Source organism: Saimiri boliviensis, chromosome 2 (assembly GCF_048565385.1).
Source record: "Saimiri boliviensis isolate mSaiBol1 chromosome 2, mSaiBol1.pri, whole genome shotgun sequence".
Taxonomy (NCBI): domain Eukaryota; kingdom Metazoa; phylum Chordata; class Mammalia; order Primates; family Cebidae; genus Saimiri; species Saimiri boliviensis.
Genome location: NC_133450.1, coordinates 8506434 through 8649115, shown reverse-complemented (window position 1 = coordinate 8649115; position 142682 = coordinate 8506434). Strand labels below are relative to the sequence as shown.

Sequence of the window (142682 nt, the reverse complement as noted above, 5' to 3'; positions counted from 1 at the left end):
GAAAGGCAGTTTGACTCTGGGGCCATGTGGGTGTGGGACTCAATGAACAATGCTCGGTCCGGGCTGCCAGATGGGGCAGGTGGGGCCAGGTTGAGCCTGGAGGTGAAGGAGGGAGAAAGACAACTTGGCTGGAGTTTGACTCCAGGGCAGGGAGACACTTGCTCCTGCCGCAGTTGCCAGGAATTCAGTGTCATTGAGTCTAGTGTGGCTGAAAGTCATTGACCTTGGCCAGTCTGTTGCCTTACCTGGACTGTTCTACATCCGTTATAATGGAGTAGACTGAATGACTGATGAAGCTTTTTCCTTCTCTAATATTCTACTTTTATGGGCATCTCCAAGGGTGTCAGAGCCAGTCAAAGCAGCATTTTCCAGTCCTCTCTAACACCACCTCGCAGTGGTGCAGCATTGTGGCTGAAAAGTGTGGGTTCCACACCAGCCTGCTGGGGTGACATCGGCCCTGGCTTTACTGCCTGTGGGTCCCACAACCTCGGATAAGCTCTTTAACTGTTTTTGCCTTGTTGTCCCCCTCTGTAATATTGCAGTGACAGTAACAGCACCTGTATGACAGAGCTGATGTGAGTGAATATGTGCAAAGCTGCTAGGACAGTGCCTGAGGACCAGCAGGTATTTCACAGTGGTAACTACAATTATCTTCACCCTCCTGCCTGCGAACCACAGCACGCTTTGCCACCAGGTATGACTCATCTGGGCCTTAGAACACATACCTTGGACAGCTCCTGGGTCGTCCTTCAGTCTGACATGCACAGGGGCCATGCTCCTGGAGCACACGCTAGGCTCTCTCAAAGGAGCTGGTGAGTGAGCCATTGGCAGCCTCTGTTTCGTAAGCTATATCTCAGTTTCTGTCGTAGGATGGGTAGACCTAACTCCCTCTGGTCTGGTCCTAGATGTAAACAAAAACCAAATGTCTATTCACACTCAGCATTCTCGAGCACACTCATACTCTCCCTTATATTGGATATTTTGCCAAGAAAATGCACATTCTCTGATTCCCAAGGGGCCCACTGGCACCTCCAAATTATAAAACAACCAGCACTTTCACGGAAGCAGAGTATCTTGGGGCAGATGTGAGCAGGGTGATGCTTCGGAAAGAGCCCCAGGGCAGGGGCAGGGAATGGGTCTCTGCTCTGCCTGACTTTCCTTGCTGGGCCTCCTCAGCCCCATCTGTGAAAGCAGGGCATGACATTCCATTTCTCTTTCCCTCCATGTGTTCAGGGGGACACTGGTCCCCAAAAAATGCTGTCAAAGGAAAAAATATATCTGGCCAAAAAATATTTGGGAAATGTGGCTGCTATATCCCCTTATTGATAATGAGCAAAATGTATCAGGGTATCAAAATCTCTGAGAGGCCCTGCAGTTTAAACGTGAAATTATCGAGTTTTATTTTAGCCTGGGGTTTCTAGCAGTGTCTACCAATAGGGTCCTCTCTTCATGTGACCTCTCATTGGCCTCCTATGGAATTGGATGGCAATTTCTTATCACTTCCAGTTCCAACAGTCTCTGTCTCCTCTCCCAGGAAACAATAAACAAATCTGCATCCTTACTTCTTGGCTGTGGGAGAAAGAAGAGAAGAGAAAACCAGAACCATGTGGCCAGCTTTACACACTGTCAGAAAAGGGGCCCATGACCCCCTGACCCAGGGCAGCAGGGACAGAGGTGAGAGGTTGCCCCCAAGAAGATTCAGGAAACCCAGCATGAGCCGTCTGACATCAATCAATAAACCAGGAGGCCACCCTGCAAAGCAGGTTGTATTGCATTATTTGAGCAAGGCTGCTAGACATCTGGACATTTCTGTTAGCCTCCATCCCTCCTGTTGTCATAAATTTAAGCTAATCCTATGGGGCCCAGGATCATAAGAATAATCCCCACATCTGTGTGGGCTTTTCAGCTTTCAAAAGCTCATTCACAGAATTATCTCATTAGTTCCACTCAATGCCTGTGGGAGGGACTCTGGGATGATCATCGCCATTTGGCAGATAAATGCAGAAACCCAGAGAAGGAAAGTGACTTTCTCAAGGTCACACAGTAAGGCAGTGGACAATTAAGATAAATGCACCGGGTCTCCTGATCCTCAGACTGGGACTCTCTCATGAGAATACTACTGCCTTACAAAGATGGCCCTGAGACCCAGACATCTATCCCACAGCTGCCCAGGGCTATAGTCCTAAAGAAATCACTTGTTCATCCGCTTGCCACTGTATGGGAATGGAACACCGTCAGGAAGCTACAGTGGAAAGACCATAGGCTTCACAGTCGAATTGTCCAGGTTCAAATCCCAACTTCCTGGTCATCAAACCCCAGACCATGTGGTGAAGGCCTGAGGCCCCTGCATTTACTCCTTACCCCCAAAGGTGGGAAGGAGAATTCTGTGGTGAGTGTCACTTGCTCTGTCTGCTCTCCATCTCACCTTCTGACAATGACTCCCCATCTTTTGGGAACTGTTTGTCCTCCAACTCCAACTAGTTGGCTCTGAATGAAGCTTCCCACCATGGCATCCCTATCTGCCTGGCTACAGGAGCAGTCACGTGGCCCCAGCCAGGCCAATCAGGTGCCTACCCTGAGATTTTTCTCAAAATGAAATAGAGAGCCCCTTTCTTTCTAGAGGTGAAGCTGAGGAGCTGTAACTCCAGTCTTATGGAGAAAGGTGGCCTGAGAGATCAAAGCTGGTGTGCAGAGAAAAGCAGATGAGAGATGGGGAGAGAGTCCTGGAAGCATCCGAGGCCTAGGATGCAATCAGCCTTGGGGCCCTGATGCCCCTTGCTCTGCCCATGGGTGGGTAACATGAGCCTATGAATCATCTGGACAGCCCCTTCTGAGTGCCTTCCTGAGTACCCTGGCTGTCCTGACTGTATAGCAAATGGGAATCATCACCCCTGCCACTCACTTTATGGAGCCCCACCAGCACAAATACCAGGAAGGCAAGTAGTAGTCCAGAAGGCCTCTCAAACAGGCTCCATATAACAAACAAAAACACAGGTCTCCCAACTTTCCGAGACTGGAAATTCAGAGCTTATAGGAGTTTAAAGACTGGAGTCCAGATGTCTCATTTGAGCACAAGGGTGACAGAGTTCATTTCATGTACCCGAATGTTGAACTATAAGGGCACTCACCTAGTTAAAGAGTCTCAGACAGCAGGGTCCCTGGTCCAGGCTCTTGGTCTGGGTGCTGTTTGGGCTGCCTTCCCCTATTTTAGAAGACAAAAAGGAAGAAAATGCTAGTGGGTGCCCTGGACAATGGTAATGAACCTGGATTCTCCGCTTTTCTCTAAAAGGGTTATGAAGATCAAGCCCAGTTATATACTATGTGGGCATAAAAGGACCTATCAAAGTCTAAATATTTTCTAAAACCAAGAGATTATTGTTATAAAATTATGAGCTCTAGACTCTCTTGACACAAAGCTTGTCTTTCTCCAGAGAAATAATGGAAACCCAGGTTTTGTGCAGGAATTGGAGGACAGGTAGTTAGAAAACTGAGCCAAAATCATTTCCCAGTGAATCTTGGCCACGCAGCCAGAAACTGAGTCCCCTGCCTCCCCATACCCTCTCCCTACTGCCCTCTAATTGCATGAACTTGGGGAATCAAGTGACCAGCCGACAGCCCTGGTTTGTCTGGTGAGTGTGGAACCGCCCCCTCTCCATGCTCCTCCACACTCCCTGTCATCACATAGTATGTGGGAGAAATAATTGAGAATCAGGCTCTGGCAACAAGGGTGGAGCATTTCACATGTCTTCCTCATAGGGTGGCCAGCCATCCTGTTTGTCTGGGAGTAAGGGCCTCCTGAGTTAATAGGTGCCTGGTGAGACTCACTAGCACCCATATCAGGACCATCTTCCTTTACACATCTGCCTCATCCCGTATCCTGAGCTACTGTTCTCACTCTCACCCCAGGGCCTGGCATATCCATAGCTTGACTCAAATCCTGCCCCATTCTGTGCCTCTGTCCATGGTTCTGAACTGCTCTGTATGCACTGGGGCAAGGCTAATTCTCCTGATGTGGCATACTTTTTGGTTCATCCAGGTATTCATTCAGTAAATATCTTTATAAGTTAACTTTGACTCTATGACAGACCACCCCAAAACTTAGTGGCTTAAAATTTTTGAAATTACCAATTCTTATAATCCTATGGGTGACCTGGACCATTTTGGTCTGCACCAATCCTGCTGATCTGGTGGTTTGGCTGGGACTGGGTGGTCTAGGATGGCCTCACACATACATCTGGTAATTGATAATCTGTTGGTCGGGGCACCTCAGTTATCCTTCATGCAATCTTTCCATCACATTAGCTCAAGCTAATTTGAATGGTGGACACAGAGTTCCAAGCCTGCAAACAGAAGGCAAGCTCCAATACTCAAGTTCTTTTGACAAGTGAAAGTCACATTTTCTAATGTTCTGTTGTCCAAAGCAAATTGCTTGGATAAGCCTACAGCCAGTGTTGGAGGCACTGGGCACAGGTAGCGGAATGATTGCAGCCATTTTTTATAACAATTTACCACTTCTCCAATTTTCGTCCATCCCCGAAGCACCATAATGCTGCAGATAATGGGATGACCCTCTGGTGAACCTGCGGAGAAATGACTTTACCCCTAGAGCTGTTTTAAAGTGAGAGTCTGCTTGGCCTCTGCCAAAATCACTTTCATAATTGTATCAGGAGCAGTTAAAAGTCTCTTTGAACCCTCTTCTGCAACATTCAGGGGCACACTAGCAGATCTTGCTGAACCACAAAACTAACTTTTTTGCTTCTAAGTAAACAAAACCCCTCCTGAATTGTAAGCCTTCTTGAAAATCTTCAATGATTTTTTGAGTTGTGCATGGTTGGGCAATAAACCTCCAGTTACCTTCCTGCATGAAGGCAGAAGAGCACCAGAGGATAGTAGAATTTCCTGGTCCCCAACCCCTCAGATGGGAGAAGATTTTAAACATCTTCTCCTAGGGGCCAGATCGTTACATAAATTCTCTTTTAATACTCACAACCTCCCTCCTTGAGAGTGTCATTGTCTCCGTTTTATGGAGAAAGAAGCTGAGGTTGTGGAAATTAAGTATCTTGGTCAAAGTCACAGAGGTGGGAAGTTGCTTGGCAAGAATTCCAACTCCACGGTCAGGACTCTTTCCACCACACCTCATGTGAGAGCTGCAGAGCATTCAGACTCGGGTGTAGGGCACAGGACTTTGATCCTAGCTCTGCCCCCACTTATGTGGCACCTCGAGACACTCATGCGTTCTCTCTAAGCTTATGTTGTCTCATCTGCAATAGGAACATTACCTGCATCTAATCCAGGCTCAATCAAGGCGAATGCAAACGCACTGCTCCTTGAACTGCAGAGAGGAAGGACAATTGCTATTTTTGGATGGTGATTTTGACAGCATCTTTGAAAATTTTAAATGTGTGTGTTCTTTCATCTGGCAGTTCTGCTTCCAGGAATTCCTGTTAAAGAAATATATCCAGCTATGAGTAAGGATACATGTAAAAAGATGTTTATTTCAGCACTGTTTACAATAGCAAAAAATGGAAATAATATAAAGGCCCAAACAAATTATGCACATCCATGATACAAAATGCTATTTGTCATTGAAAAGGAGGGGGAGGATCTGCTGATGCAGAAATGTCTAAGATAGATTTCTTTAAAATAATAAATGAAATTTACATATGATGGCACAGAAAGATCACTGGAACATACTTTAAGTGAAAAAATAAATGTTAAGATGATCAATAAACCTACATATGTTTATTTATGTTTACACATAGAGAAAAAAATAATTTTGAAGGAAACACACCAAACTATTCACAGTGGCTTCCTCTAGCAGCAATAAGAAGATGACGTTACTTTTTGTTTGTTTATATATATTTACTTTCTATATTTCTGTATTGTTGAAAATGCTCACGAGCATGTATTCCATTTGTAATGTAAAGGAAGTGCAGAGTTCTAGTGCTGGGAGAAACTTTGAAGATTGCCATGGCCCAGAGAGAGAAGCTGATTTCTCACTGTCACGCAGCCAACTCTTGGCTATCAGTTTGAAACCCTCTTGATGCCCAGTGCTGGCCAGCTCCAGTATCAGGGCATGCTCTTCAGAAATCACAGGAGACTGAGGAATCGATGATGTAACACAAGGGATATGGTCCCCATTACAGTGCAGAGACCAGCATGTGGGACTGGCTTGGCCACTCACCTACCTGCTGGCCTGGGTTTGAAGCAGGGAAGAGGCCTTTCCCAGCCCTTGCAGTACCCAAGGGAATGCCACCCTGAGGTCTCAGGTCAGGCCTCTGCTCAGCACATGACCATCATGTTCCTTAGCAAGTCCCCCTCATTCCACTTGGGCCCTACCTTTACTCTCCTACCTGAGTGCCTGAGACATGGAAGATGCAGAATACAGGCAGCCTTGAATTCTACCAGGGAGGCCAGGAATGGCTGGGTGGCCTGTCCTCATGACCTGCCAGCAGCTGGGTTGGAAGAGAGGACTTCTGGGCTTCTTCAACTGACGCCACAAGAGCATGACTTTGCATTCACCTGGAGCCAGTTTTTCCCTCCAGAAAACGGGCATAAGGGTGACCCATTCAAGCCACCATAAATAACGTACCACTTTTTAATTTTTTTTTTTTTTTGAAACGGAGTCTCACTCTGTCACCAGGCTGGAGGGCAGTGGCACTATCTCAGCTCACTGCAACCTCCGCCTCCCAGGTTCAAGTGATTGTCCTGTCTCAGCCTCCCCAGTAGCTGGGACTACAGGCATGCAGCACCACACATGGCTAATTTTGTATATTTTAGTAGAGACGGGGTTTCACCCTGTTGGCCAGGTTGGTCTCAATCTCCTGACCTCCTGATCCACCCACCTCAGCCTCTCAAACTGCTGGGATTACAGGTGTGAGTCACCATGCCCAGCCAATAAAGTACCACTTATAAAGCCAATCTCTCTAACTGTCCTTGTCTCAGGTGACATTTTTTCCGAGAGCCCACTAAGTCCTCAGTGTGTGTGGGTCCCTAAAGGGCAGTCTCAGTCCCCTCCCCCTCCAGTCACCCCCACACTGTCTCTTCCTAGAGCTGTGACCTGGGGAAACACGACATCAACCCTTGAAGCCATGGTGAGTCAGCAGATGGCATGTCGTTCTGTCTGAGAGTGGCAGAGGTCAGAGAAGGGAAAGCCCCGAAGACTCCAGTGTGCCAGAGCCCTGGCCTCTACCACCCAGCAAGAGCCAGACGCAGCCTACGAGCATGGTCAGCATGACTTGAGGTGAAGTTTCCAACTGCAATGGCTTTCTAGGTTCAGGTCTTTGCATAAGGGAAGAGGTGGGGAGGTATGAGAAGCAGCAAACAGAGATGCCAAAAGTTCTAAGTGCGTAACATAATTATAAGGTAAATGTATTTCTCCAAACAGGAGAAAAGGCAAACTAGCTCTCTGAGTTTTCCTCCCATATGAAGGTTTTGCTTGAATCTTTAGGTGTGGTTTGATGTGCTCAGGAGGACTTGCTGCTGTGTTTCTGTTGACATTCTTGCCCTATCCCCATGACGGGGAGCTGGGCAGTCTATGTGCCCCTGTCACTCCAAGTGGGGTCTGTGGACAAGCAGCATCAGCCTCTCCTGGGACCTTGTCAGAAACAGAGAATCTCAGGCCCCACCCAGACCTACTGAATTTGAATTTGCATCTTTGCAAGGTCTCCAGGTGTTTCCGGTGCACAGGCATGCTTCAGAAGCCGCCTGGCTTCAGGACGCAGGTTTCCCCCGGGGTGTGCACTCATGCCACAGCAGGCATGTACACAGACTTTAGATGGTACAGGAGTGAACATTAACCATTTTCATGGGTTTTAACTTTAACGTTCATTTATAGCAGATGATGCATCACGTACAGAAATGGTAAGTTGACATAAATGGTATGTTTTAAAGCTACTCAACTTAAATATTCACTGACTAATAGCCTGGGGTGATGAGAAATCTCACCTTCGAAGGAGGGACAAAAGGCCCGGCGCGGTGGCTCACGCCTGTAATCCCAGCGCTTTGGGAGGCTGAGGTGGGTGGATCACGAGGTCGAGACATTGAGATGATCCCAGCCAACATGGTGAAACCCCATCTCTACTAGAGATACAAAAATCAGCTGAGCGTGGTGGTGAATGCCTATAGTCCCAACTACTCGGGAGGCTGAGGCAGGAGAATCGCTTGAAGCTGGGAGGTGGAGGTTGCGGTGAGCAAGATCGTGCCATTGCACTCCAGCCTGGAAACAAAGTAAGACTCCATCTAAAAAAAAAAAAAAAAAAAGGAAGGACAAGAATGACCATTTCCAGAAATGATGATCTAGTTTAGGCCCCTCAAGGATGTAGCAATGAAGAGGCTGTTGCGGAGAGGTGGGGACTTGTCCAGGCCCAACAGTGAGAGTGTGGTGACAGCGGCAGACTGGAACTCAGCCCCATGCAGGGTAGCAATGCCCCCTCTTTCCTCTGCCCTGGCTGCACAGCTTGACCAGAAGCTGGATCTACAGCCCCAGTGACGTCAGGGACCGGGACATCTGCAGGTGACACCACGCAGGTCCGCAGTGTGCATTTCTGTTACTACAAACAAAGGGGGCGTGTGGCCAGTGGAGGCGAAGGCCAGCCATTTGGAGATTAGCTGTCTCCCCTTGAGCCAGGAACCACGGGGCGCCTGGCTCTTCATTCATGAATAAACACCGTTCCTGCAATAGGAACGTTACCTGCACCTAGTCCAGGCTCAATCAAGTGAATGCATGTTTATACTGCTCCCTGAACTGTAGAGAGGAAGGACACTTGGTATTTTTGGAGGGTGATTTTGAGAGCATCTTTCAAAATTTTAAATGTGTGTGTTCTTCCATCTGGCAGTTCTTCTTCTAGGAATTCATGTTAAAGAAATATATCCACCTGTGAGTAAGGATACATGTAAAGAGATTTATTACATATATCCTTACTCATATAGGGTGCTCTGTGCAGGCTAAGAAGCCGAATGCTTTTCAGGTGTGTTGGTGAGGTTTTGCAAATAGGAAACCTGAAGTTAGATGGAATTGGTCATTTATCTTTGTGGCCATCTCATGGACTTTGCTCAGATCTCTCAGATGGAGTCATTCACACACACACACACACACACACACACACACACACAAACACACACACACACACACACACAACCAACTTCACAATATGTACCAGCTTGACAATATGTTTAGTTTTTCCCTAAAGTTTTTTCAGCTGCGTTTGCACTACCTGTGGTTTGGGGCTGTCGGTATCTGTTTTTTCAATTCTTCTAGCTGTTTTTCACTTTTTCAGCACAGAATCGAGTAGTAAATTCTGTAGTCTCCTGCCCCCTTCCCATTCTCTTGTGCCTAGCTCCTTATCCTGGCATTCAAGGCTGCCATCACTATGGCCTCAGTCTAACTTTCCAGCCTATTTTCCTGCACACCATGTTCCAACCAAAATATGCCATGAACCACATGTATGAAGTTTGAGACCAGTCTGAGCAACAGGGCAAGTCCCAGTCTCTATTAAAAAATAAAAATAAATGAAGAGTAAACCACTTGGGATCAAACCATTCCCACCCTCTGCAACCTTCACACCTAGCTTTCCACAAAAGCTGTGCTTTGGCCTAGAATTCTCTTTCCACCGTTGAAATGCTTCTTCCTAAGGGCCAGCTTAAATGCCCTCTCCTGCACAAAGCCTCTGTGTTGTTCCTAAGCCCCTGAAACTCCCATAGCCCTCTATTGCTACCTCGTTGTGATGTTTGGAACAGGCCTTGAGTTTCAGCCTCCGAGGCTGTGGGGGAGTGTTCCCTTATCTCTGTGTTCCCGGCTGCCCAGCCCAGAACCTGACTCATAGAAATCCCACCAGGAAAACTTTGGCAAGTCCTGGGTTTTATTCCCAGCTCTGTTGGGACTACTAGTCGGTGTTGATGCTGGGTAAATTATCTAACCTATTTATTCAACTATAAAATATAAATATGAATCACGCCTTCATAGGGAAGGCATGAAAGTAAAATGAGGCAGTGCGCACAATGCGCTTAACATTCTTCTTGGCACCCGTTAAGTGTTTAATATATCATAGCTCTTGTTAGTGTTATGGATAATAACAAAAGCAAACATTAAATGGATTGAAAGATAAAGTCATAGCATTTAGAACTGGATGGCCTCTGCAGGTGTTTGAGCCACTGGCCCATCCTGCCCACCAGCCCACGGGACCCTGCGCCTCCCTCACATTCTGGCCCCATAGCAGTTGCTCCTGGCTGCTCCCTGTACCCAGGCCTACCAGAAACCCTCTCTCTTTTCTTCTCTCCAGTAAAGATCACAGGCACTTTAGGGGCCTGTAGTCTTCTTTGGGTTAAGAAGCAATGTTCTGGGGCTAGCTCTCATTTTACGGGGAAGGAACCTGGCCTGGAAGGAAGGAGGTGCTTGTGAGAGAAGGAGGTGTTTGTAAGGGAGAAGGTGCTCGCCAGGGAGGGGACGCTCCCCTGGGAAGAGGCTCTACCCAGAGGGGAGGTGCTCGCCAGGGAAGTAGTGCTCCTCAGGGAGGAGATGCTCCCCAGGAAGAGGGTGATCCCTGGGAAGGGGGTGCTCTCCAAGGAGGAGGTGCTTGCCAGAGAGGAGTCCTGGCTACCCCAGAGCCATGGCACTCCGACCAGCAGGGCTGTGTTTTCCAAAGTGGCACTTCCTTCCCTGGGTCTGGCACAGATGTGGCTGCCGAGAGACTGCCTCACTTATTCCTCTGTCTTCAAAGAACAACTCTTTCCTCATCCATATCTTTCTTAACAAACGTACTTGTCTGAGAGAAGCATAACTTCCAAGTCTTCCTTCCCTGAATTTGAAGGAGACTTCAGGGACAGCAACTTTCCAAGGACCAGCCCTGGGGTCAAATCTGAAATAGAATTCCCAGCAGGCAGCCAGTCTCTTTCTTTCCATGGAGACTGGAGGGGTCAAAGCCAGCTCAGGGCTATGCTCACAGGGGCCCCTCTGGGAATGAGCGGAGCACAGGAATTCCTCTCCCAGGTGTTCGGGTGGCCCCACTGATGGGAGGGAGAGGGCTGGGGGCAGCTAAGATGCTGGGCAGGTGTGTGGGGCTGGAGTCAGCCCTGAGGAGCAGAGGCAGGGTGGGACAGCCTAAGCCAGACACCAGGGACAAAAGAGGAATTGACATGAGCCAGCCTCCTTTGAAAGAGAGGAAGAGGGGACAGGTCAGTTGACAGCTGTGGGAATACAACAGAAGGTTGGACTTTTCAAGAGCTCACAACAGGCACCAGCTCCTCCACACCTTGGAGCACCCCCTCTCGGGGGGACTCTCGCATCATCCCCACTCCACTGTTGTACAAGGCAAGATACTGGTTCCATTTCAAATACCACTCAGCTCCACTTGGAAAAGACAAACACTAAGTCTGAAAAAAAGCGAAGCTGCCCAAGTGTTCGGTTGAGAGTGGGACAGGAGATGGGGTTTGGGGATCAGAAATGGCTGCATAAGCCCAGCCTGAAATGCTCACCCCTAGAGTCACCCCTTTGGGTTAAAGTGACCCAAGGATAGTAAATAGGAGAGGGAAAGCAGGCTCTTCTCATTGCTCACCAGGAAAGTGACGAGCAGGTAAGCTGCCTGCCCTTCCCCAGCAGAGCTCTGGGACCCCTAGTTTCGGTCCAGGAACAAAAGGCAGGGTCCAGCTCAACAGAGTACAGACTTCTAGAAAAACCTGGAGAGGCTTCCCAATAGGGAGGACTCAGGTGGGTTTTGTTGTAACCCAGTCAACCATCTAGTTTTTTTTGTTTTGTTTTGTTTTTTTAACATCCCAAGGAATGCCCTTTATGAGCTTAGGATCAGCAGATAGGGTGAAGGTTAGAGCTGTCAGCCTACACGGGCCCCACTGGCTTTTACCACGTATTGTACTGTTTCAGCGGTGCCACAAAACAGCCACAAGTTAATAAAGGAACGAGATTTTAAGGGCAACCATTTCCTCTGCCGTGGCAGGCTGCATTTGAAGAAGTCTTGATCTTAGTATAGTAGATTGACTGAGTTAATGGCCTTGAAGGTTGGCACACATCCACCCCCTATCCACAGCCCGTGCCCCAGGACCGGGCAGTTCCTCTCACAGAAAAGGGGGAGATGACTTCCCCACCCTGAAGTCTGGATTAAGCCAATCCAATGTTGCAGAAATGACATGACAGGGAGTCATTTTCCAGCCTGAGCCTCAAGGACTTCTGCCTCTGTCACCAGCATAAGAAGCTGCCCAAGGTAGACTGCTGAGGACAAGGAGCAGAACCCACTCGCCCCGCTGCACGGGGGAGGCCACGCTAGGTCAGCCGACGGCCGGCCAGCCCCAGGCATGTTCAAGAACCAGCCTACAGGAGCAAAGCTGCCGGCCTACCTGCAGCTGAGCCCGTGTAGTTACTATGTGCCTTTGAGGTTGTGTGGTTATTTGGAATGCAGCATCGTTGTGGAAGTAGGTAACATAAGGTTGGCCCACTTGTTTTCATCTGATAGTTGACCACGAGTAGATGTGTCCCTGATGCTCTTCCATCTCAAGTATGAGCTTCTAAGAAAATGTAGCCAAAAAGTACTTGGAGAGAAAAAGCTATCTGTTGGCTTCTGAATTTTAAATAAAGGCTAAGATACTTTTTCCCCATTCCGAGAAAATATGTGACCTGAAGAATGAGTTATTACACTCATTAAACGTTCTTAAAATACATCCATCGGACGTCCAGCTCATCTCTGCTTCCTCTCAAAACCTTAAATTACAGTCAGGAAGTTTAAAGAAAGATAAATTCTGAAAAGAAACTGGGAGAATAAAAGAGAAGATGGCAAATGAGGTTTTAAGAAAATTTTGGAAAACAAGAAACAGAGGGACAACTGATGAATGACTTCCATTTCAGCCTTGCCTCCCTACGAGTGCCAGGACGGGGGGAAACTAGAAGAAGCAAGCCAATGTACACATCAACATCCTAGAAAGTCTCTGGAGTTGGAAGCACCAGGCACGCCTGAAGGCAGTGGTGCTGGGAGAGGCCAAAAACTGTAGATTCGGTGGGAAGTTGTGTTCAACCACAGTAAGAGAGTAAACTGAGACAGAGGGAAGATGGTGTCCACGAAATGGGAACTCCAACACGGGAGAGGGGCCCTCTAAATAAACACATAAAAACCAGCAGGATGATGCTGGAGGGAGCCCGACTGTGGTGGCTGTGTGTACAGCGGACTCAAAGAGCACCAGCCCAGATCGGTGCAGAAGATCAAGAGTTCTAGAAGGGATGTCTCCAGAGAAAAAACAAGGCTGACCCACTATCTAATGTGTTCAGTCATATTTAGAAGAGCTTGACAATTCTTCCGGGGGACATAGAGAGAAATTCCTGACAAAAAGAGGCAATAATTCGCTGCAGGAGTAATTGAAGTTGCGTCAGAAAGGAAATGTGATTATAGTACATTGCATGACTCAGCTGCAAACAATATTCAGATTGTCGTAATGGCATAAACACCAAATATTGATAGAACTATAGTGGGAGGGTAGGGAAGAAGTGCGTGTGTGTGTGTGTGTGTGTGTGTGTGTGTGTGTGTGTAAGCCAAATTCTGTTATGTGAAGTCAATGGATGATATATAAAATGGAAAAAAATCAGAAAACAGAAGTAAAATTATATAAATCAAAATGTGGACCTGCATAGTCTGCACATGTATACCAGAACTTAAAGTAAAATTTAAAAAAATATGGAGCTGAAAATTGCAGAAAAAATATAGTGAAAATGATTGCCTAGAGGAAGCAGGACCAGAGGCTAGAGAAGGGTATTGCTGGAAACTAGAAGTATTGTATTATCAGTTAGCTTTGTAAACAATATGTGTATAGATTGATAAACATACAGTATATTTTATTATATATATATATGTATTACTGTGATAAAATTTCGAATTAAATTGTAAAAATCAATTGAGGTCCACATGTGCTAAAATTACAGAATATAGTATATATTCATCAGGCAAATATTTATTAGCCACCTGCAGAAAACAGTAGAGCAGGACACCTTCCCCACTTTCACAGCTCACCTCCCGGCTGGGAAAACAGGCCTACTAGGTGACCATGTCCCTGTAGCACACACAAGTGCTCTGACAGGGCAGGGATGGTGTGTAGCAATGGCACTGAGCAGAGAAAACTTCACAGAGGCAATGATGCTACTCCTGGGGTTTTTCCTTCTACTTACCTGCCTCTTAACAACAGAGAACTGAAGATCTTCTTTCCAGCTGCATTGCCTTCTTAACACATCTTGTACAGAAGTAAGGGATGATTCTCTTATTGTCACAGTGTCTCCACGTCAACAGGCTAAACAGCTCTCTAACACTAAGAAACATTCAAAAGTGGAGAGCTAGTGAGCTCCCAGGCACAGGGGCATTCAGGCTGATCCTCTGAGGTTGGCGGATATTTATCAGGAAGCCTAGTTTCCTAGGAGGGTGGGGGGTACTTCCTGGATGAGAGGCTGAACTCACGGACCCCAGGGGCCTCCCATGGACAGCAGGAAGCCCAGGCAGCACAGGCATCAGCCTGCGCTCTGCCATCCCTGACAGCTCCAGCAGGATCACAGGGTGAGACAGCAGCCTCTGACCAGCAGCCCTGACCCGGAACAACGGCAGATCTGCTTCAACATCCCAAAGCCATCCTCTGGTTCATTTTGAAATCAGACATCCTCCAATCGATCCCTCCTGGAGAGCTGTCAGGCTGGCTGCTTCCTGGTGTCAGCTGACAGGAGGGAAGCAATTCATTTGTTGGGTCTGACTGTGGCTAAATGAAATCAAAGACAGAGAGGGCACCTTCTGCCAAGGAGGGAAGCCTTTTACTCAGGGCAGCCACAAAGAACCACAGACAAAAGGTGGCATGGAGGTGGGAGGGCAGTGAAGGAAGATCAGGACTTGGGAATTCTCAGAGCTATCCCTCCTCATCTCACAGATGGGGAAACCAAGGCACAGAGAGAGGAATCCATTTGCTCAGGTTCATGGAGTAGTTTAGGGAAAGACTGCAACATACAATGATAAGACCTAGCATTTATAGAGTGCTGATAGTCCACTAAGCATTTAATGTTCATTACTTCACCTAACCCTTCCAAAACGATGAGGTAAGGATCCTCATCTGTTACATGAGATACGCATTTTAAAGATGAAGAAACTGAGTTAGTAGTCCAGTATCACAAACCTCTATTGAATGCGATGCTGGGACTTGAACTCCATCGAGTTTCTAAGCTGTGGATCTTAACCACTGAGAAACACTACCGCGTGGAGATAGAACTAGGGTCCCTGTTCCAGACTAGAACTTGGTCCACTGCCCTTTCCACGAGCAATTCTGCCCAAGCCCTGCCAGTGCCATCCTGCTGGGGGATGTACCTGTTTTCCCTTTATCTGCCTCTCTTGGTCTATAGATCTCCTTCTCTGAGGGTGCCTATACATTCCATCTCTGTCTCTCCCTACGTCTCTTTATCGCTGTTTCTCTGTTTATATGGAAGTGCTTATCTTTGCCCTGGTGTGCATGTCTCCAAGTGTGTATATATCTGTCTATTGCCCTCTGAATAGCTGAGGAATGAAATTCCACAGTGGGTGGAGGGATGGATGGGTGGATGATGGATGAATGGGGGACGGCCTCCATCCACAAACAACAGACATGGTAATGAGCAAGCATCTCCTAGCCCAGGTACCTCTGGCAGCCAAGTCTCCCAGAGCCATTGATCTGTCTCCCTCTCTAATGCCCTCTCTCCCCAAGGCCTGCATATTCCATTTCCATCTTAACCCAAAGCTGCTTCCCCAGGGCTTGGTGGCTTGTATCCAGTTTTATTGTTGATACAGATCTTTAACTGCCCCGGGCTTATAACTGACATTTAAATTACTCTGCAAACAATGAATCAATATTTATGGATTCTGGACCAACGCATTTGCCAAACCCGGTGTCCTGAGTTTCTTCCAGGCCAAGAGGGCAGATGAGTCAAGGTCAAGGCTTCTTCTAATTAAAAAATGGGGAACCCAGGTCTGCCTCTAAGCAAAGTTCTCAGATTAAAACAGAGCCGTGTACCCCATACACTGCATAACTGGACCAAGGTGATTTCCCACTGAAAATTCAAATCACTTCACAAACACTGAGTAGCATTTTCTATGTGTGCAAAGCACCATGTTAAGCAACAAAGAGGAATAAGGTCGGGTCCCCATCTCTGAGGGGCTCCCACACTAGGAGGAGACAGAGGCACACACAGGTAACCGTGAGGGATCCAAACCCAGTCTGTGAAGATAAACAGACGGGAAACATAATTGTAATAAATGGAACTTCTCAGAGGACTCCCTGGAGGGCAAAACACATCCCAGGAGGGGAAAACAGCCAGGACCAACGGGGACGTGGAGACACGGAACAAGTTTTTAGGGGTGGGGAAAAGGGTCCATGGGAAAATGTCATAAAAAAATCAACTGAGCCCTGATCCTGGAAAGACCTGGAAAATAAAGCTGAGGCATGTGGCTTTCCTTCTGCAGGCAAAGGAGTGCCACCAAAGGTCTTTGAGATACGGAGGCACCCCAACAGGGCTGTGGTCTCAGGAGCTCTTTGGAAGCAGTGGCGCATGGGGCCTTACACCGGTCATGGCTGGAAGTTGGCCACGGGGGCACCCTAACACGGAATTCCAGCATCCCCAGCCTCAGCCCCCAAGGCACAGCAGGACTGGGCCGGGCTTTTCTCCATCTTTTAAGTGTGGCCCTCGTCTGCCTCAAGACAAAACAACAAAAACGAGACTGATGCTTCTGGGGCCTCTTTGGTGCTCTGAGTTATGGAGGTAGCCTTAATCGTGGCGGCCAAACCATTTATCACACGATGAATTTAAGCTCTGGTTCCAGGAAAAAAGACAAGCAATCTCTTGTGCCTGCATCAGCACCGACATACATTCCCAGGCAGCCAATTTATTTGTCCAGCTGCCCTCAGAGGCTCAACTTTAGAGCTGGGTGAGCTAAAGCCTCCCCAGAGTCTCTTGGTGCCAGGCTCAGTCTGGGAGTTTGGGGAGGGAGGGTGAGCTTCTGGAATTTGGGGAGGTCATTGCAGGATCTGGAGGAGAGACAAGATACTTCTGGAGGGGCAACTGGGGACGCTCCCCAGAAGGGCAGATTTATTCTTTAGGCACAGTCATTTAGACATCGCCTGTGCAGGAGGCCTTCCCTGACTGCCTCCCTACAGTGGCTCCTTCCACTGTCTCTTTCAGCACTGAAACTGACCAGTTACTTCATGGCACTTAACATAAGTTTCTTGTCTCCTCTCTCAACCTATGGAAGTCCCTTGAGAGCAGTGCCCAGGGCCACAATGTATTCAGCGGTCCGTGGAATTTTTAATTGCTTTTAAAATCAGAAGGTAATGAGTATAATGAATATAATCCAGCTTGAGCTAGGTTCATCTTTATACCAGTGCATATATATATGGAGAAAGGGGCCCAGGAAAGCGGAAGGCCCGTAGTCCATGACCCAGGCACTCAGTATCAAGGTCCCTCAGTAAGACTAGAAAAAGCCAGGCAGAGTCGGGGCCAAATCCCACTTCCATTACTTATTGGCTCTAATTTCCTGTCTGCACCTCAGTTTCCTCCTCTGTGAAATGAACTGGTGCTCTGAAGCTTACAGACAGGTAGAGAAAGCTGGGGGTGCATACAGTGCCTGGCACAAAGGCACTAGTACCCAAAATTATCATCCATTTGCCCAATTCCTTCAATGTTCCGTCTTCCCTGGGAAGTTTTCCTCATCATGCCAAGCCTCCCATTGCCTCCTCCTGAATTGTCAGAGGTAAGGAGACCCCAGAAGCCTCAACTTGTCTCTGCAGTTCCCTGCCAGGCTAGGTCCAGACCATACCTACTAGGTTCTGGGAGTGGAGAGGCCATTCATGCCAAAGCGGGCTGTCGCCAGTGTGAGGCCAGGGGCCATGCACTCATCATTTGGTTTCCCTTAGCATTTGGCTCAGAGCTACACCCAAGAGCGACTCGGTGACCCATTCGTTGATTAAAAATCTCTGAATTTGGAGTTGAGATTCCGTCGTTTTCTGTCTTTGCCTCTAACAATCGATGTGCTGTAAACTCTAACAACTGATGTTCATTGATGTTCATTGGTTCATTCAAATGCCCCACAGCTGCATGCTTGGATCCTGCTAAACTTGCCACGCTCACCTTGCCCCACTGTCCCTCCTCCTCCTTGCAAAGGCCACACACGAACCCCAGGGCCCTGGCATGTGCTGTCCTGTTTCCAGGAATGTCCTTCTACCCCATGTCTGCATGGCAGGTTCCTCATCCTTCAGGAGCCATTTAGACATCGCCTGTGCAGGAGGCCTTCCCTGACTGCCTCCCTACAGTGGCTCCTTTCCCTGTCTCTTTCAGCACTGAAACTGACCAGTTACTTCATGGCACTTAACATAAGTTTGTTGTCTCATCTCTCAACCCGTGGAAGTCCCTTGAGAACTTTGGCCAATTTAAATCATTACCGTGTTATATAACACCTAGCACAGGGCCAGACTCCCCCAAAATACTTGTTAAATGAGTACATGAGTGGATGAATAAATTAATTACCTTATTTAAAACATATCATGTGCTCACTCTAGATTGCATAGGCGCCGAGGGGCCTTTGGAGGTCTCCGTCCCTGAATCTGAACCTTGCGCTAGCCAGGTGCCTCCTCCAGCCTGGGACGGAGGCTGTGCAGGAGGAGATGGGACAGCCAGTGCAGGAGACTGCGGCCACTCGACGCTCCTTATTCAAGGAGCTGCTCCTGCAGGAGGGGACGTCAGTTATGTTGAGAGTCACTTGGACAGCCTTCTGACCTCTTCTGAGTTGCTACTGCACCCTGCTCCCACAGAGGTGGCAGGGGCACAGGAGGCCAGGTTAGGGGGCTGGGGGGAGCTGGAGATGGGTAGAAAGCACCTGGCACAACACCGGGGCCTTAGAAACCTAGGCAGCCCTCGGGCCCCTGCGCCTTCTGCCTACATGGGCTGTCAGCTAGTGTGTGTGTGCATGTGTGCGTGCATGTGTGTGAATATGCATGCAAATACAAACACGTGAGTGGGAATGTTCGTTTGTGGGTGGCTGCGTGTGAATAAATGTGTGTGCGTGGGTCGATGAGTGTGTGAATGGATACGTGTGGCTGTGTGTGTGAAGACGAGCTGCGTGAATGTGCGTGAGTGTGCGAGTGTATGACACAGTGAGTGTCAGCGTGCGCTCCGCTGGCCCCAGCTGGGCCCCCTCCCTCCCTCTCTCCCTCCTCTCTGGAAGGAAGCTGCCGGGAAGGGGCCAGATGGTCTCCTCTGACCTGCTATTTATCATCCCGGCAAAAGCTTATTCAGTTTAATGCTCTTCGGCAATTCATTTAAGGGCTCTGTTTGTTTCTGCTGATGAGGACTGTTAATTTGCACAGCGGTCTCATTAGGCCTAAACCACCAATTAATTTCTTTTGTTCTCATTAAATGGCTGATTCCTAAACATTTTGTGGACAACAATGGGCTGCCCAGCCGAGCCACCACCCCGGGCAGCAGCGGGTGGGGGTGTGGGGGGGAGGCACAGGTGGGGGAGCATGGCGTGGGGCTGGCATCCATGGGGGCTCTCTTGCCCCCCAGGCCCATGGCGTGGCCACCCAGCCAAGTGCTGTAAACCACTCTGTAAACCCTCAGGACCCGCCAGTCACAGCCCAGCCCAACATCCAGACCCCAAACACCATAGCCTGGGAGAGTCCAGGCAGCCCAGCAGAAGAGGTGCCCAGGGTGGAGCTCTGAGCACCTGGCTCCCCAGGGGCCTGCTCTCCCTGCCAGGTGTGCTGGGCAGGCCCTTGGGGAACCCTTAATGCTTCTCAGCAGCGCTAGCAAAGCGCCTTTGTCTGATGGAGATGCGAGGCCAGCCCACTGCCTCCTTAGACACAGGGGCCATGGAGTCCTGAGGAGCAGAGGATGTGGGAGAGGGAGGTGGTCCTCAGGCTTCACCGAGCTGAGAGCTGGAGCCCTGGCTGCCCTAGCAAGCATATCACCCCTCCTCGGCTCCTCCTGGAGCTCAGTTTCCTCTTCTGGAAAAGGAGGGAGTTGGGCCACCAGCAAGATGCTTATTTTGAAAGATGCTGAGCTGGTTTATTCAAGTGCAGCCTCTCACAGATGCCCAGTACAGACCATGCATAAAAGCAGAGGTGCTCCGGCTGGAGTCCTGCACTTTTTCAGTCTCTGTTTGCAAAGCTTCCTCAATGAGGGGCACAGCAGCTCCCATAGGGGAACCTGGGTGCAGGGTGTGGCCACCTCTGGATTAGCTGTCCTCTGAGAGTAGGGGATCTGCTTTTAAGGAAGCTGCCTGGGCCTCCACCCACTCTCTCCTGTGTTCAGCACAGATCCGTGACTGCCAGCCCTGCCCATCATCACCAGCATCATAGGAAGATGAAGAGAATGAGATAAGGCCCTGGAAGCCCCACGAAAAATTCCAATGAGGTACAGCCTGGTCTGCACCAAGGTTTGCATCTGACCCCACCATGGCCTGGCTGTTTCTTAACTTTCAGATTTCCTCATCGGTGACATGGGAATAACGCAAGCACCTCCCTCCTAGTAATGGCGTGAGAATTAAATGAGTCAATACCAAAGTGCTTGACAGAGCTCCTGGCACATGGTAATTGCTCCAATAACTGTTGGATAATAGATACTGCTAATCAGTATCAATGGGACAATGCCTTGCCCTGCCTCCTTTTCCAGCCTCACCCCCACACCCCTCCCTCACACGCCTCCTCACGCCCTCCAGCCTTCCAACTTGCATTCAGCTCCCCCTCCCCTGGACTTTTCTAGTAAATTTTTCATGCCTGGAAGGCCCTCACCCCCACATAAAGTTACCAGATTTAGCAAATAAAAATACAAGATGCTAGGTGAATTTGAACTTCAGATAAACCACAAACAATTCTTTAGTGTAAGTATGCTCTAAATACTACATGAGCTATACTTATGTTAAAATTATACATTGTTCATCTAAAATTTAAATTTAGGTGCTATGGCTCACACCTGTAATCCCAGCACTTTGGAAGGCCAAGGCAGGTGGATCACCTGAGGTCAGGAGTTCAAGACCAGCCTGGTCAACATGGTGAAACCCCATCTCTACCAAAAATACAAATATTAGCCAGGAATGGTAGTATATGCCTGTAGTCCCAGCTATTCAGGAGGCTGAGGCAAGAGCATCGCTTGAACTGGGGAGGCGGAGGTCGCAGTGAGCTGAGATCGCACCACTGCACTCCAGCCTGGGCAACAGAGGGAGGCTCCATCTCAAAACAACAACAACAACAACAACAACAACGTAATTTAACTGCGCATCCTGTATTTTATCTGGCAGCCCTTCCGCAAACCCATGAGTCTGGTGAACGTGTACTCATCCTTCCTGACTCGTCAAGTGTCATCTCCTCCAGGAAGCCCTCCCTAATCCCCAGTTAATGAAGCCACTCCTTGTCAGTGCTCCTTCGGCTCCCTAGGCTGGCTGACCTCAACTCAGCGCTGATCACTACTTTTTCCCATGCTTTGTGATTCATGGTTTCCATGCCCACCCCTCTAGCTAGGCTGTGCGTCCCCTGGAGTGGAGTGGGGGTGTTTTATTAGGCTGAGAGTGGGTGAGGCAACTAGTGCACCCTTCCCTAAACTTGTTTACCATGGGGCCTCCCCTCGCCTTCTTCCTCAGCTGTCACTGTGCTCAGACGAGGACCTCTTTCCTGTCTCTACCACCAGAGTAGGAACAACAGGCGGGAGTGCGGACTGGGACAGAGATTGCTAATTGCCACCCATCAAGTGCATTCTCCCTTCTTCATTACTTAACAAAGCCCCGCCTGGGACAGCATTATATCACGTCTAAAGACTCCATTTCCTGGCTGGGTGTGGCGGCTGGAATCTGTAATCCTAGCACTTTGGGAGGCTGAAACAGGTGGATTACTTGAGGTCAAGTGTTTGAGACCAGCCTGGGCATGATGGTGAAACCCTGTCTCTACTAAAAATGCAAAAAAAAAAAAATTAGATTAGTGTGGTGGCACATGCCTGTAATCTCAGCTACTCCAGAGGCTGAGGCAGGAGAATCGCTTGAACCTGGGAGATGGAGGTTGCAGTAAGCCAAGATAACTCCACTGCACTCCAGTCTGGGCGATAGAATGAGACTTCAAAAAAAAAAAAAAAAAACAAAACAAAAAACCAACCAGACTACATTTCCAAGCCTTCCTTGCCGCTAGGCAAGGCCATATGATAAAGTGATGGCCTGTGAGGTGCATGTGGAGTATTGTGTAGAAATCCAGCAGGGGTGGGAGGTGCTGCCTTTTCCGCTCCCTGGAGTGCAGATGTGTTGACTGGAGCTTCAGCAGTCATCTTGGACCATGAATTAATCTTTAGAATGATAAAGCAAGAGAAGCCTGGCCTGGATTACTTTGTGGAGTCATCATTTCAGCCCTTCACTGTATAGTGTCAAGAACTGTGAAAGGTCCGAAATTTTACCCTACTTGCAAGTTACAAGTTAACCGGCCAGAGTGTCATGCGTACTAGCAGAAGACATGAGACTCCTGATCAGAGACAACGGACTTCATCACTCATGATACAGCAAGTGGCATGAAGTGTCATGTTCGTGTCAGTTTGCATTAGTTCCTCTTGTCTGCAGGTCCCTTGGGGCAATGCAAAGCAGTCCAGGTAAATGCTGCAAATGCAGGAGGTTTAGGTCACAGCTGAGGAACCCAAGCTTGGAAAGTCCCAATCCTTTATTACAGGGCTGCTAATAAACCTGCCCCACCTTTTCCCTGAGCAATATGTTATATCTTTGTCATACTGGACAGCAAGCAAATCCACCCTTTGACACAGAGAATGACGCTGTCTGTATGTTCCGGGCCTATAAAACCTCTTGGCAAAGATGATCTGGAACAAAAGCCACCCACGAAAACACGGGAGACTGATGGAGCATTGTCCCCAGCGTACTTTGCTTCTAAACTTCTTTTAAGTAACACACGACCCCAGTGCGTCTAAGTCGTTATTAGTCAATGTTATACGCAGCCGAGCCTGTTGCTAAGTGATGCAATAACACAGCTTGTTCTTTGTCCCCCGCGTCAGGTGAGCATGTGCTGGTCTCTGTGTACAGAGGCCCTTAGCGGAAAAAAGTCTGCCCCAAGTTTGTCCTCAGAAACAGAATGTTTGTTTTTACCAACTCTAAAATAAAAATCAATCTCATTCATTCTGCAAACATTAATTCTTTCCTCCAAGGTGAATCATTAAAGACATAAAACTACCGAGATGGACTCGGGGGCGGCAGGAGGGGGCCAGGATATGACAGGTCCAGCGCAGTGAGCTACGTTTTGGTTGGTGTGGACAACCGACTCAAGGATGGATATAGAGTTCATACGGGGCTTTGAGGAAGAGTAGGAATAACTCCAGAAATCCCCATTGCGACTTCCGGGGCCCCACAGGGTCCCTGCAGTGTTGTCTGTCCACTACTTTTTGCTTTTGTGGCGACAGCAGTCTCACTTCTTTTGGGAGCTGTCCCTTCCCTTCACCCACTCACCAGTGAGGTTACAGAGGAGACAGTGAACCAGTGCACCCGTCCCTGGCCACAGCACAGAGTTGTGACTCAAGCTGGGCCCGCAGAGCCCTTCCCAGGGACTTTTCAGTTGGGAACTAAGGAAAGAGGGCCTTTTCCCCGCTCTTGGCAAAACCGGAAACCTGTGGCTGGGAATGATGGGCAGTCCGGTGCTTGGTCTGAGAGAGTGCCACTGACATGGGTGAAAGACCCTGAGGGCCATGCTGGTGGCGGTGGCTGATGGAGCCCATTGCCCCTGCTCTTTCTGCAGGTGAATCCCACAGCTCAGTGAATCCCCTCTTTTGCCTGATTGGTTTGAAGTGGATGCCAGAATTGTAACGTAGACTCCAAATGACTACCTCCCACTTGAGTCTGGTGACCTTAGATAGAGAGACTGGCCTCCCACGTGCCCATTCTGCGTCAGCATTTGGGGGAAGGTAAAAAAACAAACAAACAAACAGCAAAACAAAACAATCAGCCTGGCCTATCCGAACATGTGCAACACCGCAGAGACGGGGCCAGTGGAGGCATGCCTCAGACCACACATTAGCAGACGACCCGAGTTCTCAGCCCATCTCCATCCCACAGCACAGAGCTGCACCCACAGAGTGAACCAGCCAGGGCGGCCCCTGCTGACCTCTGCTACCTGCTGGTGTGTACACAATCGCAACCCAAGCCCCATCAAAGCCCGTGCAAAAAAAGCAGGTGCTGCCTGCCTTCTCCATATTATTAGAATTCATTTCCATATGCTCCTTTCATCTTCTCTCCAGGATAATTGTTCTTCTGGGGCTCAGGGCGTGGGAGGGCAGGAGGTGCACACTCCTGTTTATCAACTCACTAAATGCCTGCTTTAAATTAAAACCCACACCACATGCTGGCTCACACAGGAATACTATTAAGACCAACTGTTTGCCTGCCCCTGCTATCAATGCCAAACTGATTTAAACCCGCGGTTCCTTTCCCTCTAGGGACATCCATTCTGGAACCATCTAGCAATAACCTAGTTCCTACAGCTCCCAATTCTTTTTTCTTTTCTTTTCTCTTCTTTTTTTTTTTCTCTCTCTCTTTTGAAAGACGCTCCTGCATTTAAGAGGACACACAGCCTGAAAGATCCTTTTATAACCTTTACTGCCAGCCAAACCCTCATCCAGTGTGTCTGTTTAATCAGTCAACAAGCCATTATTGTACCTGCCCAGTGCCAACCCCAGTGCTAAGTCCTTCATATACATAGTCTCATCTAATCTGATCTAATCCTCCCAACGAACCTGAGAGACGTATTATCAGCCCTTCCCAGAGGAGAAGCAGAGGTCTGGAGAGGAAGAGTGACCTGCTCAAGGTTAGGTGGCTGCGGGCGGGGTGGAGATGGCAGTCCGGCCCACGCTCTCTCACTTCGGAGCCCCGCCCTCCACCCAGCGGCTGGCCATCAATCTGCTCTCCACTATCCCAGCGGCTCCTCTCCCCCTACCTGTGACCAGTAGGGCGGGACCGTTGCCTGTTCTGTATTCACACTGGATCCAGGCTGCACTGGCCGGCATTCACCCAGAGTGATTGGATCAACAGGAAGCGTTCCGTTGCTGCTGCAAAATCTACTTCAGTGGCCTTTCTTTGACTACGATGAGCCCATGATCCTTTGGGTTAAAATGTACGGTCCTATGGTGAGTAGGTCTATGCAAACCTAGCCCCAAAGCCCAAGGAAGCTGAGAGGCCAAAGCTTTGGCCAAGAAACTCAGGTTCTCGCCGGGCATGGTGGCTCACGCCTATAATCCCAGCACTTCGGGAGGCCAAGGCGGGCGGATCACCTGAGGTTGGGAGTTTGAGACCAGCCTGACCAACATGGAGAAACCCCATCTCTACTAAAAATACAAAATTAGCTGGGTGTGGTGGCGCATGCCTGTAATCCCAGCTACTCAGGAGGCTGAAGCAGGCGAATTGCTTGAACCCAGGAGGCGGAGGTTGCGGTAACATCCCAGCCTGGGCAACAACAGCGAAACTCCATCTCAAAAAAAAAAAAAAAAGAAAGAAAGAAAGAAAAAAGAAACCCAGGTTCTCAAAAAGAAACATGTAGTAGGGATTCAGGAACAAGCCATCTCTTGGGTGGCTGAGAGGCATGACGGTGGACCCCTGCACTGCTACCCCCAGACCTGGGGCTCATATACTATATGGAATGTGCCTCAGGGCAGAATTTATGTGTTTATGATAACATCAAGGTTGTTTTGATCTAAGGGCAGGATTTACAGTAAGCACTGAAAGTAGAGATCTTAGAGTCTTCCCTGGAGTTGGGGTTAATCAGAAGTCAGCATGACATGTTAGCCTCCAAGATGGAGTCACTTCAGCCTCCACAGTTCTTCAGAGATATCCCTTAAAATGTACCTGTGCTCAGTGTAATCAGTGCAAAACAAATAGCCCCAACATTTAGAAGCTTCCAACAACCACCATTCTATTTCCTCATTCTTTTGTGAGTCAGCAGTTTGGGCTGGGCTCTCCTGGGCGGGTCTTCTGCTGGTCTTGTCTGGAGTCACTCATGCAGCTGCAGTCATCCGGCAGCTCGCCCATGACCGCTGCTCTTTGCTGCCAGAGGCTTCAAGAGAGCACGGTGGGAGCTGCGGGACCTCTTGAGGCCTGGGCTCAGAGGCTTCATGACATCCCTTCCTCTGCATTCAGTTGGTCAGTGCAAGTCGCAAGTCTCGAGAGACAGAGAGATCGACGCCACCTCTTGCTGGGGTAAAGGGTGTGCACAGAGGGGTTGGGAAGAGTTTGTGCCCGTTCTGTTTGCAACCTGCCACACTTGGGAAGGTTGGTGAATTAAGGTGTCTCTAAACCCGGTTTTCTCAGTCCAGACACTGCTGACATATTGGGACAGATGATTCAGGTGATTCCTGGTTTGGGGGGCACTGTCCTGTGTCACACAGGTTTAGCCGCACCCCTGGCCTCTACTAACGGTCAGTGGTGCTGCCCCAGATGAGACACCCAAAAATGTCTCATGCCATCTCCTAATGCCTCCGTGGGGTGAGAGAATTATCTCTGTCTGCAGACTGCTGGTCTAAAGCAAGGACAGCAGAGAAGTTGTTTCCTGAGCCTCTTGCAGCGAGTGGCTCCCCTGGGGACCCCACAACGGGCTCTCCTCAGTGCGGACCAGCCCGGGGAGAGGCGGCTTTGAGAGTGGCGGCGCCTGTGTTTTGCCAGCCCCGTTAGGCACAGCACTCACGGCCGGGCCAAGGCCAGGGGAGCATGTCTCGGTCCTGCAAGCCCACGGGGGAAGGGGCCCTGCTGAGGCGGGTCCAACTCTGGACTCTGTTCTTATCACCCCCAACTTCCCACCCCTCCCCACCCCCACTGGGTGCTCCCCTGGCTGCAGCCTTTCCATGGAGCTGCCTCACCAGCTCATGTGGCAAGGCCAGGAGTGAGTCCAGCTCTGACAGCCTGGGCCTGGTGCTTGCCGGCTCCTGCCAGCTCTCTCTGCAGGCAGTCGGGGGCTGCTGAGCGGACTGACCGCTGGAAACCCAGGCCTGCAGCCCACTCAGTCATGGGCGACATCACTGCCGGAGACCCTTCAGCCCGTCTGCCGAAAAACAGCCAGAACCACTTTCCACCCCGACCCAGAATCTGACCTCCTTCCGCTACTCCCAACCTGGCACCAGCCACCAGCACCTCTCACCTACATGCTCCCAGCAGCCTCCCAGCTAGCCTCCCCATTCTACCCTTGACCCTACAGCCTAGGCTCCACCCAGTGGCTACCAGATTCTGCTAAAGTGTGATGGTGCCACATCTCTGCAACTCTGAAAATGGTTGCCATTTTCTTAGAGGTAAAGCCCAGATCTCCACCGTGTACAACCGATGAGATCCTGCCTGACCAGAGCTGTCGCTGCTCACTCACCTCCTGCGGCTCCCACCTCGCTCACGCTGACCCAGCCACACTGCTCCTCACTCCTCCTCCAACACAGCACACACCCACCCCCCTCAGGGCCTTGGCCTGTGCCCCTTTGTCTAGAATGTTCTTCTTCCACACGTTCGCGTGCTGCCCTCTTCACTTTCTCCAGGTCTCTCCTCAAGGCCATCATTTCAAAGAGGCTCTGTCTTAGCTCAGGCTGCTGTAATGACGCACCACACACTGGGTGGCTTCAACCACAGACGTCTTTTTCCTGGTTCTGGAAGTGAGAAGGCGAAGGTCCAGGTACCTGGCTTGCAGATGGCCACCTTCTTTCTGTGTCCCCACATGGTGAAGAGAGAGAAAGCTCTGGTCTCTCTTCTGTTCCTTACAGGGACACCAACCCCATCATGGGGAGGAAGGCACACCCATGGCCTCATCTAAGCCTAATTACCTTCGTCCTAAAGTCCCCACCTCCAAATATGATCACACTGGGGGTTAGGGCTTCAACATGTGAATTTTAGGTGGTACACACATTGTGTGCATTTCATCTGCCCCGGCCACTGTTTTGAAAATGTCGACCTCAACACTCATATTTCTCTTCTGTGCTTTATTCTCTCCTAGCATTAAATCCATACTACTTTCTCTTATTTACAGTCTATCTCCTGCTCTAGAATGGATCTCCACGTGGACAGGGATTTTCTTACTGTCATCCACTACTGTGCACTAGTACCTAGAACAGTGCTAGTTATAATAGAAGGAGATCAATAAAAATGTATTGAATAAATAAATGGTTGAATGGATAAATCAGTGCTCCGCAGGACAGGGACACCTAGAGGAGGTGGAACTAGCTAGAGTTCTTCGAGCCCCACTGTGTGTGGTGTTCAGGTGGCTTGGAGGATCCCCTTCCAGCCTGAAGGATTTTGCCCCAGCCCCAGCCATGCCTCCCAGAATCCAGCTTCCTCCTCTCATTTCCCTCCCCTTCCTTCTTCCCTTCTCCCCCCTGCTGAGAGCCCTGCTGCCTGTTCAGCCCTGCCTGCCCTGAGACAGCAGGCCTCAGTGGGGCTCCATCTGGGTCCTCTGAGCCACCTGGTACTGGGAAGAGAGAAGGAAGAGGAGCCAGGCTAGAGGGTGGGGTGCAGTGCCACAGATCAAAGGCTAGGAACAGAGGACACATCACCAAGAGACCAAGGCAACGACTGGCCCCACACTGGAAAATGTCCCCAGACACATTTTCATAGATGCAAGCCTGCCCGTCATGCACCCCACCCAGCATCGGCTCTTCTCTCCCTCTCCAGGGGCTCCCTCTCCTTTAGTAGCATGAGAAGTGCTCAGGGTGCCAGTTGCCCAGGCCCAGGCAAGACGATGGGAACCCCACAGTCTCAGCTCTTTGTGGGTGTGAGTCTCCCCCATTTGATGGACAGGGCAACTGACACTCAGAGGGATTCTGGGCTTCTGGACCACGTGTCCATCTGCCCTATCTGAATATTGCCACACAAGCATTGATTTACTTTTGAAATCAGAAAGAAGACTAGTTAAATATTGTATATCAGATCAATGATTGTTGGATAAAATAATAACCCAGTTTTTTGGCCAGGCATAGTGGCTCACACCTGTAATCCCAGCACTTTGAGAGGCTGAGGTGGGCAGATTGTTTGAGATCAGGAGTTCGGGACCAGCCTGGGCAACATAGCAAAACCAAAAAAAACAAAAAATTAGCCAGGCGTGGTGCAGGGTATCTGTAGTCCAAGCTACTCAGGAGGCTGAGGTGTGAGGATGGCTTAAGCCCAGGAGGCAGAGAGTGCAGCGAACCAACATCACACCACTGCACTCCGGCCTGGGTGACAGAGTGAGACCCTGTCTCAACAAAGAAAAAAAATAACCATTTTATAATCAGAAGAAAGGGAGACAGACAGACAGGAAGAGAGAAAGAGAGAGAGGAAAGAAGGGAGGGAAGAAAGAGAGGGAGGGAGGAAGAAGGAGGAAGGAAGGGAAGAAGAGAGTGAGGAAAAGAGGGAGGGAGGGAGAAAGAGACGGAAGATGGCTTTCCTTCCTCGATAACAGAAAGGATACTTCCTACCCTTAACACGGATCATATGAACGCTGATAACGATTACGTCTGCTGGTACTGCTGTATTCATACGAATGAATCCAACAGACCAAAAATATGTGAAGATGATCATATTCACCAACCTCCCCCTCCCCACAGTCCCTCAGGCAAGATCTCCTCATTCTCCCTTCAGTGACACCCTCTTCCCCCTCCTGACATTGTTGGGGAGGGAGAGGACTAACTCTGTACATAATACAAGGCTGAGAGAGAGGGAAGAGGAAGAGGAGGAAAGAAGGCTCCCTGGCCTAGGGGGAGACAGAGGTTTAAGGGATTTGAGGGCACAGAGCTGAGCCTGCCGGAGCATAAAGGCAGTGGATGGGAAGAAAGGGAGTTGATACATGCAGCGGTGGACTGGGTATTTGAATTCCTTTTAACATCCTTTAAAAAATGTAAGCAAAGAATCCATTTTTCGAGGCAGGCGGATCACAAAGTCAGGAGATTGAGGCCATCCTGGCTAACATGGTGAAACCCCGTCTCTACTAAAAATACAAAAAATTAGCGGGGCGTGGTGGCGGGTGCCTGTGGTCCCAGCTACTCAGGAGGCTGAGGCAGGAGAATTGCTTGAACTTGAGAGGCGGAGGTTGCAGTGAGCCGAGATCGCACCATTGCACTCCAGCCTCAAAAAAACAATACAAAACAAAAACGTTTTTTCAGAAAATTACTTGGGATTGTATAACTCTGCTTCCCACATGTCACACTCACCAAGGCTCGTAACAGCTATCCAGTATTTGAACAGTGCCTTCCTATTGACCAAAGGCTTTGATTATTTCACAGCCACAGCAAGTAGTAAAGCAGAGGGTGTGACTACTCCCATTTTTCAGGTCAGGAAACTGAGCCTCATAGTGGGACAACTAGAATCAGACGGATGGTTAAGCAAGAATCAGAGGTAAACCTGGGTTATGATACAAAGTCCCACTGCCTCCCACGACCTACACCGCCTCCCTCTAACTTGTGGGCTCAGAGAAGTGGGCCTTGGTGGTAGACACATCAGAGCCACCTGGGGAGTCTGCAGAAATGCATATTCCCTGCTTCCTTCCCCCGGAGATCTCAATTTAGTGTGTCTGAGGGAGGGCCTGGGAAACTGAATTTTTATCAATTAAAAGTCTAACGTTTGTTGGCCCACAGATCAAACTTCAAGAACCTCTAGGATAAGATGTGAGGATAGTATGTCCTCTCTGAAGGGCCTGCTCACTCCTCTGGTGGTGAGAGGTGAATTCACATGGAAAGGGTCAGTGTGGTGCCCCTCTGGGGACAGGCAGGGCTGGTGGTCTGCACGGAGAGTGCGGGTCATTCACTGTGCCCAGACCACGGGAGCTCACGGCAAAGGGCAGGCCCCAGGACACCATTTGAACAGGGAATAGGGGATTGTGGTGTGAGGAGAGTTGGAGACCATCCAGATGTCACACAAGTGTGTCAGGAGCACAGGGATAGGGGCCTGGGGACTGGGAAAGGGAGGGAGCAGAGCCAGGTTCAGTGGAAGTGCTGGTCATGCCTGTGGGCCTAAGGCTGTTGTTTTTAGAGGGTCCCACGTGGCTCCACCATCCACTTTGAGTCTCAGTCCCCTCTTGGTTCTTGCCAAGAGTTTAGTAAAGTTCCTTCTGACAATTCCCTTTATCAATTTCCCTGGGAGGCACCATCACAAGGGCATTTAACTGAATTAAATAATTAGTTGCTGTGTGGGCAAGTGCCAATTTCTTATCCACTGCCTACTCCCACCTCTTCCTCCGAGTGGCTCCTCCTGGAGAGCTACAGCCTGCACACACTGACTCCCTTGCAGCTAGGACTCCACACTGATTCAGGTTCTGCCAATGGATGGACTCACATTAAACGGAAACCTCAGAACTGAGCCAGGAGGGAAAAGAGGCAGCATGAAGATTCCACCTTGATGCACAGAAATTAGATTCTAGAAGATGCAGCTGTGGAAGTAACAGCATTGAGAGATGGGGCATAAAAAGGGGTGAGTAGGTCTGAATTCAAGTTTCATATGAATGGTTTGATGTTGTTATGGTGTGAGGGAGCTAGCCATCCCAAGAGTGGGCTTCCTCCAAAAGCAAGTTGAGCTCCTTCTTGCTCCACCTTGTGCTCTCTTGTCCTTCTGCCTTTGGCCATGGGATGATGCAGCAAGACACGTTGGGAGGCTAAGGCAGGCAGATCACTTGAGATCAGGAATTCACCCTGGCCAACATGGGCAAACCACGTCTCTACTAAAAATATGAAAATTTGCTGTGTGGGCTAGCAGGTGCCTGTAGTCCCAACTACTCAGGAGGCTGAAGCAGGAGAATCACTTGAACCCAGGAAGTGGAGGTTACAGTGAGCCAAGATCACGCCACTGCACTCCAGCCTGGGCGACTCTGTCTCAAACAAACAAACAAAACAAACAAGCAAAGACTAAGACAGGTATATTCTCAGAGGCTTGGCTTTTAAGAGTCACTCCCAAAGCTCATCCTAATGTTCTTTCCTCCAGACTTCCCTGTGATCCTGAAGGCCATCGATTACTCTGTGATGAACCCCTTTCTGCATGAATAACCAGAGTGGCTTCAGTTCTTGGCAGCTGCGTCTCACCTGCCTCAGTCATTGAATGCCAGTGTCTCCATGAGGGCAGAGGCCACAGCTCTCTTGTCCACCATGGAAGCCCCAGTCACAATCTGGAGCCTGGCACGTAGTAGAGGCCCAGGAAACGTTTGAGACATATTGCCTAGATGAATGAATTCCTAGACTACTTTATTGCTGCAGAGAGAAATCTGGAGAAAAAGGCTGCTTCTGCTCTGGGTCAGGAGATAACCCTTGGACTAGAGGGGGCAGCTTGGCAGCCAGCCCTTTCCACCTGCTATTTTATGTTTTGGGTTTGTTTTTTTTCCCCCTCTTACACACCCAGTAGTAGCCCGGCTTGGGTGAGATGGGTGGTGCAGAAAATGAGAGCAACCAGCTGCCCCTCTGTGCCCGGCCCCTGCTCCTCTGGCCATCCACGAGTGATGGTTTGAGGTACATTTGATTTCGCCTCACCTGAATTTCCCTCCACACAGTGAGTCCTTTGGGGCTCCCACCACCTCACGACAAAACAAACCCAACCAGGGTGCAAATTAGTTCTATTGATTTGCAATTAGCACAATCAATTAAGAAAAATATTACACCAGTTTCTAATCCCTGCCATAAGAATCACTCCACTTGAAAGCTCCTGAGTGGTCAGATCCCTCCCTGGGCTTTGGAACTGCCCTGTCTCCCTTGATAGTCGTTGTACTCAGAGACCATAGAGGCTGGGGGGAAGGAGCTGGGACCTGAGAGGGTGCAAGCTCCCTTCTGGACCAGCCTCCGGGCCCACCTCCTCTAGTCCCATGAAGAATGATGACATAGTATCAGCATAATTCACCGTTCTCACTCCCACCTGCTAAGGCATGACCCCCGCCCTCAAGGAGGCCCCCAAGTGTTTCTGAGCATCTCCAGAAGGAATCTCACAGATGCTCATGAACAAGCCCTGCTGGGACCCGCAGCAAACCCCCTGGTCTGGGTTTCGGTGAGGACTCTTCTTTCTCCGTGTCCTGGCCCTGAGCCCTGGCGCAGCTCTGCTGGGCTCCTTGTGCAGAGGGAAGTGAGGGCTGCATGCACTGCCGGAGGGCTCCGAAGCAGAACTGCTGGGCACCGGGATTGATCTGCATTTTCTTATGGTGGGCCTTGCCGTTCACTCCCTGGGACCAGCCGGGAGTCCCTGGAAACTGGGGTAATAAAGAAACCAAGTGACAGGTTCTAGAATGTCCACAAGGCCCGTTTCCTTCCAGAAGCTAAGACTTGGGCATTTACTGGGTGAGGAGCCTAGGATACGGTTCTCCCCAGGAGGCACTTCTGCCCACCCTGCACATGCGTGTCACATCTGCTTCAACTGCTTGTCATTGCCACCTCCCGAGCCTCATGGTTGACACAATTTAGGGCCCTTAAAGGAATAACACCAGCACTTACATTTGTTCAGAACTTTACCATTTAAAGAAGACTCCTGCCTGCGTGGGTTCTGCAGAGATACTGTTGGCTGCATAGAACAGAAAACCTGACTCAGATTGGCTGAATAGTAATGCAAATGTATTCTCCTCCTTCAGAAGAGGTTGGGGAGGAGGTGAGCAGCTCCTGCTGTGGCTAATTCAGCAACTCCACAATGCCATCCCCTGCAGGTTGGCATCCGTCCTCAGAGAGACGCTTCCGAAGCTCAGAAGCCGAAAGCAAGATGTCCTTTTTTTTTTTTTTTTTTTTTTTTTTGTGAGACGGAGTCTTGCTCTGTCACCCTGCAACCTCCACCTCCCAGACTCAAGCGATTCCCTGCCTCAGCCTCCTGAGTAGCTGAGATTACAGGTGCCTGCCACCATGCCTGGCTAATTTATTGTATTTTTAGCAGAGACAGGGTTTCACCATGCTAGAAAGACTGGTCTCGAACACTTGACTTCAGATGATCCACCTGCCTCAGCCTCCCAAAGTGCTGGGATTATAGGCGTGAGCCACTGCTGTGCCTGGCCCAAGATGTTCCTTCTTGATGTAAATTTTTAGGAGCAAGAGACACTTTTCTAGAAGCCCCAGTAGGCTCTCTGCCTTCTGGCCAGAAGAGCATCGTGTCGCCTCTCCTAACCCACCACTACATGGCTAGGACTGAGCACCTTTTACTCTCTAGGTTGGAGAGGGGCCCGCACTGCCCTGCAGAACCTGACGCCCCAGCCCGGGTCCTGCTAACAAGGAAGGAGCAGAGGGATGGGTATCGGATAGGCAATGTCTGCCTCTGGCCTCAAAGTGCCTCGGGGAGGCAGGGCATGGGCTTGTACTCATATCTGTGGGAAGCTGCCAAGAGGGTGGGTGTCTGGCCCAAGGTCACACAGCTACAGCAGGGCAGGGTCAGCTCTTGACCTCTAGCTGGTTCTCCTGCTCTGTCCTAGTATGTCCCTTTGGTAATATGTTCTAGGGCACACAGCCAGGGCAGGAAGCAAGGCCCCGGCCCTGCCACCCAGGGACAGGGCTCCCAAAGCAGGGTAGTGAATGACCATGCTCCTCCCAGACACCCCTGACGGGGAGAAACCCTTTCTAAGAAACACAGACATTGCTTTGCTGATAAAATTCTGCCAATCAGCCTTAGGTCCATGCCCGGCCCTCCTTGCATGTATGCCCCGCCCTCCTTGCATGTATGCCCCGCCCTCCTTGCATGTATGCTCTGCCCTCCTTGCATGTATGCCCCGCCCTCCTTGCATGTATGCTCCGCCCTCCCTGCATCCATGCCCCACCTGTACTCCCCTGGCCTTTTCAGCTCTGGCTGCAGCAAGCAGGACGGTGTAAATTGTCCCCCATTGCATTAACATCCGACCAAGCAGTCATTAAGAGAGTCACAATCAATTTTTCCAGGATGATTGCTATTGCACAGGGAACTTAATGGAATCACACGGTCATTTGAAAAGAAAGTTGCGGGGAGGGGTGGTGGCAGCCAAAAGAAGGAAGGTTGCCCCTCCCATGGCAATTGCCAAGGGCCGGATGGGATCTCATGGTATTCTGGCTGGTTAATCACCCAGCAGAATGGAGACTGAGGCTTATTAGGCAAATGAAAAATGATGGATGTTTTATTTCAACAGTGGAATCGGAAGGGGAGGCAGGCAAGACTTGCGGCGTACGCTGGGTAAGCCTGGTCAGGAGGAGCCAGTTCGGGCATGGGGGCAAGTGGGTGGGGGACACTGTGGGACCCCAGCATGTAGGAAAAACAGGTTTAGGGAGCGGTTTGAAGGAGGAATTGCAGGTTCAACTGACAACAGGAACAGCTTTCTTTTATTAAACTGGAGACCTGTCCAAAGCTACCTTGTGCCCACTGAGACCACGTCCCCAGAGGCTAGACTTAAAGCCTATTGGGGCCAGCACACACTTTCTGTGTCCCCAGGGAAGCCCCTGTGAGGCTCTTTACCCACAGAAGGGAGCACCTGCTGGGGCCGCGTAGCAGAAGGAAGGGCACTGTGGGCTGCTGTGAGCTGGGTAGACAAGGGGCTCGGGTGCTGTGGCTGTGGTCTCACTACTCTCGCTCTCCCTGGAGCCTGGGGAGAAGCTGTGACTCTAAGGCTTTGCAGAGAGAAGGCTCAGCAGTAGCTTGCAAGATCCTGTTCTGGGCACTGGGGATTTCCTCATAGGTGGCTGGAGGAGCCCATTTTCCCAGGGCTCGGGAGAAGGTGGCAGGAAGTCCCTGGGGAAAAGAAGCTGGTCAGTTAACTCCAGCTGTCCTTGCCACAGGCCCCGGTCCAGTGCCACAGGTCCCGGGTCCCCTCACCAAATCTGTCCCCAAGCCCCTGCCAAGGACAGTGGCTGTATGAGGTAGAATTGTTATATTGTTATTACCCTCACTCACAAGGAGGATGAAACGCAGGCTCAGGCAGGTCAGGGACTGGCTCAGGGTCCCACTGTAAGTGACCTTGGGCAGAGCCAGAAACGGACTCAACTCAGCTTGACTCCAGCTTAGGCACAGATGGCAGGGCATCTTAGGAGGCTCCTAAGGGAATGGCTCTCATCGAGTCCCCCCTTTTCCTCCAAGTCTCCTTGGGGAGCTGCCTGCCCGTCCAAGAGGATTCCATGTCTTTTGCTGATGCATGCCGCTGTTCACTGGGCGGACCTTCACTGGGCAGGGGAGTGTGTTGGGTTTGCTGAGGGACAGCACTGAACCAGACACAGGCTCTCGGGAGGTCTCCAGCGGGGAGCCCCATCGAGTCTGCAGTCAGAGGTCAGGACTTGAGTCTCGGCCCTGCTGTGTACCTGCCATGGCATCCAGGACACGTTCTTTAACCCCTGTTCCTCTCTCTGTACCATGGGAATAAAGGGCATTTCCTTTTCAGGATTATTGGAAGAATTGAAAGAGAGCGCTCAGGGCAATAATACCTTATTCAAATTCCTTGAGGCCAGAAGTGTTTCAAGATTTAGAATACTTTTTGGATTTCAGAAATGGAATATGGTGGATATGTCACAATTTTGTCACCCCAGCATGATCTGGGACAGTGCCTTGTCATCAAACTTGCTAACACTTCTGCAGGGAAACTAATGAATATTCACAGTCCATGGGATAAATAAAGACTTAAAATAGTTGCCAGATGAATTTTTAGAAAGCTTTCTGTGTTCCGAGTGTTTGGGATTTCAGGATTGTGGATAAAAGCTCTGGATAGTAATGGTAATAATAGTGACTATTGGCTGAGCATGGACTGATTTACATGCATTTACTCATTGAATCCTCACAGCAATCCATGAGAGCAGGGGCTGTCATTATCCCTGTTTTGTAGCAGAGACTGGGGGCCTAGAGAGGTTAATTCACTTGCCTATAATCACACAGTTGCTCATAGCAGAGCTGAGATTGGACCCAGACAGTCAGGCTTCAGCATCTGTGTCTTTGTTCAGGTTAGAAATTCAGAAAGATTGGCCAGGCAAGGTGGCTCACGCCTACAGGTGGCTCACGCCCAGCACTTTGAGAGGCCAAGGCAGCCGGATCACCTGAGGTTGGGGGTTCGAGACCAGCCTGATCAACATGGAAAAATCCCATCTCTACTAAAAACAAAACACAAAATTAGCCAGGCGTGGTGGCACATGCCTGTAATCCCAGCTATTTGGGAGGCTGAGGCAGAAGAATCGCTTGAATCTGGGAGGTGGAGGTTGCATTGAGCAGAGATGGCGCCACTGCACTCCAGCTTGGGCAACAAGAGTGAAACTCCATCTCAAAAAAAAAAAAAAAAAAAAGAAAGAAACAAAGAAAAAGAAAGAAGAAATTCAAGACAGTGGGGCTGCTGGCAAGAGCGCAGACAGCACCTAGCTAGCCTTCCTCATGCAACAGAGTGGGACGAGGAAATGTGACTCTCGAGCTTCCCTGCCTTCTTTGTACCGGGGCCTGGGAATAAAGCCATGTTCCTAGGCTCCTAATTTAGTGTGCTATTACTATTACACACACACACACACACACACACACACACACCCTCTCAGCCTTCATCTCCCCAGCACCACCGGAAGCCAGAAAAACATGCTTGGCCAGACTGAGGTTCTGGGAGGGTGAGCCTGACCTTGGCAGCACTCAGCCTCCTTCTGCCTCTTCTTTCTCCTGAGTGACAGCCCCTCCTCTCCTGAGGCCCTCAGCACCCTCCTACCCTCCACCTACTCTCCCCCTAGTGATCAAAGAGCCTCTGTGCGAGGGAGCAGTAGCTTTGCGGAGATGTCCCAGAGCAGTAGAGCCCCCTTGGGTGGCAGTTGATTATAAATACACAGATTGAGGATAGGGAAGACCCCAGAACACTAGACTTGGGGTCAGATAGGTCTGGATTTCAATTTCTGCTTCTTTTCTCATGGGGCAAATGGTCTTCAACAAGTGATGCCAGCTCCCTGAAACCTAGCAAAGTAACAGGTACTTGGTAGTCAACACAAGACCTGATGGGTGCTCAGGGACTCAGGGAGAGCGTCCCTCCAGACTCCTGGGAGAGCGAGACTGGCTGGCCTCAATCAGGGCCGAAGCTCCTATGGCTCCCCCAGTTCACGGCAGCCCACTGCCCTCCTTCCTCCTGAACAGATGAGCACCCCAGCATGGCAGGGCTCCCTCCTACGGAGGAAATGGTTCCATGAGAAAGGGCTCCCTGGGAAAACACAAAGTGCAGGGTATCCCCAGAATGCTTTAAGACTCGCCATGGGAGACGTGGGTGTGATGGGCAGTCATTTTCCTCATCCGCAAGCTTTGATCACAGGACCTATCAGAAAACTGACCAACTGGCGCTCCCCAGAAAGCTGAACCGCTGGGCCTTGGGGCCACCTCACTCACATTTCTCTGATGCAATAGGGACACTCGGGACATGAAGTCCTGGGAAGTAGGGTTCTAGTCTTCCATCTGTCGAGAGAAAGATCACTCCCAGGCAGGATGATATGGCTCATGGCACAGATTCATGAGTCAGGAACCTGCATCTGGACTTCAGTTCCCGCCATTTCTAGCTCTGTGACCCTGTTTCTCTCTCCGTGCCTTCATTTCTTCATCTGTAGAATGGGGATGATAACACCTGTTACTTTAAAGAGCTGTTGTGAGGATTAAACAAGGTAGTTAATTCAAACAAGGATTAGCTGAGCCCTCAGCTAAGTGCTTTCGGGGGAGCCCTGAGCAGACAGACGTGGCCCTGGCCTCAGAGGGCTTATAGTCTGGTAGGTGAGTTGGAGATCAAAATGGAAAATAAAACAAAATATAAAGATCTCGGCTTAAAAAAATAGTTCTTATTATCCTCCTTTGAGTGTGGCTATGCTTAGGTAATGTTTTGAAGCATTACTATGTATCAGTATTTATTATTTATTTGTGGGTTATGAGACCTATGTAAATAGATTTTATGTAAATAAACATAATGTAATCACGCCTATGTTTAGATGCATAGCTGCCATGGACCCTCATGAAGATTCTGTGTAGCAGGTAGGATCCTCATTCCTCAGGTAAGGAGAACAAGGCTTAGGGAGGTGAAGGGGTTCTCCCACGGCTGCACAGCAAGGAAGAAGTGGAAGAGACTTGACCCTGAGTCGGTGTGCCCCAGGGACCGACGTTCTTATCCTCAGGATCACCGCCCCCTGTTAGCTCAGAGGCCACGGGGTAGGTGAAATGGCTCCCTGCAGATTACAAAGGCCAGGCGAGGATAGGGGATTATTATGGCTCCATTCCGTGGGTCACATTTGGTCCCCTGAACATGGGCAAAAGAGCCCAGGATGGGAGCCAGAGAGACAAGGACATGGGGATTCCAGAAGAGGAATTGGCTCCCCTTGCCAAGTGGGGGACACTTGGTGAGTAGAGGTGCCATCCCCAGGTTGATGCTTTTTTGGGGTTTCTTAGAGCTGCTCAGCCCAAAGGGAACCATCTCTAGAGAGCTTGTATGGTCCTTGGGAGGGCCGTTAGCTGGTCACTGTCTCCACTGTACACGGCCAGCTCCCTTCCAAAGAATCCCCTGGGAGGCCATCCAAACTCTCAGAGGCTCCACTTCCTTATCTGCAAGGTGGGGAAAAAGTCCTGTCTGCAGGGCTGTCTGTGGAATTGAAGATGATGTCTTCAAAGCACCTGGGATGGGGCTGGCTCAGAGTTGACCCTCCACTGATGGCAAGTGATGAACAAGAGGGGCCCAGGTGGGCACCAGCAGCGAGAAGGCAGGCCTTTTAATGCCTATCCGTGGTGCAGACTTGAAATAAACAGGAATGACATTGAATTTAGCCAATTAAAAGAATTTCCCATAAAAAGTTAATTCTTCAATAAAATAACAGTGCAAAATGAAATATGTGAAGCCTTTTTAAACTGTAAATTAATGATCTATAGTTATAGCCGTAATAATAATAATAGCTACCAATTACAGAATATGGAAGGCCAAATCTGGGCCAGGAACTAAACGCTTTGCAGACTCCCCGCTTTCTGAAATAAAGATGCTTTGCTGCATTTTTCAGGCCAGGAGACTGGGGTTCGGGGGGCCAGTGCTGTGCCCAGCACCCCACAGACACTGGGTGGCCAAGCTACAGCCTCTCACTCCTGTGTCATCCTGTCCAGGCCTTTTCAAATACACTTAGAGAAACATAAAGAAAAAACGGAACCAGAGCCACCTCTGTTTCCGTGTAACTGTCTCCAATCCTAGATCACGTGGAATTTCATCTTCCCCCTTCAGACTTCTGTTTCCTGGTGCCAGCTCTGCTTCCTGGCCAGGAACACCTTATGAGCCAGGTACCCCCTCAGCCTCCTGTCTGCAGCTCCCTGAGAAGGGCAGTTAAAGCCTTGCAGGTTTTTTTTTCCTGCATCTTCGTGTGATAGGAAATTGATAACTCAGACTTTGCATCTGTTCCCCTCAAGACCTTCCTGTTCTTAGAGCCTTCCCTCTCAGGGAACCCTTTGGAGTCTTATTTTTTTTTTTTTTATGGAATCTCACTCTGTTGCCCAGGCTGGAGGGCACTGGCATGATCTTGGCTCACTGCAACCTCCGCCTCCTGAGGTTCAAGCAATTCCCTTGCCTCAGCTTCCCAAGTAGCTGGGATTACAGATGCCTGTCACCACGCCCAGGTAATTTTTGTGTTTTTAGTTAGAGACGGGATTTCTACTAAACCCTGTCTTGGCCTGGCTGGTCTTGAACTCCTGAACTCGTGATCCACCCCCCTCGGCCTCCCAAAATGCTGGGATTACAGGCACAAGCGACCACACCTGACCCTTTGGAACCTTCTCTAAAGTCACCCCCACTGCTACTGACTCCTCTTCAGGGTTGGAAACAGACAGGGTGCTGTGGTCTGGGGTGTGGTTGAATTTGTGAGCACTGGAGTTAGGCTACCAGGTTCAAACCCTGACTTGGCAGTTACTGTGTGGCCGTGGGAGAGGGACTCAACCTCTCAATTATGACACGAGGTTGATAATGCGGTCACCTGCCTTCCAGGATTTTTGTGGGATTAAACAAATGAATACATGCCACACACTTAGAGCACTCTTCATCACTTAGTAAGTACTCAAGAGCTATTAGCTACTACTATTATTTTCTACGCCCTAAATGTTCGTTTCCCATCCACGGCCATAACGATTTCTGCAGGATAGCGCCCATTTAGAAAGTTGTACACAGCACTAAACTCTTTCAGTGCACCAGCTCCTAAAAGTGCAAATTGCAGTGAATGGTGCATAGTAGGTGCTCAGTAAATGTCAGGATCCCTAACCACCCAAATCACCCAAATTACTTTCTTACTCATTTCACTTTTAACTCCTCATATATATATAACTTACACACACACGCACACACACACACACACACACACACACAAACATATATATATATGTGGGGTTAAAAGTGAACTGAGTCACTTTGGGTCTCACTGTGTTGCCCAGGCTGACCTCAAATTCCTAGGTTCAAGTAACCCTCGCACCTCAGCCTCCCAAAATGCTGGGATTACTGGCTTGAATCACCTTTCCCAGACTAATTGTAATTTGAATTGCCCTCAACAGTGTGTTTCTCAAAGAAAACAAAATTTTTTCTGTCTTTTAAACTGGACAGAAGCACTGTGCAGGTCGCCCAACGATGGGCTCCCATCTTCCAGCGTTGCCCTTCTTTGTGGTGCCTCCCGACACTATTCCAAACCTCAGTGCTCACATGCCCTATATCCAGCTAGCCCCCAAATCCTGCTGATTTTCCTTACCTGGCCTCTTCCTCCGGCCTTGCTCGTGGTTCCTGTTCAGCATTTTCCTTACTCCTGACCTGTGACAGTTCCCTCTAGAGCCTCCCTTCCCAGTCAATCCCATGTCATAAATCTCCCCTTTCTAGGGACCCATCGTGGGAGGCCCCTCTGCTGCCCACCCTGCTCCTGGCCCTGTCAGGCTGTCTTTCCAACACAGTGTCATTCTGGGAAGTCTTTCTTGCTTGCCCAGCTCAGCTGAAAACTCTTGAAGGAGACGTCACATTTTAGGTGCGGCATGGACTTTCCAGGACACTCACATCTAACACAGGGTGAGCACAAAAAGAGACCTGCAACACCCACTTCCCGGTGATCAATGGAGCTGTGAGAGCCACGATTTCCAATCCAGCTGAGCTGGCCCTGTTTTGAGTTTGAGAAATGTTCTGGGGCCTGATTTGCCAGTCTGAGTAACTAGGTGTGGTACCAAGAGTCGGCAGCTAATTACTTTTAACCATTATTAATAGGTCTGCACTAATTATCTCTCGCACATAGGCAAGATTTTACAGATGAGAGAGGGAGGGACAGGAGGAGGCAAGGGATGTGCCCAAGGCTACAAGGTGAGTGGATCCTTGGCACGGGGGCTGGAACCCAGGGAGCTGGGGTCCTAGGTCAGTGGATGCCCCTGCCTCCATGTAGGGGTGGGGTGGGGGGGAGTTGGGGGGCTGCAGGGCCAGGACCAGGGAGAACAGCTCTGCACAGGTTGGGGAAGCTATCTACGGTCTTGCCTTCCCCCTCCCCCCACTCCCGGAATGCAATCTACCAAAACCTCTTATTAAAAGTATTCTGGGGGTGATAAAAGTGTCACTAAAGATTTGCTCATTTTCTAAACTGTCATTAAAAAGAAATTTATGGTCAGGGGAAATATAGGCAGTGGAGGATGGAGGGTGGGCAGGGAGAGAGGGAGGATGATTTAAAATCAGTCCCTTAATAAATTAAAGATGCTCACTTGTAAGAGGGGCTTGGAAAAGGAAATTGCTAGAAAGTCATGGCTTTCTCCCTTCCAGCTGGCTATACCCTTCTCCTGCACTCTTCATCTCCGCCACACTCCCATTCCAGGCCACCCCTCCCCTCCTGACAAACCCGCAGGGCAAATGCTCCCTCCCTGCAGGCCCACCCCATCCCCTGTCCTCCTCCAGGAAGGCCTCCAGCTCCCCTCCCCAAGGCTCCCGCAGTCCCATCATCTGAACAGTCAATAGGCTATCTCTCCCCTGCCCCTCGATACTGTAAGATCTTTGAAGGCAGGAGTCCTGCCTCGAACTATTGTATGAATCATAATCAAGGGAGGTGGGGGTGATCTCATTCCCTTCAATTAAGAAATGTTAACGGAGAAAAGGGAATGAAGAACCCAAGGAGGTCCGTCCTCATCTCACACGCGAGGAGCCTGAAGCCCAGAGGGGAAATGGAACTCACCCCAGGTCACAGGGGAGCTGCCAGAACCTGCCTCTCTTGGGGTCCAGCAGTGTGCCCGAGAGCTTACACTCAGAGTCCAACCATGCCCTCCCCACTCACTAGCTTGAGAGACCTTGAAAAAGTCACCAAGTCTCCTGTGCCTCGGGCACCAGAGTTGTTGCAGGTATCCACCGTGACACTGTGGGTGCTTTGCTCAGTGATATTTGTATTTTTCATCACCTTGTCATTATCATGACGGCCGGCAGGAAGGCAGTGCAGCTCGAAGCTGTCAGGGCTTCGGCCTTTGGCATGGGCCCGCCTCACCTGCTCGGCGATTGTCCAAGCATCCACTATGTGCCGAGTCCTGGGCCAGGCTTGGGAGGTACAGAGATCAGCAAGCATGCCCCAGCCCTAGAGACACTCCAGCCTGGTGGGAAAACTACTGCCGTGAATGTGGGGGTCCCTGATGGCCCAGCTCTCGCTCCTTCTGGACGGGAGGCCGGCTCACATTCCTCCACCCACCGGACTTTAAGTGGCTCTGCCTCTGGTTTTGGCCAAGCAGCACCAGCCCAGAAGGAGGCCTGTGGGGAAAGGAAGCGGGTGTGCCTGGCAGGGGTGGGAGCAAGGGTGTGGGGAGCTCACAGCTGCTGACCACTGAGAAAGGGAAGTGAGAGTGCAGGTTGGGGCCAGGTTGCAGGTCGGGCCCATGGGGATGAGGCTCTCAGGTCGGAACCAGGCCAGCAAGGTGGCATAACCCCGCTTCCCCTAACGCAGGTGCTCAGCTCTTGTCCTGAGTGAGGTTCAGGAAGAGAGGCTGGAGGCGGGGGGTGGCCCATGGCAAAAGTCTGAGGGCTGAGTATGCCTCAGACCCGATCTGCCAGCTCCATGAACTAGTGGGCACGACGCTGCCCTCTGCTTCCTACACTCCAAACTGAAGATCAGCTGAAGGGAGTCAAGGAATGAGTACTCTCTGAATGAAAATAGCACCTTTCAGAACCTCCTGGAAGCCTTTCAGTGCACATGCCAAGAGGCCTGGGTAGGGAGGGGAGAGAAGAGGAAAGGGAAGAGGATTTGACATCTAGAGGAGAAGAGGGAACCAAGAACTTCTGTGCATGGCATTTAGAACACGAACAGGCCGGGGCGTGGTGGCTCATGCCTGTAATCCCAACACTTTGGGAGGCCGAGGCGGGTGGATCACCTGACATCAGGAGTTCGAGACCAGCCTGATCAACATGGTGAAACCCTGTCTCTACTAAAAATATAAAAATTAGCCAGGTCTGGTGGCACTCAACTGTAATCCCAGCTACTCAGGAGGCTGAGGCAGGAGAATTGTTTGAACCCAGGATGTGGAGGTTGCAGTGAGCCGAGATCGTGCCATTGTACTCCAGCCTGGGAGACAGAACAGGACTCCATCTCAAAAAACAAACAAAAAAAACCCCCACAAACACTGCATCACTGAACCATGAGGCTGCAATGCAGGCAAAAGCAGCCTAGAGAAATCTCTGGGGACCACAGTCCCAGCGGGCTGCTTGGAAGAGGGGAAGGACAGTTTGGGCTTTTCAGGTTTGTACACACAGGTAGAGGGGAGAAAGGGGGCACAGGCCACAGCGGGAGGGCTTGGGACCATGGGGGCCCTGCAGGCCTGGCCAGGCCATGAGCAGAGTGGGGGTTATGGAGCTTCTAGCTTCTAAGGGACCTGAAGATCCAGGTCCCCACAGCCCTCCTGACCCCAGGGGGCCCCTCCAGCCTGTTTGGTGGGTTGTTTGCCAGCCTCTGCCCGGGGAGCCTCTGCCTTCCATCTAGACCACGTCAGCCTCCACATGGAGGCAAAGGACAGCAGATCAAGGATGGGCTGAGTTCTGTCTGCACAGCACACTGATGCCTCTGGGGCCAGCCATGTCCTGCTGCACTCAGGCTTCCTCCCAGGTTGGCTCGGCCTCTGTTTCACTCTGATACTCTACTTTTATGCCTCAATACTTCACTTTGCATCTGTGGCTTTCTGTTTTGCTTTCTCTCTCTCTCTCTCTCTCTCTCTCGCTCTCGCTCTCGCTCTCTTTCTGTCTTTATTCTCTGCCTCGCTCTGAACACCTCTGTTCAGCTCGCTGTGTTTTGCTTTTCCTGTGTGTCTCTTTCCAGTTCTGTCCCTCTCTGTCTCTCTGTCTGTCTCTCTGTCTCTGTCTCTGTCTCTGTCTCTGTCTCTGTCTCTCTCTCTCTCTCTCTCTCTCTCTCTCTCTCAGGACTCCCTGACCTGCTCTGTGTGACTCTGTCCGTCTGTGACCCACCCTCTGTACCACAGCACTAGCTGGCAGATGCTGAGATTCCATGCTGGAGAAGTTTTTCAGGTTCTAGGCAGGCCTCCTAGAGACTTCAGCCTGCAGGGAGTGCGGCTCCTTTTGCTTTAATCTGTGTGTTGGGGGTGGGGAGTGGGGGTCTGATGTTGGCTTCTTTGACCTCCTCTGCCTTTGATCTTTATCTTTGCAACCCTGTGTTGTTAGAATGTGATTGACTTCAGATGTTCTCATCCTGCCCAGGAAGCTGAGGGAACACAGGGCAGGGGTCTGGTTGGGTGAACCCCCAGCATCACATGGGCAAAGATCCTTCAAGGGCTCCAGGCTCCAGGCTGGACACCTCCAGCAGCTAAGTGAGAGGCTGTTCATGAAGCCTGCAAGCTCTCACACAGGGAAGGGCCACATGGTACATGGGAACATCTGAGCGTCAGGAGACAGACCTTCCTGGGTCCTAGCCCTGGCCCTCCCATTGCTGCCTGAGTGACTCGGGACAGGTCGTAACTCTGAGTTTCTGTTTTCTCTTCTGGGGTTTCCATTTTCTCATCTCACGGGCGTAAAACCAAGCATGAGAACTTGATGCCCTGATACGTGAAAGTGCCCCACGGATTACTTAGTATGTAACCAGTGCTCAAAAATATTCTATTTCCTCTACCTTTCTCTTCCCCTTCTCCAAGACATCATTCAAGTCCAGGCTTCACGGGAGCAATAGGACACCCCTGGAATAATGGCAGGGCCTTGCTCTTCATCCCTGCTTAGCAGGGCACACAGACATTGACAGACACACCACTCTCACCCCACACCTTGGGCATGACCTGCCTGTGGCTATTTCTACAGCATCTCTAGCGCTTCTCAGCGCTCCAGCTCTCTACCTGCATTCATGCACTGAGGCATTAGGTCATAGCAGGACCCACAGAGTGTAAATGACAAGCACAAAACCAACAATAACAATAAAGTAACCAACTTATACAGCACTTCCACGTCTGCAAAGTCTTTCTCCAGACAGACTTTGTTGCTTTTCATGAGACTCCCCAGGAGGTTACAGATAAGAGGCCAGAGGCCTACCGACAGTGACCTAGCAAGTCAGGGCTGGAGCTGCAACTCAACCCCTGGCTGCTGACTCTCAGAATAGCCCAGTGTGTGCCACGAGGAGGCCCCAAGTACAGCTCTTAGACACTGGGACTCAGATGGTGTGTGCTGGGGCCTGTGAATCTGCATTTTAGTAAGCTCTCAAGAATTCTCATGCAGGTGGTCTCCCGCAGTCTGACAAGCATCCCTCCTCAACATGTGGATGAAAGAAACTGATTCTTGCTCAGCTCTCTCCCAAAGTAGCAGGAGAGGTTTGGCTGGTGGTGATGCAACTTTGCCCCTTGCTGGGGGCAATTAGGGTCAAGGGTGGATTAGACAAGCTGGAGGGAGACCGGCTGGGCCTGGAAATGTAAGGTCTGTATCAGGCGCTGGGATGCCTTTCTGTAATTCACTCTATGGGGCTCCTTTCTGGGTGAGGAAATAAATTGGGGGGGTCACTCGTTCTCAATCTTGGCTTCATATTGAAGTCACCTAGGGGATTTAAAAAATACTGATATCTGGAACCAGTAGAGATTGTGATGGGTCTGGGGTGCGGTCTGAGCATATGGGAATTTTTTTTTTTTTTTTTTTTTTTTTTTGAGACGGAGTTTCACTCTTGTTGCCCAGGCTGGAGTGCAATGGCGCGATCTCGGCTCACCGCAACCTCCGCCTCCTGGGTTCAGGCAGTTCTCCTGCCTCAGCCTCCTGAGTAGCTGGGATTACAGGCATGTGCCACCATGCCCAGCTAATTTTTTGTATTTTTAGTAGAGACGGGGTTTCACCGTGTTGACCAGGATGGTCTCGATCTCTTGACCTTGTGATCCACCCGCCTCGGCCTCCCAAAGTGCTGGGATTACAGGCTTGAGCCACCGCGCCCAGCCGAGCATATGGGATTTTTAAAAGCTCCCGGAGGATTCTAATGTGGAGTCATGTTTGAGGATCATTGAACTGGGACACCGAGGTCACTTCTACAGAATTTAAGCCGGTGACTGAGAGCAGATGTGGCACAAGAAATGTCTTCAGGGCCGGGCGCGGTGGCTCACCTGCAATCCTAACACTTTGGGAAGCCGAGGCAGGTGGATCACGAGACCGGGAGATCGAGACCATCCTGGATAACACGGTGAAACACTGTCTCTACTAAAAATACAAGAAATAAATAAATACAAATAGCCAGGCGTGGTGGCACATGCCTGTAGTCCCAGCTACTCGGGAGGCTGAGGCAGGAGAACCCGGCAGGCAGAGATTGCAGTGAACCAAGATCGCGCCACTGTACTCCAGCCTGGGTGACAGAGAGAGACTCCACCTAAAAAAAAAAAAAAAAAAAAAAAAAAATGTTGCCTTTGTATGTCTGATGTCTGTGTGTCTGTGGGTTTGCACAGAAGTGTGTCCCTGCCTGTGTCTGTGAATATGCCTGTTTGTGCCTGTGTGCATCTGTTTGTGTGTGAGTCTGCATGTATTGTCTGTGTGTGTTTCTGTGACTGCACCTGTGTGTGTGAGTCTGTCTGTGCATGTGACAGAGAGACCCGGAGGGCAGGCAGAGGGGACAGGAGGGACTGTAGAGGTGAGGAAGGGCCCTCTGGGGACACAAGTACTGTCTTTTTACAGATCTAGGCCAGAGAGGGGAAATGACCACGGCTGGACCCTAGCCTCCACAGCACCATATCCACAACACAAGGTCTAAGATAGGAGGCAGAAAACGGAAGCCAGAGCTGGTGTATGGCTCCAGATCTTGCATGGCTGACATCAATGTTTTGTTTGTTTTTTTGTTTGTCTGTTTGTTTGTTTGTTTTTGAGATGGAGTCTCACTCTGTCACCCAGGCCGGAGTGCCGTGGTGTGATCTCGGCTCACTGCAAACTCTGCCTCCCAGGTTCAAGCAATTCTCCTGCCTCAGCCTCCCAAGTAGCTGGGATTACAGGTGAGTGCCACCATGCCTGGCTAATTTTTGTATTTTTAGTAGAGACGGGGTTTCACCATGTTGGCCATCTCAGAAACCCCGTCTCCGGTGATCCGCCCGCCTCGGCCTCCCAAAGCGTTGGGATTGCAGGCGTGAGCTGCCGCGTCTGGCTGACATGAACTTTTGCTTTGCTCCTTTACAAGCTGCAAAACGCTGGGCTCGGGCCAGTGCAGCCAGATGTGCTGGCATGAAAGGGCGGGACCAATCTCTCTGAGAACCACCAGCTCCCTGAACCTGCTCCCCAACCAGTGAACCCTGCTTTATTCCCTAAAGGTATTTCACGCATACAGGCTATGCCAGCATGAGAAGGAGCCAAGTCCAGCAAACATTCCAAGTGATACTCCACCATCTTGGGGCTGAAGGTTTTGGATGGAGTGCTTGCTCTATTACTACCTAGAGAAAGCCCCTGGGTGATTGGGTGATTGAAAGTACCCAGGACTGGGGCTGAAGCATCTTCCTCTTAGCAGCTGTGTGATCTTAAGCACCGGGAAGCCCTGGTTTCTGCGTGTGGCACATGGGCATGCAACACCTCCCCAGCCTCCTGAACAGGGGAGCTGAAGGCTCAAGCAGGGGGCTGGAGGCTCAAGCACTCAGCAAATTAGGAGGATCCACTCCTACAAGCGGTGATTACCAGGTGTGACCTGATGACTGCCCCAGCCACTCTCCGGCCCAGATACATCTTCCTCACCTGCCTGCTGATCCCTGCCATCCTTATCCTCAGATCTAGCCTCTGGGTTAAGGATATTCAGAAGATTCTGCTGATTGACAGGAAAGGTTTCTGACGGGAGTAGAGGCAGGGGTGTTGACACACTCCCACCATTCCTGACATGAGTGTGACTTATAAGGGGCTCACTGTCAGGTTGTGGCACAAGCTGGGAGGGAGGAGGCTCCTGTAGAGACAGACCCAGAGGGCCTTCCCAGGAAAGGCCGAGGGAGAGAGCAGCTGGTTACTCTGAGGCTTCCTGGACAGAGAGGGTGGGGTGCTGGCCTAAGTTCCCTGGGAACCTGGGAGTGACTGGTGGGGAAAAGAGATTTGGGAAACCAGAGGGGACCCAGGAAGGCCATAACCAGCGTGACTTCCTGCAGCCTGGCCCCGCATCAGGGACTTGGGACCTGGAACCTGACAGATCAAGGATTCAGCACAACTACGTGGCATGTTCCTGAACCTCTCTGAACATCATTTTGTCATTTACAAAATGGAGATAAGAATAATTCCTTTGAGGAGTCATATATATATATATGTGTGTGTGTGCGTATATATATATATATATATATAAACAGACTAGCTGTTATTATTATTTATAATTTCACGGAGTCCTTAGCACAGGCAGCCTGTGTGTGTGTGTATGTGTGTGTGTGTGTGTGTGTGTGTGTGTGTGTGTGTGTGTTCTGCCCCCCATCTGAGCGTTCATGCCATCCTTGCTGTATTATCTCTCCAGGCTGAAATGGAGTGCAGGAGAAGGAAGGGTCAGGAGTCAGAAGACCTGGATTCTGATTCTGCCTTGTACTGGATGAGGGACTGTAGACAAGTCTTCATTGTCACTCAGAACCTCACATATAAGGGCAACAGATGGGACAATCATCGCTAAACCATGAGGTTGCTGTGAGAACGACATAAAATAATGTATCAACAACAATAGCCCACGTTTGTCCAGCACTTACCAGCGTGTCGGGCATCACTAAGGGCTTTGCAGGCATTATTTCAACCACTACAACCTTTTCATTATCCCTATTCATGTAGATGTTCCTACTTCTATAGATGAGAAAACTAAGGTTCAGAGAGGTCAAGCAACGTAGCCAAGGTCACACAGCTTGTAAGTGGCAGAGCATAAATCTGAATCCAAGTGGTGACTACTTGACTACTGTTCTGGGCACAGGATCCCAGCTCATCTGGGATGTGCTTGCAAAGAGGAAAAGGATTACCATCATGGGTTTAGACCCATCATATTTCATCACTTGAGCCTGGGCATGCTGGTGTCATGTTGATACAAAAATCTGAATGAATAATGAATAGGCAACCAGCAGTGTGAGCCACTCCATGTGCCACCTGGGCTGTAGCTGGCACTGGGATGGGCACAGCAGGAATGCAGCCATACTGGATGCAAAGCTCCACATTGGGCTGGGTCTCAGGGGGAGGAGAAGAAACTATTGCCCACATCTCATCAGAACCTAGATCACAAAGCATCGATACCCAGATGCTTTCAGAGACATGCAGAGGTCTCAGAAACACTGCCCTCTCTCCAGCATCAAATGCCCGCAGCCCCACCAAGAATATGTAACACAAGGCTTTGCAGCAAAGAGCCTGCAGGAGGAGGCTGGACTTTCAGCTTAGCCTCAGACCTGCTGAGGCCGAGGCGGGTAGATCACTTGAGGTCAGATCTAGACCACCCTAGCCAACGTGACAAAACTGTAACTCTACTACAATTACAAAAATTAGTCAGGCATGGTGGCAGGCACCTGTAATCTCAGCTACTTAGGAGGCTGAGGCAGGAGAATCACTTGAATCCAGGAGGTGGAAGTGGGGGTGAGCCGGAATTGCACTGCTGTACTCCACCCTGGGTGACAGAGCAAGACTCTGTCCAGTAATAATAATAAATAATAATAATAATAATAATAATAATAATAGTAATAAAGGGCTCTATGAAGTCGACACTCTGGTATCTGTTTTACCTAAAAGAAAGCTAAGGTTTGGAGAGGACATTGTGACTCAGGGCAGGCAGGGCAGGCTGGCCCTGGGCACACCACCAATGGGGTAACCCTGCTCTGTGAGGAACAGTATCTCTGCTGCTGCTATGCACTGATTGAAAAATGCTGTCTAACACACCAGCTCGCCTTTGAATTCTTTCCTGGGCCAAGCCAAGAACCCTCCTGGGCTAAGCCCCCATTTGGGGGCTCATCCACTCTGCATCAACTGAACATTCCCACTTTATACACCTCTCCCTAGCAAGTAGAGAAAACGGGGATTTAGACCTGTTTCCATCTGATTCTCAGGTCTGTGCACCAAATTGCCACGCAGAGAGGGCTGGCTCCCACATCAGATAAAAGGCTGATTTCTCCTCTTCTCCAAGATCTCACTCTAAATTACCCAATTTTCAAAAATCCAGTGAACATCCATGTTGGAAAACGTCCTGTCAGACAGATGATGTGATTTGGAGTTGAAAAAAAAAAAAAAAAAAAAGCCTTGTGCTATCTTTAGGGACCCAGGATGGTACCTGGGAAGAAGCAGTGAAAAACACCAGGAAGAATACATCTTCTACTTTCTCCTGTCTGGATCCTTCAAGGTTAGTTCAAGTGACCTTTCTTCCAGGAAGTCTGCCCTGACTGTGCCAAACAGAACTGGGCTCCCAGGTCATATGTTTGCACACTTGTTATAATAGGCAGATTGTTAAAGTTACTTATGTGCATATGTACCCCTTCTCATAACTGAGTGTGAGCTCCTAGAAGGCCAGGCTGTCTCAGGGCCAGCACAGTTCTGAGTATCAAGTAGGAGTAATGCAGGGAAGGCCAGCCCCAGATTGGGGCTTAGCCCATGAGGGTTGTAGTCTTCACCCAGGAAAGAATTCAAGGGCAAGTGGGTGGTAAGCTAGAAGAAAACAGCTTTCTTGAAGCAGCAGTGTTACAGCTTGCATAGGCAGGGAGTAGCAGCTCACGGTGGTTCTGCAGTCGTATTCATACCTACTTTTAATTGCATGTGGATTAAGGGGTGGTTGATGCAGAAATTTCTAGGAAAAGGGTACTTCTGGGTCATCGGGTCATTGCCATGGTAAGGGGTGGTAACTCCTGGGTGTTGCCACGGCAATGGTAAATTAACATGGCCCACTGGTGGGCATGCCTTATGAAAGTTGCTTCTGCCCGGTTTCTGTCTTAGCTAGTCCTCAGTTTGGTCCAGTGTCTAAGCCCTGCTTCTGGAGTCAAGTCCCACCTCCTACCTCAGGAATGCAGGAAATGCTTTCTTGATTTAATGTGACTTCATTTAGTGCAGGAAATGCTTTCTTGATTTAATGTGACTTCATTTCTTGATTTAATGTGACTTCATTTAGTGCTCACCATGCACTCTGTCCGGACAGCTCCCCCAGGTTGGGTTCATCCCCTATTGTGACACACATACCCCCAGGGCTCAATACAAATCCTTGTCCACCGAAGGGAGCTTCTTCCACCAAAATGTGGGGTGTTTGTTATGGGGCATGCCGAAAAGCACTGTGGTCATGTAAACTTCGGGAACCAATATATCAAACAGTCATCGCAAAAGACAGCCGAGAAGCTTGGTCTTGGTTGAGGTCTGGGCAATAGCAAGAGGCAGAAGGAGTGGGGGTCTGGTGGGTGGCGATTCCCTGAGAGGATCCCAGCAGTGACAAAATGTGGGGACTTACAGGACAGCTGGGGTTGGCTTCAGAGGGCAGCGGGCACCATAGAAATGGCAGCCTCACAGCCTCCTTCCCTGCTCTAGCCAGGCACTGCCACCTTAACCCAGGCCTGCGAAATGTTATAGAAGCTGGCAATGCCCTTTGCCCAGGGTCTTACCCTTCCCTGGAACACAATGGCTTGTACTTGAACCGCGTCGGGTTTGTGATTCCTGAAGTAAGCCAAAGAATCAACAGCTTCCGGGGGCTGCCCCTCAGCGGCTCCTCTCCACGGTTATTTTTAGTCGCGTTTAATTTGGCAGCGAGGAGCACTTTTGATTTCACAATGATTAGTTAGAGCTTGTGTGTGCGCTGTTTTTCTTCTTACCACCCGCCTGTCTCCCCCAAGGGGACTGGGTGTTGTTTTGACTTTTATGTGCTACAATAAAAACTTTCATTGTAGCAAAATGTTTGCTCGTCAAAATTAGCTTGGTTAATTCCAAAGAATTGTTTCATCTTGGCTCCTCAGACACCGGGGATCCTTTTTACAAGAGGAATTGGCCACCAGCCAGCTATCTCCGGGACAATTCCTCTGTCGTGTTCATCCCCCTGGAATTTACCTTTAAAGTGGAAAGACCTGTCTGCGCCTTCCGAGGGAAAGCCGAATGCGTCCCCGGGTTCATGTGCTCCGCAGCAGGGCAGGGAAAGCTGGCTGGGAGTGTGAATTTGGTTGTGTTGATTTTAGAATCACAGACTTGAAAGAAGGCTCCACAAAAAGAAAGACACATGTGGGGCTGTACACAGACAGAGCTCACACAAGCACACACCCACAGGTGTCACGCTCATGGCGTGAATAGACACATGCTCACCAACACACAGGCCCACCAGGGCAGGGCAGCGGACTCTGCACACCCGGGAAGAAACAGATGCAGACACGTGAGCTCCACGCCACTCCAGGTGGGAACGCTTGAGCCACCTCACCTGCATTTGCAGGGCTCAGCAGACAAGCTCAGCCTCACCCCGCTGAGACGCACCCACGTCGGCAAGAGTGGAGGGCACCACCTCCCAACAGCCTCGGTTCTCCCGGGGCCTGGGCTCAGCGCTCTTTGCATGACCACTGCTCGAGGAAACTGGCCCTCCTGAGCCCGAACCCAGGCCAAGCTGAGCCCTCCGGCAGCTCTATCCCCCGCCACCACCACTCCCCCGCCACAAGCTGAGATCGTTGTTAAACAAGAAGGACCCGCTCATCTTGGGGATGCAAGGCGAATGAGACCACGTCTCTGCCTTCAAGAAGGCAAGCTGGACCCGGCCTCAGGACCCAGCTGGGTAGAGGGCCGAGAGCAAGCTGTGGATGGAGTCCTGTGTATGGCTTCCTTTGCCCAGCTGTGTGGCCTTGAGTAACTCACTTGCCCTCTCTGAGCCTCAGATTCCGTCACTGTCAAATAGAGATGCTCCACTACAGAGCCACGAGGGTCAAATGAGCAAATGTCCTTCTCTGAAAACCGAGTGTCTGGGCCCTGGTGGCTGGAGAGAGGGGGTGTCTGTATCATGGGGGAGGGAAGGGTGAGAGAGGAAGGCTGATGTTCCCAGCCCTGAAGGAAGGAAGCTCATAGGCGCCCATGACATCAGTAGACCAACATTAAGTGGAGTCTTTGCACAAACCGCTGGGGAGGCTGGGGGAAGAGGCTGGGAGAGAGCTTCTCACCGCAGCCGGGAACCACGTGGAGCTGGGAAGCTGTCCCCTCCTCTGCACGGCTGGGACACAACGGGATTGGGGCAGACAGCATTGCAAGGCAGACCGGCTGCTAACAGTGCTCCTTGTCTCCCCTCTGCCTCTCACACCCGGTCACCACTCTCCCTACTTGGAGAAAAGGGACAGTCAACCTCTAAAGAAGAAATCGGCCTCCGGGCCATGTGCGCATTCCCTAAGTTTTCATCTGCCCACCTTGCGCCAGGCACTGGAGATACAGCAGAGTACAAAAGAGAGCTCCTGCCCTCTGGGCAGTGGTAGGGGAGAGAGGCAGCCAAGGGCTGCACGGTGAAGTGCAGCACTGACCAAGGTGATGAAGAGGAAACGCAGGGCCCACCACACGGGGTGAAGGCAAGTGGTGAAGGGACAGGGCCATCACGCAGGAGGGCAGGAGGCACGGAAGAGACTGGGGACAGGAAGGCTGTGAGTGGGAGCCGAGGGGCTGTCTGGGAAGGGCAATTCCAAGCCAGGCGATCAGAGCTGACGAAGCTGCGAGGCAGGGCAGGCTGGGCAGGCTTTAGGAAGTCGGTGTGCAGCGCTGAGAGCGGAGACTAGGATGGAGTGGGGGACGGTGGGTCTGGAGAAGTGGCCGGAGGCCAGGCCTGGTAAGGCTTCGTGGACTCGGTGAGGGCTTTCCAGGTCAGCCTTCATCTCTAAGCCATCAGAAGCAGCCTGGCAGCAGCCTGCAGAGACTCTGGCCCATTCTTCGGTCGCTGGTGCTCTTCAATCTAGACGTTTCAGTGCTCAGAACTTACAGTTCCCTAACTTAGAGGATAAGCCCTTCTTCTTAGTCCCTGTTAGAGAAGGGACTTGCAGAAGCTGCTGAGAAACTTCCTTCCCTGCTGTGTGCCAACCAGGGTTGAAGACTGCCACAAGGACCCGGCCGCAGGACCCAGCTGGGCAGCAGGCCGAGAGCAAGCTGTGGATGGAGTCCTATGTATGGCTTCCTTTGCCCAGCTGTGTGGCCTTGAGTAACTCACTTGCCCTCTCTGAGCTGCAGATTCTTTCATTGTCAAATAGAGATGCGCCATGACAGAGCCACGAGGGTCAAATGAGCAGCGGACGTCATTGTGAGATGTGAGAATCCTGCACATCTGGAAGTTTTGACTTTAAAAGATTTTCCTCAGCAGGCTCAGGGTGGGATGCTGGCTGCCGTGGAGGGAAAGCAGAAGGCTTCTCTGGTGAGGGACCCATGCCTGCCTCCCCTGCCCCACCCCCATCCTCCCTGCTCTACAGCCAAGTGGCTTCAACTACAGGCTGAGGCCCGCTTCGAGGCTATGCAGTGCCCTCTGGTATCCCATTTCTCACCGTGATTTCTGCCCAGGTGCGGGTTTCTTGTTCCCTTCAGGCCCAGAGCCGTAGCCCGAAGAGCAAACCAGCTGTGCCTGCTGAGGGGCAGCTGGAAGAGCCCTGAGGGTCCCAGCCCAAGGTCAGGATTCCGAATGGGAGGATGCAGCCACCAGGCTTCTTCCCATGTCCCCCGGTCACCCAGAGCCTGACTGCAGCTTTGGGTCGGGCTTCCTCTTTGCATTCCTTAGTTACTTTTTTTAAAAGTCAAGATTCTTAAAATCGATGATGCTACATCACCTTATTTTTAGATCCTAAGGATGTGTATCAATGGGTAAAATACAAGAAAACATGAGGAGAGGCTGGGGGAATAACTAATAAAGAGAATCAAGGAATTCTGCCGACCTAAAAACGTATTACCCTTCCAACAGACGTTTCTGGAGAGTGCACGAGAGTGTAGGGACAGTAACACCCGGGGGTAGCTGGGCACATGAGCAGGGAAATCTGCTGCTAGAGAGTACTGGGGAGTGGGGCAGGGCCCCTCCAGGCTCTGGGCGCCTAACCTGTTACCTTTCAGTCTCCTGCCTCCACTCTGGCCCCACCTGAGCTCCAGCTGGTGCTTCTCCACTCATCACAACTCCACCAGCCTTTCCTGGAAGCACTGGCCACTCGGAGGGACAGCAAGGTTCAGGGAAGGCAAGGCAACACAAATCAGTGTATCGGCCCGCGCCCCCGGCCCGGAGGTAGGCATGAGCCCCCGCTGAGTGAAGTCAGTACACTGAGAAGCCAAATCCCCGCCAGAGAGCAGCAGCCCTCACCTTCCTGTCCCTGCTCAGCCAGTGGCCCCAGATCCTGCACTGGACACTGAAGGTACAAGATGAAGGGGACCCCATCTCTGCCTTCAAGAAGCTCAGTGTCCCTCTCTGAAAGCCGGATGTCTGGGCCCCAGTGGCTGAAGAAAGAGAACTGCATCGTGACAGAGGTGGGCTGGCGTTCTCAGTCCCTGAAGGATTCGAGGTTCTTATCTCAGAACCAGGAGGTCCTTCAGGGCTCTGTGGATGAGCCTCAGACAAAGCACCTGCCTCCGTGTTTTCTCCTCTTATTTACTGAGCAGTTATGTGCCAGACAGTGTGCCAAATGCTTTTTTTTTGAGACGGAGTTTCGCTCTTGTTGCCCAGGCTGGAGTGCAATGGCGCGATCTCGGCTCACCGCAACCTCCGCCTCCTGGGTTCAGGCAATTCTCCTGCCTCAGCCTCCTGAGTAGCTGGGATTACAGGCGCGCGCCACCATGCCCAGCTAATTTTTGTATTTTTAGTGGAGACGGGGTTTCACCATGTTGGTCAGGCTGGTCTCAAACTCCCAACCTCAGGTGATCCGCCTGCCTTGGCCTCCCAAAGTGCTGGGATTACAGGCGTGAGCCACTGCACCTGGCCGCCAAGTGCTTTATACCTACTAATTCATTTAATTCTCCCAATAATTCCATGAGATAGGCGTTACTGTGTATCTGTCTCTGTTGGACAGGGGAGGGAGATGGAGCACAGAGAGGTGAAGTAACCAGTTCAAGGTCACACAGCTATTAGATACTAGAACCACATTAGACACAGCGGTCAGGGTGACAGGCTGCACTCTCACCCCAGTGGTAGTGGCTTCTCTAGCAGGGATGACATGGACAGCACAGGTCACCACAAAGTGTCAGCGTCGGGAACCCTCCTAACATGCCTAGTGTTTGCTCTATTAAGCTGCTGGCATAATGATCATTAATATTCATCAATTAATTTGTAGGTGCCAAGAACTGTTCAAAACACTTTATGTACTTTAACTAACTTGGTCCTCACAATTCCATGGAGCGGACACTAGCATTACCTCTGTTTTACAAAGGAAGAAACTGAGGCACAGAGAGGCTAAGCATCTTTATTAGAGTTTTCCAGAGAAACACACAACCAGTAGGATAGACTGATTGATAAGCTGATTGACTGATTGACTCTAGGAACTGGCGCACGCAATTACAGAAGCTGAGAAGTCCCAAGATCTGCCACCTGCAAGCTAGAGAATCAGGAGACTGGCGGTATAATTTGGTCTGAGTCAAGTCCAAAGGCCTAAGAGTGGGTGGGTGAGGTGGGGATGGGGGCTAAGTACTTTTCCAAGGCCCAAGGCCTGAGAACCAGGAGTGCCAATGTCCATGGGCAGCAGAAGATGAATGTCCCAACTCAAGAAGAAATTCTCCCTTTGCTCTGCCTTTTCATTCTATCTAGGCCCTCAGTGGACTGGACGACACCCACCTGCGCTGATGCCCACCTCACTTGATTGATTCAAATGCCCATCTCTACCAGAAACACCCTCCCAGATACACGTGGACGTAGTTTTACCAGCGATCTGGGCATTCCATCGCCCAGTCAAGCTGACACTTAAAATCAACCATCCCAGGACCTGGACGATTCCCCAGGTGATCACTGGCAAAGCCGCAGTTTGAACCCAGGCAGTCTGGCTGGAGAAGCTGTGTTCGCCGCCACTGCACTGCACTGCCATTAAACGTGGAAAGTTAGGGAATGGAAGAGCCGCAGCTCCAAGCCACATCTGTAGACCACCTGCGTCTGAGCTTAGCCATTGCGCCCTGATAGCTGCTCGGCCGTATCTGTGACACTTTTCCAGGTTAGGGATTCCAAGCAGAACCCCAAGCCTCTAGTTCAGGTGGGGAGTCCATTCTTCCGGGCCCTCTCTTCCTCCAAACAGGCTAGACGCCTTTCAGGATTTCTCCTGCCTGCCTTGCTTACCTGGGTCTGCCCTGTCTTGGAGCTCACCTGCCCTCCCAGCCTTCCGATCAGATGTGAGCTCCGGCTAGACCCCTCTGGGCTGTAAATCTCTGACCATGCAGCCATCCACACTTCATTCTGGGGAGTTCTGGACCCTTTCACAGGTTTGTGCCCGTAGACAGAATCCAAGCTCTCTTTTCTTGGTCTGGTTTTGCACTCAGCTTTCCTAAAATCAGGAGCCCTTGTCTACTGACAAAAGTCTGGCTCTCCTTCTCTTCGGAAGCTTCTAGGCCACTTTTTCCTCTGCACCACCCGTGCCTCACTTCACCCACCAGTTTCTCTTACAGTCACATAATCGTGCTGAACCATGGTGCCCTGGTCACTCCCCACCCTCCTGAGTGAAGCTGTGGGTGGCCCCAAGTCCACCAGGAGAGAGGCCGTGTTAAATGGAAGCAGCTGCTGCAGCTGGCGCCTGCCCGTCATCCTGCACAGCTGGACCCAGGTCGGCCTGACCCAGAGTGGCACTGTGGCTTAGCTAAGCACTTGATGGCCAAGGGTATCCTGGCGGAGTCAGACAAGAAGAGACTCCCCAAGCATCCTCTAGAGGCAGCACAAGAGGGGTCAGACGCATGGCACCCTCCAGGCTTCCTTCAGGTCCATGACCTTGGGCAGGTGACCTAATAATCCACATCCCGGCCTCGCCCTCTGAAAAATGGGGGACATGGTAAACACCCCCAGCGCAGCTGTGAAGAGTGAGCCCCGACCGCAAAGGACTCTAGGAGGACTCTCTCAGCCCCACCAGCTAAGGATGCTGTGAAAACCAGGGAGGGAGTCTGTACTCAGGCTGCATACTGTAGGCATCATGTTTCCTGAAAAAAAACAAAAAATGAGCAGTCACTTTGTCACGTGCGGCACTCTTAAAGAGGAAGCTCTAGCTTCATCCAAAAATACCTTCTGTGCAGGAGTGGGGTGCCACTTCAGGGCCTGCCCTGGAGGAAGCACTGTCCTGTCCAGGCATCTCATTTGAAAAGAAATGTGTCCTGTCTTAGGAAGGATGCAAACACAGCATGGTGGCACCTACATGGGAGGGAGGCCTGGGACTGAAAGTCAGGATGAGGCACAGAGGGAAGCTGAGCTCAGCCTGAAAGACAAACCTCACCAACTCCCACGGTGGCTGAGGGCCAGCTCGGGGTGGCCACACGCCTTGGCAGAGTAACAGTTCCTCATCCTTCATACGGGCAGTACTTGACTGTTCACAAAGCCCCTTTTGACCTATGTACTCCTCAGACCTCACCACCCTGGGAGATAGCTTTATTTCAGCCCACTTCACAGATGAATCCACTCAGGACCAGACAAACTGACTCCCCTGATGTCAACAGTGTGTTAGGGGCAGATCCAGGCTTTGAATCCAGCTCAGACTCCGAGCCCAGTGCTCTGCTCCCTGCACTGCTCACTACCTGGACCCACCAAGAAGCGGTGTCCAGCTGCCCAATCCCAGTGCCACCGCATCCCCTGTGGGGCAAACTTGAGGGAGTTCAAAGGCTATAGGCTGGTAACCACGTGTCTGCGTCACGAGTAGTGAGGATTCTCCAGGTCCAGGTAAAAGCCTACATCTCTGGGAAAATTCTGGGTGCCATCAAGAGAAATAAGGAATGCAGCGAGTGGTCCAGCTTCAGCTACCTCCTTCTCCTTCTGTCTTTCCCTTAGGGAGACCTCAGATAGTTTCCAAGAAAAAAGGAATGAATGAACACCTTCTAAGACAGTAGATTATCCCAGCCTGTCAGGAACACACTGGCAGAGACCGTAATGAAGTCAGCCAAGTCACTAGAGAGGAGGCAGAGACACAGAAGACTGCCAGCCTCACTCCAATCAGGGGTCCTCCTAGGCTCATGGGAATGGCCACCTCCAGCCTCCTCCCTCCTTTCTGTATCTCTGGCCTATGCTGAACCTCCTACAGCAGAACCTGCACCCCACACCCCATCTAGTCCTGACACCCTACAGCAGAAGCCCCAGAGGCTGGGGGCTGGCACGCTGTGTCTAGGGTATGGGGACTGAAGGACAGGTAAGACCGCCACAGAGTGAGCTGCTCCCCAGTCCTGGAGAAAGCAGCAGCAGCTCCAGAGGGCAGGCCTGATGTTGGGACAGAAGGAGGTGACTGGCCAAGAACTATGACCTGACATCTTCCGAGCAACAGTGCCTCCTATGAGTTCCCTGCGTTGCGGGTCTGTCTGTGGCATCCATCTGTAAGAGGAGGGCATTAGTCTCTAGGAGCTGCACAGCTTCGGGATCCATGTGACCTTTCTAAGGCAAGAGAGGAGAATCCCTCTCCTTCAGGTCAAAGGCCTTGCCTTGCCAGTGAAACCCAGATGGACGAGTCCAGTACCAGGCAGTGCACAGTGGAGAGGGCAGCCGCTGTGCTACAGGGGTTAGTGATGTTGTGTGTATGCCCACACGTGTGGGGTGTGTCTGCAAGGGTGACGCATGGGGATAGGTCAGGTGTCCAGGAAGCCCTGAAGTGTGTCAAGGAATGGGGCTGTGTGTGTCTTGTTCCTCCCCCAGTGCCTACCACAGTGCATGGGAAGGATTAGGCTGCATCATAGCCTAGCTATGTGACCCTGGGCGAGTTACTTACCCTCTCTGTGCTTCAGATTCCTCTTCTGTAGAATGGAGCTGGCGCTGGGGTTGTGGGGAGGATTTGATAAGCCAGTGAGATGGCCCAGTATGCTTTCCTTACCAATGTCCCTTGTGCCCAGAGAGCATCGGGAAACACAGCCTGGCACCTGGGGTCCCCAGGGAGAGAAGTGACTTTTGATCCTAGAAACCAGAACCATCATCAAAAGAGAAGGCTAAAGGCATGGGAAACCTGAAACCTGGAGAATGCTGTTTACTGAGAACACTTCACCAGAGTCATCATTGTTTTCTCTGAGAAGCAGTTCTCTAAAGGGCCCTTGAAATTCCTTACCAAGAAATACTCCAAGAAGAACAATCACTGCGACTTCCTTGGAGAGGTGCCTCAGACGAGGAGACGCACAAGCCACTTTCCATCTAATGTGGAGAGGTGAAGGTGGGTCTGAGGCAGAGGACTGAGCTGAGTCCTGCTGGAGAGGTTGGCTTTGAAAACGCGGGATTGAAGGCACTGAAACATCTGTGTATAAACGGCTTTTACCTTGTGGGTGTAGAAAAGTACTGTTCTCTGTCACAAAAGAAAATAAACTTAGCACAGAAGTATTTTACCTAACACATACTAAGTGTTCAATAAATGTCATGTATAATCATAATTATTTGTGCATTTAAAATATGACTATTATTTATAGATGTATGCATATTTATCTATAATATAAATAATATGTGTATTTATAACAACAATACTATTGTCACTCAATAAAAAAATAAATGCTGCTATCTGGAAGAGTGGGAGAAACACTCAGGCGACCTTGAAATGCATTATTTTAGACCAGAGAGTTAGTGCCCAGAGGAGAAATTAGGCAAGATGAGACTGACTCAGGTGGTACAGACAGTCAGGCTGGAGCTGGGAGAAGGCCTGTCTGCTGTCCACCATACTTTAGCCCTGCCCCAGGACCACAGCCTGCAAAGGGATCAGCACCCTCAACACCCGCGCGGTGGTGATTCCGGGCCAGAGCGACTGCTGTTGGCCTCACCAGCCTTTACTCAGGGAGACTCTCTGCGGGTTAATCTGTGTCAGCTCAGCCCTGCAGCCACACCAGCTGCTGCTCCTCCCTCCTGGGACCCCACCGCCACCAGAGCTGGCAGACCAGCCCAGAAGACTCCCCTTACCCTTCGCTTACAGATGGGGCGGGGTCTTGCCTAGGGCCTCCCAACTTATAAGGGGCAGCAGCCCAAAGGGCCATGGGATCCAGGTACAGTCCTATCTGAAGATGCCACAGGTGGCTACTCTCCTGAAATAGGCAAACCTAGTCCCAACATTCCCTCTCCCTGGATGGACACTATCAGGTTGTAATGAAAAAGAACATTACGGTTTGAGAGACCATTTTGCTCTTCTGGGCACCAGGGGACTGGGGAAAGCACAGCCAGGAGTGTTCAAAATCTATTTTATTTGCATTCTTAGCAGGGGGTGAACAGACCCAGCCCCCACTGGGTTTGAAGCAGGGAAGCCCGCTCACTGGCTGCTTGTGTTTGGGAGGTCCGCTGAGCTCTCTGGGCCTCAGTCACCTCCTCCGTAAAGTGGGAGTAATTGGGAGCCACTTCCTGCATCAGCCTGTGGAGGTCAAGTGAGGCTAGGCTTGTAACAAGGCACTCGGCACAGGCCACAGGGATGGCTGCAGGGGACAGCCACTGTACCTCCATTGACGCGGGGAAGCGCCAGAAAGAATATTCATCAAAATATAAAGGAGGGGCAGGGAGGCTATCGCCGAGGGACAGGATTTCAGTGACTCTCACTCCTCATTCCTTTCCTTTTCTTTTGGCTTATCTGAATTCCCCAAATATTCCACAATGTTCCTGAATTTATTGTGTCATTTGAAAAGGATAATAAGGGCAAAACAAGCACTAAGCCCTGCTGTGTTGTGTGGCCACCTCCGGGCTGGGGGAAGGGAGCCCAGGGCAGTGGCAAAGCCCAGGACCAGCGCCCCAGGCGCGGGGGAAGGCGATGCCCCCTCCCCGGGCCAGGAGGACCCCCTACCCCAGCGGGCAGGCGGGCCCAGCGCCGCTCACTTGATCCGGCTGCGCCTAGCTCAGACAATGCGAACACACAATCATTCATTATAACTCAATTACAGTGATTAAAGCTGGTGGCATGCAGAGGCAGGAGGGAGTGTTGCCAACAAAATTTACACTCCGTGTCACCAGTGAGAGATAACAGCAGCTGACGCGGCCGATCGCCTCCCCTGCCATCTGCTCAGTGCGGGGGCCGCCCGAGGGGCGAGGGCCGCTGCGCGCTGATGGTGGACGGCGGAGCAGAGAGCTGCAGAGATGGGCTGCCTCGGGCTGGGGCTGGGACGGCAGCAGCGCTGGCTAGGGAAGCCAGCCGCGACCTCTCCCTGCAGACTTGGCCGCCCCACGAGACTCTACATCTGGAATGGAGGTGTGGGGAGGCCAAGGTGCTACTGTTCTGGGTTGGGTCCACCACGGCAGAGGTTGGGATTCTGACGTTCGGTTTTCATCTCCCTGTTTCAGATGAGGAAACTGAGGCACAGATGCACAAAGGATCGCACCCAGTAAGCCTGGGGCACAGCCAAAACACAGGCCTGCTCTGGCTCTCCTGGGAATGGTGCAGAGAAGGAGGCAGGGAGCTGAGGCCATCCTGGACTACAGGGAGAGGGCAGGGGCCAGAGTGAGGCCTGAGACCCTGGGGGCCTAGAAGGCATCAAGGCTGGTGACAAGAGGGCACACAGGGCAATGCAAGGAGCCCTAGGCACAGAGCAGGGCTGCTGGGGGAACGTCGTGGGTGGGGGAGGGATGGCTGGCAGCAGACCTGACGCAGGTGGGCTCTGGCCACAGTGACCAAGAGAGACCCAGGGGGTGGGTCGAGGCAGAGGCCCACAGCTGACCTCTGCTACCACAAGGTAGAGGGCTGGGGAGGGCGAGCTGCCTTTCAAGGGACAGCAGTAACGCAGGCCATCCCAGAACACCACGCTTCCAGCTTTGTCAGCCACAGGAAACGGCACCTGTGCAATGGACCCAGATGTACTTGCTCCCCCACCCGGGAGCGTTTCCCTTCTAAGCCCTGCTGAGCAGCAGTGGGGGTGGGGAGGGTGGGATACGAGAGGGAAGGATGGGTTCAGGCCCCTCTTCCCCTGGTTACGCACTGGGTACATTTTTCTGGCTGTGCCATCCTCTAAGGCCACCGTCACCATGCTAGTATCCATGCTGCAGGCTGCCTGACACCCTCCTCTCTGCCTCGCCCTGTCTGATGCCACAGTAGAGCTTGTTTTCCAGTGGCGGATTTCCACCCCGAGTCTCCTTGTTAAACTGTCGGAGGCTCTTTGGTTTCTCGAGTCCATCTCAGTCCTCAGTGTTCGCTCGTCACCCTCACCCTCCCTCGGGAACCTTCGCACATGCCACACTGCCCCTACTCCATGGCCTTCCTCATCCCCCCTCATCCTTCAGAGCCCAGTTCACATCTCACTTCTTCCAGGAAGCCAACCTGGCCCTGAGGTCCAGTGGGTGACTGATCTTTGGGTTCCCATGCCCCTGTGCCAGTTAGTGCCCTGGAAGCACTGGTCATGAAATATTGGGGTCATCTGGGGATGGGGCCATTTCCCACACCACACCTTGGCAGTAGCTTGGGTGCAGGGGCTGGGTCCTGTTCATCTCTGAAGTCTGGGGCCCAAACTGAGTGGGTCTCTGGAAATGTTTGTTGAACCGGATAGAGGCTGAAAGAGTGTGTGCCACGGTGGCCAGACAGGACCTAACACACACAATGACTGTCTCATGAGGACTGGCTCAGAAGAGTGCAGAACACAGCCCACAGTCGGGGGCAGAGATCAGTGTCCTTAGAGTAAAGAGCAAGGGCAGGAAGCTCAAGGGACAGGAGCCACCCTCCTGCCTCTGGCCTCTCCCCACATCCATTCGGAGCTCCTCAGTTCCTGCCCATATGACCCTAGTGTGTGCTCACCAGCTGTCCCTCCCCGGGTGACAGGGCAGGGCTGATGCTCAGAATGGGCACTGGGAGCTGCTGACTGTGGAGGCCAGAGGAAAAACGGAAGGTGAGCGGGACGGGGGGCTGTTGCCTTCTCTCTCCCCCTGCAATCACAGGTCAGGCCACCTAGAGACTAGGATATAACCAGCTGGCGACATTTGGATACAGCATAGGAAGAATGAGATCCAGGCAGAACCATGCAGCTCTGCCCAAGATACACAATCCCCGGAATTCCCCAAGAAGAACTGAAAGAGGAAGCTGAGGAGGGGTGGTGGAGGCTGGGGATGTGGTGGGGAGCTCTGCAACACAGCGACGTTCAAGAGTGAAGAATCTGGGTTTTTGTTTCAGTCCTGACTCAAGGTTGTGTGAAGTTACCCATCCCTTCGTTCTGCACGAGGTACAAGGCACTGGGGATACCAGGGGAAGTGAGCCTGACAGGGGTCCTGCTTCCATGGAACTTTGTATTCCAAGTCACTGTGCCCTCTGGGCCCCAGCTTTCCCACATGTAACAAAGATACTGAACTAGATCTGGCTTTCCCAAGCTAGAGGGTTGGAGAAAACACCCTCCTCCATGGAGGAGGGTTTTGTAAGAAAGATGACAAGGCATTGAAAACCATGGGCTGCAGAGAAGGAAATGCTTCTTTTCCCAATTCTCATTCGATCATTTCTGATTTGGACAAGGAGCAAGTTTCAGCTGGGTGTGAATGGGACCAACGCAGGTCTCAAACACTGGGCCATCTCCCTTCTTAACAAGGAAGGGGTGAGAAGAACTTGAGGCACAAGTACTTAGAATTATTTTCATTGCATTTACAAGTATGCAGACTTTTAAATTTAAGGTAAGGAATATTGGTTTTTTATTTAGGATAATATACAAAGTTTCCTTTTACAATACTTAGTTTTAGACTTTAAAAAGTAAACTTATTTTTTTTTAATCTATCAGATAAATCACAGGCTGGTGGGTTCTAGACCAAAGTAAATATCATTAGATGACTGTGATTTTTTGATTGAGTAGATCTAGGTAGCTCTGTCCATGTTGGTGGGAAAGCTTAGAGGCCTGAACACCTGTGCCTCCTGGAACTGAGCCAGCGGGGCCAGAGGAGGGTGCTCACACTGATGGAAAGGTGATGGTGAGTCAAGTAGCAGTCTTGGGTAACATCTGTCCTTAGGGCTTCCCGGAGACTAGGGAGTGTGTCCCCAAACAAGCTTGAATGCAAATTACTTTCGTTGACAAACAAGCTGATCTACATAGTGCATGCACAGCAGTTGGCAGCAGCTTTCAAAGAGTGCCCTGCACGGAGGGATGGCCTCTCTGTGCAGTGTTCGGCAAAGTGATTCAGTACTGAGGGCTTTCTCCCTCCTCCCTTCCTCCCTTCCTCCACCTGTTGATCCTCCTGGAAGACACTAGAGGTTCTCTAAGGAGTAGCTCCAGCCCTAGCACAAGGAATGTACAAACTCTTCAGGCCCATCTTAGGACAAATTGGCTCAAGCAGTTCAGGGACGTTCCTCTCTAAACCTGTGACTCTGATGCACCCGTAAACACCCAGTCAAATGTGATCTCCTCTGGAAAGCCTTCATGAATACTTCCCCTTTTTGACCCTTCTGAGAGTTGCCTTTTTCCCCCTGATGAGGACCCCTTCAATAGGCTGTCCAGGCCACTAATTATGAATTAGTAGAATTTGTTTTCCCCACTAACAAGTGCATGATGTGCGGGTATAGATCACTTATCTCTATATTTCATGCCCCTAACCTCCAACACTGGGTCTGCTCTGTCTATATTTATCAAATTAATGCATGGGTGTATGGGTCGATATGCTTGGCTTGCAATCCTGAACTAATTTTCAGATTCTATTCACTCTACTTCTCCTTTTAAGGAAAGGAAACTTTTCATTGAAAGCATTGTTTTGGGCATTTAGTAACTATTTGCCACATACCTATCAGATGACAGGTACTCCATTAGGAACTGGGAATAGAAAAGTGAACCAAACTTGATCTCTGCCCTCAAGAAATTCACTGTTGGGTTGTTGGAAAAATGAGGCAAGCAGCAAATAAATAACAATAAGGGAAGGATTTGAAATTCATCTTCACTTAGATGCAAACCACTCAGAAATTAATCTACTTAGAAAGGAGATACAGATAGAAGATCAATGAGGTTAAGTAAAAAACCTTGTAACCCTACATTTGAATTAGAAGCCTCAGTAGACTTCATGATGTTAACAAATATATAAAAATATACAAATACACACACACACACACACACACACACACACACACACACACACTTCTTAGCTCTGCTACTGAAAAGGCCTAGAAACAATGATCATTCCATTAGCATCAAACACCCCGAGCACCCAGATTATGGTCTCTAAATACTACTTTCCACTAATGGGAACCAAGGTTCATTGGAAAAATGGTCAACTCCACATCCAGGATGGAAAATGTACAAGATGAGCCAGGGACATTATCTTTTACCAGAAAGCGTGGAAGCTCTTAAAGACGAGTATGGTTGGTCATATTAAAAAGACTCAGGGCCGGGCACGGTGGCTCATGCCTATGATCCCAGCACTTTGGGAGGCTGAGGCAGGTGGATCACGAGGTCAAGAGATCGAGACCATCTTGGTCAACAAGGTGAAACCCCGTCTCTACTAAAAATACAAAAATTAGCCGGGCGTGGTGGTGCACGCCTGTAGTCCCAGCTACTCAGGAGGCTGAGGCAGGAGAATTGCTTGAACCCAGGAGGCGGAGGTTGCGGTGAGCCGAGATCATGCCATTGCACTCCAGCCTGGGTAACAAGAGTGAAACTCCGTCTCAAAAAAAAAAAAAAAAAAAAAGACTCATGAGGCATCTTCAAGAGGATCCTCAAAGAGGATGATTTCTGAAGTGATAAGGATAACTCCACTTGACTCAAACATATCAGATACATTTAAATTCACACATTCACAATGTTTTAAAAAAGAATACCTCGTTGGACAAATGTTGAGGATACTAAAGAATTAACTTATTATATTGAAAATTGGCAAATAAAGCAAATGAACCAAGCATTCATCTTGCCTTTCCTATATGAACTGTTCTTCAAGATAACCAAATGGTTGGTGAGGGGCGGTTTCTCTTTATAGCAATATTCAAGGGAATGATGTAATTGGAATATCACCCTTTTGTAGCCCCTAATGAATTGATGACTCTACACGATGATCGTCAATGACTGTTAACATACAAAAGGAGAAACATCTAGCTACTATCTGTTTCCTAACGAATCGATGACGTATTCTTGCCTCCCTCCAAAATTAAGCCTGGATCTAATCAAGTTCCAAGATCTAACTACAATTTAGCAATCAGCAAAATTCAGGCTGTGTGAAGCTCTAAGGACAAATTTGTTTTTTTTTTTTTTTCCAGTAAATAAATGTGTGTGTGTATGCATGTGTATGAGAGAGAGAATGAAATATGAAGGAGGAATCTAAAAGACATATCAATTGTACTTGCTCTGTGTGGATCTTATTTGGATTCTAATTCAAATAAATATACTTTGTAAAAAAAAACTTACGAGACAATTGGGGATTGTTGAATACAGATTTGATATTTGATGATATGAGAAGTTATTTTTTAGTTTTAGTGGTATGTGGGTTATATTTTTGATACAGGTCTTACCTTTTGGAAATAGTAAAATGTGTACTAATTTAATGATGAAATGTCTGGAATTTGCTGTATAATACTCCAGAGGTGGTGACAGATGGAGATGGGTGGGGTGTAGATAAAAATAGATTATTACTGATTTGATAACTGTCGAAGCTGGTTGATGGGTACTTGGAGATTCATTATTCTGTTCTCTCTACTTCTGTATCTGTTTGGCATTTTTCATGAATGAAAAGCTAAACAAGTCTAATCCATGCTGCCTCTGAATGAGAGCACTGCCCTGTCCACTGGTAAGATCATTAGAATCTCAAGTTGGAGAGAACCCAGGGATTGATTATTCACCTGCCTTGAAGCATCACATAAAGGATGAAAAGATCGAGGACTGGAGAGATCCCGTGATATGACTAAGGTGATGCAGTAAGCCCAGGGCTTTGTTCTCTGCCACTGGGCATGGCACCCCCACCCCACCCCAGGCCCAGGCCCCCTTTGATTCACCAGAAACTATAATGGGGCAAGTTCTTAAGTCTTGACCTTTCCGGCTTTTTAAAAAAACTTTAATTATAAAATATTTCAAACATTTCACAAAGAACAGAAAAAAACACAACACTTCTAAAGCCACCATACAGATTTTTAAAATGTGAACATTTTAACATTCTCTGCAGAGTTTCTAAAAAGTAATAAAATGTGATAGGTATAGCTGAACTCCCACTGACCCTTACCTTCCTTCCCTCCCCACAGATAACCATTATCATGGTGGTGTAGGCTGTTCTTTCTACTCATATATACGCTTAAATATAGAATTATTTTATATAAATAGTATAATATCATGTATTTCCTTCCACCACTTGCTCTTTTCACACAACATTGTGTTTTTGAGATTTATCCAAACTGATATAGAAAGATCTAGCTTATGCATTTTAATGTCTGTGTACAATTTTATTATAGGAAAATGCATAGATTTTTAAAAATCCATTCCCCCATTAATGGGCAGGTTGTTCCAATTATTTTTGCTCAAACAAGGAGGCAGTGAAGATTCTGTACATATCTCTTCATGGAGTTAATGAAGAGTTTCTCCAGGGTACATACCTGGAAGTAGATTTACTGGGTCACAGGGTCGTGCTGCTTCTCCTTCATGATTGCCAAACTGCTTGGCAAGAGTAACCTATTAGTAATGATAATAGTTGTTTGGCAATAGCAGAGTGGTTAAACCAATTTATGCTCCCATAGTGTTTGACAATACTAGTCATTCACCATCCTGTGGAAGCTTCATATGATCAAACTTGAAAACTAGCCAATCCAATGGGAATGGGTCGTTCCATTTTGTTTTGTAAATTTGCATTTCCCTGATAGCTGGTAAGATGAGACATTTTCACATGTTTATTGACCATTCCTGATTCCTCTTCTGTGAATCATCTGTTTCTGTCCTCTACCTTTTCCTCTTGGGTTGTTGGCTTTCAATGTACTGATTTAGAATAATTCATTATATATTCCAGATATCCTTTTTGTTGGTCAGTTATAGGTATTGTGCTTATGTTTTTTCATGTTTTGTTACTTTATAGTATCTCTTATCGTATAGCTATTTTAAAATTTAATGTCATCAAATTGATCTCTCTTTATTTCACTATAGCTTTTGCTTATTGTCTTGTTCAACAATATTTTTCATCCTCTGGGTCCTAAGGTTGTTCTCCAATATTCTGTACTAAAAGCTTAAAAACTTTAATCCGGGCCGGGCGCGGTGGCTCAAGCCTGTAATCCCAGCACTTTGGGAGGCCGAGGCGGGTGGATCACGAGGTCAAGAGATCGAGACCATCCTGGTCAACATGGTGAAACCCCGTCTCTACTAAAAATACAAAAAATTAGCTAGGCATGGTGGCACGTGCCTGTAATTCCAGCTACTCAGGAGGCTGAGGCAGGAGAATTGCCTGAACCCAGGAGGCAGAGGTTGCGGTGAGCCGAGATCGCGCCATTGCACTCCAGCCTGGGTAACAAGAGCGAAACTCCGTCTCAAAAAAAAAAAAAAAAACACAAAACAAAAAACAACAAAAAACAAAACAAAACAAAAAAAACTTTAATCCTTCAAGAATTTATTTTTGTGTACTGTGTGAGGTAGGGATCCATTTTCCCACCACGAAGATGGCCTGTTGTTTGAGAACATTTTGCTGAATAGTGCTTTTCTCTACTGACACATAATGCCATATGTGATAATCACATTATAGCCTACATAGAGGTCTACCTATGGACTCTCCATTCAGTTCCATTGGCCTACTTGTCTACACATGCAGCAAGAGCACACTTTCCTGCTTACTGTAGCTATAAAACAGTCTTGATATCTGGCATGCCAAGTCCTCCTCCCTTATTTCTTTTCAAAATTATATTTGCTATTCTTGGTCCCTTACTCTTCATATAAATTTCAGGATCAGATTATCAAATTACACAGAAAAATTTCATTTGGATTTAACATTATGTTTATAAAGAGTTGTAAAAGACACCTTCCTAAATTAAAAAGCTCATAAATGACTTTCTCATAAATGACTGGTATAGTTTGTGATCTACAGAGGTCTTTTTAAATTTAAATCTTCAATAAAATTTTGCATTTTTACCTTTGAAGATCTTATGTAGTTTTACTTGGATGGACTCACAGGTAGCTTTGATTGCTATTATAAATGCATTTTTCTTTACATTTTCTAACTGGTTACTGCTTATGAATGGGAATGCTATTGAAATGAATTTTGATCTTGGATCCAGCAACTTGACTAAACCCCCTTATTAAACATTTTTATATTCTCTATATATCTGGTCATATTATCTGGAAATAATTGCAACTTTATTTCTTTCACTTCAGTCATGACACTTTTATTTATCCTTTTATTTTTTATTTTGTCCTATTACATTGGCTAGACCCTCCAGTACAATGTTGAATAGAGATAGTACTAATGAATATTCCTGTGGGTTTTTTTTTTGTTTTTGTTTTTGTTTTTTTTTTTTAAGAGAAAGGATCTTGTTCCATTGCCCAGGCTAGTCTCAAACTCCTGGGGTCAGGTGATCCTCCTGCCTCAGACTCCCAAGTAGCTAAGACAACAGGTACACACCACTATCCTGGCTTATTGTTTGTTTTTTATGACTTTAATATGATGCTTGTGAAACTTTGTTATTATTTGTTATTTAGCTGCAGGTCTGATATAGCTCTCCATTGTCAGATTAAAGTTTTCTTCGATTCCTGGTTTGCAACTTAAAGAGTCATGAATAGGTGTTAAATTTTGTAAAATTCTCTATCTGCTTCTTTTTATTGGTAAAACTTTCTAAGAAAACAATTTGTGCTCTCCAATAGTTGCTTGTAGGGTTCTATGTCTCAAGCTTGTTAATTATGTTGTTCCTATCTTTTATAACCTTATACATTTCTCTCAGCTTGATCTACCAGTTCCTCTTCATGGTATGATACAATTTCCCATTCCTCCTTATAATTCTGTCCGTTTTTCCCTTATGTAGTTTTTGGGTATAATTCTGAGCTAGGGATCCCCACTCTGCCTTTGAAGTCTTTTATTTATCACATTAAAGGATTCCCCTTTCTTTCATGTAGGCTAGTAAAATCGTTTTAATTGTGTACAATATGTCTGTGTTCACATGGTCAAAGGGAATCCTTACCAGCTTGTGGTGTCATTTGCCTGAGTTTGAAATTCTAGGCCTGATCTTTTCCTCTTCTAACCTGTTGCCACCAAACACTGGCAAGGGCAGCTTCCATCTCTAATACCCAGGAGAGGCAAGGCCACACCCCATCCTCACTCCCTCTCTTGCCTCAGCAGTCCAGGAGCTCCCAAGGGCCCACTTCTGACCTGAGAGGAGCACTGAGTCTGGGTCAGGTGGAGCATATTGTGGGGTTTTCCAGGCATTCACAGTTACTCAAATGGATGTAAGGAAGGTCTGATCTGGCCAGGAGAGCTTCTGTCTCTTGGCTTTTCTTCCCATACTATTCCACCTAAGTAAGATCACTGATCTCCTCCACCTATGGGATCAGTTCTTTCCAAGCTTCTACGCCAGTCCTCATGAGGCAGGCAGTCCATCATCCATCCTTCACTCACCCACCAATCCTCTCATCCATCCACCTACCCATCCATCCATCCATCCCTCCATTCATCTATCCATTCATCCATCGATTCATCTATCTATCCAGTCACCCATCCATCTAGCCATCCATTCCTCCATTCATCCATCCATCCATCTATCCACCCATTTATCCAACTACCCACTCATTCATCTATCCACTCATCCATCCACTCATCTACCCATCCATCCATCCATCCATCCATCCATCCATCTATCCATCCATCCAGCAGCAATGTCATACAAACCTTACAAGTTGTGTCACCTTGGGCAACTTGAACTTTGCTTCTCTCATCCATAAAATGAGTATAATAATGGAAATGACCTCATAGGTCAGTTATGAGTATCAAATTAAACAGTATTTATGAAGCACTGACTGACATGCACTAGCACTGCAGAAATATTAGCGTATTATCTTCATCACACATTCACTGATCCCTCAACTAACATTTTCCTGGGTACCTACTATGCACTAAGCACTGGAGATACGAGACAAAGTCGCTGTTCTCCGAGAGCCCACTCTGTGGTGGGAGGGTCAGGTGAGCATCAGGAGACAGAATATCATTAAACTAATACAGATGGTCCTTGACTTACAATGGGGTTATGTCCCAGTAAAACCATTGTAATCTGGAAAAATTCTAAGTCAGAAATGCCCAATAAACCCATCGTAAAGGCAAAAGTCCTCAATAGAACCATCTGTAGTCATACTAACATTGTGCTTGGCATGTGCTACCTGAAGTTGGGAGAGAACACTTTGAGAGCACCAAGGAGTGGGGAAGTGGGGAGTCAGGGAAGTCTTCCTGGAAGAAGTGACATTAAGGCCTACTCCTGAAGAATGAGCAGAAATTCAAAGGAGGCACCGCATTCCAAGCTGACAGAGAAGCACAGGCAAAACTCCTGACCTCAGGTGATCTGCTCTCCTTGGCCTCTCAAACTGTTGGGATTACAGTCATGAGCCACCGTGCCCGGCCCATTTGTTTATAATTTGATGGGAACTAAAACCATTAAACCTGGCCTCTGACAACTATGCCCCTCCATTTTTTTTTTTTTTTAAACATATCTTGCTTTAAGCAAAAACAGCAGAATAGAATTGAAAAAACTCCAGACATCATTTCACTTCTCTGGGCTCGGGTTACTGAGCATCCGATGCCCTGGGTTATCAGGTCAGACACTGTGAATTAGGATAATCTCAAGTTGGTGAAAGCTCATCATTCTCTAGATTGCTCTGGGCTGATGACGTCCTGTGCACTGCCCCCCCGGGAAACTAGTCTCAGTGGGAAGAGACAAACAGGCGCAGGGATGTGCTGTAAACGCGAAGGTTGCTACAAGCGTGGATCTCTGCGTAAGAGGTAAGGAATACTTAGAGGGTGACGGAAAGGCTAGAAAAATGGCATCAAGGCTTCCTGTCACCCTGTTAAGTAAAGAGGGGACAACCGGGGGGGTTAAGGATGAGAATAGGATTGTTTACCACGGAGCAGGCCCCTCCTCTTAGACTGGAATGCTTTACTAACACCGATGTGCACAGGCATCACGGCGGCATGTTAAAACGTGGATTCTGCTTCGGTAGGACTGAGTGAGGGGCTCAGATTCTAGATTTCTAACAAGCTCCCAGATGTGGCTCGTGCTGCCAGCCAGGGTTGGGTGGAATGTGATGGCGGGGGTGGTGAGTGGGGAAGAGGCAGCAGGAGGAAGCAGGTGCAGCGAGCGGCTCAGTGTGCTGGCGTTAAGGACAGCACAGTGGGAACACAGGTGAAACGCAGGAAGGGGCTGTGCCGTCTCCCCCATTTTGAACTGTGAGCATCTATGGCAGGGACTGACTCTTGACCATCTCTCTATCCTTGACTGTGCCCAGGAAATCTCACTGAACACTCAGAGGTCTGGTCTCTCCTCAGACAGTAACACAGGCCTTCCTTTCCAGGACAAGCCTGGAGGGTGAATCTTCCCTGATAAGACATTCTCCCCTTCCACCAAACCGGGGCCTGCAAGCCCCAATTCCACCCTAATCTTGGCACCCATGGGTAACTCCATGCTCTGGACAAAAACACACCATCTTATTCTGGCCAGAGCTCGCTCCCAGTCCCCGAGCCCCTGCTGCATTGTCCAGAGAGAGACACACGAGAGAGGCGTGGTCCAACGAGTGCCGTTTTACTCCTAGCCCTGCAACCAGTGGAGGCGGAGCTGTTACCCACTGCAGCCCTTCGGTCCCTCCTACCTGCTGGCATTGTCTCTTCCATAAGCCTGAGAGGACCTCCCTCTCCAGCTAAACGACCCTTCTGTGTGGAGAGGCCAGCTGGCCTTTCTAGTCATAAAGACTGTGCTTTATGCCGAGACTGAAAGATGTTAGATCCCCTTTCTTGTACGAAATGACAGCAGGCAATTGTTTGTGCTGATTGAGAATGACTTTGACAAAATAAGGAGCTGGAAACCATGTTAATCTCCAGTGCCCTGAGAACTTTTGCTAATGGGTGCATGAAATCCAAGCGCCAGAGGATGGCCCCTGGGAATGGGCTCCAGCATTGTGCTCTTCCCTCCCGGCCCCTCATTGCCTCCCTGGGGACAATGACCTGCATTTCTGGGTCTGCCCCTTCTGTACATCTTTCCTTCTGAATCATCCCAAAACACACACCTTTGTGACCTAGAGATCAAAGATCTCATCCCACCTAAACGTGTTAAGCTCAAAATAAAATGGTGCAGGTTTTTAGGGTCCAGATGTTCACACACACTTTGCAGTTTCGCTTCAAGTTCATTACATTTAATTTTTCCAAAAAGTTTTGCATTGACAGCTGTACAATACTTTGGTGTTAACCTGTGGTCTTCCTTCCACTCAGTGAACTCTGCCCTGCCCATCTGTCCAGTCCCACCCCCGACCCCTCCTGGCGCTTGGCAGGTGAGGCAGTACAGGATTGTGAAAACCCCTCCACTGTTGGGTATCTCGTGGGAGAGGGTGGTCGGGAGCAGCGCAGGGGATGCTGTGACATGAGCGGAGCTTACCTCGATGGACACGGACCCTGGGAAATGGCCCAGGCTCCAGAATGTGAGAGCGACAGCGGCCTGGCTGTTTACCTGGGGAGGGGAATGGCAGACTGGGGGAAGAGGCAATTAAGACGCAACAATCAAACCAACCTTTAAATAGTAACTTTTAAAAATATAAAAACAGTTCATTACAATGACTTTTCATTCTTTTTTTTTCTTCAGGAATAACTTTCTTCTACCCTTACCCTCCCTTCTGGCTAGAGCCTTAACAAGAGGTGGGAGGTGGACGTCTGAGACCCAGAGAGACTCCAGACGCCCCACACGCCCAGCCCAGAGAGGCACAGGGTATGGCGCCAGCCTCCACATCCCAGGCCGGTGCGCTCAGCTGGGGACCACCTCACTGAAGGTGGGCGGCTTTCCCTGGAGCCCCTCCCTCCTCCTCAGCAGACAGAATCACACATTACAAAATAATCCATAAAAATGCAGTATAAAAATTATCTTCGATATGCTACATCCATGGAGAGCCCGCCACCAGGACTCACAGTGGCCTTTAGCTTTTCTTTAAAAGAAAACAAAAACAAAAACAAATCCTAACACCTCAGAACATGCTGGTACTAAAACGTGGCACCTGCCGGAGGCGATATTCTACCTGCAATGTGTTTGGGCTCATGAGAAACTGAAATCTGCAAGAAATATCCACAGTGTGCCAGGATCAGTGTCCCCCTCTCCCACCGCCCACCCCCCACTGCTCCGCCCAGGGTGGGGGTGAGGGGGATCCTTTCATCAGACTCACAACCCTGTAGGTTAATACACTTTCCCCCGCTTCTAAGGGGAGAGGAAAAGGCTGTAGGCAGGAAGGGGAGGAAGGCATTTTATAAAAGGATGTCATTTCTAATTCCTTTTATTCAAATTAAAAAAAAAAAAAAAAGCACCCACATTAGTTGCTATTTTTCTCTGGTAGCTCCCTGAGCTGAGTTGCTATGCTGTCGTCCTTTCGGTCCTTTTTAGGCTGCGGCCCAAGATTCAGAAGGGCTGGAGAGGGAGTTCCTTCGAACTTCCATTGCTCATAACAATAACTAAGTGTGCACCCAAGAGAAAAACCAGGCTGAGGAGGAGAGAGGGAGAGACACAGAGAGGGCAAGAGACCACAGACAGCTCGGTTTCTGCGGTTGTCTGCGGGACGGGCGCCCAGCGGAGTGCCTTCCATTTCTCGGTCTGGCCGCTGGTGCTCAGTCCGGATGCCCAAACCCCTGTGCAGGCAGATGCAGGCACCTTACAACCCGGCTGCCTTTTCCACACTGTAAGAAGACTTTCCTCCCCATTCTTCAATTGGCTCCCCTCCCTGTCTTCTCTTCCCAGGTGAGAATATGTTTATTTAAAAAAAAAAAAAAAAAAAAAAAAGCCACCACCACGAGTGGATTACAGATACAGCAGGCGAAATACACGGTCAGAGTTTCCGGTGGGAAGGGGCCTCCCACTGATCAGTCCGCAATAGGAGTCTGTTATTTACACTTTTCACAAATCTTGTGCACTGCACAATCGGCAAAAAGAGATTCCCCCCTCCCCCAGCACAACTATGTGGTCCACTCCAGCATCCCCGGCCCAAGGTGGGGGACAGGGCAAAAGAAAGGGGAAGAACAGAGACTCATGAGTGGGTCTGTGGGGAACCAGAGCCGTAAGCCTCCAATAAATCTATCTGTAGCAATTGCCAGCATTGTTCAGGGGGAGGAGGAGGAGGAGCAGAACCCATCCGAGATTGTGAGACACATCAATCCAGGCCCAGGAGTCCAGACCGTGACGGGGCACGTGCCCTCTCAGCCGGCCGGAGCGCAGCCCCGAACGCTCGGCTGCCTGTGGCCCATCCTCCGCCATCCTCGGGGCCCCTGGCCCGGGGGTCTCCCTGTCAGAACCGAGTCGGTTTCTCCCAGAGTCTGACAGCCCTGCTGGAGTTCTTGTTTAGTAGATGACCTCATAAACTGTGGCCTTCTTGTCACCAGAGCCTGTTACAATGTATTTGTCATCCGCTGAAATGTCACAACTCAAGACAGACGAGGATTCTTTAGACTGGAGGAGGAAGACGAAGACGAGGAGAAGCAGCAGGAAGGCGTGGGGTGCAGGGAGAAAAAAGACAGGAATTCATTTTCCAGTGCTCTTGGAAACAATCGCCCTCCTCTGGCCCTCTCTGACACTCCGACCTGGAGCACAGTGCAGGAGGTCGGGAGACTTTAAACCACCCAGGAAGCATTTTCAGGTAAAAATCCCCTCCCACCTGCTTTTCCATAAGGAAAAGCTCAGCAACAGTCTCCCACGTGATTTTTACAGTCAGTCATAATGGTCAGAACGGGACGCTTTAGCACGAGCCTCTCCTGAGTTCACAAATAGAAAGAGGCATTTCTGAGCTAGGAGCTGGCATCAGCAGCCCAGGCCTGCAGCCTGATGAGTTAGGAAAAGGATTGGCACCTGCTGTTTTGAAGCATGTGCTCTCACCAGAGACCCTAACGATGAGCTTTGACATCCTGGACACCAGACACTTCAGCCTGGGTCCAGAAAGCCACGTGTTGGCTGAGGGAATGAGAGAGAACGCAAGTGTGTGTGTGTGTGTGTGCACGTGTGCATGTGTGCAAGAGTGTGTGGGAGACTGAGTGTGCATGAGTAAATGAGTGTGAATGTAAGAGCGCACTCGTGTGTGTGCTTACGAGAGTGCAATATGGCAGACCTCAGATCCTGGTAGATGATAAAAAGCCTCTTCTTCCCTCCTCTCTTTCCTGCCCACATCCCAGCTCGTGCTGAATGGAGGTGGAAACACTCACTCACTCGTGGAGGGAACGCTGCTCTGCGCAAGGTTGCCGGGTGTGCCCAGCTGCCCAGCGCACCTCCTGCAAGGGCTCAGCATCCCGCCCAGAACAAAAATAATTAATGCTACTCCTCGCTCTCCAAATCCTATGAGAGCCCCTGCTTAAAAATCCTTGCCTCAGGGGTCAGAAGCCATGGTGACCTACTGAAGTCCCCAAGTCCTCAGGAGAAGCCAGCTTGATCCCCCATCAGTTAGGGGCGGGGAAGGTCCAGGGCAGGTCCGATCCCGGCTCCAGGCTCCTCCCGTCCCTCCTCCTGCTATCCTCACTTCCGTCATCAGCACCAAGTTTCAACTCTGAGTGAACCCAGAGGACGACTCAGATGGTGGGCAGTACCTGGAATATGCTGGCTCCGTAAGGCGTCCTCCAGGCGTTGAGAAGGTTATCTTTCCCAGTGCTCACGAACCACTTGCCTGCGGGTGGGAGGCAGAGGGATAGTCACGTCGTAGCTCACTGCCCGCTAAAGCAAGACCTGCCCCAGACATGGTGGCTGCCGCAGAAAAGCAGTGAGAACTCCTAACTAGTATGACTCTCCAATTTCGAGAGGCGTTTGGCAAACAGGACGCGTGGATACCTGGAGAGAGCCTTTCTCTGCAATCCAGGGGGAGGACGGAGTGGTTGGGATGGGAAGAGGTGGGATTTGAGGTTAATTGCAGTGATCTCACTGCCCCAAAAGGTTCTTGTTAAAGCCACTAAGGTTGACTGGCCCTTCTAAATTCTGCTACTGAAAGGCGGCCGGAAATACTGAAAATATCCAAGCCCTGGGAGTCTGGAGACCTGACAGCAGTCAGTGGGTGCCCATCCTCCAAGCAGACGCTCTGCCAGGGCTCCACCTGAGTTAAAGCCCTGATGCTCCCCCAAAGCCACCAGCGCCATGCTCTTTCCGACCAGAGAGGAAAATCCACCAGGGTTCAGAGAGGGTGAGATGTTCAGACTGCACAGCTTGTCAGTGGAGGAGCAGACATTCCCGTGAGGCTATCAGATGTCAACCACGGTGGCTGTCACCTCAGTGAGGAACTGCCTGCACTGCTACTCTCCTGTTCCTTTGCCCCAAGCCTGCAAGAACTGGCTTTTGGCCTAATGTCCCGAGTTCAGTAACTCAAAACAAGGATGGGGGACAAGATCACCAAAAGGCATCGACGGGGCACCAAGCCAGGGGTCAGGAGGCCTGGTTCCGGGGCCTGGCTCGTTCTAGAAGCTTTGGGCCCCTCTTCTGTCCTGTTGGGCCCGAAGTTCTGCCCTGGGTTCCCCGCCCTGCCCCGTCAGGCCTGGGCCCGCCGCAGGCTCACCGCAGTAGGCAAACTTGAGAGAGAGCACACAGCTCTCGTGCAGGTGCAGCTGGTACTTGTCGGGCTTGGTGTGGTGCAGCACCTCCACGTTGCTGCTCTCCATGCCCACGGCCAGCCACTCCCCGGTGGGGCAGTAGCCCAGCGAGAAGATCTGCAGGGGGTGGAGGGGAGACAGACCAAGCTCAGCATTCTGTGCCCTCAAGGGCAGGCGGCTCCCAAAGCTGCTGCTCCCGTCCTCGGAGGCTCAGAGTCCCTCCCCACCCACCCAGTAACCCGGGACTATGGGAGGTCATTTTCCATCCCCATTTCATAGGTGAGAAAGCACAGACATTTTGCACTCAGAATGACTGTCTCTGTGATTTCTGTCTTTCCTTAAGAAAAACGTGAGCCAAAAAAAAAAAAAAAAAAAAAAAACCCACTAGAATATTAAATGTTTGAGATTAAAATATTAAAGTGAAGAATGCAAATAAGGGATAATAATCCCTGGCATTTACTGAATGCTTTCTGTGAGTCAGGTTTACGGCTATGGGTTTTAGAGGGATCATTTCAGGTGCTCACATCAGACCTAGGAGGGAGCTACTATTACTTCCAGTTTGTGAATGCGGATGCCAAGGACGATGCGCTCCACAGGAGTGGAGAAAGAATCAGATTCCCACAGTTGGGTCAAATGTGTCCAACCCCAAGGTCACCTCCTGTTTCGTTGCTGCTTCCTCCAGGACGCCTTCCCAGATGACTCAGGTTGGTCCCAAGTCTCTTGGCAATGACCACCCTGTGAGGGTTCCTTTGTCCCTGACCCAGCCCCTGGGGCCATGGAGGGAAGGGAAACACGCTGCTCTCTGGGAAGGGTGGAGTCTTGGGCTGCACACCTGGGAAGTGAAGTCATGCTGCTGCAGCTGCCGGCCCTCCCGCAGATCCCAGGAGCGCACGGTGTTGTCCAGGCCCCCCGTCCACAGTTTGGTGCCATCATGGGAGATGTCTATGCAGCTGGCCCCGTCCGTGTGGCCCTGGAACTGCCTACAAAAGCAAGCAGGGAGGAGGGTGAGTCCTGGGAACCACAGATTGTCAGGTGGCAGCCAACCCAGGGGCATTCGGAGCAAAAGAGGACACTGAGGCCCAGAAGGGTGCACTATGCACACGGTCCCTTAGCGAGCTTGCAGTAAAGCTAGCTGAACGGAAGGGTCTTAACTCAGGGACAAGTCCCCTGGGAAACAGAGCGTGAAAAGAGGACCTTCCACCAGGCTTCTGGGGCTCAGTCCCTCCAGGGTGGGCCTCTGGAGGAGGTGGAGCTGGAGGTTCAGGAAGGTAAGGAAGGCAGGAAGACCCTGGGAAGCTACTGGTGAGATGACTGATAAAGAGAATGCCGGCCCCACTGCCTTCAGGACACAGCTCCTCAGCCCGCACTGGGCGCACCCTCAATTTGCCCTCTTCATCTGCCTCTTTACCCGGCAAGAACCACAGGGCTGAGGCCATGAACACGCTGACCGACAGCATGAGTCACGCACTCAGCCTGTGCGTACAAGAGTAAACCGGGCCAGGCACCCCATCTGCCTTTGCACGGCGGTGCAGTCCGAGGAAGATGCTCCCCTGACACTGTTTCACACAGGGAGAAACTGAGGCGCAGGGGTTTATAGTGCACTAGGTCATAGCGGAGGCAGGACGCAACCCCAGCAGTTTTATCCTGAGGCTTGTTTAGCCATCCCAAGACGTGGCTTCCCAATCTGGTCCCCCCCCGCATCTGGCGTCCGGGCCTCTGCTCCCAGCCTCTCCGCCTGCTCCACTCATTTGGCCTCCACTTTCTTCACAGAGCCTCTCCAAGCTCCTGGGCCCAATGGCCTCCATCCTCTGTCCCTTGCACAAGGCAGGTGGAGCGGTCTTTTCACCTGTGCATCCCTCATCCCAATGGTTCTGGCCACCCCATCTCAGACAGGGCCAAGGTCACAGCAAACAAGACGAGGCAGGATGGGTAAAAACGCCCCCAGGACCAGGCACGAAGGCTCCCTCCTGCCGGCCTCACCTGACCAGCGTCTGGTTGTGCAGGTCCCAGACGGCAATGTTCCCATCGCTGCAGCAGGAGAAGCAGACTTTGGCGTCGGGGCTGATGGCCAGGGCGTAACAGGCGGGAGCTGAGGACGTCAGCTCGGCCTTGATGCGGGGCGTGGGCGAGGCCAGGTCCCAGATGGTGAGCGTGCTGGCCTCGCCACCCACAATGAGCGTGCGCCCGTCCGGGAGCAGCTTGCAGGAGCGGATGTAGTTGTCCCTGTTCTGGAGGGAGAAGTGGCAGGGCTGAGTGCTACCTAATTCCCCTCCTGGGCACCAGGAGAGTCCTGACCAGCAACACCGAGCACCCTCACCAGCCCTGCCTCCCTTACACCCAGCAGCTGCCAGGCTGTCCCCATTCCTCAAATTCACAGCTCTTTGATCTTTCATGAATACCAGGAGGTCAGTATCAACCCTACACACAGAAGGTACAACTGGGGCTCAGAGAGGTTAGTCAGCTTGCCTGAAGTTGCTCAGCCAATATGATACTGAGCCGGGCCCTGGGGCTCTCCCCTGTGACCCAGGCTGCCCCATCCTCCGACACCAGCTGGAGGAGGCGCGATGGCCCTGGGATTCTCACCAGGCAGTCCAGCTGGGAGATGGGGCTCTTGCTGCCCGGCTGGCTGATGTCCCAGATCTTCACGCAGCCCTTGCCACCTGTGTAGACGTGCCTCGTGGGGTTGCTGATGGTCACGGCACACACCACCTCCCCGTGGCTGAGTGTGTTGATCTGCCGGGCGTGCCTCGGAATGCCAGGGCCTGCCAGGGCGTCGTGGGGGAAGGGCACGGGCTGCATCTGCCCATCAGCGCTCACATGGAATGAGTACGCCCTGAAAAGGCGAGAACTGTCACTGCTGCCATCCACCCCTGGCCCCTCAGAGTTCCCACAGGCCGGCCCGGGTCACCTGCATGGCCCCCGACTGGCTGAGACCGTACCACTGCACTGAACCCAGTAACCCCATGTACTAGGATGGCTCCACCAGCGTGGAGAGCGCTTCACAGACTAGCTTTGATTTTCACACCCGGTTACATATCCTTGCTCCAAATCAGAGCGGAAACCCACAGGTATCCTGGGATGCCCCTTCCCACCATCCATACCTTCCTTCCCCCAGCATGCCAGCCCTGGAAAGGGCCTGGCTGAAATGCCACCTCTTGCTTTAGGAGCCGGTGGTATTAGGGAAGGGGTCTGCTTGCCCCTCCGAAAGAGAATGCACAAGTCCATGTGGGCAGCCAGCCTGGCCCGCCTGCTGTTTGAGGCTCTGGTGGGTGCCCTCTCAATCAGCGTGATTCTTGTGGACAATGAGAGCGCTGTGTCAGGCAGTGTCTCGGCATTATCTGCACGCTCCATCTTTTCGTTTCCTAGCAACCCAAGGAGGTGAAGGGCCGAGAGAGTGTGCCCTCCACTGCTGACAGGGAAGGGCCTGCGACCAGCAGCAATGGGCCTTCCCAGCAGGTAGAACCCAAGGGAGCCAGGGAGGTCCGCGGCAGCTCCGGGGGACTCAGTGAGCAGTGTTCCTTCTCCACCAGCCCAGTGGTCATGCACTTAGCACCCCCGGGCTTCTCTGCTGGGGGTGTCTGTAGGTGCTCAGAAGTGTGGCCTGGCTACAGTTTCCTGGGGATGCAACCAGGCCTCGGTGCCTCCAGAGGGACAGACACCTTCCCAAAGGGCCATGCACCAGGGCAAACCCATAGTGGGGGGACAGGGGGCGTTGTTGGATGTGGGGGTAAAGTGCTCCCTCCTGCCCACCCTACAAAGCATACAGTAAGTATAGCCAAAGCTTACGGTTTTCCTCCAGGAATGGAGGCCAGGCTTGAGGGGAGGCCTGTGGCCCGCATGGGGGGGTGGGGGTCAAAGCCAACCTGAAAAGCAAGGCAAGACAGCCCTCCGTGAGCCACACCAGCACGCACGCCCACCCCTGCCTCCTCCGCCACCCACCCGGGTCCTGCCTGCACCGCTCTGCCACTTCATAGCCCAGGAGACAAGCTGAGCAGAGCAGGGCCCACTGACTGAGAGGGAACACAGGCCCAGGAGGGCTCGTGGCAGGGAGGGGCTGACAGTGTAGACCCCCACTTTGAACCAGCGTCCTCCCTGTTCTGCAAGGCAGAACAAGGCAGAGCTGGCCCCTGCCCTATTTCCTTCCTCTCCTGGGGTCCCAGTGGGCCTGCCAGTGGAGAGGAGGCTGCCCCGGGCCCAGGAGACAAATGGAAAACTGTCTCCTGAAAAAGAGCCCTTCTCCCCGCCAACCCTCACTTTTCTTTTTCTCTTTTTTTTTTTTTTTTTTTTTGAGATGGAGTCTCACTGTGTTGCCCAGGCTAGAGTGCAGTGGCACAATCTCAGCTCACTGCAACCTCCACCTCCCAGGTTTAAGTGATTCTCCTGCTTCAACTTCCCGAGTAGCTGGGATTAAAGGTGCCTGCCTCCACACCCGGCTAATTTTTGTATTTTTAGTAGTAGGGTTTCACCATGTTGGCCAGGCTGGTCTTGAACTCCCGACCTCAGGTGATCCAGCTGCCTTGGCCTCTCCAAGTGCTGGGATTACAGGCCTGAGCCACCGCACCCACCGCACTAATTCTTGTTATTCATTCGCCACAATATAAAGTCTTGTTATAATGACTAGACCCATCTACGAGACCCCTGGTCCACGGATATCACCTGACTCCACCTTGAGATTTCCACCCCCCAGAACCCGGAAAGGCAGGTGTCAAGCCCTGTTTCTCAGACTGAAAGGGGAGGCTGCCTTCGGTGAGGTCACAGGGCAGCTCACAGGCCAGTGGGGTAGAACCCAGGTCTGCTGGCCCCAAAGCGTGTGCCCTCCCAGGCAGGTCTCAATCGTTTCCGATACACATTCTCCCCACTGGGGCAGCTGCCTGGCCTCAAGACTCTAAGGTGCCCCTTACTGTGTGGGGAGCACCCCTCCAACTCCCGCCAGCTCCCAATACCATGCCCAGTCCCCAAGAAAGGAGCCAAAATGTCTACGTACAGCTCCAAAGCTCACCATTGGCGATCGGCCGTAGGCGGCGGCGGCGGCGGCGGCGGCAGCGCTCATCTGGGGTGGGATGTTGTGGAGGCTGGCGTAGGCGCCAGGGCTGGTGAGGGACCCGTTCATCTCGTGGTGGCTCATCATGGCGAAGGGCGCCGCGTAGGAGCTGGTGATGGAGATGGGCGTGCGCAGAGCCGAGGCTGCGAGGGGGTGGGCGTCAGGGAAGCGGGCCTTACGGGGGTCGGGACGTGGCCATGGCCGCCTCACCCAGCAACAGCTCTCCCGGCCTTCTTAAGCTGCCTGCTCCAGGCAGTCCTCTCAGACTGAACCCACCCAACTGGGATCCCTGCCTTCAGAGCCAAAGCAGCTTCGAGCTGGGCAGATGTGCCCATTTCTTTTTACAGAGCAGGATATGGAGGCCCAAACGGGCTTGCTCAGAGCCTCACAGGACTAACAGTGGTGGGAACAGATCTTGGGAGCCCTGACCTGTCCCACGCTGCTTCCATATGCCTGGCCCAGAAGGAACCCCAGAAACTTTGGCATTACCTCCTCTCAAACCTGACCATGAAGTCCCCAAGGGCAGGCCATGGGAGACACTGCCTGGGCTCTATCCCATAGGTGTGTGCCACTCCCGCCCTGGCCAGGGCCAGACCCCCCTCCCCCCAATCAGATCAACTTGGCCCCTGGTGCCTACCCATTATACCTATCGGGTCCATGCCCGGAGGTTTGCCCGGCATCGACCGGAGCCCTGGGGTTGTGCTGGTGCCTGGAGTTGGGGCATCGTTCCTCGGGGTTGGTGTGTTGGACTTGAGCCCAGGGGTGGAGGATTTGTCATTCTGAAGAGGGGACATGCAGAGACGAGGGAGGCCATGAGGCTTCCATTCTCCTAGCAGGCGGGCACAGCTGTTACGGGTCCCAGCCCGAAGCCCAGAGCCAGCCCCTTACAAAGCTTCTGCCAGACAGCCTCTCAATCCTTCCCCAACCTTGTTTGGCAGGGACTGGGGCGATTACTCCCATTTTACAGACACAAAAACCAAGGCTCAGAAATGTGAACCCATTAGTGCAGGCCCAGTAGGCACAGGAGGTAAACCGGGGCCAATCCTCCACCCAGTTTCTTGCTCCCCACCCCTCTGCCCGTCAATCAGCACCTCCCCCATCCCCCCCGCACCGGTCCCTGCTGCTCCCTTCCCACTCCCATCTACCCAGACTCCACATACATGACCAAGGTCTTTGGTCTTGGAGGAAGGTGTGCTGCTGGAAGAGGCCACCGAGGCAGGGCTGGTGGGGGCGTCCTTTTTCAGGCTACGGGCCTTGTCCAGCCCATTTTCAGGAGGGGAGTGTGCTGGGCTGACCCGGGGTGTTGGGGGGTCCTGAAAACACAAGTGATGTAGAGATGATGCTCTGAGGGCAACAGCCAGCCTTGAGGCCTCCCTGCTCTGGGAGTGGGAAGGGAGAGAGCATGGCTGATGGGGAGAAAAGCTTCACTGAAAGACTGGGGGTCCCAAGGTGAAGGGAAGCTAACTCAACTACCTGGTCTGACTGAGGCTGGGGAGGGCAGAGGGGTGACCTTCCCAATGTCAATCACAAGTTCAGGGCTCCGATCAGCATAGCTGGGTTTGGCTGAGTGTAGATGCTCCCCAGCTCCTCCTACCCTGCTGAGGCTGAGCCCCTGGGGCTCACAACTGTCACTTCGAGATAGGGAGAGGAGTGGGCTGAGCTGACCTGGACAGAGGATCATGGGGAATCGAAGCTGGCCCCTAACCTGGGATCTTTGGGAGCGTCTCTCTGGAGACCCACTGCAGGAGGCCCTCCGGGCCCATAAATGCCCGAACACCATGCAGCAAAGCCCTGCCCTGCTCCTCCTGACCCCCTGAGACCCCAAGACCCCTGCTTGGGCTGCCAGGAATACCAGGACAGGTGGAACAGACCCTACCCCGGGAGGAATAATCCAAAGCCAAGATGCCCGCTGCACCCGGGCCTGCCGTACCTCATTGGAAACGTCCACCACCAGGTCGTCACTCTTGTCCCCATCACTGTCCTGCAGTCAAGAGAGGAGACACTGGTCAGTAAGAGGCCACGCCTTCCCCACCCCCACTGAGCCCTAACCCCCTAGCCTTCTACCGGCCAGGACATGAACCCGGGCCAAGCCCCACAGTCCATGCGTTCTCCTGCAGCCCGGCCCTTCAGCAGGCTCCACTCCAGCTCCACAGTCTCCCCAAACCCATGCCCTAGACTAGCCCCCAGGAGGCTCCACTCCTGCGCCCACTGGGCGGCCGCAGATACCCGCCCCATCACAACAGTTCTAAGCCCCTCCCCCAACAGCCTGCCCTTCAGCTTCTCTCTGACCTTCTTCCCAGCTGGTGTTACATTCACCATCCTTCACAGTCCGTGCGCTGCTCTCACCTGCTCATTCCCACCCGTCTGTGTGGGAGGGTGACTCGCCTCCTCTCAAAGAAACACACTTGAGTGCCCTTCAGGTATGCAACGTGTCCAAAGCCACGCAGCAGCCATGTGGCTGAAGAGGGCTGAGTACAAGATGGCTGAGGCCCTGCACCCTATCCTCCCCTTTCCTCTGTTCCAGCTCTCAGCCCTCCTCACATCCTGGCACAGGGCAACGTGACAGCCATGCTTATACTAGGGTCTCACATGCCAGGGGCATCCCATTAAAGGGCCAGTAAAAGCCACAACTGGGCAGCCAGGTGGGTGCATGCCTGGGGCAGACCGAGAGGACTGTAGGGTCCACATTTTGGGGGTGCCGGGAGCAGCCCCTTAGAGCCACGTGGGATTCTGGCAGCACCATGACAGCAGCAAGGGGCTGTTGGGCCGTCTGTGGGAAGAGACCCCATGGAGGACAGGACGATCTCCCCATCCACCTGCGCCCCATGGTGGCTCGCGCGCTCGCAGCGTGTATGAACGTTATCCTAGCTCCGTCCTCACCCTGCCCTCCTCAGTGGGGCCACCTATGCCCACCTGTGCTTCTCTGACTCACTGCCAACCACAAGAAGACCCTGGCCATGGCTTGGGCCCTGCAGACACCCCCTGCCCTACCCAACAGAAGCCCCAGCGGCGCCACCACGCCTCGGACGTACGTATCGGCTCAGGCTGTCCTTCTCCTCCGCCTTCCGCTTCTTGGCTTCCATGCTGTAGTCCGCAGAGCCCCGGTGCTTCTCACTGGCCCGGAGGCTTTCCGAGGGTGACACGGAGTTATTCTGGAAGCAAGGAGGGTTCAGGGTTAAAACTCTCTGCTGAGTGTAACGACTCACACATCCACACACAGCTAAGTGCAGGTGACGCGGAGGTCGGAGGAGGGAAGAGAAGCTGAACTCCTCTCTGCCCGGCAGATCGTGGCTCCATCAGAGCCTCGCCAGGGAAGCCTTCCCCACTCCCCAGACTGAGCCCCCAGGGAGATGCTCTGGGAGCATCCCCAGTTCTCTTTTGCAGCTCTGCCACTGCTATTAAATAATTAACCCTGCGGCGAGCCGCCTGCCTTCTGGCCTGTGAGACTACACTCCATGAGGACGAGGGTCACCCGGGTCTCGTTCACCACCCATCTCGAGCCTGCCGCACTCATTTGCTCAAAGGAGGGATAAATGGAATTTGCATTGAGTCTTGTAAGATGGATCTGAGTTGACAGGCGGGGGCCATGAGCAATACTTCATCTGCTGAGCCCGACAGGAATGGGGAGATTGATAGAGAAGGAGGGCGGCAGGCAGCCACCGACTTCCCAGTGGAGATGAGCAGCCGAGCGTTCGGAGTGAACACCCCCGCCTCCGCAGCAAGGCTGTCAGCAACTCCGGAGAAACACCAGGGTTGTAAAAAAACAAAAATGCAACGTCATGAAGCCTTTCCCTCTGACAGACAGGAAAAGGCATGAGGGCAGGGACAGTGACTGCCTTGGTAGCCAGCCATCACCATGTGGGGACCCCAAGAGCTTGGCGAATGTGCCCAAGCTCCCCTAGCAGAAGGTGGCACAAAGGGAACCCCTGATTTTCATGAGTTCTCCTTCAGCTATTAAGCAAATGAGGATGAGAAGCCTTTGGTATGAGAGGTCTGGGAAGAGGCGAGATGGTGGAGCAGTCCCGGGGGGTTGGAGTGGTCAGAAATCACCACGTGGCTGTTCCCGCCACGTCGGGGAGCAGGGAGGGAGGAGCCACTGGCAAGGGCACCGGCCAGCAAACTTCTGTGCACAGAGAGTAACATCAGGACCAATGCCCCTCTACGATACCGGTGAGGTTTACTCCTTCCTAAGAGCCCAAGCTTAACCTTCACCATCCACCAATTTCCGAGCAGCTGCCCTGGGTCAGGCCTGGTGCTGCAGGCCCGGAGTGGCAGAATGAGTGAGACACAATCCCTGCCCTCCAGGAGCTCATGGACCAGTTATGACGGTGCTGGAAGGAAAGGCCAGCCCATCCCAGGTCCCAGTCCCCATGCAACATGGGAGGTCACATGGAGACACAGAGGAGCAGCTGTTGGGAAGAGAAGAGCATCAGAAGGCAAGTGGAATGAGGCTTCTCTTCTCTTCTACACTTTCTCAGAGGCCAAGGGTGGCTCAGGGGCCAGGGCCACCTGGAGGGAACGGGACTGGGCGGTACTCGGTGGGAATGGTGCCGCCACCAGCCTCAGAACTTAATTTCCTTTCCTAAACCGGTTTCTGGGCAGCCCTTCCCTGCCAAGTTTCTGCCTGAAGCAAATTAAAATGGCAGAGTTATCAAGCCTTGAAGAAAAAATGGAGGTTATAATGGAACTGCAGCTCAAGCTTCCCCGCAGCCGTGCAGGAGCGGCGACGATGCGCGCACAGCCGCAATTCAATTAGCTGCTGCAATCGCCGGCAGAAAAATCACCGTCATTTCATTTCATTTCCTCTGACGGTGGCGGCCACCCTGTGCTAAGCAGAAATGCTTCCAGCCCCTCGCGCCGGCTGCCCCTCGCGGGCGGGTGGGCTGGGGAGGGGGCGTGCGGCTGCTCGTGTTTCTCTTTGCGACCCGGTGCTCAGCTCGGGAGAACAGCGAGCTCTTTCTTCTCATGCAGTCAGGCTGAAAACCCTCGCCGCTACCGGAGAGTCATGTCAGGCATTTAGCGGCATCGATCCAGCCCGCCTCTGGCTGGCAGGCGGCCAAAAAACTAAGTATTTTTTATTGCTTCGGCTAGGCAAGGAAATATGAATGAAGCTACCTCTAATTGGACTCCAGACTAACCCCTCTGGGACAGCTTCCAGCCCGTCCCCCCCGTCCCCCCGTCTCCCCTCCCACTCTGACACAGTGCTGTCCTTCCTGCCATAGGCCTCATCTGTTGACAACCTGGTTTCCAAAGCCTGATTATTTCAGTCTACACCGCCCTGACGCCGTCGCTACATGCATGCGCACAGCCTCTGCCCCGAGCTGCCCACTGCCGCCTCTGCCCAGCGTCTCCATTCATTCCCGCTGGAGTTGCCAGTGACCCGTGGGTGCCAGGCATGGACCTCAGCGAGTACTGTAAAAAGCCCAGCTCTTGGGGGTTCTCGGGGGCGGGGGTTCTTTTAGCAGAAAACTTTCACAGATGGGGCACAGGGCCAGAACCCAAGAGGGATGAGGATGAGGTAAAGACTACTGCTCTTTAAAGAACGCTGGGTCTCTCACTCCCTGTCCAGTTCCACTGCCACGGGTCCCTGCTACCCAGGTCATGTGGACCCTCCGTCAGGTTATAATGGGTCTTCCTAAACAAAGCTGAGAGGCTGGCCGGGCAGGAATTATTCCCATGGCATGGATAAGGAAACTGAGGCTCAGTGAGGCCAAGAGAACTACGCAGGGTCTCAAAGCTGGGACCAGACCTCAGCCTTATAATGTGCAATCCAGCCCTCCTCCTACCCAGGCAAACTGCCTCTCCAAAAATGCCACTGTTAGAGGATCAGTACTGAGGCAGTGAACATGGAATTTCAGCTTCAAGGACTCCTCTTGTAGATACCTGGGCATTCCTCAGCCCAAATGTGGACATGGATTTCTGAGCATGTAGGCAGGGCAAGAGGAGACACCACCAGCCTCACTGCTAATGGAAGGTTTAAAAAGTCAGCCTGGGCGGCGGGAGGGCCAAGAAGGGAAGGAGGGTTGGGTTGGAGAGAGCTGCCCAAGGAAGCTGCTGTCTAGATGGTTAGTTAACTGCCTGACCTTCCAAGTCCTACTTAACACGAGGTAATAACCAAAGCCATCCTAACAGATTAGATGGCCCCAGATACAAGGACGGCGATGAGGAATAAAATAGCTTTGCTAATCGCCGGAGGATTTTTTTTATCCAGACTCCACTGCGCTTATTCAGAAGGCTTATTCACTTGAAACAGAACCTCAGAGCCTCAGTGTGATCAGAAAGATTTACAACAAATCTCAGAGCTGGCAGACACGCAGGCGGCCTGGCCTTAATGCTCGCCTGCTAGCACTTTCTTAAATCGAGTGAAAGCCCAGAGCAGGGAGAAACCGCAGGCGTTTGAAGGGAATGAGGAGGATGCGAGATCATACAGGAGGCATCCGAGCTCGGGGGTGGGTAAGAACCTTTGCCCTGGACGCTGCACACCTGGGTCCTAAGCCCTGGGTTTGGCCCACGGACTCCACAAAGCCCCTCGCCATGGAAGACCCAGGGCTGGTCAGCTGACCTCTCAGAGTATCACCTCTCATCTGAAAGGGAGTTAGAGCTCATTTAGCCGAAGCTCTTCATTTGACAAATGGCAGACCTAAAGCCTGGAGAGATGAAGGGCTTCCACAACTGAAGGTCAGTCTCAACAGGTGACAGCAGCTCCCACTTTATGATAGTAACTAGCCCTCACCCTGCCACTAGCACTACTGGCTCTGGACTGAGACATCAGCGCTGAAGCCAGGTCTCCCAGCTCGGCACCAGTAAACAAAACAAAACAAATCCCCCGTTTCAACCCACAGAGCAGAACTGGGAACCCAGACGCCAATTTTGGACACCACTGGGTCTCAGGCCCGTGATTCTGGGAGCCCCGAGTCCCACCTCCTCCCAGCACCCACACACCCCTACGGGTTCCAGAGTGCCAATACTTACCGCACTGGATTCTCTCTCTTTGGGGAAGGAAGACCAGGACAGGAGGAAGGTCAGGCCCCCCAAGACAAAAAGACAAAAAAGAAAAGAGAAAGGTCAGTCTAAGTCCAGCTGGCTTTTTTGATTTGCTACTGCGCTGGTTTTAAGATGGGCAGAAGGCCTGGATTGCTGTCTCTGTGGATCAGCCAAGGCAGGGCCATCAGGTGGCATTTCCCGGTTTGGAACTTCGCCACCACAATTCCAGTAATGCCCCTGTCCCTCCAGTCCCCTGAGGTGGGCAGGGGAAGCCTCTGGCCCAGTTCTCTCTGTCATGCCAGAGGGTACCAAGTTTACTGTTTGGCAGACTAGGGTTCTTAAGGCCACAGGCTTGGGAGGGATCATGCCATACAAAACACCAGTAGGCCCTGGGGGTCAAGAACTTTATTGTTAAAAAAAAAAAAATGATGGGGGAATTTAAGAGTGGTTTCTTTAATTCTGTTTTTGAAATTAACACCATTCTCTGATTCTTTGTCCGGATGCCCCTAAAAGCTGAAGCCACTGATAATTTGCCCAGCTAAGCACTAGCTCCCCAATTCTCCTGCCTGCTGGGGAGAGGTCCCTCTTCCTCTGCTAAGAGGACCATCCCACCGTAAGACAAAAAAATGTAGCCTCCAGTTCCTGGGACTGGCTACCGCCCTGTGGCCCGAGCCAAGGCAGGATGGTGACATTCCAGGTCCCTAGTGCCCAGAAGGTGTTGGCTACGTGCCCCAGTAAATACCGTCTCTAAGGGCAAAGGGCATATGGTGGTAATTTTTGAAATGGGCCTCCCAGGGAGCCAGGCTCTTCTCTTTCCTGATCCAGTGCACCCCTCTGAGGCCACGCCTGGTGCGGCTTCCCGGGTACTCATGGTAAGGTCTGTGGTGAAGGATCAGGGAAGAAGTTCTGACTCCAGGTGATCTGCTGCTGGAGTGTGCACCACGCCCACCGACGGGCAGTCAGATACCCTTTACCTGAGCACTGACTGTACCTTTCCTGGGTTCCTGCATTGGTGGGACACAGATGTAAGGAAAACACCCAGGAACCTGGCCCCTGTCCTAGAGAACTAACGATCCTGGTGAGCACAAGACATCTTCCAGGGTTAGGATGTAAGAGGATACTTAGCCGTGGCATCCCAACTCTTAAACTCTTAAGGGGACTTAAAAAAGGGCCCTAGTCCGACCAGGAAGGCATCCTGATGGGGTAGACTGGGGCTGGCACCTGAAGGACAGGCAGAGGTGTTGTTGGAAGATGGGACGGAGCTCCAGATGAACATCAAGGTCTTCAGGACAGAGAACACTAGGTCCACACCAAGGATTAGGAAAAGGGGCATGGGATGTGGATGGCGCTGGCTTCCATGAGCCAGGTCTTCAACAGATGGCTCCAAATCTTTGCTAACTCCTGGTCCTGGGGTGACTGCATTTGCTGGGTCCACTCACTGCAAGGCCTATGAGGGTCCACGCCCCGCCCCGCCCCACCCCTCCCTCTGGCCCAGCCCAGGCCCACCTCTGTGATCGAGTTCATGGTGGTTCTTCTCATCCTTCACCGTCAGGTGGGCCTGGCTGCCCAGAGCGCCCAGTGCCAGCAGCCCGGAGCTGCTCCCCGTCACCGGGGGGATTCCTGGAGGCTGGAGACCTGATGGGTGGGGTGGCAACTGGACCGGGGGACCGTGTGTGGCATGGGAGAGGTGCTGCGCCTGGAGCTGCTGCTGCTGCAATGAAGTCGGTGATGAGTACAGCTGAGCCCGGGGGGAGCAAGGGAGGCGTGGCCACCTCGGGAGGGAGGGAGGGAGAGAGGGAGGGAGCGGCTCTTCCCATCCCTCTCACTCCTTCATTGGGCGGGTAGCAGGGGGAAGCACCCCCAAAACCTCTGCCCCCAGCTCAGTCCACATGAATGTCTCACTGAAGGAAGTCTGTTAATAGACTGCAATGTAAAGATTTAAGTCTTCAAGCCTCCCCCCGCACCCCAGTTTCAGGAAGAAATCTCTCAATGTTTGTTTGCAAGCCTGAGATAAATAATGCGTGCATTAAAAAAAAACCACACAGTCCTGGGGTTCCCTCTGAGTGAGAGGGATCCATTTTTAAGCTCACAGCACCGGCAGTGTTTGCTCATGCGTACATGCCTTCAGCAGTAGCTGCCAGCATCTCCCACCCTGAGGCTGGACTCTGGGGAAGACTCCTTATTTCTTAGGAACTCCAAGCCTGCCTTCGAGAGCAGGGGCAGGGCAGGTCATCACAGCAAAGGCCCCAGAGCCAGAAGAGCTGGGAGCCAATGGAATGAGAGCTAATGTCACCAGACATGAGTGGAGAACCGGGTAACTGCAAGAGCAGAGGCTTTGGAACTAGACGGAGAGGACTGAAATCCCAGCTCTGGCACTTCCTAGCTAGTGGCCTGGGGCAGGTTATTTCAAGTCCTTGAGCCTCAAATTTCCTTATCTGTAAAGAGGGGAGGCAGCAGACCCCAGAGAATGATTGTAAGATAATGTATGCTGCACCTCATGGCACACAGCTACTATTCACGAAGCCTCATGGCAGTAGCTAACATTTACAAAGAGTTTAAAATGGATTCCCGAACCCTTCTTAAAACTTGCCATGCCGCAAGTCAGTATCATCATCAACAACAATGCAATTCTCTCTGTCTCCTCCCCAGGACTCTGCGGCCCTGGTTCCGGGGGCCCGGCTTCCCTCCTCAACACTAGCCTCAGGGGCTTCACTCTCCTCACCCTTCCACACCCCCAGCTTCTTCACTACTGCAGAAGTTACGTATGCTGGTACCCACTATACACGCATCTTTCTTTTCAAGTAGTGGAAGAGAAGAAAACCAACATTTACTGAATGCCTGAATGAATGCCTGGGCACCTTCCAACCACCTGGCCAGGGAGGGGTTGTGCCCATTTAATAGATGCTCAGGGGCTGGAGTAGGCAGCCAGGAATCGCCCGAATCCCACCACAAGTAAATCTGTCAGCCACCACCCTCATCCAAGGAATGTTCGTTCCTAAGAAGATCCCCGAAGCAGGAGGGGTTGGTGGAGAGTACCATACAGAATAGATCTGAGAAGCTTCCAGATCTCACGCCTTACTGAGGGAGCTCGCCTGTCAATATGAGATGGCTTTCTGGCAACTGTGAACAGGTAACAGAACACAGCGAAGGCCCGTGGCTCCGGCAGGAGGAGGCAGTTAAGTGTCTCAGGTTATGGATAAAGGGCCCTACCTACTCTCCCCCAGCTAAGCTGCCAACCGCCCACCTGGCCTCATCCCAGCCACAGTAGCCATGGCACTGCTGGCCTCAGAGGGCTCCGTTCGTCAGTGGTGGGTGAAAGGCTGGCACTGTGGCCATCACTCAAAGCTGTCGGAGTCTCTGTGATGTCTGTTGCGTGGCAGTTTATGGGCACTGTCCCAGGGTGGGCTGACCCCACATCTGCACTAAGACACTAATGGCAGCCACAAAGCTACGGGGGCCGCTGGAGCCGGCATCACAGAGCCCAGTGCGGAGATCCAACCCCTCCCAGTTAAGAAACTCCAGCTTCTCTCAGATGGGAGCTTACTCTGAGCTCCTCCACTTTTTCTTTGTAAAGAAAATGTGATTTTTTTATATCTTATTACAAAACTAATACGTGCTCATTTTAAGAAAATACTAAAAATAAGTGTATGTTAAGAAGTTTTTTTAATTACCCTTCAATCCTACCCTCAGAAGATTCTACTGTTAATCTGTCTAGATTTTTCTTTATGAAAATCTCCACATTTCAAATGTATTTCTGCAGAAATGGACTCTTGTGAACCATACTACTATACAGCTTGATTTTAATTTCAGAATGTTCTGAAAAAATTTTCTTGTCCTTTTTAATGGCTACCTAGTATTCCCTAATGTGGTTGAACAATACAACATTATCTGGATACCTGGTTTTTAAAACGAGTCTCCAGCAGGGCCCCTGTGGTTCCACTTGCAGGTAGGTCCAATAATTCTGCCGGTGATAGCTATTTAGTAAAATCCCAGAAAACAAGGGCTGAGGTATTTAATATGCTTTTTTTTTTAAGACGGAATCTCACTCTGTTGCCAGGATGGAGTGCAATGGTGCCGTCTCAGCTCACTGCGAACTCTGCCTCCCAAGTTCAAGCGTTCAAGGATTCTCCTGCTTAGCCTCCTGAATAGGTGGAACTACAGGCACATGCCACCACGCCCAGCTAATTTTTGTGGGTTTTTTTTTTTTTCTTTTTAGTAGAGATGGGGTTTCAGCATGTTGGTCAAGACAGTCTTGATCTCTTGACCTAGCGATCCACCTGCCTCGGCCTCCCAAAGTGCTGAGATTACAGGCGTGAGCCACCGCACCAGGCCTTAATCTGCATTTTATACTGCAGAGGCAATAAGATCGCTCAAGGAAGAGGAGGGGCAGGAAGGCTTCAAAGAAATAGCTTTGCTGCCTGCAGACAGAGCTAACTCCTTCCACGAACAAGTCTGTTTCTAGAGAAAATGCGCAATGAACATTTGTCCCCAAGGAAAGATGGAGCTGAATAGCTCCACACACCCTGACTTTTATCTCACCAGGTGAAGTCTCCTCTCCTACCCAACCTTCTCGGCTCAGCTTTGCCCAGTTCAAAGGCCGTCTCCTCTGGACACCCTCCCCTTCATACTGGTCAGAATGGATTTCTCTGTTCTAAGAGCTCTAACAGCTCAGACAGTGGAGCCAGATAAAATAAGGAGGACTTCAGCTCCATCCTTTATCAGATATGAGTCCTTGGACTCGTCAGCCAGCCTCTCTGGGTTGTGTAAGGGTCAGATATGTGACTACAGGTAAAAACAGAGCAGGTGCTCAGTCAACCTTAGCAAACACTACGGATGGATCCTAGGTGTAAACGTTTCTTTCGCCTTTGTGCACTGCTTGGCAACCTGCTGAGTTCCAGGAACAGAGACTGTGTCTTCTCCATCCTAGCACCTCTTAACAGTGCCTGGCATATTTGCTCAGTACATGTCTTCTCCGGTGAATTTGTGAATAGTTTGGAAAAGGTACATGAAGAGGCTGAGAAACGGTGCCCACGGGTGTCAGCCACCTCCCAGCTCCATGCCTCCCTCTAAGGCCCGAATAGATGCAGCTAGAACAGTCAGCTGGGACAGGAAGCATCGATGGGGTCATTTGGTGTGAAACATGAACCCGAAACATGAACCAGTGAACCAACGTCAGAATCCCGGACCCCAGGCAGCAGCGGCCGTGTGGCAGACAGTGGCTTTCAAAGCTGTTAAGCATCCAGGGCTGAGACAGAGGCTGGTTTTCAGCTTTAGTGTTGTCAGGTAGGAGCGTCCTCTTTGCAAAAGAGAAGAGAAAAGGAATCTCCCAGGCAAAACTGAAGCGTTCCTTATCTTTGAGGGCAAAAGCAACATGCTGCAAAGGGCCAGAAACTCCCCCGAGGTCTCCTTGGGATGGCTGGAAGGCACAGAGAACCGGCCCAGCAGACTCTGCGAAGCACGGACAGGAGAGCCGGCCTCCAAGGCTCCTCAGTGTGAGAGCAGATGCCAGGGTTGTCGGGTGGGAGGGTCTGGGTACAACAGACAGCGAAATGAAGATTTTTCCCCTGAAAGGTCTGGGGGCCAGCTGGCAAGGCCCTACCTGACCCCATCCCTCTCACAGCTCCGCACCTCCGCAGGCAGGCAGGGCACAGCTATCCTCGGGCTGTATTCCTATCCCCTGCAACACGTCTGCTGGCTTCGGAGCACACTGTGCTCAAACACAGTGATGCCTGAGTGGGAGGATGATACTGTTTTCATGGGTAGCTTTCCCCATGGCAGAGAAATGGAATCAGTTCCACAAGCTGAGACCGCCTGTCTCCAGCTTATACCATTCCTTCCAATATGGGAACTTCTCCAGCCATGACATGAAAGAAAGTCAATTCCTCCTTGTACCCCTGATCCCAAAGAGGGGCTAGGAATCTGGAACCAGGCCCACGCCTGAGCGTTCACTTTTCCCTCCTTGAACATTTCCTGCCAGAGCACAAACAAGCCAAGGAATCTGTACTCCGCACAAATGATAAGTGCCCATGGCCTGGCTCAGAAGGTGTGGTCACTTCCAAGAGAGGAGGAAGGGAAGATCTTGCTTGCAGCGTATGTCTAACTGGATTACATACATCCCGCCTTATGCCTTCGATGGCTGGTTGAATGCTCCGTTTCTCAGGTTCACGATTTGGAATGAACTTAGTGAAGTTGTCTAAGCATTTCCAGAACCAAGGCACGCTGAGGGCTCCCACCAGAGGAGGCAAAGCAGGGTCCTGACTGCGTAAAATGAACGCTTCCTGCCCTCCACGGACAGGGAGAACAGCTCCAGGCCTCTGACTACTCCATCTCTTTCGCATCACTCAGGGGGTACCACAGCCCCACGCACATTGAGCTTCCGGGTTTGGTCACAGCTTTTAGTGCTCACAACAACCCTTGGGGTCCCCACTTCAGAGATGGCGAACAGGCTTGGGAGGCAGAGCAACTCCACCAAGCCGGCAGCAACCAGAGCCCAGACTCAAATTCAGCGTTACCTCCCTCCAGCACGGCCGCCTGGCTCCAAGACGGATCCTAAGGCTCGCTCTCTCGGCCAACCTTTCCTCTCACGTAAAATCCATTCGGCTGAATTCAGCTCATCCACATTCTGGAGTGAATGCAGGAACCTTAGGTATGGCTTCAAAATACCCTGTGTATTTTGCAACAAGCTACAACCTCCCTCTTTCTTCCCTCCCTCCCACTTAAAAAAAAAAAAATCAAGGCGATGCTCTATGACATCTCCCCTACTGTTAATTTCCTAGGGAATGCAGACCAAATGGTCAGTGTTGTCAGTGGGTGAGCAGATGAGAGCCCCTCCGTTTTCCAGTCCAAAGATCTGGGCCACGATACAGCAATGGAAAAAGAGGGTTCCAGAAATGGGTGGTAGATACGTCGGCTCACCGGGTCTTAAATCTGCTTGGGAAAGACAGATGCTGCGTTCTGCAAGTTGCTGACCAAGGGTCAAATTTCCCTCCTCGTGCTCAGGAATCTTATCCTTCTCCAAAGCCCCTGCCATTCATTTATCCAAGAAGCATGTAACAGAAACGGGGCTACAGTAACCAAGTCTTGCCAGGCCCCAGCTAGAAGAGAGACCCTCTTCTACCCGTCTGCCCCCGGTGGACCCTTGAGGTCCAGCAAGGGAGTGGGCAGGCTTGGCTGGAGAGCCCACTTCCCTTGATCCGTCGTTCCTTCCCCTTTCCAGACACACCACCCTGACCTCGGATCCTGCCTTTTCTTACCATCCTCATGATCAACATGCCACCGGCTACCTCCCTGCCCGTGCCAGAGGTATCTGATTTCTCTTTGAGTTGGGCTGAGCCACGACCTCAGACTCTTTCAACTCCATAAGCAAGAAGGTCATTAAACAAGTAGGCAGATGGAGATACTGAGGCCCAGAGGAAGAAAGTGACTTGCCCAAAGCCCTCCCTCTAAGTCCTAGACCAAGGTGCCAGCTCCGTTTCCTTCCAGAGCAGCAAATCCAGCAGTGCCATGGGGGTAGCCACGGGTAGCTGCCAAGAGCCTCCGGGGAGCCTCCTCTCCTGCTCTTTCCTGCTGGGGCCAGGGCGCCTGCCCTTTTGCTCAGCCTGTGGCTCTGCACCCCCTGCCATCCTTCTCTCCCTGGCTTCCCAGAGGCGGCTCAGCTGCAGGCTCGCTCTCTGCTCTCCTGGAGGAGGAAGGAGATAAAGAGCGCCCTGACTAGCTTAGCGACCTCCTTCGCTGGAGTGCAGTCAGGCACAGCTCCCCGGCGCGAGCACGCCTCGGCCGTCTGTAATTCCTGCCTTGTGAGGCTCTGTCAGGCGCGGCGATTAGACGGCTGCCTGCTTAATGACAGGGCGATGGCTGCGTTCACTCAGAGCTGGAGAAGCAATTACCTTGAAAATGGGGGTCACAGGCCCCACTCGTTGGCTTTAATTGAATTCCAATGTCTGCCTCGAGCTGCCTGGACCTAACTTGTAGCTTCCTAAATACTACTTAAAGGAAATACAGCTAATCCAAGCAGTGCTTCTCCTCCACTTCTACTCCTTTCTTAAAACTTAAAAAAAATACGTATTTTCATAAGAGGATTTTAATTCCAAAGACAGAGGCAGAAGTGGAGAGGAGACCCTGCTGTGGTCACCGCAGGGGTAGAACTTCGCCTGGAAACCTCAAGAAGATGGTCAGACAGGAGATGGGGGTGAGGAGCTGGAAGAGGAGAAACCTCAGAAAACAGAATTCACAAGCTATGTCCTATCCCTGCAGCCCCCTGCTACCACTAGCAGCAGAACTACCAAGCTGAGAGCCGGGCACTGAGGCAGAGGACACAGGCCGCCCTCCAGGGCTGCACCGGGGCCAGGGGGAGAGCCCTGAGCTGCGAGTCAGCCACCTGGGACTCTGGCTGGCTCTGCTCCTCAACATCATAATCATTTCCTCTCTCTGGAAAACAAGCACACTAAGCTAGATCAGTGGTTCTCAACCGGGGCCATTTTGCCTCCTACAGACATCTGCCAACATCGAGAGACATTTTGGGGTGTCGCGAGTGTGGGGGGTGTGATTGACCTCTGGTGGCTACAGGCCAAGGATGCTGCTGAACATCCCACGATGCACAGGACAGCAAAGAACGATCTAGCCCCAAATTTCAACCGCATCAAGGCTGACGATCCCCGGGCTAGATGATCTCTGAAGATACTTCAAACGTTAAAATATCATGATTTGCCCTCTTGGGGTGCTGCCTTCCAGCACTGAACACTTCCTCACGTTCCAGTTTCAAGACTCCTCTCTGCCCATTCCACATAGTAGGCCAGGATTCAAACCAGGAAGGATAAACCCCCCGGGCTGCCTTCACCAAAGGACTCTGCAGCCATCACGGGTCCTGATGGAGTGATGGAGGGGTCAATGTTCATGTGTCATTCTGGGATTTCAGCCTCCCAGCATTCCTGGTAGGAGTCAGGAGCGCCCAAAGTGATGAGCTGGTGTACCCTCTCCCTTTACAGATATAGGAACTGAGGCCCAAGGAAGAGAAGGGACTTGCCAAAGGTCACGTGGGGGAAGAACCATGACTAAAACATGGACCTCCAGGTTTCTGCCCCAGACGGAAAAGTCAAGAGTCATCATGTTTCCCATCAAGCAGAAGAAAATTCTGGAGCCTTCAGTTCCACCTTGAAATAGGAACTTCTCGTAAGAACAGAAAGAGGAAAGAAGACGAACCAGGTTCCCAGAATGTTAGGCTTGAATCAGTCCATTGCTTCCCGAGCCTAATAACTACACTTCAGAATGAACTGGAAATCGTTCCAGACTCCCAGTCCTATTCCCAGACCTATGGAAAAGACGACAAATCTGTACTGTCCAGAAGCTCCTCCATGGACGGAGAAGCAGTGAAACCCACTCCCTTCATTTTAAAGAGGTAAGGTGGACAGGTACACCCCAAGGTGAGAGCTTTGCCCAAAGTCTTCACTGAAAAGACTTTTCTTCCTCAGGGGCTTATCTTAAATGTGCTAACCTCACACCAAAGCAGCAAGCAGGAGGGAGAGGTCACTTGAACCTATGAAATCCATTCAATATACAAGCCAGGTAGACCCAGCTTCCCCTTCCACGAAGGGGCCAGTCCAGAAGTGGGCGTCACAGGGCACTCTTGGGTACGTTTTCCTATGTTAGGGGGAGACGGGACTTCTAGAAGGTCAGGAAGACCAGTCTAGGCTCCCCAGCTGGAGTTCACAAGCCTACATCACGAGTGCTCAGCCAGGCATCTCCGTGCATGGGACAGCAAGACGCAAACCCAAATTTCACAGCACGATGCACATCAGCAGTACAGCAGAGACTGTTCTGATCCCAGGCGGCCAAAGAAGGGCAGACTTCTGCCAGGGAGGAGGCAGACAGGCCCCGGGGGAAGTGTGGGAAGGCAGCCAGGCACTGGCCAGTTGGCCTGGCCTTGAACGTGACCCTAGGCCCCTGCCCTCCCCAATGGCAGGGACACCAAAAGCCAGTGGAAGATGAGGCAGATGGCTAAAGTGGTGGATTCGAGGCATGTCTGGCTCCCCTTTAGTTTGAGAACTAAGAGGCAACTGAGGAGCCAATGGGGAAACAGCCCTGCATGGGTACACGCCCTTGGGATGCTTGCAGAAGCCGGAGCCCTGGAGCCGCCATTCTTTGAGGCCAGCTAAGGTCAGGGTCAATCTCTGGTTATGGTAAATGAGAGGAATAAAAGGGCTATACACACGGTAAGAGGCAGATTGGGGAGTCCACGTACCCCGATGATGGCGTTCAGCTCCGTCATGGTGACCTGCTTGGCGCGTTCCACTGCCTGTGCCACCTGCTGCTGGTGCTGGAGGGAAGAGGGCACGTGTTAGGTGCAGCCACCCTCCTGGACAGAGGAGGTGACGGGCTGCGCAGCACTGGCAGGGCCTCTTAGGGAGGCCCAGAGCAGACAGAGGAGCCCCGCTGAACACAGGGCACAAGGAAACGGGAGGGTGACAGGTGATTTCACTCTCTCTCTTAGACCTTTCTCAATGAGCATGTATTACTTTTGCAATTGAAACTTCTTAAGTTCTAAAATAAAGATGGATGCCAAAAGATGGCTATTAGTCAACCACGCACACACAAATTTTTCATGCAATTTGCATATAAGCTGGATATCAGATGATGTATTACAGAATGATTACTAATTTTCTAAACACATGAAGGAGGGTATCCCTATTTTTAGGAGATGTAGTTATAGTAGTTAGTGGTGAATTGTCAGGATATCTGCAATTTACACTCAAAGGAATCGGGGGGAAAAGTGTGTCTACAAATACCTTATCCGTTATCTGTCTAAATAGAGAGAAAACAGAGTATGTTTCCAGATAAACAGAAAAAGAAAGAAAAAGTAGCAAAACAAACCCTAATGTAAACTACGGACTTTGGGTGATGATGTGTCAATGTAGATTCATCAGCTGTAATAAATGTACCCCACTGGTGAAGATGCCGATAGTCAGAGAGGATATGGGAAATCTCTGTGAACCTAAAATTGCTCTTAAAAAAATAAAGTTTATTTTTTAAAAAGTTGCTGCGTTAATTCCCTTTCGCTTTGAGGTAGTACCAACCACATACACAGCTGTCTCCCTTACTGGGCCGCAAGCTCTGAGGACATTGATTCTTGTATATTGTTAATTCAGTCATTTATTGGTCACCACTCTGTGTCCAAGACCCAGGAGTCTGTGAGGGAGCTGACATGGTTCCAGCCACTGAGGGGGAGTAGAGGGCAGGGCCTGCCCTGGCTGGAGTGAAATCAGGGAACAGAAAGAAACCCCGCTCAAGTCAGCCTAGCTGTCTAGTCGACACCAGGGAGCTTCTTTGGAGACATTTCTCTGATCACCCACTGATCCAGCTGCTGCCCCAAATGGAGGTCCCTTGGAAGGTGTGCTTAGAAGGTGACATGACCATCTGGTTATGCTCTCGGCAAGGGCACTCTGAGGTCCCCTTTGGGCTGGGAATGCTAGTTTGGATGGGAAAGAGGCACCCACTGCCCATGGCTCCTTAGGTCGCATGCCAGAACCCCCATCTCTGGACTCAGGCAATGGCAGAGAAAACAATTCTACCAGAAGAAGGAGCAAACCATCCCTCTGATGTGGCTCCCTGCCCCCAGACTGGCCACAGAAGGCTCTGGAAATCTCCAGGTTGTCAGCTCAGTCAGTATGAATGGACAGGGGCTGGGGCTCAAGCTCCAGCGAGACTCCACCAGCCACTGGGCTGATTTGGAAAGAAAAGGCAGAAATAATAAAAGAAGGTCTTACCTCCTGTGACAGGAAAGGCATGATCTGTGCTAAAATTGTGTTCAGTCTCTTCGCAATCTCTGTCTGCAAAGGGAAGGAGACCACATGAAGCTGAGACAAATAAATCAAGTCACTGAAATGTCACAGACAAGTGCAAATGCAAACTCCCCCCAAACCACAGCCCCTCTCCACTGGGCTCCATGCTTTCTGGCCTCAGTCCGCCTCTGGCCAGGAGGGTCTAGCTAAATCCACAGCATGAAAAAAATCTCTTTCAACCCCCTTGCAGCCACGCTGTCTACATTTTGGGGAGCTCCAATTTCCATCAGAGGTGGTTTATATGTTTGGTTCAGAATACAGTTTGCATCCTCTGGATGGAATCCCTCATTAAAGCAAAATGAAATACAAATCACCCCCCCAAACCCAGCAAAACCCACTGTTAAGAGTGAAACACAGGTTAGTGAGGGAGGAACAGCTCTGCCTGCTGGTGCCCCGTACCAACAGGACACGAGCTCTCAGACAAACGGGACAGAGCTGATTAATTGGCCCCTATGTGGCAAAGGGTTCCCTGGGGCTCGCCTCTCCCTCATCAAGACGAATCCCTCCCTCATATATTGAATACCAGGCTGAAATCCTACCATTAACCCTCTTTCTTTTTTTTTTTTTTTTTCTTTTCCACTGAAATAGGGCTTCACTGTCACCCAGGCTGGTGTGCAGTGGTGTGATTTTTGGCTCACTCAGCCTTGACTTCCTGGGCTCATGATTCTCCTGCCTCAGCCTCCCAAGTATCTGGGACTACAGGTGCACCACCATGCCCAGCTAATTTTTGTATTTTTGTAGAGACTGGGTTTCACCACATTGTCCAGGCTGGTTTTGAACTCTTGGGCTCAAGCGATCTGTTCACCTTAGCCTCCCAAAATGCTGGGACTATAGGTATGAGCCACCACACCCAGCCAACACTTCATTTTTTGGGATATAGCAGTGCCTTGTCTAAGAAGCTGCTCAGACCGTAATTCATTAGATTCCTAATCTCTCACAGAAGTCGACCTTAGAAAGGTAGAGCAATTCTCTGCCTCATTCATCTCCGCACACCCCAGAAAAGACTGCATTTAGAAAATCAACAGTTTCCAGCAGCATCCTATGCAAACTTAAATCTCAGAGCAAGAGTGGTGCTAAAGGGTTAACTGAGTCCAGACAAAAAGGCCTAGAACCACTGACAGCCAACTCTCAGAATTGCTTTTCTTATCTCATTCTGAATCTGAGCCTGCCAGGACTGAGGTCCCAAAGCTGGCTTCAAAGCTTTCATCAGCACATAGCAATCTCTCAGAGACAAAACCATGACAACAGCCTTTAAAAATCTGTGATCATCTGCATGTCAAATGATGCTGGATGAGAAATCCTTGCGCACTTAAAATAAAAACAATGCCATCCAAAGGCGTACAAATAGACCCTAGACTTCAGAAGAATTCCTGGGGCTAACACCCTCCACCCCCTCCACCCTTGGCCACTGAAGAGGATGCCTCTGGTTTGTGGACAAGGCAGGCCATCAACTAAAGAGCCTTATGGGCTTTGCAGGCCTGCGTCCTGGGCTGCCGGCCACATGGCTCGCCGACCTACAGAGCCTGTCCGCTACAGTGGGGGGTCCTGGCGGGGAAAGGACAAGGGATCACTGCTGTCAGCTTTCTGCCTGGAACACTCTAGCTCCTCAGGAACAGAGTCAGTGTTTCCCAGCTGGCACCACTGTTGGCATTTGGGGAGAGACAATTCATGTTGTGAAGGGCTGTCACTCATATCCCGGGCCAACTGTGTCAACAAGGGCCCCCACTGTCCAGCTCAGACCCACTGGGACTCCACGTTCACACATGTGTGGGGCACTCTAGCCAGGACACCCTACATCGGGGTTCTCAAACACCATGCTATTGACATGTGGGGTCAGGTAATTCACTGACGTGTGAAGCCGTTCTGTGCACTGCAGGGCCTTCAACAGCGTTCCTGGCTTCTCCCCTCCCTAAACACCCATCATTCATACTCTAAGGAATCCAGGAAGATTACTAAATAATCATCATATAAATGATCTGTCTAGTTAAGTGGGAAGAGCCCTCCCAAACAGAGTCCTTCGTCACTCTGCTTGTTTTTCCCTCGTCTAAATCCACAGGTAGTAGAAATGGGGAATGAAGCGTAAAGGTCCAGGTTGGATAGGGCAGGAGTTCTGGAAACAAGCATAGGCTGCATCTCACTCCAAACCTGCACAGTGTGACATGTGCGCTCACCTGTGCATTCCTGTGCCAAATAAGAATCAAAAGGTAGGTTAGAAACAAAAATAAACAACAGAAACCAATCTACTGTTTAGGAAGCTCACAGGTCCGAGGCCCGTTATCTTAAAGACAGAGCAGTGCCTGGCACACAGTAGGTGCTTCATAAATGTCTGGCCCAAAGAATAACATCACCGGCACCCCCGCATGTACTGAGATTTCACATGGCAGTGGCCCCTGGCTGCAGATCTGGGCCTGCCCCAGCGTGGCCAGCATCTGTGGGAGGGGTCGTAGTGGGTGGAGTGTTGACATACAACTGGCTGGTAGGTGGCCAGTGGCCCAAGCCCTTCACCAACAGGGTTGGGTGGCAACCTGCAAGCCAGGCCAACTGCAAGTCACCTACGTGAGTCTCTGGCCACCGGCCCTCCCCATGGCCAGAAAGGCAGGGGGAAAGTTCAGAACATCCTCAGTCACTCTGGCCGCCTCGAAGCTACCTCTCACAGTCGCCGTCGGGGAAGGGGGCAGGGTGATTATAAAAGGCTTCTGGCTGTGGCCTCCTCCCACCGGCAAACAGTCAAGGGTCAGGGTCTTGAGAGTTGACAAAAAAAAAAAAAAAAAAAAGAAAAGTAGCTGACCTTCCCCTTCCCCACACCCTTCAGCAAACAGGATCTTCCCATAGGGCTGGTCTAGAGCACAGCCCACTCCGGTTATGAGGACAAGGGATCTCCTAGGCTTTATTTACGTAGCCATCCCGGCCACCAGGTGACCACAGCTGGGTGGCTCAGGGCAAGTTCCCTCTCGTTCTCACCCTTCCACCCTCCTAAAGTAGTTCCTGCCTCCCAACACCACAAACAAGCATCAACGGAGGGTCATCGCAACAACGCCACACAGATACAGAACCTTCCAGAAGCCTGGGGTAGTGGCGTTCAGGCTGTCTTTCCTGAGGCCCACGTTTGATGAAGAGAGGCCTCTCTGCATGGCAGGAAGGCCTTTGGCACATCACAAGACAGAGCTGTGGAGGGCTGAGGCAGGCAGAGGGGAGGGGCTGGGTTACCACTGGGAGAACCTCCTGGTTCAAGGTAAAAGCTCTCCCAACTGAAACCCAGCCCCTCCCCTGGGAAAGGGGCATGGAGCAAGCACTTCCCATCTCTCCCAGCTGTCACTGCGCCATCATCTGCTAGTACCCTCTTGCAGAGGGTCTCCCCACAAAGTGGAAGCAGGGACTGGGCCTCCCTCATCTCTACACAGGCTGCCTAACCCTGAGGACGGGCTCCGTGCCCTCTGCAGAGTTGAAACATGAACAGGGAAGCTTTTCACTCAATATTTTTAAGAAATGTTTACTTTTCGGAGGGTGGCGCTTGAGGGAGGGGGAAGTTCCTGGAAATGGAAAGCTGGCATAACAGAAACGCTCCTAAGAGTAATGACCGCTGACATCCGCCCACCCAACTCACCACGTGTGCATCCGCAATAATCCCACAGAGAAGGCACTTAACACCTCCATTTCTCAGACGGGGAAACTGACGCCCGGCCATGAAGTGACTTCACTAAACGACTTCCTACCAAGAAGCCAAATTCTGACATTTCCAGAGAGCTTAGAGAAATATTTTTGAAAGAAAAGCCACCATTAGGGTTAATAATTGACAGCACTTCTGATTAGAACAGCTGTTAAAACTGCACTGGCTCCAACTCAAACAAGCTCTGAACATCAGTTCCAAAAAAGGAAAAAAAAGAAAAAAAAAAAAAAAATCAAGACGTGTGACCTCAACAATTGGGACAGGTCACAAATCACGAACTGGAACTCCATCACACGCTGGAAAGTTGCTCCTTTTGATAACTCAGCGCAATCTGTTGTTATCAATAAGGCGGCTGCAGCTCCCAGAGGCCGACCTCCATCCTTCCGCCATCTCGGTCTCGCAAAGCCACTGCTTTTGAACCAGGTCTTCAGAAGCGAACCTGAGAGGTGGTGGGAGGTGGGAAGACGGCTCCCTTTGGAAAGCACTTTGGAAAAGGTGTTCGGGGAGGCTGGTGCCCGCCTTTGAAAGTTTCTTTTCAAGTGTGGTTCAAAGCAGGCGGCTTTGTTCGTGGAAAAACATCGTGCCTGAGAAGGAACTAATCTACTAGATACAGACAGAGAAGCAGTTCAGAGAAACGGGCACAGAGGTCCCGCTACATTCAGAATCTGCACGACCAACTGGTCGCTGGGAGTAACATCTGCCCTGCAACTCTGTGGAGATTGTTAGGCAAATAAATAACAGAACACAAGATAGTAGGGGGCAAGTGTAATTTCCCAAAGAGCAATCTGTTCCGTGCGTCTTAGTAGCTCCCATTTGTATGATCGTCTCCTCATTGACGCAGGACCTCTGAACATCTTGCTGTAAACCGAGGCTGCTTGAGCATTCTAAAAGTCGATTTCTCCAATCACACTCTAGTATTCACGTTTGCCGCTACTTCAGGCCATCCTCGGCCCTTGACTCAAGACAATAACTTAAGGGAGACGGAGCCTGCTCTTGATCAGCACCCCCCAGCCAGCTCCTCCTCCTGGGCTTTTAGCACCCAGCCGGACCTTGCCTTTATTTTTGATTTAGGTGACTGTGTTCAACACACCGTTGAGAGCTACTTCCATCTGTTAGTTTTCAACTGCCCTGCTGTGTGTACCTGTGGACTCTGAATGCACAATTCCTTTTAACCTCAGCCAAACGAAGACAAAAGAAAACTGCCCCTTTCAAAAGCACTCCACTGTTAGGCAGAAATGACTTGCTTTGACATCTAACTCTGCCCCCATCTAGCTGTGTGACTCTGGGCAAATCACTTCCCTTCTCTGGGCACTAATTTTGCTATCTGCAAAATGAAGGAATGAACTAGATCACTTATAAGATCCAGGAGCCCTCATTTAGAATTTTAGAACCCTAAATATTCCGAAATTGCTGTGCAGCGTATCAACGCCTCCAGAAAGGTCTGTAAAACGCAGCATCACATGAATTTACAAAGGAGCAGTGGAGAAGAGCCAAACCCCCTTGAGATGTGGATGGATGCTGGCCGGTGGCTGGGCGGCTGACCAGGGCCAGGACCCAAGGACCAGTCTTCAGAGTACGAGCCATCCAAATTTCTCCATCAGCAAAACTGAGCTTCACTGTGGAGGGAAGAGCCTCTAAGGCAAGAACAATGGTGTCATATTTCTAAGTGTCAAGCCCCTACTGTGCAGTTTCTGTGATTCACAAGGGAAGACTGGTTGGTGGGCTGAGACAGCCAAGCCAGGGTTCTCCACGTTGTTGCATTCAGTGGGAAGTAATTCCACGTCTGTTAAGACAGGCAAGCAGCCATCCGATGCTATGAGGTTTCTAGTTATTTGTGAAATAAGGATTTCTTCCTTGAAAAATCAGGGCAGTGTCTTGCAAAGAGCATGGTACTGTGAGTCTGGAGACCACACCGGTCTGCGGATGTGTGTAAAAGATGATAGGAGGAAGAGATCTGCCCATTGCGAAAGGCGAATTACATTGCAAAGCCATGGCGAGGTGACGACTTTCATCCCAGCAGGTCTCTGGGCCTCAGGTTACTCCTCTAGAAAACGTGTGTGTTTGGGGGTGTCGTTTCATTCAGCTCTGGGGTTCTTAAAATTTTAATCCAGCTTCACCTGGTTCTCTGACTGAGTCGTGGGGGTTGAAGAAGAGTCTGCTTCGTCTTGAATTAAATCCTAGGGCTATAGAGAGAGGCTGGGGCGGGAGGCTGTGAAGAAAGACGTGGCCCCAGCCCCAACCTTCCCAGCAGCCTCCCAGCAGCCAGGCGCCACCATCACCCAGATTCAGAACACCACGTCTGGACAATTTTAACTTAAAATATCCCACCGCATTTCCTAGGCCATTCTAAATGGATAGCCCCTCAATGATTTGACGGAAAGAGGATATTCCTTGCCAGGTAGTTTCTCCTTAGGCCGAGCTCAGAGAACACTGAAACAAAGCGAGTGGGTGTTCTATAAACAGAGGAAGGGAAGCCCATGGGGGGCGGGGGTGCCAGGGGACAGCCAACGAAAGCTGGAGGGGTTGTTCCCAGGCCCTGTTCCATCCACGCCATGGGCTCTGCGGGGTAGCAGTGCTACAATGTAAGAAGGGGAGCACGATCAGCAAATGATCCATGCAGCAGCCCTGGGAAATGCAGCCCCTCCCGCTACCGTAGGGGCTGAGGTTCACATCACAGATCACTCAATGATAGGTGAGCCTTCTTAAAGGCCCTTTTAGCACTGACATATTGATCAAATTATATATAACTACAACGCCATTAAATATTTATGCCCTCCAAGGAAGCCTGCTGAATTCTTTATACTGGGAGGACTTGGTACAAGGCAGGCCCAGCCCCCTCAGCATGACCCTGAGGATCTGTCTCCTGCGGGAGGGAAGGGGATGCTGGCCTGAGCCTGCCTATGAGAACACTCTGGGCACCAGCTCCTGTGCCCTTCACAGGTGGGTGAGGATGACAGAGAGGACGCAAGGCAGGGAAGAGAAACACATTCACCCTTCCCCAGCTAGAACCAACCAACAGCAAGGGACTCTGGGGTTGCTGGGGTTGGGACGACCCTTCTGCACACCTCCCTGAAAGGAATCCCACCTCCCCCTTTCTTCCAGGGGTCTACAGTGTAAGGGAGTCGGGGATGGTGAAGCCAAGTAAGCATGCATCCAGGTGACCTGACCCTGGAAAGAGGTGGTAACATACAGTCAGGAGCTCTGCATTCCTAGCTAGCCCAGATCAGCCCTGCACTTGGGCCTCAGTTTCCACTGAATAAAGAAGGCGTATCTGAGTCCAGCATAATACTCGGAGCTCTTGAAAATGAATTCGGTCCTGTGTGAGTGCCCTGCCCTTGGGGACATTCCGTGGAGACCCAGCACAGACTTGGAGGCAGACACCACAGGGCCCAGATGACAGCTCAACTCGCTCCTGGCTTTAGGACTCTTAAGAGTTTCATTCCTCAGACTCTCAGTTTCCATCTACCGGGCTTCCTGTTAACAAGATCCAATAATCTTTAAATATTTGTTCACTTTAATTTCTTGGTTCCCGAACACACTAAACTCTGCCTGCCTCCCACCCCTCCTTGTGGGGGGAGATGGCTCTCAAAGAGCTTGCTTGTACAGACAGAACAGGGAGTGCTTTTTCAGATCACACCTTCCCCCAGCACTGCCCATTCATCCCAGTCACCACCACCCCAATCCTCTCTCTCTTTCCCTCCCTCCCTCCCCTCAGATAACCCCCTGCCCCCTCCCCCACCTTCCCAGACTCCATTGGCTAACTCCTGCCAGGAAGAAAAATTCTCAATTCATCCCAGTGGGGTTGCCATGGCAACCCCCAGCCACCTAATCCCCCTTGGAACATTATGCAAATCTCCCCTCGCCCCTCAACAGGCTGTAAAAGTCACATTACCCTTGCAGAGACAGCTCATTAAATTTTGGGGGTCTCCCCCCATCGGGTCAGCACTACAAATGAAATGCTGGCTAGGACTTTTTTAAGGGCAGGGACTCTTGGGGAAACCCAAGGGGCAATTCTATCTACCTGCCATCTTCTTCCCAACCAAAGAGCATAGCTCTTCTGTAAATTAAAATCAAAAGGGTTACAGGGTCTTCTTTCTCCGAACAGGGAGAAAGGAGTGACGGCATTCCTTAGGCTATGAAAATCAACATCAATCATTTAGAAACTTATTTTATATGAGCTGCGTCTTCTCAAACTGACCTCCTCCCAAGCCACACCATTTGACCTCTCATTTTACAGATGAGGCAAATGAGGCCCAGAGAGGGCAAGAAGCTGTCCCGTGTCACACAGCAAAACCAAGTGGTAAGCAAATCTCCCAGGTTAGAGCCAGATTCCTTCCCTCTCTATCAAGGCCTCTCAACCAACAGTAATTGTTTCCCCAGGGGATTCTGGCAAATGTCTAGAGACATTTTTGGCCGTCACAACGGGGCAGTGATACCGACAACTAGTGGGTAGAGATTAGACATGCTGTCAAACGTCCTAAACACAGAGGACAACCTCACCACAAAAAATGATCTGGCCCCAAATGTCAACAGTGCCCAGGCTGAGAATCCCTGATCCACATGTGGCTGATGCTCATGTTTTACTGAATTCTTAAAGGTTTCATCTGGTTTCTTCCCAGCACTGGAGTCAATGTCTGCAGTACAGTGGTCTGGGAGTGGGTATGTGGGACGACCGCAAAAGACTTCATCTTGGTATGGCCTATGGATAAAGGTCACTGAGGTCCACGAGGGAAGCAGGCCTGGTTTCCAGCTCTGAACTGGCCGCTGGTCAGCTATGCAAGAATAAACAACTTACTTAACCTCTCTTTTTCTTTTCGAGACTGATTTTCCCTTTTGTTGCCCAGGCTGGAGTACAATGGCGCGATCTCGGCTCACCACCACCTCTGCTCCTCCCGGGTTCAAGTGATTCTCCTGCTTCAGCCTCCTGAGTAGCTGGGATTACAGGCATGAGCCATCTGGCCTGGCTAATTTTGTATTTTTAGTAGAGATGGGGTTTCTCCATGTTGGTCAGGCTGGTCTCGAACTCCCGACCTCACGTGATTCACTCGCCTCGGCCTCCCAAAGTGCTGGGATTACAGGCGTGAGCCACCGCGCCCCGCCATACTTAACCTTTTAACGTTAGTGCTGCCATCTGTTGAGTGGCATGCACGGTGCCTACGCTGCAGGACTGCAGAGACAGCAAGTCACACGTGGCAAAGGGCTCTAGGAAATCTTACAACATATTCAACACCAAGGATCTTGCTCTCCACGTCTCAGGCCTTGACAATCTGAGGACTCTGTCCCCTTGTGACAATGCCTTGCTTTGGCCTTTGCATGTGCAAGATATTACGCTAAGCGGGCTATACGCATCCTTCACGGCACTCCCTATAACTGTAACTATGCAATTTATGAAGCCACCAGCTACCTGTGGCTAGCCAGATTTCATTAAAATTAAATTTCAAACGCTGTTCCTCAGTCACAGTAGCCATATTTCAAGTGCTTAAGGGCCACACGTGGCTGGTGGCTGCCTTACTGAAGAGTACAGACATACACCGTTTCCAGCACTGCAGAAAGTTCTATTGCGCAGCACTGCCCCGACAGGCACGTGTTATTATGATCTCTACTGCAAACCGAAGATGACAGAGGTCAAACGGTCTGCTCAGAGTCACACACCAACAGGAACCGACCTAGGACTCAGACCCACAGGTGTCTGACTCCAAAGCCAACCTCTTAGTCATGAAGGCAAATCTCCCAGCTCCTGGTCCCCTACACCTAAGTCTCGGGGACCCCCGGCAAGAGTCTACTGGCTTCTGAGGGAGGAACAGAATCCGCCGTCCAATAAAAACGGGCCTATCGGGAACTCGCCCCGTCCGTCACCCCGTAGGCCTGGAAAATGCCCAATGGGCATTCCACCTCTTGGGAGTTTAAGAAGGGGGTCTGGGCAGATGGATGGTGAGGAAGGGCTGGGTAGGGGATCTCTTGAGAAGTAAGGTTAAAAACCAGGTAAGAAAATAGTGAGAAAACCCAAAAGGCTAAGAGGAAGGACAGTCTAGACACTTCTCAAGTTCCTGCAGGCTGGTCCTGTGGGGGCCACACACGAGGACGGGGTGACATGGAGGCCAACCCCAGGCCAACAGTGGAAGGACCCTGCAGGGGAGGGGCAGGTCTCTAGGGCTCTAAAGCAGGTTGCTTTTCCTCCATTTCGAGTCTGGCTTCATGGAAATCCCCCATGTCTCTGGGATGAAGTTAAGAGATTCCCCACGTTTCGGGGATGAAGTAGGAGATCCCAAGGATCGGAGACAGGGATTGTATCATCAATCTCAATTCTTCCAGTCTTTCTCCAGGACTTCTGCTGTGAGGCAAAGCAAAGTGAGAACTGGACTTGAGCTTTCTTCACTGGAGAGGGAGATCAAAGGAGGGGGACAAGCAGGTAAGGGTTTACCGATGAGCTAAAGACCTATCGAGCCATCAATCAGGGCCAACAGCCTCACTTCCTCTATCTCCCCGTGCTCATCCGTCCGTCCTCCATCCCACCCGACCGGTTAGACCCTCCCTCCAGACCATCTGGCATCACCTGCTGCTTCTGAGCCCTCTGAGTCTCCTACCTTCCTGACAGAGGCCAGGAAGGTTGACAGAAGTTCTTGTGCTCTACCCCTACCTGGGAGCTAGAATGGACTCCCATCCCTTGTTCACTAGTCCCCACAGAACTGGCTTCCTCTCGTTTTCCGCAGCAGAAATCACCACTGGCTCACAAAGCATCACCAGTTCCAAAGCAGGCCCCTGCCAGTATCATCAGAATAGTCAGTTTCAGATCCAAAGTCAGGAAAGACTGTCAAGGGCTAGCCCAAGGGAAAGATCTGGGGAGTGGGGGAAGGCCGCCTCTGCCAGCCTTTTGGTCACGTAGCCGACAGGGTGGTGTAGAAGCCTAAACCTCCAGTCTTCATGGCTGCCCAGGAAGGGAGAAAAGCCCTGCCCCGTTCCCAAACTGCATTTGGTATTCAGTGCTAAAACACTAGCGGGAAGAGCTCTTCTGCATTTGAGTCTCCATTTGAGGAAAAGTTCAGCCTTCCAGTGCAAACAACAAAGAAATTGCTACAGTTTTCATTCAAAATTCACAAACCAAAAAAAGCAGAAGAGCTGTGAACAATCGTCAAAGATTTAAAAGGCGAATGAGATGAGGCCACGGCACTTGGAAGTCCAGGCCCAAACAGCCAAGGCGCGGCGAGCCGAGCTTACCCCTTTACCTACTCGGCACCTGTCTCTTCCCCAGGTCTGCTCCTTCCCACCCCCACCCCGCCTCCTTCCCCTTCTGCGCTTAAAACTGTCCATAGTGTGAGATGAAAAGGAAAAGATGCCTAAGGTACATTAAAGACACTTTTAAATCAAGGCTCATGACACCTTCACAACTCTTTCTACAGTCACAGCGTTTGCAGCCCACAGGCACAAAGCCTCTATTCTTCCCAAAGAGTCCACGCCACTATTGAGGGTCGGAGAGTACCCTGAGCTGGATGGAATATGACCTTCCCTCCTCGAGTCCCCCCAGAATGCACACTGTATATCCGGTATGGGCCAAGCACCGCTCAGGGCTCGGGGACCTCAGTGAACACAAATACAAAATGGTCCAGCCTCTCCCAGCACAGGTCTCCTCTCCCCCACCCCAATCTGAGAAGACAGCCCTCTAGGACACAGGCCATCTTTTTACCCCAAGCTTTCAGAGTGCACTCCTGGTGTCTGTCCTGGATCCCATTATTTTAGCTACTAAGGTGAAAATGTCTACTCTGCTTTGCAATCAAGTGCCACAGAAATTCGAAGGGGCTATATTGTTTATAATCCAGAACATCTGGAAGATCAAATTTTTCAAATGGTTTATCCTCAAGAAAGTACTTCCCCTGGGAGTATCCCGTTGTGGCAGCAGCTACCCAGAACACTGGATCGTATCATTCACACAGCGGGTGATGGAAGGGGCCGTCCAAGACACACCAGCCAAGCCCATCCTTGCTCCTACCCTTTGCCAAAAGCAGCCACCCTGGGAGAGAACAGGGCGACAGAGACTCCAGGCCCCAAGAGGGTTTTCCTGGCCTCTCTGGCCCCACAGATGGGAACTTGCTTCTCTCTTCACCCTTCATAGGACACATTGGCAATGGGAGGCTTTGGTGACCGACAGGCAAAGGAAATCTCTCCCCCAAAGGGCTGCACCTTCAAAGCAATAATGAAACCAGCTGGTATGAAGGGGAGAAAGGTGTCTGTTCTCGGGTAAAATCTTCGGGGTTGGCTAGGCTGGGCGGGCCCCCTGGTTAACCCTCCGAGCCTGGTCCGAACCTCTACTTAAGAATCCAAGTCCCTGTTGATTTCCAGATGGGCCTCTTGGGCCGTCAACTCTGCAGCCTCCTAGAACCTGAGTCCTTGACGCTCCAACCTGAGTCTCCAACAAAGTGACCCCTCCCCTCCAGCCTTCCCCAAGAAGGTGGCCTCGGCCTAAACATTCACTGTGACAGCTTCGCAGCCCACTGATTGTGCAACACCCTTAGCAAACAAAAGAATTCAAAATCAATGCCGGTGCGAATTAAGACTTCCCCCATTACCTCCTTGAGAAACGCAAGGGCCTAAGGACCCTCAGTAGGGAGAGGCTGGCCCACAGCTTGCTGCCTGCAAAGGAGGAGGCTTCAAAACAAACCCACCAAACATTCCCCGCCTACACGGCGGCAGGACATTTTTCCCTTCCTTAAGTTTCCCCTTAACCCCAACTTGAAGGGAACATTGAGTTTATAAAGAATTTTTTTTTTAAATATGTATTTTGAAAGAGAAGAGAAAGCCACAAGAAGAAAGGAAAAAGAAAAAGGAAGAACGCATCTTGGCTGTGAGTCTCAGAGAGCATTTGTTGAAAACAAGATATTGTCCCTTTAAGCATATAAAAACAAGGCCCTTGAGCACGCAGTTCTCACTCTGGTACACAATTATGGGTGCTTTCAGCTGTCTAGCACTACTTCAAGTGCTCTCTTCAACCAGACTGTCAATGGCATGTTGAAAGCTATTTTGCTGGCTGCTATCATTAATAGCAAAGTGGAGAGCTGGGCTGATGAGAATTAAATATGGGGGAGGGGGCGGGTCATAACCAGTCATTACGGAATTACCAATATGAGAAAGGAGACAATGCCACTTTGGGGAATGAAGTTCAGAGAGGCGCATTACGGTAGGGAAGCAGGCAGGGCGGGCCGCAGCCGGCCCAGAGCGGGTCCCCGGCCCCACCCCGTGGCGGATGGACTGAAGCCAGCCCTGGAGAGCCAGCCTCGCAGGGACAGAGGGAGCCACCGAGCTGGGGGCCGTGAGTGCGAGGGCAGAGGGGCCTTGGAGATCGCTCTGCTGCGAAATATCACCAGCTCGCCTCACTTCCCAAGTGCAGTCCCCGCCCCGTATCACTCCGAAGACGTGTGGCTTCCAGAACATATCTCACTGCCTTGCCGTGAGCTGTTACCACTCTGGAGGGGCCTCCGCCAAACTTCTGCCTCATAAACCTTGCCCTCCCTTTAACACTCGCCTGGAGAAAAGCCCTTCCGTGAGGTCTGCTCTGACCCGACTCTCCTCTCCCAGGAAGAAGCAGCTGTTCTGTGCTGGGTGCTCCTCCAGTGACACCGGGCCACATTAGCACTTACCTCACTGCACTGCAATTACTTAGACACCCGACTCCCCAGCAGAGGGAATGGTGTCTTATTCGGCTGTGTAACCAACTCCTGCCCACACCCAGCACATCCCAGGCCCCTAATAACTGCTTTGGGAATGGATCCAACCCCCTCATTTCACTGATGAAGAAACTGGATGCTGGGCCATGAGAGGAAGCCTGCAGAGCAGGCGGCCAGCCCGCAACTAAAACCCCCACTTCCTACTCACAGGGCTCAGGGAATTGGAACTCTACGCTCAGACAACCTGAGTCAATTTTCAAGAAAAACCAAGATGTTTACTGAGCACCTATTACGTACTGAGTGCTACAGAGACCTCAGCAGAGGGGACTCCTTCCTTCCGACAAAAATGAGATGAGGAATGAGGGCCAGATCACAGGGGAAAACGCTGCCGAGATTAGGTCTTTGTCACCTTTTTGCCCTGGTGTCCCTGTATTTTGATAGAACGACATTCTCCTGTACAGAAAGCAAAAGATTTATAACTTGACTGCCTCCTTCCTTCAAAAAATGGAAACAAAGCCTAGACCCTTCCTCCGCTGTGGGAAGGAGTTTAAGGAGAGGAAGAACTCTGTCTGCCATGGGCCCCTGGTCCAGGAGAGTTCATAGAATGGGTCCTGAATTAGGAGCCAGGTTCCCACCCCTTGATCTATCTGTAAAGACAAGACAAGGGGCCATTTGCTCATCTCCCAGGGTCATTTCAATGACAAATGCACAAGAAGGAAGAGACCGCAAAAGCACTGAAACCCCCACGCTGTCCCACTCCCACTGGCAACCAGAGAAAAGGGGGCCAAAGGCAGTCTTGAGGGGTGGGGCAGCCTCCCTTTGGCTAGACAGTGTGCTAAGAGCATGGAGCCCAGCAGACCCCAAAGCTGAGCGAGGCAGGCACCCACTCAGTGAGAGGACTCAGGTGATTACAACCTGTTCCAGGAAGATCAATATGGCAGGAAACGTCAGACGGATACCAGGGTATGGGGGGTTCTTAGATGCCAGCACTCTGGCAAAAACAAACAATTCTACAGCTCAACTCAGAGGCCACACAAATAGGCACTTCCCTAGCGGAAGGACCCGTGACCCCTTCTGCTTTGCAAGTGGGCCCACATTCTCCTGCCAAGATAGGTTCAGCTGCTTGGCCGAGTCTTTTGTAACCTCACTGCCTGGTGACTCCCTCTGGTCACCGGGGATCTTGCACCTTCACTGTGGTCCTAGAACTGTGTCTCAGGATCCTCCAGCCAAGCCTCTTATCACTTAGATGAGAAGATCCAGAGAGGGGAGGGGAGGGGAGTGACAAATGGGGATTTTCCATTTCCCACCTCGGCCCTGTGTTTATGGCCCCCCATGGCTGGGGTAAAAAGTTCACAGGTTGTACCACCTTTTCCTGTGTGTGCGAATCTTCCCTCTGGGGTTGCTAGTTATGCTTTATGGATTATTATTACACACATTAAATCATTAGTTGTGCAAATAGCTGGCAATTCAGAACAGGACTGTGAACAATAAGGGTTCAGCGATATGATTATACAACCCAAATGGGGCACTTTGGACTTTGGTGGGGCCAGGTTTGTAGCCTTGGCCTGTTTGGATAATAAGGCAGAGAGAAGCAATAGTAATTAAAGACACAGAGTACATTAAAAAAGGAGCGCTCTTCATTTCTTGAGTCTTGCAGAAGAGAGTCCTGGGTTGGAAGGGAAGCGGCAGTAGCAGCTTCTCCACTAACATGGGACTGAATGACTGCGGACATCAGCCTCCCTTCTCGGGGCCTCCGTTTCCTCATCTGTAACTTGAAAGGTTTGCATGAGAAGCCAAAGGGCTCTTCCAGTTCCAGGACTCAAAGAGAAACTTACAGGAAAGGTTGTTCAGTTTACAGAAAAAGGTGACTGTATTGTGTTGGCACAGTCGTGCCCTGAAATCAAAATGGCTCAAGTCCACCTTCAAAAACATCAGTGCTCACCAACAGTGGGCAACAAGGCTGCCTGACCCAGCTTCGCGGAGCGCCAGTGCCTCAAATCCAATGCATGGCAGTGGCTCTGCAGCCCCTGGTTCTAAGCTGGCTTTGTTATTTGTGGCTGACACTGGAAAGCCTCTGCACGAACAAGATGGCAACTGATGAGCCGGTCAGTCGCCGCCGCCTCCCCAGCCTCACTGAAGACGCTCGCCACTCTGCCTGGAAGCAGGGGGCTTGGAAGAAGTGGGTGACCTCTTGAAGTCCCGGGCCAGGCGTGTGATTCTGTCATCTTTGCTTTACCGTAATTAGGGAGGGAGGCAAAAGAGTAGGAGGAGAAACCATTTATTACTTCTCGGGGATTTTGACAGCTTGGAAAAAAGCGAGAGGGAGACAGAGAAACAGCCAGAAAAGGAGCCAGCCACATGAGTTTAACCTCTCAGTAAAACAAAAACGGGCTGGCCGCACCTCATCAGCTGCCCTCTGTCAATGCCCGGGCCCATCTGGCAGGACTCGAGGCTCCCAGCTAATTGGCATTTCCCATAGAGCCAGCAAAGGCAAGCTTTTAAAAAAAATACGTGGTGGTGATGGTGGAGTGCGTGTGCGTGTGCACGCGCAGGCTGAGGACTGCCACACTTCCCAAGGTGCTAGCTCTGTAGATCATCTATTATATAAAAGTACAGACAGTCCCCACCCCCACCCCTAGCTTAAAGATGAAGAATCCAGCCTGTTTGTTCCAGGCAGATGTAATCACACGAACAGTCAAGTCTAGAGGGCAGGACACTGCATGAATAATTCAAGCACTCCAGTCACTTGATTGTGTGTGCAGATAAAACACCAGTCAACCGCTAAACAGGTCAGCTGATAAACTTGTTTGCTCAGGCCTAACCACCATTCGCCAAATGCACCCAAGACCCACACTACAATTAGTGGCAGGGCTTTCTTCTACAGAACCCTTGCAAACCTAGGGAGTGGCCAGCCCCATTAGGTCAGGGTTGCATTTCACAGCACAGGATTTCTTCACCTCTTTGCCTCTTTGTTCCTCCACAGCCACAGGGTGATTTCACCCAACTCGGAGTCGGCCATCAGCCTGCAAAACCACTGCATTCAGAAGCAACACATGTGCATGCTGGGAACTGAGGCTGGAGGGCAAAGGTGAGTGGCAAGCAAGGTAAACTGCCCAGCGAGGATGCCAGAGGCCTGGATTTCAGTCCCAGCTCCTCCCTCCTGGCCTCCCTGAAGCCTCAGTTTCCTCACCTATAAAAAGGGGGCAAAGAATCCCTGTATCCACCACTGGCAGCTGAGAGGATTAAATGAGACAATGTAGCCAAACCCCAGGCCTTCTCCCCCTAAGAACCTTGTTTGGGGAATGGCCAGAAATCCCAGATGCACACAGCTGCTCTTGATATAAACCCCACCACCAAATGCATTAAGATATTTAACTCTTCCTGCGTTCACAGCATCCCCAGGACTCAGAGAGCAGACCTGCTGCCAGCCAAGGGGGATTCTTGGTGCCAAAGCACCATCCACTCACAGACATGCGGAACACCACCCATGCAGACCTCAACATGCAACGAGACATTACACCTTAATTACCAAGCTCTTACAATAACTGCTGCTATAAATTTTAAACCTGGGTGCAATTACTCTTTAAACACACCCAAGATGCTAAGCATTGAGGGAAAAAAAAAAAAAAATTTAAGAGGGGGTAGACAAAAGGAGGAAGTGGCACCCTGCATACACCCCAGGTCCTTGAAACACCTGGGACCCCAGTTTCATTTCAAGCATTCTTTCGGGACAAGTCAGACCTGCCCAGTTCCAGTCGCAGAACCTGTCTCGATTCTATTTTCCCAAGGAGAAATATCTTTACATATAAAGCCCTGTCTGTTTATTATTCCTGTGTGTCAAGAAGTAAAAACATGGTAGCCTTCATGTGCCTTCCTAAGGGACTAACTAATCCCTCAGGAAGCCACAGGCTGGCTTCCCACATTGCTGGATAAACTCAGGCCCCTTTCTGGCTTCCCTTCGCCCAGCACTGGGGCTCCCTCCAGGAGCGGAAAGGAAACTACGGATCCCAGAGGCTCTACAGGAAGCCACTTGGGTGGATAGGAATCTGCCCACTTTCCAGGGTCACCTGCCCTTCTCACCTGCCCTGGGTCCTGCCTCCTTAAAGAGCAAAACTGAAACCTTGTAAACGACTGTTAATTTAGAGCAGAAAATCCATTCAAGTCATGGTCACCAAAGGCTAGAATGAGTCAACAGCCTGCTGAGATTTCATGAACACCAATTGTTAAAAAGAACAACCGGCCTGCCTGCTCCATTATACGTGCCAAGTCAACCCTAATCGTTGGCCAAGCCAAATCATAGGCTGCCTTTCCTCAGAACACAAATACACAAACAGGCCTCTCCCACAGCCCAGCCTAGCACCGGGACTAGTTACTGATATGCACTGAGATAAAGTGTGTTTGTATTTGCTCAGTTTGAGGTATACTGTTATTAGAAGAGTGACAATCGCAGGTAGTTTACATATCCATCAAATGACACCACACTAGCTAAACTGGTTTGACTTCAGGATTTCAAAGCTGAGCTCAACCCCCAGCCCTCTCAAAAGTCCCAGCTAGGCTGCCCCTAGGCAAGTTAACTTCACCCCGGAGCTTCAGCTTCCTTCTCTGTAAAATGGGAATTCGGCTGCCTTCAAATCAAGACAGAGGTGAGAAAGCCCCCTTGTCAATGCAAGGCATTAGACTTGTGTTTCATTCCGGCTTAATATTTTTAAGCAGTTAGTGGCTTCGTTCCCTTAAATTTCGACAGCTCAGCCAGGCTTTTAAGGCTCTTGAAGTTTAATCTTATCAAGGCAGAACATCAGATTTTTGCAAAAAGAAAAAGGAAAAAAAAAAAAACCCTCCTGCATTTCCTCTTGAGAATTTTACATTATAACAGATAAAAGCAGCCAGCCACCTCTGGGCTTTCAGGAGTTTGTAAAGCAGATCCTGGAGGTACAACTTTCCCTCTGGTCCTTTATCCTCCACCAAGATCCAAGACCAGGACTAATTTCACAAGCTCGAATGCTAAAAGCTCAACGTGTCTAAAAAAATCAGAAAAGCTTCAAACCTTGCATTTCAAGGCCTGGATCCATTCACTCTTCAAGAACAAGGGGGAGGAATAGAAGAACCAGGCTCATTTTCAAACAAGAGAAAACATGAGAAGTCCACATAGGTAAGTTTTTAAAAAATGAATTTGTAAAAGAGAACAGCACTTACCTGCTTGTGCATTTCAATGTTCAAGCCATAGGACATCTCATAGTACTAAAAGTAAAAAGAACGGCTATTAACAGAAATCTCATTTTTCAAAATCAGTTTTTTCTTGGAAAAGTTTCAGCCAAGTCATACTTTTATGACACATTTGCTAAAGAAGTTTAAATCAAACCCCAAAGCCAGCTTACAGAGCGGTTTGAGAGCTGACAAGGGACTGTTCCTCTCATCTCAACAGAACACTCTGTATTGTGGTAGTAAGGGGGGCTGGGCTCTCCCTCCTGCAGGCAACGCTTGTGCCCTATATCCTGTTTATACAAGGTTCAGGTTCAACAGGGAATCGTGTGTACACTGGGACCCTCTTGTCCTCTGAGAGTTATTTAGCACTGTGTCGAAGGCCTCTTATGTGGAAGGCAGTGCAGGGAGCCGGGCTTAAGTGCCTCCCATGCCCTCACAAAAGATTCAAACTTGCTGAAACAGACACTGGGCAAAAAAGGGAACACAGCCTGCCTACTGCCCCAGGGTGGACAAGACACCCAGCTAGGGGATCCCCGAGGAGGGGAGCGGGAGCAAAGGGCTGTAAAGGCCTCTCCACTCCTCACAACACCCAAGGGAAGGAGGGCTTGTCCCACTCTGGCTAGATCCCAGCTGCAAAGCAGGAAAGTTTCCAAACACTCCAAGGAGGTCACCAAGAGATTTTTTTTACCAACCCTAATTTCACACGAGCTGGTCCAATCCTATCTTACTAGCCAAGATAAGGCAATAGCAATCAGCCCCTGAGAAACCTTCAAAACACAAATTAAAAGCACACAAAGACAGTGCAGGAGTCCCCAGCCTGGAATTGGGGTTTCTCTTTCTGCCTCTCCCCTCACCCACCCTCCTCCAAGTGGCCCCGGCAATGGAAGCTGGGGAAGGGAAGGGCAAGACCAGATTATGCCCTCTCCCAGGGCCGCCGTGCGGCTGCGCGGTCGTGGGGACCTGGCGCTCAGCTCCCCAGATCCACGCCGCGTCCCCGGCCCGGGGTCGGCGCCCCCCACCCCCGGGGCCCGCGGCCGCGTCTCACCATCACATAATGGCGCTGCATCTCCGTCTTCTCGTTCGCCAGCTTGTCGTACTCCACTTTGAGGCTGCGAGGGCAGGAGGAGCCGGCTGAGGCCTGGCGCCTGCACAGTCTCCCGAGGCCCCGACCCAAGGGCCTCTGAGAACCACTTTTCCACTTCACTGACATCCCCCCGGGGGCGTCCCCCATTATCCCGCAGCCTGGGGGCGCAGGGAGATTTGGGTCCCCGCGGTGGGGGGGGGGGAGATGCGAAACAATTCGAAACTTCCAGCCAGAGGACTTATCCCGGCCGCAGGGGAACAGGACCCGGACGCTGGCTCCCGACACCCAGAACCCGGAGCGAACCCGCCCGCGACCCAGACCCTCATTCGGGGACCCCGCTGGCGGCGCTGGGAGCCGGGCGGCTGCGGGCAGTAAAGGGTTAAGGCGGCGCGCTCGGAAAGGGGAAACAAAAGGCGGAGGCCCCGGCTGCCCCGCCGCCCCGGGGTCGGGAGCCCCCTCCGTCCCCGCGGGGGATGGCAGGATCCTCGCCCGGGCCGCCCCTCCCAGCCAGCCCCTGGGCAGCCCCCACAGGCCTTACCTGTGATACTGAGCTTGCAGGAACTGGAATTCGTCTTTGATCCTGTCACAAGACTCAGCCACCGTAAATTTAAATCCGGGCTGCCCGGGTTGATGGGGAGCCTGGAGCCCGCGAAGACACGACAGGGGAGGGGGTGGGGGCATGAGACGGGGCTCAGAGCGGCCCCGGCCCCTCCCCGCCGGCGCCCAACCGGAGAGGCCACCCTCAGCCCAGAACCTTCCCAGCAAGTTTCTCAGCTCTCCGACGGGGCGGAAGGGGGGCGCCCCATCTCTCCCCGTCGGCAGCGGGGCTCCCATCCCTTTCACCAAAGGCCTCCCTCTCCCCAGTAAAGCGGGGGTGGGAGGCACGCCGGTGAGTTGGGAGACTTCGGTGGGGGGCCGGGGACCGCGCGAACAGCTCCCCCTGGAACAGAGACAGCCCCCCTGGCCACTCGCGCGGAATTAACCTCCTCTCTCAACGGCGCCCCCAGTCCCCATCCCCTTTGTGTGAGCACACACACACAAACACACACACCGTAGAGGTAGAGGTAGCAACAAGCAAAATGGAGGTGCCAGATAAACTGCCTCGTTTACCCTGCCATGATAGATGCTTAAATAAACCGAGTTGCAATTACTCACCGGATGTCTGCCCTGCGGATACATGGCAGGGAGGGGTCGTGATTCCGAGAGCGTGGAAGCGCCGAGAGCCCGGGCCGGGGAGGTGCGGGGGAGGGGGGAGCCAAGCCCCAGCGGGGGGCGGCTGGGAAACCGAGAGCTCGCCCCCGGCCCCCCCAGCTCGCTCTCGCAGCGAAATCCCAGAGTCGGGCGCCCGCCCCAAGTGGAGACAAAGAGCTGCGGAGCAGGCGGCAAAGTCGTCGGCGGGCGCGGGCTTTGTGCGCCTAGGGCTCGGCGGGCAGCGGCCGGCAGCCTTCCCCGGGCTGCGACGAGCGCGTCAGTGCCCGGGGCTGCGCGGACATCGTCGGCTCCCCGGCAGGTCCGGAGCGGGGTCCCGAGGCTGGGGGCCCCTCCTGGGGCGAGCTCGGGCCCCCTCCGGGTCACTCAGCGCGTCGCGCCGGGAGGGGGGCGCGCCGGGACAGCCCCAAGCATCCGGGGCGCGTGGGTCCGATCCCAGAGGCGGCCGGGCCTGGGGCTCGCGGCAAGAAGAGGAAGGAGGCGGGCAACGAGGTGGCGGCTTGGGGCCGCAGGAGCGCAGAAGGGTGAGGGCGGGAGCCCGGCGCGGGCGCTTCGACGCCCCCCCTCGGAGAGCAGAGCCTGCTGTTCCGTCTGCTACTGCCGCCGCCGCCGCCGCTGCAAACCCTTCCCAGGGCCGGGGAGGAACTCCGGGCTCAGCAGATGCAAATCAAACGCCCTGGCATCCTAACTCCAGCGGGCACAGGAAGCTTCCGCAAAGGGTCCTCGCTGCTCCCAGCTCGAGCTCCGCGTCCCCAGTGAGGAGCGCTCGGCGACACCGCCGCTGCCGCCTCGGAGCGCACAGGCAGGAGAGCGCTGGAGGGGAGACAGCCCGAGACCGGGGAGCTCTGCGGCTTCCTTCCTTCCCCTCGGCCTGGCTCTCGTCTCCGCGCCCCGGCAAACCCCCAAAACACACACCCCAACACACACACGCCAAAAAAAAAAGTGCCCCGGACCTACGGATACCACACACAGACAGGCGAGGGGGACGAGCACGAGGTCTGAACTGCCGCGAGAGCAGTTCCAAATAGGGACTGAAAAGTAACAAAATAATGTGGCAGCCTCGTCCGGCGCTGGCCAATGGGAGCGCGGGGCCCCCACGTGGGGCTGCGGGACTCGGCCTACGACTGGGCGCCGCCGGGCGCGACGTCACAATGCCCTCTTGTGTCTAAAACTATGCATGAAAAGTAGCAATCAGGCCCTACCCGCTGGTGACTTTCGCATGGGAGTGAAAAACAGCGCTCCTCAGATCAGGAATTAACCGAAAGACATATAATAAATAGATATATATTATAGTCCTGGGCTGCTAGAGGTTTTTTTACTCCTTTTCTTTTTTTTTTTTCCCCACGATCTACTAGCAAATAATTATTCGGCGGGAGGAGGAAAGAGGGAAGACAGAGGAATAACAACAAAAGAAAAAGACAAGCTGTACAATCCCCAAAACCTGTGGCTGGTAATAATGTATCAGTTTATTCCGCAGCGAAGGCGAACGATTCCTCCCTCTAATCTCATTAGGTCTGCAAAGCAGCCCAATTAGATACTATAAAACAAACAGAATCACTTTGTCACTTTAATGTTTTCACTTCAAAAGATTTAGGACCGATAAAATGGTGGCTCCTAAAGTTGCCTCCGACCCTTAAAAATTTGCTCGGAACTGAGGATGTCCCCTCTTCTGCACCCCTTCTTCGGCCCGCCTCCCCGCCCCCATTAGCCCCCAGCTCTCCTTTGTTCACTTGCCCTTCTTTTCAGAAAGCCAAATAAACAGTTCCTTTGATGTGCGGCGGCTGCCCGCGAGGAGAAGTCTGAGGGACTCCGGCTCGGCGGGCAGCGCAGATGGAAGGGCCCGGCCGCCCGGGGACCACGGGCTCAGCCACGGCCGGCCCCACGCGGGGCGCCTTCCCCGTGGGAGCAGCTTCGCCCCCGCCGCAATCTCGGCGCGCTGGCTCCTCGCTGCATGCGCGGGCTGAGGGAGGACCGGGGATGGGGTCGGGGCCCTTGCTCGGCCGAGGCCCCGGAACTCCGAGTTCCCACCGGCCGGCTCGGCCTGCTCCCGGCAGTGTCACGGCGTTGGCGGAAGCCTGGGGGTGCCTCGGTGGCCGGCGCAGAGCCTCCGGGGCGCGCGGACGCCTCCCCCGCTAGCGCCTCGCCCACCCCTGTCCCGCGCCCCCGCGACTCCCCGCCTGGTCGCACAGGCCACTCGACTCCCCGGCCAGCTTGCCCGCAAACCGACGGCCTCGCCCTCCGGCGCTCAGGGTTACGGCGGGGCAGACGGGCCCGCAGGGAGCGGCCCTCGGAGCGCGCACCGCCCGGCGGGCGGCCCAGGCGGGACCCCCGGGGCCCTCCCCGGCCCGTCCGCGAGCCCGCACGCACCCCGGGGCCGGCGGCGGGCGCGCGCGAGCCGGCTGCGCGCCCCCGGATCTATATTTTCCCCTCATTAGGAGCCGGAGGTCCGCTTTTGCATCTTAATGAGGAGCGGAGAGCTCGCGGGCGCTCGGAGGCCGGAGCGCGGGGAGTTACACGTGAGCACCCGCCTCGGAACTGAAGCTCCCCGCGCCCGCTCCGGCCGCCAGCCCCGAACCGCGCTCCCCTCTTCATTTATTTATTCTCCTAAATAAAAACATAAATCGTGTTTCGGCGCGCACCGAAGGCTGGGGGGGAGGGAGAAGCCCGGCTCGACAGATGCGAGCATCTGGCCGCAGCATTCATTAGACACAAAATGGCTCCTCTTTGGAGCTTCCTTTCCCCCTCCTCCTTCTCTGCCCTCCCCCTTACGTCACGGGTGGGCGCACCCGCTTCCTACCCGCCCCGCCCCTTTCTCGCTCCGGCCCCCACGTGGGGCACGCCGGCCACGCCCCCGAGCAAGGTGCGCGCCACCAATCACGGGTCGCCGAAGGGGCTCTTCGTTGCTGATTGGTGGAACTGCTGGGCGCTGTCAGTCCGCGGCCAGAGCTGTCACTCAAAACCACGCGGGGTGGGGGAGCGCTGACAAATGCCGAGGCTTCTGAGCCTCCCGCTTGCAAATAGTGCTTGGAATGGCTGCTTAATTAGCTTTGAATGGCTTTTCCTTCCAGCTCAAACAATCTGTCACTACCATGTGGTATAAAGGAGCCATGCATAAAAAAGTAAGCAGAGGCTAAATATCAATTTGATTTTGTGTATCAAAGGAATATTTTATTTTTCTCCCTAGTAATGAAACGTATCAATTTAAATAATAAAAGGTAAAAACACACACACAAACAAAAAAAAAAAAAAAAGAAACAAAAAGAAACAAAAAGGAGAAGGAAAGGGGGAAAAAGAGAAAGAAAAAGAAAACCCAAACTCCACGGTATTCCGACTCCTGCGCACGCCTGAAACAGGTCACTTCTACAGCCCACGTTCTGGAGGAAGCCTGAAGACTCCCCCCCTCCCCGCTTTAAACTTGCATTTAGTGTTTTGTTGTCGTCGTCCTCCAGAAGTCTAGGAGGGGTAGGGGGGTGGGCTGTAAAAAGGCGACCTGGGGCGGGGAGGGGGGCGAACTTTAAATGGAGCTCTTTGAAGCTGCTACTCAAAGTAGAGGGGGTTTTAAGACCCCGTAAATTGGGGGTCCTACAGCAGGTCTCGATTTGGGAGCCGAGGGGAGAGGGGGATGAGAGCTGCTGTGCGCCTCGCTCAGATTTATTAAACACAATGCCTTCAAGATACCAGGGACGCGGCGCCTCGCCGGGCCTGGCTCTCCGTCTCCCTCCCGACTGGCTCCCACGGCGCCCGCCCGCAGGCGGCCGAGAAGCCCCAGGGCACCCAGGTCGGGTCTCACGAGGACTGTGCACACTCAGCAGGCGCCCCCAAACTTTTAACACAGGGGGCCAGTTCACTGTCCCTCAGACCGTTGGAGGGCCGCCACATACTGTGCTCCTCTCACTGACCACCAATGAAAGAGGTGCCCCTTCCCGAAGTGCGGCGGGGTGGGGGGGCCAGATAAATGGCCTCGCGGGCCGTAGTTTGGGGACGCCTGGTACAGAAAGGCACAGCTGCTCTGTCTCTGGCCTGGGCGTCCCTCCTGCCCCGACGTCCGCGCCCCTGGTGACCACTCGAGCCAGCGCGCTCCCGCAGGGCAGACCCACGTGGAGTGCACCTGTGAGCCCCAGCGCCAGCGCGGAGTCTGGCACTCCGGAGGAGTTCGCGGCTGCGTGTCCCCGACGCGGTTTTGCAGAGCGCCGCCTCCTCCGCAGAGCCGGGCGGTGGAACCTCGCCACGCAGTCAGGAAGCACCGCGCTCGAGCGCTCACTAGGTACAAGGCAGGGCACTGCTACCCGGGCAGCGCTCCCCTTTTCCTTACCTCACTCCCGAAGGAAGTAGGTTGGCCGGGAACCCCATTTGATAGAGCAAAAAAGAGAGTGAGAAAGCTGTCATTTGCCCCGAGCTGAGCAGAGTGGTCAGCATTCGAATCCAGAGCAGCCGGTTTAATGGCCAACCTCAACGACCCCTTTGAGCAAGCTGAATACGTACGAGCTTTTGCTGAAGAAAAGACATTCATTCATTCATTCATTCATTCATTCATTCCCAGCCCTTTCTGAGAGTCTGGCTTTAGAAGAACAGGCCCAGCTCTCCTGCCTGTAGCTCCCACTCACTCCTCACCCAGCGTCACTCGCCGCTCTCACCGGCTGCCTGAACCCTGAGCAGGAAGGGGGCAGGGAGGTAAGGAACCAGGCCAACATCCCTTTAAGCTTACCACCGCTACCTGCCCCCCCCAACATGCCACCCCACAAATTAGGAAAAACAAGGAGAAAAATACATGTCTTTTATGCTGGAGAAAGAGAAAAGAAAATAAAAAACATGTATACAACACCCCGTCCAAAGGCTTGACAATTATTTTAAAGAAGGAGGGGAGTCGACAGAAAGAGTTCAAACGTCTCTGTCTCCAGTTCTAATTGGAAACGTTTCAACTGTTTATGTTACAAGAAGTGTCAGGGTCATTTGCTACCGGAGAGCTGACTTTTCATTGGCTGCTTAATTGAGTACCTCGGAGTCCACCCCACGTGGGAGAGGAATTCCTGGCACATTAAAAAAAAAAAAAAAAAAAAAAAAAAAAAAAAAAAGTCACCCGGTGAGATAGAAAGCCCGGCCTGGATTTCCAGAGCAGAGGCTCCCCAGCCCCCAGCCCCTCATTTGGGGTGCAATGAGGCTGATGAGAAACTGTCTTCCAGCCCGAAGAGCCACTTCTCTGGTTCTTTAAAAATATTCGTCAAGCACTTTTTAGCTGAGCTGCTATATGTTTTGCCCCCTTTATTAGGAATTAAAGGGTAAGGCTCGGGCCAGCCACCGGGCTGTGGTCACCTATTTGAGGAACTGATCACAGCGCCTTGGGTGGGGTTGCAAACCTCTCCCTGTCATTCCTTCCTCTCGTGCCTCACTGGCTTTGATTTTGGGAAGCCTCCTGCTGGAAGCCCTCAGAGGACAGAAATCTCCCTCACCAGCCGCTCCCCCACACCCCCCCCCCCCCGTTGATTCTATAAGTTTCCTCCAATTCTTGAGGTTTGTCTTCATGACTAGGATTATTCTGCCCTCCACCCCACCCCTCCACTCACCAGGCATCCCAGATCTTCCTCCACAAGCAAGCAGCTCAACATAAAGCAAAAGGAAGGGAAATTTGTATTTATTTAACAAACTCTTACGTAGTGCTCAAGCTAGTGCTCAAGCTGTGCACAGTGCTATTCTAAGCACTTGACAAACAGGAACACATTTAATACTCACACGAGAAATGAAGTGGGTGCCATGGGTATCACCCACGTTTTGCAGACTGGGCAGTTGATACGCAGTGGGACAATGATGTGTCCAAGGTCACTTTCATGACCGATGGACTGCACCCGGGCAATTGGGTATCAGTATCCCTCCTCTTAGCTACTACACCCTGATGGGTCGACAAGCTTGGCTTTCCTGAGAATGCAGGCCAGGGGCCGCAAGAGGTACCGCAGGAATCTGGAGGGTCCCAGAGGGAACCCCTATAAAGCTCAACCTGCAGCCGCCTCATCTCAGGCAAGGAGACTGAGGCCAATGGAGGTAGCGGACTTCCCAGGGTCTCCCAACTCGTCTTCCCGTTCTCTGACTGGTTCAAGCTATGCGACCTTGAGGACTTATTTAATCTCGCTAAGCCTCCATTTCCTCATCTGGAAAGTGGAGATAGCAATCCAGTACCTGAGAGGATTGTCCTGAGGATCGATGGAGATAATGCCTGTGGCGTACTTAGTACAGACCCTGGCACATTAAGTGATCGATAACAGTTAGCTGTGGCGGCCATGATGATAATGTACAACGATCTGGGTGATTCAACTCCTCCAACATTTGCTGCGTGTCTGGACGGGCCAGGAAGGACTTCTATCCTGGTCCTGTGGGGATTAAGCCAGACATCAGCCCCAATCGTATTCTGCATAGGCACAGACAAGCCCAGGTGGGAACACCCAGCTCCTCTCCTCTGGGCTCCCAGGAAAGCCTTCCCGAGGTCACTGGGCCTTCCTCTACCTCTCTTGAAATCCCGTTCTTTATCATGGTCCTCAGATGACCTTGGGCATCCCTGCAGCCCAAGGACCCCTGGGGTGTGCAAGAGAGGGGAAGGAAGCAATGGGAAGGGGCAATTCCACAGTAAACCCTGGGGACAGTGGGAGTGGATAGAGGCAAAGAGAGAGAGATCTGCCTGCCACTACAGTGGAATTCGTAGCATTTCTGAGAAGACAAGCCACAAAAGTAAGTCTATAAAGTATGAAGTAGGGGACAACTGCTGTCAGAAGGGTGATTCTGGAAGGGCTTCCTGGAAGGGTGGAGCTCGAGCTCAGCCCAAAATGATGGACAGAAGTTGCGGTGGGCAGAGGGGGCAGGATCAGCAAATACTTCTAACAAAACCCTTCCCTTCCCCCCTCACCCCCACCTGGGTGGTTTCTGCTTCCTTAGGTCTTTTCTCAGTTTTGTCCCGTGACAGGCTGTTTTTGCTTCCCGGGTAAGGGAGCTGCTAAGAGCTTGCTTCTCTAAGACCCTGCCCCCATCCTGACTCCCAGTTCAGGCTCCCAGGAGGATGCCTCTGAAGGTTACACAGGCAGGAGTGAGGGAGCCACTCATCGGGACAGTGTGGCAGCACCAACCTGGGCTTCAGGAGGCCTGAAGATCTGCACGATCTGGGGCGAGACCCCAAACTTCCTGGGGTCCCCATTTCTAGCTCTGTAAAATGAGAATGATGGCACCTAATTTCTTACCTGGCAAGAGTTTACAGAAAGCTTTCCTCCAAAATCTAAGGAAGGCCCTTGCCTTTGAAAACATACACAGGGCCAGACTGCCCCCAGTTCCAGGCTGTATTCCGGGCGGTATCTAGGCCCGCAGGGCTAAATAGAGCCTGTGCAGGGAAATAGTATTTGGTAGAAGTATTTGGCAGGGTGGGGGTTGGGGGCAGCCGGGACAGTGAGGGAAGCTGCCCATAGAGGGTGGCCCTTGCTGTGGCTCGGTGGGGAGGAAGAAAGAGAACTCCAGATAGGAGCAAAGGTGCCCAGCCAGGACACTCCAGAGAACACTCACTGGGGAATAGTTTGATTTGCCCTGTGGCCCAACTAGCAGAGGAGGCCCCTCTCTCCAGAAAGCTTTAGAAGCCAGACTACCAGGTGATGATTTACAATGAGGCCCTCACGTCCACCTGAGACTTTGTCGGGGGCGGGGGAGTGGGCAAGGGCGGGTGTGCAGAGTAGGCATGGAATGTGTTTGTTCACCTGTCTTTAGCAGAAGCGTAAGACTGGAAACCTTCTCCCCACACCCGCTCCAAAGTCGAGCTCAATTGCATCCCGTTGTTCCCAGGGTGCACTTCGCTGACCTCTATTGACTAATGGCGCAGGGTTTCCATGCCTCATGCCGGAACCGGGTAAATATTTATCGAAGTGATTGGGTGTTCTAATTAAGAGATTTGTGCCGTCTCTTTCTTTCCTTTTTAAGGATTCAAAGCTGAGGCTTAGGAGATTAAGAAATATTTTGCTGGTATTAATGCATTCTACTTCGCAAGGGTGGAGGCCCATGCTGTAAGAATTATCCAGGCCGTTGGAGGGGAGTTCTGGGGTCAGTCTGGATCATTTAGGCAGAACGTGCACCAGGCAGCACACCTGGTCTTTGATGGAGCTTCTGAGTTGGGGCGGGGAATGGGGAAGGAATGAGAGATGAGAGGGTATTTCCCTGCCAGATTTTCACTCCCAGATCTGTTAACAGCTTTGTATCTTTTTAATAAATGAATTTATAAATGTGAGCTTGTCACATACATCCAGCAATAGTGAGAGTCTGATTGTTTATCAAGTGTGTTCTCTTACACCAGTGCTTCTTCACTGAGGGTGGTCTAAAGATATTTTCAGTTTTTTTCAACCCAGGGTAGCAGTGCCTTTGGGTACAGAACAGAGGTGCCTCTACACATCCTGCAATGCACAGAACACCTTCCTCACAAAGAATTAACCAGCCCCAAATGCCGATAGTGCTGAAGTTGAGAGACCCCGACATATACTATCTCATGTAATCTTAACAAGCAGGGCCATTGTCTATGTCCTTATTTTGCGGATGAGTAAACTGAGACACTGGAAGGAAAATGTCACATGTGCAGGAAGGGAAGAAGCTAATTGGTGATCCTAGATCCCTCTGTCTCTAACTACCCTCTGTCCTCTCCTCTCAGTGCCTTCTCTACTAGAAAGTGATTCAAATCCCCCAGCTGTGGGTTCCCTGCCTTGTGCAGTATTTGAGCCATTTTAACGATTGTGTTACAAGTCAGCAATTATCTAGTCATTCAGATGAAGTCTCTTTATGGAGCGCTAACTCTAGAGAAGTCCTGGGATCCTCTGGCAACTCCTCCAAGTGGGGACAACAGTCCTGGCCCATTAGGGGCCTGTGTAACCCTGGAAAATAGTCGCAAAAGTTGCTGTTGGCATATCCCTGAAAGCCGTCAGGGTGGAAGGCTAAGTGGAATTAGGTTGCGTGGAGTTTGGCAGGGAAGAGTGATCAAATGATGGGGTATTCTTTGCCTTTTGGGGGAGTGCCCTTCCTGAAGTTGAGGTTCTGCAGGAGGGAGATAGGGGCAACCAGAAAGGAGTGGGTTGGAGCAAGGTTGGGGGGAAAACACAAGAGACTGATGGGGACTCTGGAGGTCCAGGCTGCAAGTGGACCTTGGAGTTCTAGAAATAGAGAGAGAGATAGGGACAAGAAAAGGGGCAAAGGGGCTTCACTTGTAAGAAATGCACGTCGATGACTATAGATTTTGATGCTGGAGTGGAATAAAAACAAAAAGACTCATTTTTGAGGGCCTGGAGGTCAATGTGTTATTTGACCACTAACCTACCACAAAAAAATCTGTAGGACGAGGCGAGGTACAAACAGAACCAACACCATCTTGCTGTGGGCTTGTGTTTTCTGCTTAAAGCATTATTGTGTCTGTGGATTCTTAGCTAAGACACAATGTGCAGAGCAAGGCAGGGGATCGCCATGCAGATGAAGAAGCTGAGGGCCAGGGAAGGTTAGGCAGTTTGTCCACCACCACACGAGTTGACGTTGCGGCGTTCTGACCGGAGTGAGGTCTTCTGGATCGGAATTGATTCTTTCCATAAACCAGTCAGGCTTTCACATTGTGCCCTAAGGAGGTCCTGGGATCCTCGGAAGTTGATGGGGGTGAAGATGGGGAAGTGAAGAGCGGCCGCAGGGTTCGCTCCCCTGACTTCAATCAGAACAGCTTCCGTTTTCATCTGTTTCACAGTTTGGGTGTCCCGGTGATGCCTTATTCCGAAGACCTTTTGTTTTCCTCGTGCTTGGAGAGTCTTTTAGCTCTTATTCTGCATCTCATCTGCTTCTGTGAATTGAAAAAGGGATATACTGAGAGGCCCCAGTCATACCCCCAGAGCTCTTGGTAGGGAAAGTAGACTCAAATTCAAGCCTTGCTGTGTGGAAGGGCTGAGCAGCTCAGAAGGGAAAGGCTACAGATTATTCTGGGGGCAGCCAGCCCCTCCTGCCATCCTTCTACAGAGAAGGAAAGGAAGGCCCCGGGAGATGGAGTAACCCAGCCAAGTCATACAGCTCATGCATGGTGGGCCTGGGGTTTCATGTAAGCCCCGTCCAGCTGCAGAGGCTGTGCCCATGACCACTGCACTACTCTACGCAATACTCTCCTGCTTCACTAACCCACCATTCCTTCATGCCAGGTCTCAGTGAAATAATGCTCTGCTTTCTGCTAAGTAGGGGCCTGGCACTTCCTAATCCATCACCTAATTTATTATCTTGGTCTCCTGGCACTTGTCTTCCATTTGAACCTCCTCACTGGCTACGTTCTACACTGCAGAGGCTGACAGCTGAACTTTATGCTTCTAGACTCTTCCACTGCAAGGGTTCTGAAGAAAACATGGCTCCCCCATTAGGTGCACCCAAGCTAGATGGGAAGGCAACAGGAAGACGGAGACCATCTCTGGCTATTTGTTCTTTCTGGCTGGTGATGTGTTTGCAGAGATGGTGAGTTTTTCTGCATCTGTGTTCCAGTATCTAGTCACTACCTTTGTAAATGTCAAGTGTAAGTTGTGTGTGTGAAGAGTGCAACTCTCTGAGCTCTGAATTTTGATGACAGTAGACCTTCCTGAAGTCAGAAGTTCTCAAGGCAACCATCTATTTTGCCATCCTCCAGACCAGGCGTCCCCAAACTTTTTACACAGGGGGCCAGTTCACTGTCCCTCAGACCGTTGGAGGGCCGCCACATACTGTGTCCCTCTCACTGACCACCAATGAAAGAGGTGCCCCTTCCTGAAGTGCGGCGGCGGGCCGGATAAATGGCCTCAGGGGGCCGCATGCGGCCTGTGGGCCATGGTTTGGGGACGCCTGCTCCAGACTATACCAGAAGAGGCAGCCCTCTGATACTATAAAACTCCTAGATGAAAACACAGGGGAAAGCTTCATGACATTGGACTTAGCCATGAGGTGTTGGCAGTGACGCCAAAATCACAGGCAACAAAAGCAAAAATAGACAAGTGGGACTAGAACTTAAAAACTCGTGTGCATGAAAAGAATAGATTAAAAAAGAGGAAAAGGGGGCCAGATGTGGTGGTGCACACCTGAAATCCCAACACTTTGGGAGGCTGAGGTGGAAGGATTGCTTGGGTCCAGGAGTTCGAGACCAGCCGGGGATCATGGAGAAATCCCATCTCTACACACACACACACACACACACACACACACACACACACACACACAATTAGCCGGTCATGGTGGTGCACAGCTTAGGAGACTGAGGTGAGAGAATCATCTGATCCCAGAGGTTGAGGCTGCAGTGAGCCATGACCTCTCCATTGCACTTCACCCCAGGCAACCGGAGGGAGACCCTGTCTCAGGAAAAAAAAAAAAAAAAAAAAAAGAGGAAAAAAGCAACCTACAGAATGGGAGAAGTATTTGCAGATCATATATCTACAAGGAATTAATACCTAGAACTCCTACAACTCAATAATAACAAAAAAAACCAAATAACTCAATTAAAAAAACTGGCAAAAGACTTGAAAGACATTTTTCCAAAGAAGATATACAAATGACCAACAAACATATGAAAAGATGAATCAACGTTACTAATTATTAGAGGAATGCAAATCAAAACCACAATACTATATGACCTTACCTGCATTGGGATGGCTATTTAAAAAAATAATTGATGAGTGTGGACAGATTAGACCACCCTTGGTGCATTGTTGGTGAGAATATAAAATGGTACAGCCACTGTAGAAAACAGTATGGAGGTTCCTCAAAAAATTATAAATAGAATTACCATATGACCCAGCAATCCCTCTCCTGAGTATATATACAAAAGAACTGAAAATAGAATCTCAAAGAGATATTTGCATATCTATGTTCATGGCAGCATTAGTCACAGTAGCCAAGAGGTGGAAGCAACCTAAATGTCCATTGGCAGATAAGTGAATAAAGAAAATGTATTAGCTGGGCGTGGTGGCACACACCTGTAATCCCAGCTACTCAAGAGGCTGAGGCAGGAGAATCACTTGAACCTGGGAGGCAGAAGTTGCAGTGAGCCAAGATGGCACCAGTGCCCTCCAGCCCGAGTGACAGAGTGAGACTCCCATCTCGAAAAATAGTAAAGTAAAAAGTAAAAAAGAAAATGTGATGTGATGTGCGTGTGTGCGTGCGTGTGTGTGTGTGTATACACAATGAAACAGTATTCAGCCTTAAAAAGAAAGTTCTGTCACATACTATAACATGTATGAACCTTGAGAACACGATGTTAGGTGAAATAAACCAGTCACAAAAAGACAAACACTGTATCCTTTTACTTATTTGAGGAATCTAAAGAAATCAAACTCATAGAAACAGAAAGGAGCATGGTGATTGCCGGGAGCTGCGGGGAGAAAGGTCTGGGGAGTTATTATTCAGTTAGTACAGAGTTTAGGTTTTGCAAGATGAAAAGTTCTAGAAATCTGTTGCACAACAATGAGAATATAGTTACCATTGAATTCCAAACTTAAAAATGGTTAAGATAATACATTTTATGTTATGTGTTTTTTTGCCAGGATTAAAAATATGAATAAGCCAAGCACGGTGGCTCATGCCGGTAATCCCAGCACTTTGGGAGGCCGAGGTGGGTGGATCACGAGGTCAAGAGATCGAGACCATCCTGGTCAACATGGTGAAACCCCGTCTCTACTAAAAATACAAAAAGTTAGCTGGGCGTGGTGGTGCATGCCTGTAATCCCAGCTACTCAGGAGGCTGAGGCAGGAGAATTGCCTGAACCCAGGAGGCGGAGGTTGCGGTGAGCCGAGATCGCGCCATTGCACTCCAGCCTGGGTAACAAGAGCGAAACTCCGTCTCAAAAAAAAAAAAAAAAATATATATATATATATATATATATATATATATATATACACACACACACACACACACACACACATATATGTGCAGTTCTAGTCATAGTTCCTGCAGGCCACACCCCCAGGCCTCTCCTCCAGCTTAAGATACTAATTCCCTCTATTAAATGTCTGTTTCAAGTAGCTGGAGTGATTCTTGTTCCCAGCACCTGGACTCTGATACACTCCTGCTTCTTCCAGCTCACCTCCCTACTGTCCCAATCTCTGCCCGACTGGGGCCTTTTCACGTCATTTATGTTTCCTCGATGTTTATCTGTTTCATTAGAACAGTGATACTGACTGTAATGATGACCCAAGGCCATTAAGCATATACACAAACAGGTGAATCTGTGCAACCTAGGCACAGGGTGCTACTCAGAGCTTAAGTGCTATTCACAGATACACGAACTGGAATCCTGACTCCCCAGCTTTTTTGCTTTAGGACCTTAGGCAAGACCCTTGTTTTTGCTAAGCCTCAGTTTCCTCGTCTGTAAAACTGGGATCATGCTGGTGCCTTGCTCACAGGGTTATTGTGAGAATGAAGCAGGATAACGCGGTTGGCAGCAAGCCTTCAATGACTGTGAGTGATTCTGAATGAATGAGGACACATCAACCGCTTGGTCTCAATGTGTTCAGACTCCTCAGCCTCTTTATCTAAATCCAAGCTCGGACACTTTTCTACCTACAGCCAGATTCTCTGCTCCTAGAATTTAAATATGTCTCACATTAATGGGAGACATAGAAAGATGGGAAGCTGGGGAGCCAGAGATCTCAATGTTAGAAGTCAGTGTTAATTAGATTTCCCTGGAGTCCTCAAAAAAGGAGAATCCATAGGTGGGTGGGTTTTCAGTAGACCTGAATGTGTGTGTAGCGGGAGAGAGGTAGGGAGCCGTTCCTCCGAAGCCAGCAAGGGCCAAACGTGGAGGCAGCCCCTGCCCACCTGCCTACAGCCTTCCTCCTCTCTATGGAGGCCCGACCCAGAGAGACTGGGAGCCAGAACCAGGCTGCCCTCCACAGTTGGCATGCAGGGATCCTCTTTTAGCCAATGATGAGAAGGCCCTCTCCAGCCTAATTAACTGCAGACCTGTATCTTCTAACTCAGACAGGAATGAGGCCAGACACAGACTGAGCAAGAACAAAGCCCCCACGACTGTGTCTATGAGGCTGGGCTTCAGAGGGAATCTTCAGAAGAGCTCCGTTATGCCATCGTTTGGGATCTGCAGAATTGAGGTATGGAGAGGATCCACGTGTGGGGCCATCAACCCATGGGGGGATTGGGAACATGGACCCCTTCCCAGATGATACTCCAGCATACCTGCTTTCGGAAAGAGTTCCCCAAAAGGGGCTGAGGGAGATCAGAAGAGCAGACAGCTTGGCTCTAGATGGCTGATGGGTTGAGGGCCAGGCTAAGTGACCTGGCCTTTATTCAGGGGACACTAAAATTACTGACTTGTAGATGTCAGCTTTGTGCTAAGCTATTTACACGATTGTCTCATCAAACTGTTTAACAACAGGGTGGTGATTACTTTCCTCTCCCAGTACTTCCTGCAGCCCCCGCCCCCCAAGCCCCATACCCCAGCTGCAGGGAGCATTGGGAGAGGAAAGCCCTGAGCTGAGACCCCCTTCAGCAGCAGACAGGCAGCTGCCTCCCCAGGAAAGCCAGCCTCAAATGACGATAGGATGTGAGGGTCCCTGGAGGCCTCATGCCCCAGCCTCAGTTTGAGGCAGCTTTGAAAGGCCAGTCCAGCTCCAGAACTCCCCGTGGGGTCGCGGGGGACCCTTTTCATGACTTCGTCAAGCCCTGTCTACTTTTCACTATGCCCCATCCTGCTTCCAGGTGAGATACTGGCAATGAAGCTCTCTTCAGTGAACACCCCCCACCCCCATGGAAATATTCTGCACTTTATGGTTGCCAGATTTAGCAAATAAAAATACGGGACACCCAGTTACATTTGAATTTCCTTTAAACAACGAATTTTTTTTATTTTTAAGTATAACTACGTCCCAAATATTGCATGGGACATACTTACACTAAAAAAAAAATCACTCGTTGTTTATCTGAAATTCAAATTGTACTGGGTGTCCTATATTTTAATTGGCAACTCTGCTCCATCTCAGGCTGTGCTTTGGGGAACCTGACCTACAACAAACCCCACTGAGTGGGCACTATCATTGCCCTCATTTTAGAAACAGAACTCTGAGCCTCAAATTCTGGTCCTTTGAGTGACCCTGGTTATTAAGGGAGGGGTGGAACAACAGCGGTGGATTTGGGAGCTGGATCGGCTGGACTGGATGGGGGTGCAGAAACTCCTCAACTGTTTTCACAGCCCTACCTTGAACTGGGTCTACAGCTCTGGAGGAAAGGGCTCCAGTACGGGTTTTCCAGCCAGCCTTTCCCTGGGCAGGGCTGAACAACCCCCTGGAAGAACATTTTAATCAGCCGCCTTGTCTCTGCCTCTCTCTTGGCCTTTGCTTTCATTGTCAGAGTCTCTGTCAATAGCTGGAAATCCAGGCAGCAGCACAAGTAGACATTTCGCTCCTTCCCAAGCAGAAATCTCACAAAGGGCAGGGCTCCCCTCTTTACAAGGAAAACAAACAGGTCTTCAGGCTCCCAGGGGCTGGGGGTGGGCTGGGGCAGAGGGAGGCTTAGGGGAAGGGGAGTGGGCAGCCAGCTGGCTCAGCCTGGCCCAGGCTCTCACCCTCTCTAGCTTCCCACTTCCATCTGCCTTTCCCCCACACAGTTCCAGACTGCTGGGGGGAGCCTGGGCGGGCTCCCCTGTCCTCTGGAGAGTGCAGCTGGCTGAAGCCTCAGTATTGCTCAGCCAGCCCTAGCAATTCCACTCCATCCCTCCCTAGGAACCAGGGTGACCTCTAAGCAAATTGGGTTCTGCCACTCCCCGGCTCAGAATCATTCCATAGCTCCCTGTGGACACAGGCAGTCCACGTTCACACCTCAGGCCTTTGCCCATGCTGCCCCCTCTACCTGGAATGTCCTTTCTTCTCTATTTGAACCCACCCATTCTTCAAGACCCTTTTTTCTTCTGTGAAATCTTTGCTGTCTGTCTCCCACTTAGTCAGAATGAGTCACCTCCCTCTCTGGGCTAACATGACATCTTTACTTGTGTCTGACACCCTCACCCCTGGCTGTCCTGCTCCGTGTTTCCCTGGGCACCTGTGGTGTCTCCCCCAGGCTGCGAGCATTCATCTGACCATCGCGCAGCATTTTCCAGTTCGTGGTTTCACGTCTCTGCTCCCTTAGAGCTCTCTTGGATAGACACCATTGTCCTTGTTTTCAGGATGATGCAATAGAGACCTGAATGGTTTCCTGATGTTCTCATCCTCAGGTACCTCATAACGGCAGAACAGGACTCAAATGCATAGATCTTTGAGTCAAAGGCCAGCGCTGTTTCCAGGAGAAGCTGGTGTTCTCACCTTATATGCAGACACCACCTAGCTCAATGGCTAGACACACATTACTTCAATTGTGCTAAGAGGAACCCCTTGCCCTGCTCTCCCCACCAACCCTCCTGAGGCCCCAGCTCCTGGCTGGGTATGAGGATGCTGGTGTGTGAGTTCGACTTCTGGCCCTGCCTGCTTCCTCTTTAACTGGAATGCTGGGGCCTGGTGACTGGGAGGTCAGCTTCTGGGTAGTGCAATAGGAAGCTACCATCACTGTGCCATTGATGGTAAGGCCAAAAGGGACTGGATCGGGGCCCATGCACTCCGGAGAAGGGGAGTTGTACCAGGAGCTCTCCACCTCTGGGTGGCCTCAGCATCAGCAGCCTACCTAGCAAAGAAACAGGCCTGGGGATCTCCCATTTCCCACCAGCCACTTGCAGGACAGCCCCAAGTACAGAGCGTAGATAAGGGCTTCCACCCTAGACCTTTAAAGTGGACACCAGTCTCTCCAGGGAAGCATCATGACTCTCTTGTCCAAGCAGATCCCAAATCCCACCTCTTCACCCCCTCCGCTGCCACCAGCAGGTCCCAGCCACTGTTTGCCTCTGCTGGCCGACTCTTGCAGCCCCTAACAGGGCTCTGTTTCCACCCTTCCACCCCTCTGTGTAGTCTGCTACCAAGAGAGGAGTCCTCTGTTCCGAACCCTGCCCTGGCTTCCCGTTTCCAGCCAAGAAAAGCCCATGTCCTTCAGCGGCCTGGCGGGCCACTGTCTCCGTTGTCCTCCACCCCCTCCACCTCGCGCACTCCACTGACTCCCTCCTGTGTGCCAGCTCCAGCTCTGCCTCTGGCCTTCACACTGGTTGATCCTTCTGTCTGCAAAGTCTCCCCCAGAAATTCGCTTGGCTCTTTCTCTCCTTCTTCCTTCACGTCCCTGAGAACCTCCTATTTTTAATACGGCCTGCCATACTGAAGTCAGTCCCATTCCACTCCCACCACTCCGGACCCTACTCCTTGCTCTACTTTTTGTTTCTTTGACAGTCCTATCACCTTCTTTGTTTTTAAGATGGAGTCTCACTGCGTGGAGAGGCTGGGGTGCAGTGGCGCGATCTCAGCTCACTGCAAACCTCCATCTCCCGGGTTCAAGTGATTCTCCTGCCTCAGCCTCCTGAGTAGCTGGGACTACAGGTGTGTGCCACCACACCCAGCTAGGATGTTTTTTTTTTTTTTTTGTACTTTTAGTAGAGACAAGGTTTCACCACATTGGCCAAGATGGTATGGATCTCTTGACCTTGTGATCCGCTGGCCTCAGCCTCTCAAAGCGCTGGGATTACAGGCATGAGCCATTGCGCCCGGCCCCCTATCACCTTTTAACAAACCGTGAAGCTCGCTTATGTTGATTGCTTACTGTCTGTCTCCTGCCCTGGAATGCCATCTCCAAGAGGCAGTGAGGGACTCTATCTGTCTTGTTCACGACTGTAGTCCTAAAACAGTGCCTTTGCCTGTGGTATGCACTCAGTAAACATTTGTGGGTGGAACTGAATCTATGAATGTGGGTCAGGGGTCCCCAACCACCAGTCTGTGGACCAGTACCTGGCCATGGCCTGTTAGGAACAGGGCCTTACAGCAGGAGGTGAGCAGGCATTACTGGCTGAGCTCTGCCTTCTGTCAGAGCCGTGAGCCGACAGGTGCGAACCCTGTTGTGAACTGCGTATTCGAGGGACCCAGGGTTGTGCGCCCCTTATGAGAATCTAACTAATGCTTGATGATCCCAGGTGGAACAATTTCATACCTAAA

At 51.3% G+C, this 142682-nt stretch overlaps 1 protein-coding gene across 13 annotated transcripts; it reads right to left on the bottom strand.

The window, feature by feature from the left end:
• Positions 1-75533: 75533 nt before the first annotated feature.
• On the bottom strand, positions 75534-125669 carry TLE3 (TLE family member 3, transcriptional corepressor). Of its 13 annotated transcripts, none has more exons than XM_039468952.2 (20): positions 124575-125669; positions 123958-124058; positions 123381-123444; positions 122327-122371; positions 103736-103798; positions 102184-102288; positions 93483-93687; positions 91965-91981; positions 88025-88144; positions 86923-86973; positions 86153-86305; positions 85630-85771; positions 84936-85135; positions 83738-83814; positions 82535-82784; positions 81932-82179; positions 80784-80931; positions 79918-80068; positions 78965-79041; positions 75534-77840 (listed from the first exon to the last, which is right to left on the bottom strand). In XM_039468952.2, exons 1-20 carry the CDS (start codon positions 124596-124598, stop codon positions 77733-77735), a joined length of 2349 nt encoding a protein of 782 aa, XP_039324886.2. In that variant the 5' UTR covers positions 124599-125669; the 3' UTR covers positions 75534-77732. The 13 variants fall into 13 exon arrangements, with proteins under 13 accessions (XP_039324886.2, XP_039324887.2, XP_039324889.2 ...); XM_039468953.2 differs by having other exon boundaries at positions 85639-85771; XM_039468955.2 differs by having other exon boundaries at positions 84951-85135; positions 85639-85771.
• Positions 125670-142682: the final 17013 nt, after the last annotated feature.

What these genes read in the sequence shown, in the direction of transcription:
- TLE3 (XM_039468957.2), bottom strand. Translation starts at nt 124,253, where the DNA reads ATGGGAGCCCCGCTGCCGACGGGGAGAGATGGGGCGCCCCCCTTCCGC. An exon ending in GGACCCGATAGGTATAATGG is followed by an intron (nt 85,136 to 85,629) that starts GTAGGCACCAGG and finishes ACCCCCTCGCAG; the next exon opens with CCTCGGCTCTGCGCACGCCC. An exon ending in CACAACCAGACGCTGGTCAG is followed by an intron (nt 80,932 to 81,931) that starts GTGAGGCCGGCA and finishes TTGCTTTTGTAG; the next exon opens with GCAGTTCCAGGGCCACACGG.